The sequence below is a fragment of the Takifugu rubripes genome, chromosome 13 (genome assembly GCF_901000725.2).
Source record: "Takifugu rubripes chromosome 13, fTakRub1.2, whole genome shotgun sequence".
Lineage (NCBI taxonomy): Eukaryota > Metazoa > Chordata > Actinopteri > Tetraodontiformes > Tetraodontidae > Takifugu > Takifugu rubripes.
In genome coordinates, this window is record NC_042297.1 from 4,670,251 (window position 1) to 4,773,015 (window position 102,765).

At 42.2% G+C, this 102,765-nt stretch overlaps 1 protein-coding gene and 1 long non-coding RNA gene across 4 annotated transcripts; one reads left to right on the top strand and one right to left on the bottom strand.

The window, feature by feature from the left end:
- Positions 1 to 13,813: 13,813 nt before the first annotated feature.
- On the bottom strand, positions 13,814 to 100,880 carry LOC101062104 (A-kinase anchor protein 13). Of its 3 annotated transcripts, none has more exons than XM_011609555.2 (39): positions 100,492 to 100,880; positions 87,384 to 87,427; positions 77,212 to 77,365; positions 74,568 to 74,731; positions 72,942 to 73,113; positions 67,328 to 67,511; positions 66,380 to 66,575; positions 64,134 to 66,132; positions 62,948 to 63,033; positions 55,080 to 55,131; positions 49,895 to 50,025; positions 46,269 to 46,615; positions 45,035 to 45,082; positions 39,845 to 40,022; positions 39,451 to 39,553; positions 37,708 to 37,750; positions 37,420 to 37,531; positions 33,784 to 33,943; positions 31,116 to 31,183; positions 30,960 to 31,026; positions 29,864 to 30,014; positions 29,672 to 29,784; positions 29,397 to 29,543; positions 28,859 to 29,115; positions 27,865 to 27,990; positions 26,183 to 26,300; positions 25,696 to 25,944; positions 25,532 to 25,608; positions 24,413 to 24,594; positions 23,479 to 23,561; positions 23,214 to 23,402; positions 21,782 to 21,925; positions 20,592 to 20,665; positions 19,502 to 19,543; positions 18,697 to 18,744; positions 18,111 to 18,383; positions 16,962 to 17,141; positions 16,548 to 16,845; positions 13,814 to 15,978 (listed from the first exon to the last, which is right to left on the bottom strand). In XM_011609555.2, exons 2-39 carry the CDS (start codon positions 87,414 to 87,416, stop codon positions 15,926 to 15,928), a joined length of 7,101 nt encoding a protein of 2,366 aa, XP_011607857.2. In that variant the 5' UTR covers positions 87,417 to 87,427; positions 100,492 to 100,880; the 3' UTR covers positions 13,814 to 15,925. The 3 variants fall into 3 exon arrangements, with proteins under 3 accessions (XP_011607857.2, XP_011607854.2, XP_029702529.1); XM_011609552.2 differs by having other exon boundaries at positions 18,697 to 18,747; positions 100,492 to 100,879; XM_029846669.1 differs by lacking the exon at positions 45,035 to 45,082 and having other exon boundaries at positions 18,697 to 18,747; positions 100,492 to 100,879.
- LOC115252163 (uncharacterized) lies at positions 66,338 to 75,763 on the top strand. Its single transcript, XR_003890602.1, has 4 exons — positions 66,338 to 66,475; positions 72,973 to 73,170; positions 75,309 to 75,420; positions 75,579 to 75,763. It is a non-coding gene; the product is annotated as an uncharacterized lncRNA (long non-coding RNA).
- Positions 100,881 to 102,765: the final 1,885 nt, after the last annotated feature.

Below are 102,765 nucleotides of genomic sequence, written 5' to 3' on the forward strand. Positions count from 1 at the left end.
TGGAATCTGCTTCCTTCCACGTCTTCAGACAGACATCCTGATTTTAGCAGCTGTGTATGAAGTTTTATTGTTTTCTGTTTTATTATCTCAGAACGAGAAGTTTATTGAAGTGGTTTTGAAGATTTTTATTTTTTTACTTTTAAAAAAAAAAAAATTAATAATTAATGGGCATGTTTGAGGCTTTAAAAGGGAATGCTGATCCAGCATTGAGGAATTCTTTGGGCAGTTCATGGCGAAGCTGCACTTTTCTTCTGAGGTTTACACGACTGCTCCAAACCAAATGCGTGCGTGCATGTGTGTGTGTGTGTGTGTGTGTGTGTGTGTGCCCTGCCCCATAAGGTCTGCATCTCCCTGGCCATGAGTTGGCCTATTTTACAACTCTTCTGTAGCTCCTCCTACATGCAAGAGTGGCTGAACGAGTGGACCCCGGCACCCTGGCGAACACCACAAATGTGGCGCCGTGGTGCAAAAGTGTGTGGACTCATCTTTGGTGGCGCCGTCACTCTCTTCTAGATGTTTCTACCTTTTGAATATCTTAATAATCTATAGAAATTTTCCATTGGTTCATATCAACTGTCATGATATAGGTGGTGGTTCTGGTGGCTCAGCAGGTTCTGGCAGTTTAACAGGTTATGGTGGACGTCCTGCAGTTCTCCTGCTAAGCCCAATCTCTGCAGTTCCTCCACAGACCGGCGATTAACTTCACCCAGTGACAAAACAAAGAGTTTTCTCATCGCTGTCTAATTAAGAAATGATTCTTTTGTTAAACAGCAGCAGCAAAAGGCTCTGGGGAGGGATGGGGGGGTCCAAGGAAATGTAACTGAGGTTTAATGGGGCTCAGTGGTAATAACAGACACAGTGAATATTAATATTTTTGTAGATAATAACTCTCAGCGTGGGTTCAAAATTCTGTAGCGCGCAGCAGCGACGGCAGCAGAGGCGGCGTCTGGTAGCAGTGTGACGTGCGGAGTGAGACGGAGAGTGTTTTCGGTGTCAGCGGGACTCAGAACAGATGGTGCACTCTGGAGTGGAGACGGATCAGCGCCACTGCAGCCATCTCAGGCTCCACTTCTGAATGCACTCTGATTAGTCAGAGATGTTCCACTCAGCTCTGCTGTTTTGAGTTCTCCAGCTCCGTCCTGCTGGACGCTCAGACTGGGAGAGGCTCAGTTCAAGCCCGGGCCGTCCACCGTCTTTACACTAGTGTATTTTCTACATGTATCACAACTGTGTCCTGGTTTCAGCTTCGACATCAAATCAGAGATTTTAACTGAGAGCTTTGCCGACTCCATCTGAGTCCCGTTGATCTGGAGTTTTTCTGAAACCCAGAGTCTGACTCCCAAACTCTCTTAACAGGAAACCCTGAGCAGGACCAGGCTTATATGGGGGGACCTTCCTGCTGATGGGGAAATGAGTAAAGGAGGAGAAGTTGAGATGATGAAAAGGAGAAGAACAGATGCACCCAACACAAATGCGCCTCAACTATTCAAGGAAAGCAAATAATGTATTTCCTCAACAGTAATAATATTCACCTTTTAGCAGTAGCAGTGGCCTTGTTGGTGATGTGGGTAAAATACTGTAACAGACAACTTTAAATTGGTAAAATTAGGTTTATTGGTGTAAAAAAATGGAAGGATTAGAAATGTATTTAAAAGAACTAAAAGTTCTTAGTTCTACAACTAGCAATCAACTGAAGATAAACCAAAGGTTGGTTGGTTGGTTTGGTTGGTTTGGTTGGTTTTGTTTGAGTGAATGGTGGCAGTTTGGAGGAAACTTCACAAAAATGATAATAAAACTATAGATTCGATCAGCATCAGAACATTTCAGGAGCAGTATGGAAACACGGCCGTTTGGTGAAGCTGGAATGTCGGACCTGCTGCTGTTACTGACTCTGGGTACGTCAATTTCCGTCCCGGCTTATTAAAATGAGGTCTCCATAGGTTTCAAAGGGCTCTTTTAAAAATCATATTTGACTGGACCCACCAGGTCCTGCTGCGCCACACCGCTCCACTTTCCTCACTCTTAACTCAATTAAACTTTGCAACTGACCCATTTCCCTAACAATGAGCCTGGGGAAGGATCTAACAGGTACATCCCAGCATGCTTTCACAGAACCTTTGAGGTTAGCATTAGCAAATGTCAGGAAGCTAGCTTAAAGACAGCAGAGCGGCAAAGCTAAGGCTTGTCGAAACGTTGCTGTGTGCTAGATTGTACGTATTGACAGTCAGCATGCGGATTGCTCCAGTTTAAACAGAAGAAACAGACACTGACGACCCCCCCACACACACACACACACATACACACACACACCGCCACCACCACCACCACCAGTGTGACTCTTCAGGCTTCAAAGAGAATCCATGAGTAGATGAGGTGGTAATGATTTTAGGACACAAGTCCATTAAAAGGCTTGAAAGCTCATGGGTGTAAAAAGCCCAGTTCTGCTCCTATCAGCACCAGCATGGAGGAAAAAAAAAAAACAAGAGCACTGGGCCACTGGGACATTCCTGCGAGTATTATCAGCACTGCTTAACTATTCTAAACTGACATCAATTGCTGAACTGGCGCGATCCCGGCGGAGCTTGTTAGCTCCATTTAATGGCAAAATGAGCCAACTTCTAAGTCCTGCTGTGGTTCTGGGAATCAGTCTGGGCTCTTGTATTAGGACGTGCAATAAAAAGACATCACACTAATTACTGCAGTGACACAGGTTTGGAAAGGCTAAACATTGAGGGGCCTCAATTTGTGAGCACTCGCAGCCAGTTTGTGTTGGCAGCTGCAGTCAGAAACAGGCAAACAGCATCATCGGACTGTTTCTCTCTGGGTTGGAAAAAAGGCCTGACCTTTGACCTTTGATTACCAGACTCCTGCAGTGAATTACTTCAGTTTTGTTGTCCTGATACTTGTAAAACATATCAGCACAACAGCCGAAAGCAGTAACCACTCTGCTAGTACAATAGCGCTACTAGTACTACTGCTACTAATAGTGCTGCTGCTTCTGCTACTATTATATTACTACCGTACTATCTCTACTACTGCTACTGCACTGCTACTGCCATCACTACTGCTAGTACTGCTGCTAAGGTGCCACTTCCACAGTAGTAGTGACAACAGTAATGGCTGTCTGGTCCTGAGTCTCAGCACATAAATTGCTGGGATATAAATACTCTTTATGAGTTTTATGGACTGAACTTCGAAATTCTTATAACATTTGGAATTTGATGAGGTCTAGTAAATCTGTCAGGAAACCTGCTCTCTTCTGCTGCTCCTCTACTCACTGGACCCTTCAGGCCAGAACCAGTCGGCCCAGTTCTGGCTCCTTGTCCATTGTGGGATTATTTATTTATAGTTTATAAGGCTCTTAACAATGTCTGTGCCTGATCTTTTAATGACCAATCATGTGTTTGTGTGTGTGTGTGTGTGTGTGTGTGTGTGTGTGTGTGTGTGTGTGTGTGTGTGTGTGTGTGTGTGTGCTCACTTAACAGCGTCACTGGTCCTGTCCACTGAGATGCAGCATGACACCAGCAGGGGCAGTGTTTCCTGGTCCACTATGGGCCACCAGTTAGCATAATTCTGACGGCCTTTTTTCTGTTTTAAAGCTCCATCAGATTGTTATGCTCAGACACTCAGCCTGGCTGACAGCAAAAGCATCATTCTATCTTAACTCTGTCTATTCTAACCGAAAAGGGGCCCTTATTTGGGGAAAGTTCCTGGAACTGGAGCAGCAGGGTGACTATTTTTCTCTCAGAAACAGCTTTAGATCTGCTGATGGTTGATGTATTCTGCATTTATAAACTGATTTAGGAATGTTTTTGTGCTCATGTGTGTTTCCATGTTGCTTCGGGAGCAAAGAAACAGAGAAGCAGATTAAAGATCTGGGCCCAAGTCTTAGAGGGATTCCAACAATTTTCTTAGAATATTCCCCGGGTAAGATAAAAGTTATTCACATAGCATCTTGGTCTTAAAAGGTCTCCTAAAGTGAAAAACAGATATGAGGAGGACTTTTCAGAAGCCTCAGAGTGTCTTAAACACAGAGAAGATGGCTGAAAGTCAGAGAAGAAGGAGAGATATTCCCCATATGCTGAAGGACACGCAGGGATCTTTGTGGTTGACCCCATCAGGGACTCGTGAGCTTACCTTTCAGCTTCGCAACACATGAAGGGCATCATTATTTTGATACCTGGCTACAGGAAAGATGCAACAGTGTTGCAGTCACGGCTTGGATCCATCACAACCAGCTGAGTGGTCATTCAGACCTTTAAGCCGCTTTCACAGCCTCGTATTGTTGCGCAATTTGTTCTCGTTCCACTCGTTGCAGGCCAATAAATGGACGTAGCGGGTTGTTGATAGGACTCAGGAACGCGTCTGTGATGCTGGTGTGCTGCCACCTGCGACAGCTGCATAGCTGGGGATCCACCTCTAATTAGGCCTGTAAAGGAGCAGGGAAAATTCCATAACATCCGTACGGTTGTTGACAGCCTAACCGTTAGCCTACAACTGTCACCTGTTTGTGTGCAGCACGTAGCTCAGCGCTTCTAACACTCATCACCCATGCGATGTCGAGCTACCACGTCTGCTTCTTCCATTGTGTCGTGATCCCGGGACCGAGTTTTTCCATTAAAACTCCTTTGATCTTCTTTTTTCTCCATTTTTTTTGGTCATTCTGCTAAATGAAACTGCTTTTTACAGCATGGCAAGTAAACACAATGTAGCCCAGGATTCGGGGTTGGTAGTGTGGCAGGGGGCTGCGGGTTACAAGGGGGGAAATAATTCTTTAGTTAAACGGACCCGTTATGACAGGACAGGGAGACTTTATTCCCTTTACAGGTCTGGGGTAACGTCGCGGCAACACACTTGAGAGCCGAGCTAGCACTTCCTGTGCTTCTCCTTTCCTGGTCCCCATTAAAGCGTACGCGGCACCAACATCATACAGCACCAATCTAAACCTTTTAACCACGACGTCATGCAAGCATCTATGAAAACAAAACATGAAACAACATATTATAGACTAAATTCGATTAATAAAATGAACAATACCTGATGACTGAAACACAAAACACAACCAATAACATCACGTACAAATAATGCGAATGATAACAACATAAAATCCATAGTTCAAAATAAACGCTGTTGCATACATGAAAACACCATATAAGCATGAGCATGTTTGTTCCCCCAACATATACAACATAAACAGTGTAACATCACATAAGTGGATACGTAAGATGGAGGAAGGTTCCTGAGAGGGTGACTTCTGGCTTGTGGGGGCAACAGCGGAGGAAGGAGATGAGAGAAAGAAGGGAGAAGAAGAAGGAGAAGGTGGACTTCTGCCAGGAGTACTGGTAAGTGTGGGCTGCCTCCCAGCACCACCAGGCACATGTGGGGGTGCTGGAGGGTGAAAAGACAAGACCTGTCTGGTAGGAGAGGAAGCTGGAAAAGTCCATTTGTGGGTTTTCTGTCCGTTGTGATGAACAGTCCACTCGTGAGCACGTGCTCCTTGGATCCTTGATCTCATATATAACACCTGGGTCTCCACCACTGCTCGTCGGACCACAAATGGGCTCTTTCTTTTTCAGAGTTGTGAGATAGTTCTTTAAAAGCATGTTACAGGTGACCTTTCAGTGTCTGGTTCGATGGCCAAGTACGGTGGGGTATGGTCTTATTTATGCCAAGAAAACCCCTGAGATGCTCGACAAGGTCTGTCATTTCTTACTCAGTGTTAATTGGCTCTGGTAGCCCATAATGTCTGCGGTAGTCCTCAAAAATACATGTTGCCACAGTAGTAGCATGATGATCCAAATACAGCGACGTCTGCGACCACCTCCTGAAATGGCCTCTCAGCTTGGATTGGCTGCAGTGGAGCTCTTTTATGTGGAGGGGGGCAGCTCCATGGCAACCAATCACCACAACACATGGATATCATGGGTCACGTATGGCCAGTAACAGGACTGTCAAGGCCTCTGAAGTGTGCTTTACCCTCAGGTGACCATTGAAGTGAATACCATGTAAAGATGTCATGGCTGTGGAGATGAGAGCTGTGGAACCTTACAACATCCTGAAAATTAGCGGACTCTTAAGAGGAATCCCTGACGAACTATCAGTTTGGGTAATCCTGGGGACGTGGGTGGTCGGTGTTCCCCAGAGACTCCCTAACCCTAGTCACCATTTTGCTTTTGCTGCAGTTTAATTAGATCAAGATTGTGGCTAAGGTCTGTAAGAATTATGTCAGTTTTGACAGGTGTTGCTCTACGAGGCAGCGCTGTGGTGTCCGGGGTGGTGATGGAAGCGGCCACACACGGGACACCTCCATTGTCGTGCTGTCTGCTTTCTCTGTCTGAGATGTTGTAGTCATGCACCTCCAGCTCAACGTTCCATTGTCTGCGTCTACCGGGAGGACCATTGTCCCCTGGGGTTTTCCTCAGTCTTGGGGGGCGTTAATGATCTGTAATCACAGTGAATGAGTGTTCTGACCTAGAAATAATTAGACCATTTTCCATTTCATAATTTACATGAGAGTCTCATCTTCATCATGTTCTTAACCAGTTAACTACGGGGAGGGTTCACATTGGGTGAAGGCAGGTCCACCCAAGGATGAGTTACCAGTTCATCGCAGGACCCTATATGAGCATTTGAGGGTTTGGTAGCTAGCTCACAGGGTACCTCTGCAGTGGTCTGAAGATGCTCTGGTACCTTCCCCTGCAACCAGAACACCTTCCATGTTTTGTCTTCAGTGGGACTCGAACCAGGAACCCTCTGCTTCCCAGCCCAGCCCCCACACCCCCCACATTACAGTGAGCTAAAGAACTAAAAATTCAAGGGATAACTAACGTGCATATCTTTTGTTTTAATATTTGATTTCGTCCCTTCTTCGTTAGTGAGAGGTCAGAGTTCATAATGATGTTGCTGATTAGCGCCGAGTGGTCAGAACTGGGATGTTTAACGTTGCAAAAGTGGTGAAGAAGAGCCACGTCTGCTTCAAGAAGACAACAAGTGAGATTAAAAGTGTCTCACAGTCTCGGCCCAGAGCTCATGGTCAAAAGTAGACCATTTCCTATCAGAGGGACTGAGTGTCTGGCTCGGGTAGACAATAACACGCTCTCCATCATCTTGACGTTGAGAGAACAGTGAGCCAGTGCTGCCCCGTGAAGCACCAGTGTACAGGAGAAAAGGCTGTCTGCAAATGGGATGTGTCACAATTGGTGGCTAAGACAGAGGTTCAGGGATCGAAAATATATCAAATATATTGAATGTTGTGTCTGTGCGTGAGGGTGTGCAATGGAGCTGTGTAAGTGGAGTAAGTGGAGGCCATCTAGGTGGAGGCCATTTTCGACCCTTCTCAAAGTTCTTTACATCTGGTTGCAGTCCATGATTGGGGACATGTCCCAGGACAGTCACTTGTGTTCATCCAAATTGACACTTGCTGGTTTTCAACTGGAGACCAGCAGAGAAGAAACGGTTGAAAACCTCTGTGAGACCCTGGAAGAGCGGCAGAAACCAAGAACATTATCTTTCCAGTTCGGGTCACGAAGCGCCAGCTCCATTAGCCTCTGAAATGTTTGTGGGGCAAAATCTTGACCTGGTCCAGTCCACCGCCTGGGTTGAAAGCCATTTTCTCCTTGTCTTGTGCTTCAAGCTCTACTTGCCAATATCCACTACATAAGTCCATTGTGCTCAACCAGCAGGTGCCTGAAAGGCTGTCAAGAGCACCTGCAGGTCGAGGTAGGGGCTATGAGTCCTTAACGGTGACTGCATTGAATTTTCTCTAATCAACACACAACCCATTGCTACCATTTTTGTTTCTGACAAGCACAAGAAAAGACCAGGGGCGACAACCTTCTCCAAAGAGGTTTGGAGAAAGGAGCAAGTGCACCTGGCTGTTTCTGCTCTTATGTTTGGTGAGGTTCTGCACCCATTAAAGGGAGAGCATGCAGCTTATGGTTCTGGTCAGCAGGCTTCCGTGTCTCTGTCATAGCTGACAGCTCCGTCCTGCCGCCTTCCTCAGAGGTGCCACGTTAGTGGGGTCTCAAGTATCCAATATGACCATCTAGTCTTATACAACAGATGAGTGTTGTTAATGGGATTGTGTGGCAGTTATTCACAGAATTTAGATCTCAAGAGGCGCTAATTTGAAGGAAAGAGCCAATGTTAATCCTCAGAGATGCAGCGAAGTCATCCATCAAACCCTCCAGCCATTACTGAAAACAGGGGAGTGAAATCTGGCTTTCAGGAGATGTTAACCGCTGCCGGAACATAGCAATAAAGGTCACCACCTGTTCTGAACCAGCCTGCTAACAAGGCTAAACAGCAGAAAGCTAACAACCAAAATGTAATCAAGGCTGTTATAACAAACTGTGTAATTGTAGTCTGATGTAAGCAGGCAGATTGTGAGTCTCTGCGGTTTGTCTGTGTCTCACAGCAACAGGAGCTCTTTGACGAGTGTGGTCTCCAGTGGTGTGTGTGTGTGTGTGTGTGTGTGTGTGTGTGATCACATTAGGACAGGGTCATTGAGGAGTAATAGGATTGCTCGGCCCCACTCCCTCTCTCGACACCCTGGCACAGACAGACCTCTTAAATCATTCTCACATCTCTGAGCAAGATGGAGGACCTGGCATCTTCCCCGCACCCACACACACACACGCACACATGCTGCCTCTCCCTGCACAGACATGGCTCAGAGCCGTGATTTTCTTCATACCTCCTGCAGGACTGGAAGAATATCTACTCAGCATTCTGTAAATATCCACTGGGAGAACGTTCTACAGTTCATTGTGGCTCCTCGCAAGGCTCCTGATCCAGAGTTCCTGCTCTTTGTGCTCCAACTTCCCATCTTGTGACTCTTAAAATGAAAGGCGTGTGCTGCGATGGAGCCTCCTCAGCTGCTGTTATTCATTATTCATGCCCTCTTTTACACTCATTTCTATTCAGGGTCACGGAGAGGCTGAAGCCACTTACACCTAATGTCTGTACATGAAAGCTTTTTGCAGGAGAAGAAGGCAAACTTAGACAACTGAAGGGTTCGAGCTCTTCAAGACATCAGACTAGACTTTTATTTAGAGCAAAAGGTAATATAATTTACCTCTAAAGTCTGTAAAATATACAAAAATAAAGTTTTTCCATGAAAAACATTATATCAGTGTTCTGGCCTCAGATCAGCCAAAATGGGGCATTCGGCCATGGTGTCAGTTATAAATATATTATAGAGCATCTATTCATTTATTATCCCATCCATGTGGTGTTCCACAGGGTTCAGAGTTTGGGTCTTTTTGTAAATTTGCATTTTAAAGAAAAGAGTACAGAATACATCCATGTACAGATGTGATATTTGACGCCATTTTGTTGGTTCAGATTCAGATTGTTTCACCAGGAGGTCACAACTTTATCAACACCAGTTGGAATACAATGAATAGATGATTCCAAAGGATTCAGTTGGACTTTGAAGTCGAATGTTTGTTACTGTTATTTCTATTAACAGTCGTAGACATTCTTGATTATGAAAATAAACCCTTTCAAGAATGCATCAAAGCTGATGGAGGTGGACACTGAAGGTTGTGGCGGTGGTAACTACAAGAGCTTAACATGGCACTGAGCTCTGGTGGAGTTTGATAATCAGGTAATAAAAGTGTGTGGGAGTCATTCTTCTGCAGGAGGTCAGTGACAACAGCTGTGGGGAGACAGCACGCTAACGCCCGCTGCCAGCCCGGAGCACTTAGCAGAGGATGAACATGCTATCGAGGAGATGGACTGAGGGGAGGCGGCACTCTTCAGGTGGCCCTACATGATGTATTGGACACCACCAGCTCCCCTCCTCCCACCTCTCCTTGACTCCATCTTCCTCCTGCTGCAGCCAGTGAGAGGAGGACATGTGGGGGCTCTGCTTGAAGCAGGACCCCATGGCGGCGGCTTCTGCTCTGTAAACAAGAGAGAAGGAGAGACGTTTGCAGGAGAAATCAATGCTGTGAGGTGACGTGATGAGGCTGCCAGGCAGTGGTCACGTGTCTCACCCCTCTGCTGCAGAGTATCACACCGAGCTTTTCCAGCTCTGTGAAGCGCTTTTGAAGCACCCGTGAACTGATCATGCGACAGGGACAAGCATTGGACGCAGAAGAGATGAGCAGGAAGAACACTTTGATAAGATGGAACGCTGCCGCCTGCATAGCGCAACGCTGAGGGGTCCGACAGGGACAAGCAAGTACCCTCAGACGCCAGCTGAGGCTGCCAGAGATGGGAGGAGGAGAGGTCAGGCGCCAGGAGAGGCACTGAAACAACAACTCTGCTGTAAATCCTGAGCTGGCGAAAGACGCGACGCTCCCGAATGATCTTTGACACGAGATCAGGCTGCTGTACCTGCCTGTCGTCGGCTGCCTCCCCTGCAGCCACTGCGTCTGTTTGGTGATAACAGAGCAAATCTGGGCTCCACTGGTGTCCTCAGACGCAGGAGCTCACAGCAAACACGTAGCCTCCAGTGCGACCAGTCTGTCTCCTCTGGCAGGTCCGCGGCAGCAAAGGTCACAGCTGCGGCCCTCCATACCAACCCAACCCTTCACAGGCTCCGCCTCTCACCGCTAACTGTTGAAACGTCTGTGCGCTGTATGGATGATGAAATATTGTGTCGCGGGCTTTCTTTATCTGACAGCTTTCAAATTGAATCCAAGAAAATATGTTGTTTCAGTCCTTCCAGCCTGTTTCACTGCCTGTAGATATAATAGAGTCAGAGAGGAAGGAAGGAAGGCAGAGTGGCATGAATAAAACATCCGCTTTATTTCAAATCAGACGACCAGCCGCAGAAATGACTTAATGTACATCTTTAATCACAATGAAATGATTAAATCCCAGCACACAATGTTGCCAAAGCTTCAGCAGGAGTCAATCAGAGGAACCGGCGCCTAATCTTCCATCTCTGAGGATCATCGTGGTCGCATCGGGTGTCCGTTCCTCCGCGGGGAATTGTTGAGCCACGGCGAGCCGACACCTCCCGAAACCCGAGAAACTGAATCCACGCAAACAAACATTCCTCCTCTGATGAACCACTTAACGGAGCACTTGTGGAGGTCACGCTTGATTAAAGAGGAGGCAACGAAATATGAGGGTCCAGGAATAACCTGATCACGGATCACTTCAGGGATTCAGCAAACCGCAGCCTGAACTGAGTAATAGCTTTTTATTTAGTAAAAAAAATCTGTACCAAATGAAATGTTTATTTTAATTCAGTAATTTACACTCTCCTTGTGGAGCCACAGCAGCAGAAATGACCCTGACCAAGACCATCAGTCTTGATTGAAAATGTTCTATTCCAGCAGGTTTTTGTCCCACCGTGCGGTAAAATCATCACAGCACAAATGTTTGGAGCCAGATCTGGTGGGTTTAGGACTCATCCAGCTGCTCCCCAGTGGCCCATGTGGCATGTTCTGCTGCAGACCCCCTGCTGTGAGCTCTGACACAGACACTTTTCTGCTGGCATGATTTCAAAGTGTTTGCTGTTGTCTTTCTTTTTGCCTGATCCAGTCCGATCATTTTATGATTTTGTCTCATTTTGAACCATTAATCCTCATCTGGGACCAGCAGCCAAACTTGTTTTGCCGTTAAAAGATTCCTCATGGCCACTGTGCTGCTGCCACGTGATTGGCTGATTTGATATTTGAGTTTTAACATTAAATCTTTCCAAACTCGACACATTGGTCACATCTTCTGTCGTCGTGTACCAGGAAGAGTGAAAATGATCTCGGTGGCAGATGAATGACATGAATACAGAGAAAGGCCTCTCGATCCCCAACGGTGCACACATCAAGTGAAAATATTCAGGAGAGCAGATGTTTGTCATCTGAAGCCACAGTCTGTGGAGTATTGATCAGGCGGATAGAGTTCCACACCACAGATCGACCCGACTGAATCAAAGCGACCTGCAGCGGTGGAGACACGACCCTGTGATCACCGGGGAGAACTCTGGTGCTCCGCCAAGATATCTTCACATCTGTGATGCCTTTCACCCTTGAACTCCAGCATGGAATCTGGATCCCCTGAAGGAGACACCTCAGACCCGGGCTCCTGTTTCCCCCCAGACTGGAGGTGAAGTTTCACATGAAGTATCTGTCCAGTATTTCATGCCGGCTCCTCCCAGCGAAGCTTCCCAGAAAGGCAACAAAGTGGTGCAAACACAGTTAAATGTACCCAAAAATGAGCACAAATCCATCAGAAGACGAGGAGCAGAGCAGCACTTATTTTTAATCAAGAGTGAAGCTGTGATGTTTGTTTGTCGACCTTCACCCATCCCCCCACTTTCTTCTTCACTGGTTCTACCAAATAGGACGGCGTGAGTCATTCATTTAAGAAATCATTCGAGTAATTCATCTGTAAACGACAGCACAAATAAATAGGAAAACACCAAATCCATGATCCCCACCCATGACATGAGTCCCCCAGCCCCTCAGCTAACCCTCAAAATCACATCATAACCCTCAACGAGCCCTTTGAAGTTGTGATCACCAACCAAAATGTCTCTAATCTACCTGCTGCTGATGCAACTAGACATGCAAACAACAAAAGGACCAAAGCTGAAATCAGTGATGGAACCTCCTGAGTATGAGGTAACGGTGCTAAACGCCGCACCGGCGCCTCACGACTGTTGTTGCTGTGGAGGTTAATGATAGAGAAACGCTCACAGCTGAGCTTCACAGAGCCAGAGCACCGAAGGCTTGAGCTGACAGAAGGACGTCAGCAGCACGTACAGCACAAAGCAGCTGCTTCTTTAGCTATTAGGTGAGAACGCAGCTGTCGATCCAACGCGAAGGCTGACGGTGGCTCTCAAAGCGCAGACGCGGTGAAGCAAACCACAAACACGTGGACCCCCCCCCCCGAAACCACGGAGCTGAAAACACCTGACTCAGATCTACTGGTCAGTCTCGGACCCTCGTTCCACCTGAGAACAAAGCAGAACCAGAACATTAACAGGGCTGCCGCCATCCATTAGGTCATGTCGGCTCGCTTGGACCCGAGGCCCCACTGTCATAATGCTGGAGCCGTTCCGCCCATTAGCGTCGTCATGTGGGAGTCTGACTGGTCTGCAAAGATCAGATGGGCGATACGCGCTGAAGCTATTAGTGACATCAGAATTGGCCACTAGGTCAAAAAATGGCTTTAATATTTAATAATACAGTCATATCTTGGTTTCTGGTGCAAACTACACCGAATGAGTGCAACTCCATTTCATGATATCACCCCGACATGTGACACTGTTGGAGTTTTTTTGTGTACTTCTGGGAGCTTCTGCGATACACCCTGGTGGTCATGACAACCAAGTTGACTGGCTCGACTGCAGCTTGTTATTGATTAAAACATTTTAAAAAAAACCAACTCTTATGAGTAATGTAGCTGCATTGAGTCATATTTCTAAGAAGAACCAAAGCCTGTAGCGTCCTGGGGGAACCTTCTGTAACTTAAAGCCCATCTCTGATGACCTCCATGAATAAATGAAAGGCGAGACTAAAAACACATCTAAAAGCCTCAGAACTTTGACTTTGGTCTTCTCATGTGACTCCTGCTGCATCGGAGGGAAGATGAGCGAGCGGCGGCAGATGTTAGCTGTTGTTTTATCATTTTCTGGAGATTAATCAAGTGTAAATAAACTCAAATCTTTGGAAATGGCAGCAAAAACAATACATCTGTAACCCAGACAGACAGTTTCTCTCACATTGCCATCTGGCCGACAACAGTTTCAGCATATTGTAGCAGGTTAATGTGGAGTTTGAGGAATATTCTGTGTTGTCGGATCAGCCGAGAGAAATGATAACGGTAAATAATCAACAAGCAGCTCTGAAAATGTCTGTTAAGATTTTTATTATGACAGAAATATGACTTTACATTATCTCAAGAGTGAGAATCAAACATAAATAAAACATTCTTACAAAATGGTGAACGAAATCACCAATGGAACCCTTTTTTACACTTGATTTTTTTTATACATAAATCATATGTACATGTTTTCTCTTTGCCCTTTTTTGTTGGGAATGAAAGTGGTCTGTACCACATTTATAGTACAAACATTTCCAAGGTTTTAAAGCAGAGGTATAAACGCTCTCCTCTGTGTCCTGAGAAGATGCTGGGTTCTACTCTAGTGCATTTTTTCATTAAGATTTAAGGCTCTGCAGGGTTCACATGATGGACACACTCATCTCATGGACAGGCCTATCATCACTGAGGAGGAGGTTCATTTTCATGACTCGCGTCTGCTGATTGTCCCTTGCAGAGGGAGGTCTGCGGTTCTGCCCGGTCGCTTCCTCCAACTGTTAGACCGTCTTTTGCTCTATATTAAAGCTGCTGCGGCTGCGGACTGCGTTCACAGAATAACCAATTACAATTCCTGATGACTTATTTGTTCCTGCAGTCAATTACAAATGCTGTGGGGAAAATGTCCCACGCTCATCACATTATCTCCACTCGGAGATGACCCGCTGAGGAAAAGCATGTGCGTGTCCAACAGCAGGGGGTGATTGAAGTAATGTAAATATGAAAAAGAGAGTTTCATCTTTTTCAGCTGCTTGTGGGGAAACAGAACCATTTTGCACATATGAAGCGCCCCCTAGTGGTCAGAAACACACCTGAAGCAACAAAAGGAGATTTCAAAAATGGGAAAAAAGCTCGTTCCTGTTTCTCCGACAGGATTAAGCCAAAGCCATAAACAAAAGACATGAAGCAACTAATTGGTTGGGCCTGTAAGCCTCTTACAAGACACACTATAATAAACCAGCCTCGACATCAAGTCAAATCCTCAACGCAGACAGCAAGTCCACAAACAAGCACTTAAAGACGTGACAGAAGAGGCAGCAAAGACAGCAGTTTAACGGCGCATCTGTTATTCACTCCAAAGGTTTTTATACTAATTTGCCTTTTTCAACGTCCTACCTGTCCAGCAGGTCGGTACGGCCCACAACCTGGAACCGGGGGGGGCGGGTTCATAAGTAAGACTGATCCCTGCACGAAAGCCGGCAGCCAAAACGCTGGAGATGGAGGAAGCTGCAGCAGCTTTTTTATCTTCAACAGCTTTGGATCATTGCTGCTTTAATGAGCATCGCTGCCCTTCATTAAAAGCTCCACAGAACACAAAGATCTGATTAATTAATATCTCACACAACTAAAAAAAATAGAAATATTAGGACCAAAGTGCTTAACACAACACTGACATGTGCCGAGTAATCTGAAATGATAAGGTTAATCATTAAGCATCCAAACACTGACATGCAACATCCTATAGTTTTTCCATAAAATTGCCATTATTGGTATTTTCTCTTCTGCTTCATCCTCACATCAACTGTCTTCTGAAACCTTCATGGTTCTACCAACTCTATTATCACAACCAAAAGACACAAGATGACAAAAGAAACCCGACAGACACCATTAACATGCTACCTGCTGAGCTGCACGCAAATGGAAAATAGGGAAACAAAAGAACAGAGGAGCGCCGCACTAAATCTGAAGAGCAGGCTGGAAGGAGCCTGCTGAGGGGCAGCTAACGTGAGGATCAAGTTTAGATTCATCATCTTTCTCTAAAACACACAGGATATGAAGTGAGCCATAAGATAAAAGCACACTTCTGACATTCTAAAGACCCAGACGCCAACATGATTGAGCGTATGGAGACATAAGAAGAGGCATCGTGCCAGTTATAGTTTCTATCAAAATGGAGGTAAAAACCAGTGGACATGATCTGCTTTGCAACAGAAGTTTGCGTTTGGAACGACAGTCTGCCTCCTGCACTCGTCAGGGGAGGAGCTGCGGGGAGCTTCTCGTTACTGGGATCCGTTTCAATGAGGTCCCTTGCACGTGTGGCCCTGGTCACAGGGAGGAGGAGCCTGGCGTGACTGGAGGACAGGGGGATGGAACAAACATGCAAACAGGAAGCCGGCGAAGCCAGGAGGAAGAGGAGGGACCTCTCCTAGCAGAAGAAGATCTCTCCATCCAGTGGAGGCTCTGGGAGGTGCTGAGGATCTGGAGGGAGGAAAAGAAAGTCAGATTCACCGTCACAAAAGGCCTGAAAGGATTTCTTCTGTTTACAGGAAACCTCCTGGGGAACTTAAGCACGTAGCATTAGCCACCCGCAGCAAAGCGTGGCGGCAAGAGCCGCTTCCTGTCATCTCAATGCTCGGCGAGACACAGCTCACACAAAAGACCTGCACCATAAGTCCAAATAAAACAGGAAGTGATCATTTAAACGAAACGCCTACTTCAGGAAGAACCGTTTGCTTTTTAAACGCCCGGAGTAATTCTTCAACAGGGTTGTGTTCGACTACCCATAATGCACTCCTGCGGCATCACAGCTGAACTGTGCACTGATAAAAAGCCAGATGGCTACGCGTCTCTTTATCTGGGAGGACGGGATATCTCTGACAGTTTAGCAGTGCGGTTCTGAAACGAGCACAGTCCCAGAGAAGGTTTGGAGATCAGATATGTGGGTAGAAGTTTCAGGCAGGAACCTTCATTACATCTGAAGGGCAGCAGCTATATCGTTAATTAACCTTCATCGATCACCATCTCCAGTCTGTTCTAACAACCTCTACCTGCTGTCTGTGCGCTCCCGCCTTTGCTCTTCTTCTTCTTCTTCCCCTCTTTGCTCTTGTTCTTGGCCAGCTGCAGCAGACCCTTGGACATCTGATTGTTGCCCTCACTGGCCTTCAGACTGGGGGTGGTGGAGGATAAGGAGAAAGGGTTGAGGCCCTTCCCTTTGGTTTTACAGCGCAGGGGCTGCAGTCTAGGCAGGGATGAGGAGGAGGAGGGGGGGAGCTCCAGTGGGTCCAGCTCCAGAGACTGGGAGCTGCCGGGGAATTGGGATTCATCTGATGTGGTGGAGGGAGTCCTCTACAGGGGGATATGGGATGGATGAAGAAAACTCAGGTAAATATTTAGGTAGACTGACAGCAGCGTGATTAACTGTTAAAGATGGACTACAGGAAGTTCCCACTGGTCTTACTGACCTCAGACAGACGAACGTCTCCCATCTTATCAAACTGCCGCTGCACTGCCTCTTTGTCTCTCTCCAGCTTCCTCTGGGCGTCTCTCAGCCTCTCCAGGTCCTTCTGGTACTCCTCCTTCTTCCGCTGCCACTCCTGCCTGTCCTCCTGCAGCTGCTGTTGCTGCTTTTGGACCTCCTCCTCCTGCAGAGAACCAGGACGTGTGTCAGTGGTTTCATACAACCAAACAAATGTAAAATGGCTGCTGGCAGTTTGTCCATAGTTACTTCCCAAATGATGTGGCCGTATTTCTATCACTATTTTGAGTATTTTGTCACGACCAGACTGGAAGCGAAGGTCGAATCTACACGTTTTGCACATGAGCAGCTCAGTGAGATCAGTAAGTTGATCGACGTGCGGTCGTCTCTTCGTTTGGCTCTTAATTGGCTTTTTTGTTAACTAAATGCACTTTTTCATTTATATCTTCAGTCCATCAAAGCTCTTAAGCTTTCACAGGGAGAAGCGTCGGCTCAAGAATATATTTTATATACATTTATTTAACCTTTTGTACAAAGAGTTGGAATGTATTTGAAGTCTTTTAGACCTTTGGACAAAGTCAGACGTGCAGTTAAAAGCCGACCGTTTCCTTATTTACCCAATTGTTTCAGTGATCTTCTAATGTAAAAATATTCCACCATCAGGAGAGTGAATAAAAAAGACCCATTCTCAAAACCTTTATGTTCCTGTTTAAACTTTCTCTTCTATGTCAAAGCAATTAAAGATAGTGAAGCAAAAGAAGTTTACAGAGGTTTCTGCTGCTTTTTCTCTCAGAAGACCTTTTTCCTTTTACTTTGTCTACTTGTTAGTACTACTGAACTGTTTTGCATTTAAAGGTCAAAATCTATTTGGCTCTAAAGTTATGATGTTTCACAGATTGAAAGTCTAAAATCTGTCCAAAGCAACAGCGAAACAGAGTTTCATCCTGGGAGGAAGCACAAGCTCAGTATGCTAATTTGCAGGCATGACCTTTCACTGCAGCTACCAGTCTGTTTCCATTTAGTGTTTAATTGTTCCTGCAGGTTGGAAGTCATTGATTTTTTTTTCATCCCACTCAGAAGTTTTGTATTAACCCTTTATGGCCCAGAGAAGCAGCAGGCAAACACACACAGTTACCTGCATCTGCACCAGACCCTCTCTTTCAGTCAGCTGCTGTTCTCTCAGCTCCCACTCCCTCTCCCTCCTCCTCCTCTCCTCTGCATGAGCCGTTTGTTGTCTTTGCAGGGACGCCAGCTCCTGCCGCTGCTTCTCCAAGCTGCGCTGCTTCTCCTGTTCAATCAGCGAGCTGGGCCGTGAGCCAGTGCGTGATAAAGATGAGCAGGAGGAGGAACGCTCGCTCAGGGCCTGTCGCTGCTCTTCTATGAAACTATCCTGCTGGACCACCACCGCCTGAGCAAACAGTCACGGTCAACAGACAAACTCTTCACACAGACACTTGCTAAAGCTGCATTTTAGGTCTTCTGATGACAAATGGTCTACATCTAAAACAGGGATGCCTAAATCCAGGCCTCAAGGGTCTTATCAAGCCGGGATTTCCATCCTACCAGGCAGAACGAGGGATGTCAGGTGAAAACGACATCTACCTGAATGGACAAGAAAAGGAAGCAATTTCCACCTGGTAAGGAGGAAAACCCGGTGCGTCTGCGGACATGGAGGACTGGATTTGGGCACCCCTTGTCTAGTCGGTCTTCTATCAACATACCTGCAGAGTGCTGAGGAGGAAATGTAGATTTGAGACACTGTTGAGGACCTGCTGTAGGAGGAGACACACAGATCTTTGAGCATCTTGTCAGAGCCAAATTTGCCGCTAGTTCGAATGTATTATGTTAATCGATTCATCAGCACAGGGGGTGGTTGCGTGTTCTATCAGTTAATGGGCACAAGAAACAACAATGAGGTTGACGGGAGCTTTTCTCTATTTGTACTCTGAGAACAGGAAAGGCTACTAGGTTTTCAGCAGGCAACAATGTTTAAAACATGCCAATTTTCCAATCATTAAACATGCAGAAAACACTACATCTCCATTAAAATGTAACTGCAAGATAAAGTTTCTACAAGGAATTGCAAAAAAAAATGAGGCACCAGAGAACAAAGCACTATTATATCCACGCAAAAAACATCTTCTTACTATTAACAGGTGGCTACTGTGAACTTGTTAGCATGAGTCATTCAATTCTGACATTTTGGAATAAATATTCAGATGTTTAATGTGCTGACTCAAGAAAGAATCTTCACAAGGCATACCTGTGTGTGCGTGCGTGTGTGTGTGCTCAGCATTCAAATGAAGGAGTGTCCTGTGTAGCTGCTTTTAAAGTCATCCCTCAGATCAGATCTGTCCCTCCGTTTACTGTATTTTAAACGAGTACTACCTGTAATATCAGCTAAACTGCAATCAGATACTAACCGTGCGGAATTCTTGCTAAATGTGTGTGTGTGTGTGTAGGGATGCTAATAACAAGCAAAAGAACAGTTTGATGTATGGCAGCAGTGATTAAGGGCGGCGTTACCTCACTGTTCCTCTTCAGCAGCTGCACGCTGGCATTGCCTCCCTGCACACAATCACAGCGACAGAAGTTCAAATATTTGTCCAGGCAGTGACTTGCAGTTCTTAACGATCCTTTTGACTTTTGGATTAAATCTTACGCTTTCCCGCTGAACCCCTCTTAACCTTGGCTCCATGACAAGGATTAGATGTTCATAAGCATCAGGTCTTGCTCTTCATCTCAAGTATAGATTAAGGTTTTTCTAATTCTTTAATTTGGTACAATAGAGCAGTTGGAAAGGCTACAAAATATACATTTTAATAAAAATACTGAGTTTCAACACAAACAAAGGCAAGTCATGGGTCAACGACTACAAACACTATCCAACGGTAGTAGAGATGAGTATCTGCCATAAAAGACTCCAAAAATATACCAATTCTTCCAATTCACAAACTTAGAACAAAGAACAAAGTGGACACACGCCACATCTGCCCCCAAAGCATCTGTTTCATCTGTTGTGGACTCAAGCAGATGTCAGCTACAACAGAGCTGCCAATTCCAAAACATCAGGAAATGAAGAGTCACTGCTTTGGCAATGTGTGAAACGAGAGCTTTGAGGACTGAGCTGTCTAATTATACATCGCAAGCAACACCAAAGGGGCCCTGAACAGACTGCAGAAACAATCTGTGTCCAGAAGGTGGCGCCAAATCACCTGCTCAATTGAGCCTGAAGAGGTGAGAGGTCAGAGAGCAGATTGTTGCTAAGTGTGAAGCTGATTAGCAATTCTAATGCTAATAATAACAAACAATATATCACTGAGTTGAAAATATGACAGTGAAAACAAGCTAGAACAGGAGAGTTACATTGGAATGCAATCACCAGAATTTATAGTTCTGAACAAATGACACTCGCAAATTCAGAGGTTAAAAGATGTTAAAAGGCCACTATTGGTTATATAAGCCACGGTCACCAATAACAGCAGGACCAGACGGGAAGAGTCAAGAGGCTAATTCAGTGGAGGGGGAGTAGCTAAATTCATCTTGGTATTGTTAAAGATGGAGTGAGGTGTGGGGGTGTAGAAGTTTTAGACAATAGTTGGAGCTGAATACCAACCTTCTTTAAAACGCTGTCCGACTCCGTCCTGCGCAGATCTCCCACCGAATCTTCACACTCATCTTTGTCTCCACCTGACAGAAAGACGAACCCACAGGAGGCAATAATGAGCCAGACGGCAAAAAAACAGCCAAAAGAGAGTACAAAAGTGAGAACAGGAAAGCACACACGCAGAAATGTGCATAGAGAGAGAGATAGAGAGATAGAGAGATAGATAGAGAGATAGAGATAATGACAAATGCTTGATGGATGCCTACTTTTAGCAATGGCAGGACTAATATTGTACTCCACTCATCATACCAATCCTAACATACTAATCTGTTCTTAAATAAGTTACACATCAACATGAACAAAACACAAGGAGCACTGCCATTAGCATAATTTAGCTGGAGCTTGAGAAAGATTGGAAGGATAAATCAAAAAAAGGGGACACGATCTGATCAAAAAGTGCCAGAAATGTATTCTCCATCAACAAAAGTACCCGAGGTATGAAAAGGAGTGTCCAGGTGGGCCCGCCCGGCTGACCCTCTGAGATACAGGCCTGACACTTGTGCAATTGTCTAGTTTAATTCTACCTTTTTAATACACTGACATAGAGGCCTGTTTACCCTTTTTCCAAAACATTCCCAAAGAAACACCAGTTTTTAAGCGTTAATAGAAATAAAAAGGAAACAGAGCCAACAGGGGAAGACTAATGGCATCGAGTTTGTGCTGGTAAACCTAATCTGGACAGTTCTAATGGACTTGTGATATTTTATGATATTACTCCAGCTGTCCAGGACTTTTCCCAGTGTAGAGTGGACCTCATTTGACTCAGTATCTGCCAGACTGTCAGCCCGATTCCACTCAGTTTGCAAGCATGAATTTCAGAGGTTCTGCCTGAGGCCACATCCCCCCCAGGAAACATCACCTCAGCTGTCCAAGCACTTGTCTAAATTTTTTATCTTTTTACTCTGAACAGGAACTGTGGGGAGTATAGGTGCTGTCAGGGGACCACCACAATTCACTTTTAAGGACATCTGATGTTAGATTTAGAACTTTTCAGATCATAGGTTGGGCTCCTACCAGCATCACTGCACATTTACAGTCCAGGCACACAGCTGATCCATTGCTGATGTCAGCAGCACAGGAGCCATTGTTTCGGATGTGCAGTTTGGTTATTGTTCTCTTCAGAACACACACACACTTACTCTTACTGCTGTGCATTTGGTGACTGTCGAAGCCCCCAAAGGTCTCAGCTCGACGAGGCAAACACACTGGTCCTGTGGGTCCTTCCTGGATGCTGGCAATCACCCCACCCAGGCTGCCATTCACCAGTGCCTGTAGCTTCTCCACTGTAAAAGCACGCGCACGCGCGCACACACAGGAAAACACGTGCAGGTCAGTAAGTGAATTATCCAGCTAACTGTGTTACCTCTCTGGATCCTACCAGGCACTTCTACTCTCAACCTGATATTGCCTGCAGTTGCTAAGCAACCGCTGACAACCTGTTTGAACAGAGCAGCTCTCCTGCTAAAAGTTAGAAAAAAAGATATAAACTCTTGGAATACAGCGACAGTACTGGTGTCCTTACATGATTACTGCCCACACATGCACGTACACACACACAGGGAGTGAGTTTAGCAGGAAACAAGGAGGAACAAAGCTGCTGTGGCAGGATACCAACAAAGACCACAGCCTCAGCAGAAAGAAATGACATTAGTGTTGCCAAGTGACATATCAAATCAGGACAACTGGTTCCTGAGGCTTTGAAGGAAAGGGTGAAAATACAGTGTGCAGCTCTTGGCTCTGAACCAGCCAATCTTTAAATGTGTGCAACCACTGAAGGTTTTCTGCTTTCAAACGGAGTAAAATACATTCTCTGATGGATATGAACAGTACGTAAATAACGATATGACATCCAAAATGTCAGGCTAGACTGGACCAGTGCAACTGGTTAGTGTATGGTTTAAGACGTTGAGGACTTGTATTTTACAGCCCACAACAGATCAACAACAGAGAACAATACTTCGGAGCATATACAGTCGTCCAGGACATCCATAATAATAGAGACAATAGAATTAACATCTGCTGTCTCCAGTAAATCCCATTTCTCTGATGAAGCGCATGCAGCTCAGGGACAATCTGGACTGCTTGTCTAGCCTCAGCTATTGAAGAAAACTATACATTTGCCTGAATTATCTCAAATTTTTATGTATAATACATACAGAATAAATAAACCTAATTCATACAATGTATACAGGTGCAGCAGTCTTTCAGTTTACCCAAAGACTTTAGAAAAGCCACACTAAAAATGAGTGGCTGCAGGTCATTATTCAGGAATTAATGTTCAGCACTATGGTCCTCTGTAATCAAACATACAAGTTGCCATAGAAACATCATCCTGCTATAATGTCAAGTTTCTTGCATACACTGAGAACACATTCACACATGTCTGACTCTGCATCACCACAGAATGTGCCCTTTCTGGATCTAACCTGAAGAAACCCCGTTCAGACCAGAACCATCAGTTACCTTGTGGAATAAAACCCCTTCCAGATGAGACAGAGGAAAGATAAAAACCACTTTTCTTTCTTTTCTGACTCCAATCACCTCCAGAACAGACACCACATACAGCCTTACCTTCCTGCAGGGCATTGTTTAGCACTGACGCCCCCCTGGGTGGCTCCTGGCTGCAGGCTGACCTGAAGAAAGGCTCCACCTGTCGGCAGACGTCCTCACCAGGATTCAAGCCCTCCCACATGCCTCTGAAGAGCTGTACCTTCTCCTCCAGCAAGGACATAATTTCTGAATCCTTCTGCTTCAACAGATCTGAGCAGTGGAAACAGACAAAATATGAGCCCACTGTTTTCATCCAAAGCGATGCTCTGAATAAGTGTCCTCTCACCTCTCATCTCTTTGGCTTTAGTCTCCAGTTGTCTCTTGTCATCTTCTGTCTCACTGGGAATCCCTTCATCTTCATCCTTCTCCCTGTCCAGCCAAGTGGAAGAAAATACAAGGCAGATTAAAGCTAATAAATGAATAAGCCACCAGGAGTCTACAGCCACATCTACAGAACACTGTTTCAAGTCTACCACCAACCACCAACCAGACCAACTAACTGCCTATCAGAAGATGTGCACAAGCAAAGAAACTGAATAATTAACAAAGACCGAAACACAAAACACAATCGCTATCTTTGGTAAATAACAAACAACTTCACAAGTTTCTCAGATTTCTGTGTAAGCTACAGAACACAAACTACACGGGGATTAGACAACCCTGAGAGAATAGAAATAGTTATAGTTTTGTTGGGAGAAAATTGACAGAGCATAAGAAGAAAGTGTGCTTTTGGGGTTAATCTGACTCACTCCTGTCAATAGTTGATTTTTTTTCTATTTCAACTGAAGACAGGCACATGGAGTGGGAGACTGAAGTAAATCTCCCTCCTTCCTGCCGGCTGCTGTGGAATAATCCTCTGCTTATAGCGAGCTGCCCTTGAAGCCAATCCAGCATTAGACTGTCCCCGAGTACATCCCATCCCCAGGTAGAGAACTGCTAATCCTACTGACGGCACAGCACTCTGTCGCAGCTTACCGTATATTACTATCTAGTCAACTGGGCTGGGTCTAACACCTGGGTTACAACACAGACATACCATAGGTGAACTCTACAAGGCAAATACTCATAGTGAATTTTGCAAAGGCCAAAGCTGTTGTGCAGCAGACCTCATTACTTTAAGCAGACTGTGTATGTTAGGACAAAGGGCATCTTTGGATTGGTAAGATTGGTAATAATAAATCCAATTATTTCATAATAATTTCTAAAATGGATCCACTCACATGGACTGCATTGCATCCTGGATGAGCTGCATCCAGGTGTTTCGCTCATCCTTCGTGCTGGCTAGGACCTCCATCATCTCTGGCTTGGCGATGCCTGCCGTGATGAGGAACAGGCCACGTTCTTCGTTAGCAACCTCCCTCACAATAAGCTTCTGGAGAGAGATAACTGTGGAGCGCTGGTCCTGGAAGGAGAAGCAGGACAGGAATTGATGGAGGCAACAAGAGAAGGGAAAAAGGACGGACGACAGTGGGAGGGCCAAGGAGGAGGAGGGGAAGGCAGATGTTTAAAGAGAGGGCAGTGCACATGAGAAGCAGGAAGGGAGTGGAGAGATTGTGTATGAGGAGAAGAGGAAGGATGAGTAAGGAATGGGAGGGATATAAAATAAAGATGAGTGAAACCATGAAGATAGGAAGGGTGGTGTGAGAAATGAGAAAAGAAAGATTCTGGTTAGATTCTGACAATCTTTGTCAGTTTCCTCCTTAAAACAAGCAAAAAGCCACCACAAACAGCTGAGTCATCCCTGCACAACGCTGCAAAACTAACCACATAAAAACTGGTTTCCTGTAGTCAGACGTTCAGACATTAAAGTAGAAAAAACTGGATGTTCAGTTGTTCAAAGGCTGAAATCAAGAAAGAGAATTTTTCTTTGACCAATCTTTAATTGTAGCCTGGCTCAGGGGAACCTTGACAAGCCAACGGCTGCCTCTTATTATCACATTATAATTTTACTGTCCTGGTAAAAAGAATTGCTAGCCAGCACTTGCTGCTGTTGACGAACAGAGCTGAAGCTGACCTGTACTGGACCTCTGTGAGCGTCAACAGCCTGAACTCAACAGGCCAAGCCAAGCCCTTTAAAATGATGGATGTGATTATTACGCTAGAGGCCAATATGTGTGTTTGCATGCGCGTCTGTGTGTGTGATGGAAAAACACCCCCAGAATCCTACAGTATTTGATTTATTATAGTTATGGTTGCTGTTGGAGCCAGGAGCAGCTTTATGTGTTGCAGCCAGTTAGTTAAACACTGGAAAAACTGAGAAGGATAGCGTATGCTAATAGCAGCAATGGTGGGTTGACAAACATTACATGGACTAGAGAGAGACAAAGGAAGGGACCTACCAGCATTGCAAAGATATATTTCTGGTCTTTCTCTTGGAGGAAGACAAAGACATCTGACAAAAGCAGAGCGTGGACCTCTGTGGAAGATCAAGAAATTAAACATTTGTGTTTGAATGAAAAGACATAGCGCAAGATGGGAGGTCCAGCAGTAGACACCTCCTTACCTTTCAGTCTGGCCTGGTTGCTCTTCAGGTGGAGCACTCCATCGTGGATCAGTCTCCTCCTCAGCAGGTCCTCCTTGGCAAAAATCTGCCCGCTCTTCATCATCATGATGGATTTACTATCCATGCGCGCGTGAAATTCCTTCAGGCGCCGTCTTTGCTCATGTTCGTTCACCTTGCTATCGACTACCGCGATCACCTCTTTCACGAGCCGGACAGACTCTGTCAGGTCTTCATAATCTTCCTCACCTTCTGTGATTGAAGCACGATGAGAGATGGCAGATGGGTCAGTTGGGTCAAAGTGTCGATCCATTCATTATTTACATTTGTTTGTTGTTTACATGGAATCTATACTCCAAGAAATAATTCTAAAATTACTTAGGACACATTTTGGAGCAATTCTTTATACTTTTAAAATTAGCAATTCTTCTCACCCTGTTTCCTCCCACTGAGCCTTTCATTTATTGTGTAACCTTGATATAAAGCTAACCTTTAGTGTGCTGCAGCAATCTCTGGATCAGCACTGGGTACTTTGTTATCCTCTGTGTCACTAGCAGGATGCATTCTGGGATACCAAGCCTCCGCACAATGCTGCTACTCATCTTTTTCTTGAAGACAAAACACAAGTCCTTTAGTTACACAAGACTACACAACAGGTGGAAAGCCAATACCAAGATTTAAATAATCACTGGGAAACCTGGAAAAACAATGACAGTCAGACAGACTGCAGAAGACAAGGTCAAATGCCTCAGAAAACAGGAAAAAAGGAGGTTTCATGAGCAATATGGCTTCTGTTTTTATAGGATGTGTGCAAAATACCAATGGAGGGAGGAAAAATGGCTGTGTAAAGCCTGTATTTAGATCTATAGATTTATAGATCATCTTCTTCTCACTGAAAAAGCAGAGGAAGCTGAAAACGGAAAACAAAAGTAATTTAAAAAAACATGCAACATTTAGAAAGGCTGGGGGACACGTAACAGACTGACACGTAACTTCTGTTGACCTCCAGTAATGGATGATCGAAGAAGAGGAAAGTCTTCAGACAAATTCCAATGTTTAACACATCAGGGGTGCATAAATTTGCTTTTACGGGTGACAAAACTGATTTACCGGGAAGCAGAATATGTGATGATTGTAGCTGAACAACAAAAAATGAAACATTAAAAGCAATTTAATGCTTCTGCCCTTGTTGACAACTACCCAGTTAGATCTGAGCCTGGTTTTGTGGAAAGATATTTTTCAATATATGCAATGCTATTCCTAAAATCTACGCAAAAATGTAAATGTCCTGTCGCTCCTTAGGTCCACGTACTTGTAGGAGCAGATTTTTTCCTATCGTGCGCAACATCAGAAGAAGATGTCGCTCGTGTCATTTTTTTTTCTTCGGCTCAAAAGACTTGGTTTTGATATTATTGGAAAATGGAAAAAATTAAAAATGGAAAATAAAAGTCAGTGTTTTTCCGTCTATCCTTTATCGATTATAAAAACGTAACTTTTTAGATACATCATATATTGGGTTTTAGCTCCAATTTAGTGGTCAAATAGGCTTGGTGGCTCTGAATAGGTTTTAATTTGGTGGGAAATGGGCCCAAATGGCTCATTTAATGCTAAAGGTTGCCAACTCCTGATCAGATTTATGATGATCTCCTGCTTGATGGCATTAAAAAAGTAAAACCATAGATTAAAAAAAAACATGTCTACATATCTACGTAGCCCAAATACTGATTTACAAAAGTTGGGTCCTAGTAGAAAAACATTTGGATTTGCTGGATGATGGATGGATGTAAGAGAAAGAAGACCACCACTCTGATTTCATCCATCACCTTTCATGTCCTGGCTGGACTCAAGCACAAATTTTACTTTTAATACTCAGACATATGAAGAGCAGATATGGTTATTGTGTGTTTCTGAACAGAGTGGTACCTCATGAAAGTCCTGAGAAAATGAACAGACTACAGTAAACTTCATCCTTGATGTTCCGCAGATACTGAATTTACTGAAAATGAATCTAATTGTTGTGGCTCCCTGAAATAAAACATCAAAGTTTAAAGGAAAAAGTTTTTTGTTCATTTTCTCAGGACTTTCATGAGGTTAACCACATTTTCTCTCCGGACACACTACGAAGCAGGCTGTTTCACTGCCTGAAGAAAGAGAGGAATCTTAGAGGCTTACTTTGATGAAGGCCTTAAAACGTTTGTCTTTGGTCAGGAGGTCTTTGTAGAAGTTGACTGCTTCACTGTGACGGCTGCAAAATCGCCCATAAACCCTTTTCATGGTCTCCCCATTGGATCCAGAGAACTAGAGTAAAATAAAGATGAATGCATAAACATGAACGCAGCATAAACAACGATTTTTTTTTTTTTTAAATTTCAAGCAGCATTGTCAAATAATCATAGAGGGTAATGCAAAGCACTGTCCTGAAATATACGTTTGATAGAAAACTGGCAAGGGAGTTGTAAAATAACCTAAGATAGCAGGAGAAGAAGCATCACAGAGAAGAACCGAGCCCTGTTGTACAGCTCTAAGGTTTAATGTAGCAAGTACAGCTGAGGAGCATTAGCAGGGTATACTGTAGAGCTGGAAGACACCTGCTTTTTGGACCTGGTGTTGCTTTAGGGTTCTTCCAGCTTGCTGAGATTTAGTATTAAGCAGTAAGTACTGAGGCCTTTACGGTTATAATGAAATCCTGTATGATTCACAATGGGCCAGGACTGTGTACAGGCACACTGACTAGCTAAGTTTCACATTTCAAGCTTTAAATTTCACTAGATTAGACTTCAAACACTGATGCTTGACTGTAAATTTTTTTCCTGATTCGTCCCCTCAGAAGACTCAAATCAAAACAATTGTTCGTTGAGAGTGATAGAAGATCATTTTTCTTGTCAGCGAATATTCTTAGTCGACCGGGTCAAGGAAAAAGCTTAGCTTAAAAAAAAAAAATCACTTGGCCTTTCTTTATTTTTCAGAGATGTTTCACCTCTTTTCCAAAAAGCTTTTTGAGTTCAAACCTTATATTCAAACCTGGTTTACCCAATAGAATTCAGTAAACCAGCACAGTACATAAAAGTCCATAAAATACAAAGCGCATAACATTTTTTTTATGCTAAGAATAGTTTTTCTTGTATTATTACATTTTAGGACCATGATGATCCGTAAAGACTCTCACCTGGTTAACCAGGAGGTCTCCTATCCTGCTAATGATGATGCCTCCATCCAGGTTCCCTCCTTCCAGCTGGCTCTCCCTCTTTCTCTCCAGCAGGCGGAGAAGGTGCTGTGTGTGAAAATCCAGGAGCTCATCGAGAACTGGAAAAAGCTTCTCCACTGTCTGCAGCTCCAGCTGCAGCTCCTTCTGTAGACCTTTGCTGTAAACTTCGGACATAATGCGCAATGTCCGGATGTGATGCATTTCTGTCTGCATCAGTTCTGAAAGACACAAACCGCTGATGCTTGACACCACAGTAGCCATCAGTACTGTAGTCATTTAGAAGAAATTCACCACAAACTAATTTGAAAAAAATACTTCCTTTAGACATTACTGTTCAATGAAATGATGTAGAATTATAAAAGTTATGTGAGGCAAAGCCATAAATCGGAAAGGCAAGAGAATACGATCCTTTAGGGTGGCGGCTACAACATCTAAACCAGGACAAAACCCGATTTAATTTTTACCTAACATTAATCAGAAAGCTAATTCACTGACGTACCATAGATGACATCCTGCCTCTTCACCAGCTCTCTGTCCAGCTGCTGCAGGTACTGCTGCTCCACTCCTAAACTCCAAGAATCAGCTTCCAGCTCCTTTGCCTCTGCCTCAAACTCTCCCATCAACTGACCATCCATCATTTCTGTTCCTGCATCAACAGAGGGCCTGTTACATTTAGCCTCCAGGCTACAGATCATATGTATTATGAAATTATTAATTTGATCAGCAGCGTTCTTTAGCAGTCTAATCATCAGTGAGTGATGAGAATGTTCTGACCTTCATCGGTGAGTGACTCCATGGACTCTGTGACCTGGTTGGTTCTGTTGAGGGAGTCAGTAGACTGAGAGAGGTATCGGAGGCCTTTAATTGGCATCTCATCAAACATTGGACTGAATAAAGAAGAAAGAAGAAACCATTTTGTAATTGTATCCTAACATAACAAGGTAGACATATTCCAGCTCAGCATACCCAGCAATGTTGTGGATGGATAAACTCTTTGAGAGGTTGTTGCCATGGAAAGCCATGATGCTAGTGGGTCTCCTGGATGATGGAAGGGTCAATGAAGAGTGGTCCTCGGGGGACAAGATGGCTGACCAGGGGCGTTCCTTCGTCCCACCGGCTGCACCGAAGATGACATCATATAACAAGGGATAAATGCTCGTTAAATCTACACCTGACAGCGGGACTTATCAAAGTTAACAACCAAACATTTTCCAAGGCTTAAAATCAGAAATCTGCAGGCCAGTTTAACCGGCACCTTTTGGGTAAACACAAAGATATGTTTACTCATTTGGACTTTTGGTTCCAGAACTCTTCTGTCCTCCTCAGAAAGTTAAAACTTCATGTACAGTGATTGTGCTAAATGCTCCTGTTACAGATGTCTTTTATTTTTCCTGCTGCTCTCTCCTGATGACTGCAGTCCTTGATGTGTCTCAATGATCACACCTTTAAAAAGTAGGTTGTTTAACTGATGTATGTACAGAGGAAGTCTTCAAAAAAAAAAAAAAACACTGGATGTTAAAATGGTTCCTCTAATTTTATAGACAAAATTACTTTTTATGTTTTACATTTCCTTCTTGACCTAAATTAACTTTTTATGTTCTTAACTGTGTGCGGGAAAATACTTAATAAATTAGATTCAATTCATTTGCTGTGAAGTGAATCTGTGCATTTTTCACAGTATCAATATAAAGGAAAAAAATCAATCAGAATTAGAACTGCTGTGCAGCAGTAAAAGGAAATAGAATGGAAATGATAAAAGGAAATGGGTGAATTTAAAAAATACAATAAAATAATAAACAGCATTATAAAATAATAAGATGATTGATTATAAAAATCTGGAGAGTTCATCAGGAGAACCGTCTGAAGATAAAAATAAATTAAAAAAAAGAAATCAACCTGTACTTCTGTATCTAATCTAATTTTTTAAAAGTAAAATCTCCTCTTTCTCTCTCTTTCCACACACACACACACACACACACACACACACACTGTATATAGTCGCAGAATGATTTGAAGATTTTAGGATATTAAACTGGAACTGATGGTTTGCTAGAAAACTCACATTTGTTTCTCATCATGACTGCAGGAGCAGAACTTGAGTCTGGAACTGTATGCTGTTGCTTGGGCAGCTGGTCAAAAGACAGATAAACAAATGAAGTCATTTTCTGTTGTGAGATGACAGAATGCTGAAGAAATGACAGGCTAAAGGAATGTGTACCTTTATCTTCACCTTGGCACACGCAGGCAAGCTGTCCCTGCAGCCCTTATGGACAGAAGCACTACAGTCTGGAAAAAGAAAAGGCTTGGTAACCATCATGAGCAATGATGATGGAGGATGTGGGTGCGTCAAGGGTATATGGAAAGGTTGGGGGATAGAAAGTCTGACTGGTATTTCTGAGCTGGCCAGGAAACTCCACCAGCCCACTAATGAAAGCCAGACTGGAGCAGAGCATGTGATGCAATCTAGGAGTAATACTGTTCATGAAGGAGGCAGGGAAAAAAGACGGTCTGACCAATAACTTACACACATACAGTACAGTCTGAATTACATGGGAAATGTTCAATTATGTAAACATTCTCAAATGACCACGGAGCAAGGGTCATCCTTCCAGACTGCTAAAATAGGATCGGCTCAGCGATGGGAGCTTGTTGAGTCAATCTGAGATTCTAATTCCCTGAACCACACTTTCATTTCATGCTCTCAAATCAGTTCAGAGGGGTTTCAAACTTTGAAGCTGTCGTGTCCATTGCAGAGACCACGCAAACACACAGAAAACAACAGCAGAAGTAAACTCAATCAGAAAGTCCCTGCAGGGAGGAACAGGCTTCTTGCAGAAAGTTTCCACTAATTTTACACACCGAGTTTCCAATCGTGCCTTAAACAGACATGTTGCAAGAGAAAACCCAAGTGTCCGCTATCAGACCCTTCACCACACACACACACACACACACAATGGGATTACATCATCACACCCGTTGTCTCAGTGACAAGAGAAAAACAGTCCTGTGCAACTCAGAATGAAGAAAAGCAGCAAATCCAGGGGCCATTTCCATGTCACCTTCAACACATCAGTTGCAAAAAACATTATCTGCCATAAGGAATCCAGCAAGTTGAATGTGTGTTTAATGACCACCCCCGCAGTCAAAGCTGCCGTATTTCTCTCCTCCTAAATTTCACAGAGTATTTTACTGCATTTATCTTGTGCACTGGCAAAGATGGCAGCTAATCACAGACAAAGGATCCCTGTGTTTGTCTGCTGAATGAGCCAAACATCTGTGAGCACAAAAGGCTCATAAGAAAAAAACATCCTCTAAGCAGACTGACTGGAAACAAAATGAACCGAGATGGTCCATCTGAAGAATTCCAAACAGACTGTGACCGTTGAGAGTACCATTGTAGAACTGGGGCTTTTTGCTAAAAGCATATGCACTACATTACATCCCCTTTTGCGTGTCTCTTGCTTCAGTTTAAAATAGAGCAAAAGTTATTTTGCTGATTGTTTAATCTGACATGTATGTACTTTTACTCAAAGTGAAGGATGGATGACTTTCTAATCTGTGTCTACTATGAATGGGCTGCCGTGGCATTTTGTCCTGGGTCAAATGATGGGGCCTCAGGCGATCACATGTTCGGAAATTGAGGTCAATCCAACAATTTTACAAGGACCTGAATCATATGGAAAGGATCTGGATCATTGATCAGAAGGTTGGAAGTCAAAGCTGTTGTAAACATTCCACATTTGTGGAAAATGGAAAAAATATCCAGCTGATTAGTGTGTTATTAAGGCTGTATGGCACAATGCTTTTAGTACTGTATATTTGTGTGAGTGGCAGTGAGCTGAGCTGTGATCTGGTCACTGGTGGGCAAATATGAAAAGCTGGCTAGATCACAAGAGCAAATTGAACGTCCACTGTTTTTAAAGTGGAGCACGGAGGCAGTGCTACAGCAAAATGCAATGTCTGCAAGATGAGCATTTTGTGCATACCATTGTTATAATAATAATTAAAGCTGCTAGCAGCGTTAGGCGGGCCCTCGTGCACACGTTGGGCTGGGGCCCACTTAAGATGTCTGCTATTTCAGTAACCAATACAAAAAAGTATTGAATCTTACACCAGTGAACAATGTTTCATGACTTTTTTATCAAGTGTACACATATTATAAGTGCTATAAGTATATAAGTGTTCATACCAATGAAAAAGTTTAGGGGACAATTTGGATGGGTTCTTTATTTTTTTTTAATGCATTGACAAAATATTGAATTGGGATATTGAAATTGAAACGATATTGTCATGTGCTAACTTTGCCACTGGCCAACCTGCCAACAGGCTGTCATTATAGATGCTCACTCAGATCTCAAAATAGAGCAAAGTTTTGGTCCACTCCCATAAGATCAGTCTTCTTGTGGAGACCAATCTCCGAAGGATTTTTACCCTTTTTTTTTTTTTAATCAACCAAATCAAATTGAAGTTATATGACCTTTAAAGTAAGCACATGCGTGAATTACATCATGCTCGATTAAATATCACCAGTCGGGGAATCCTAATGTGTAGCAACATGTCGCATCTTTTTTATCGATCATGGCAGCATCGCTGGAGTAGCGCTGCGACATTGCTCAATGTGAACCAATCTTTGCAAAAGGGACACTCGAAATTACAAAACAACGATAACCATCAACACGCTGATGGCCACTGTTTACGTCAGAGTGTTTTGCCACACTAAAACATGTAATGATGACGTTGTCAAAGCCCACACAAAATCCTGCATTAACGAGCTAAGTTCCACATGAAAGCGTCATTCCGTTGCATACTTCTAAACAAAAAATGAAGGAACTTTTAGTGGAAAGAAAGGAAAACAAGAAAAAAATCAACTGGATAAAGGTACTTACGTGTGCAATGGAAAGCATCTTTGCTGTTTAAAGCCTTGTTGCACTGGGAACACTGGCTTCCCTGGACTGAACCAACTGGTGTGAACTGATGGCCATTAACGACCTTCTTTTCCTTCTCTTTGGCATCCTTCTCTTTATCCTTTTTCTCTTTGTCCTTTTCCTGGACAGATAGAATATTTAAAAACAATAACTATTTTTATTTAAAACACCATTGACACCAACAAATTTATAACGAAGCAGACCAGAGATATTTGTGACATCAAAGCAAAAACCTTTAAGCCTAAATGGTCTGAAAGCTGCGTGCACATATCAGTCGGAAGAAGCATGATTAACATACAGCGATCTGAACTTTGGGCATCCCTGTTCAACATGTCCAAAAACAAGAGAACGCCCTTTTTAAAGTACCTTTTAAGCAGTGTATTATTTATATTGTAAAAGAAGACAAGCTCAGGAGAATTTTTTGATCCTGCTAGCATCAAGGCTTGTTAGCAGTCACCAATAGGGATGAACAACTGATGCAAATCATTAAATCACCAGAATGACAACACTCAGCAGCCACTGGCTGCTCTGAGCAGTTGTCTAGACCTTAAAGTTAAAAAAGTCTCGATGCCCACAAACAAGTAATGTATCTTCAGGTCAGTTCCTCAGTTCACAAGGTGGTGAAAAAATGCCAGTTAACAGAACAGTGGAGGTCAAAACATGACCTTCGTGTACAAATATGACCGTCATGGAAGAAACATTGGAAGAAGACCTTTCCAGTATCCTCACTATAGAATTCAGCATCAGATATTTGAAAAGGCATCCAGACAATTTAATTTAGGAACAATGTGGCACCATGAGATGGCCACAGGGGGCGCTACTCTACACTAACTAGGAAGGCCATTTTATTTTTCTGTTGTAAACGGATGTAAAAGGTGACAGTAAAACAATATTTAGTTTAAAATATAAAGGGAATATGTCACCTATGACTGTGAACATGGGTGTCTTTTGCACACCATTGTCATTAAATTTTAATGGGGAGGGGGGTCCTTAACTGTGCCTCTGCTATGCTAGAAATACACAAACAATGCTTATGTAGGTACATTTGTTCTAGACCTACATGTCAATATTTGTGCAGTATATATGCTGCTATGGCAACATGGATAGTGGATATAACAAAATTCAACTAGTGACAGAGTTGAACAAGAAAGCTTCCTGTTTAGACATGAACTGCAAATGACAAAACTGCAAAGCAATTGTGAGACAAGTGAGGCCATAACACTGTGGTTCAGCAGCGTCAGAAATCTGTAAATTTTTAGATGCTCTTTTGAATCAATTTCACAATGTATTTCTGAGAAGTTGATTGTAAGCCAAAGACAGTGCGTAGTCACATGTTGAGAAGATTATACTGTATGATCCTATTTGTTACTGTGAAATGCCCCATCTGTATGAGCATCTGGGCAACTTGATAAAATTAAATTTGAATCCAGCAGAGTGGCAAAATTACTCTGATGTTCTACACAGCAGGGGGCTTCTGCATAATAACTGATGTTTGTACTTGCTGATGTACTGATGCTGGGAACAAATTCTCTAATGAAGGAATTTTTTAAAATTGCACTTTTGGGCGATATTTTGGTTCATATAACAGCAACTGAAAAACAACTATTGACATTTTGTGCATATAGGACTACTGCTCAAATGCCTTAATACACAACTAATGTTGGAAAACAACCAGTAGAGACCACAATTCTGTCAAGAGGAAAATCCATGCTGATATGACATTTTACAGTGCAACTTATATTGGCTGTTATTAACTGTTAAACAGCTAATAAAGATGCAGGACACGTGACAGCGACAGTGTCTGGAGGTTAAACCTTTGGCCTTTCCACAACAGAACTCTCTTTCTGCAGCCTGTGCATTGATGAATAAGGCCGTCTTGAACTGCTGTCATCTTAGAATGCTGATCTGAATCACAATCCCAGAAAGTGACGCTGAGAAGAACAGAGCTCTCATTCTCTTGGATTTACATCACAGAGCCTCCACCCAAACCCAGAGGAAAAGGGAAAATGGACTTTCCAGCTCATTTTAATGGGTAGCCCTGAGCCTCTTGGTTAAAAAGGACCACAACACTCTGACATAAACTAGAAGCCATTTTGTTCCGTTGCTCCTAGCTACCATAAGACTGAATGGCCCACAGCAAGTCTGCATGTTTTTACAACAAGTCTAGCTCAGCAGATACTTTCACTTCCTTACACTGCAGCTTTCTGACTGAAGCGTGAATATATCAACCGTGATCTGCTTGGAAGACTGTAAAATAACATTATCTACAAATAACTGCAAAAAGCAATGGTGAATGGCAAAACATTAACTTTACTGTGTCAAAAAGAGAAGTGACAGGTTTTGCCACCCTAACAGACATGAGAAGCAAAAAGACATCGTAGTTCAAGATAACTTCACTCTAGAGAGGAACGTCGTTGATTTTAAATAATTCCAACTTGACTGGGAGACCAAAACATTCTGTAGAGGCCTACCTCGAGCCATCCTTTCCATTTCAGTGAGAAGCAATGGCTCCCTGTGAATCTTCTGTATAACATCTCTGGCAGTCACTTAGTGGATGAAGCTACAACAAGCTGTGAGGCGCCATCACCAGAGCACAGATGAGGAAGTGAATGACTGGCTACAGGATGTGTTACTACAGCAGTGACCCTATAGACCGGTACAGACACGATGACAAAATACTAGATCCGCTGTCAGAACATGCAGGCAGAAATTTCTAACGTTTTGGGGAAGAAATGATTCTAAAAAAGGTTAAGAATGGATAGTATTTGGATGGTGTGAGACAATGAAGTGAGTTTTAATATGTTGGAACGCAGTAAAAGATATCTAAAGTCTGTCTTTTGGCCACAGAATATGCAGACACCTGTGAGTGCTCTACACCAGCTTTGCTAGTTCTTTTGGAGTCTGTAAAAACCATCTTGGATGAGTTTGACCAGCTGCAGGCTGTGGTGAATCCTGTTAAAAACACTGGCCAAGAGATTATAAAGCCACAGACAAGTCCTCACTTCCTGTTTTACTTCCAGTTCATCCGGCTGCTTCTTTGCAGAGACTGCACAATTGCTGTCACCAAAAAAAAAAAAAAAAAATATATATATATATATATTACTATAAATAGCATATTTCATCAGTGCTAGTGTAAATCTAATCCAGATTTGAATGTATAACCATGTCACTCATGCAGCTGAATCAGAATTTTTCATTTTAGTTGCTTTCAAAATTAAGTTATTTTCATTTTTATCAAATATAACAAGTAACTCGAACATTCCTACTGGGCTATCATTATCTGTATCTGTGTGAGATAAATTGGACAACAGACAGACTACTGGGAAAGGTGAATACGGGACAGATAATCATCTCTCAATAATGCCTCAGTGCTGTTGATAATGGACACACTGGGAAGCTCCCAGCACAGTTGAGTAAAAACATGTCACCGTAGAGTAGACAGAGGCTGAAATGCAGCTCAGAGAAAATGTCCTAAAAATGGAGTCCATGAAAAATGGCAGCTGAAAAGCCTGTGACCTCATCCATTATTGCAAAAACATTTACCGGTATGTTTGAAATTTAAGACTGAACTAGACGGAAGAATGAATAAAAACTCACCCTGGTCTTTTTGTACATCTTGCTCTTGAGGTAGCTGAAGGTCCGGCTGACTTTTGTCACACTTTTTCCTTCAGTGTCACTGCGCAGAGGGCCCGGTTCTTCCTCTGATATACTGATGCACACAAAACTTTACCATTAAATAAACTGAATGAAATAATGGCCCGACCAGATCACACACACTCAAAGCATATTTATTTACTGTCTTTTTTTCTATGACTTTATAGTTTCCAGCTGCTCTTGAGACCTAAAACAATTACTGTTAATGTGTAAATGTGGCAGTGACCTGACCTGTATGCTAATGAACCAGAGTTGCTGGAGAATGACCTCATACCTAAAGAGAAACAATAGAGAGATGACATCAGCATTCAGAGGTAGGTAAAATTGCTGGTGAAAAATTGCTGGTGAAATTTCTGCTTCATCCCTTTTTTAGAGCAGCAAACAACTCTGATCAGAGGTTGACCAAACATATCATGATGATGGCTTATCACTAGGTACAAGCTGCAAAAAAACTATACAGGGATTTGAACATCTGTGCATCATCTTCTCCTTGAACAGCTACTTCCTACATCCTTGAGCCCGGCTTGAAACATGTTGTGAGCAGCATTGTGGAAGAAAATGCCACCTTTCACTCTGGAGAGCATTCTGGTACCAGTTGTAGAAAAAATCAATTAAAATGAAATAATTCTACTTCTTCTCCTTCAGTCTGCCCAGATTACTACATTGTTTAAAGTTGTGTTTTTGGGCTCGAGTTGCTACAATAACACTGAATATATTGTACATCTAAGCTACCGGTAAATAATATAATTTAGAAATTAACTCTCCACGTCATCTTTAATGTATTACAAAACCTTTGATGACAGGCGTGAAAAATGCATTGCTTGTTATGTGTCACATTGTCAAACTTGAAACAACCTAATGAAGGAAAATTGCAGCTAAGCTACAGGTGGTAGGCTTTCTCAAATCACCTGCTGAATCATTTTGATTTGTTCCTTTTAAAAAAATATTCAGAGAAAAGGTCACCTAAATATGTAGGCTGTTACTTCAAAAAAAAAAATGGGGAGAAATTACTGTCTGCGGTGCGATTCTCTCAACCAATGATTGTGTGTCATGCTTACAAACCTTTGGTTCATACTGGGAGCGGCTTCATATCCGCAGTAAAATTCTCAGATGACAAGTTTCATTGCAGCTCAACTTTTCGGTTTCATTAACCTTCAGTATCTTGTAGCTGTAAAAGGCTTCACTACACAACTGTTGCATTAAATCCAGCAGAGAGCAGAGAGAATGGCTCCCATTTACATTAAGGCTCTCTACTAATCCATCATTTCTTGTAGAATCCATAATGTGACTGTGTAATATAATGACTCAACAGGGGATTCTAACAGAAAACATCTACTGTTCTGGCTCCAAGGTCACAGCTACTTTCTACTTTTACTTACTCAGGTTATCTTCATCATCACTAGATGAAGAGCCCCCATAAATGAACTGAGACTTAGATTTGGTGAGAAGGGGGGAAAGGCTGAAAGAGATGGAAATTCGCCTCTTACGCCTCAAACGTCCCACAGCTGGGGTGGGAGCAGCAAAGGAAAGTGGAAACAACAGAAAAAAAAAAACACAGCAGGAACAGACTTATTTTGCGGCTATATAAAGATGCAAATAGGTATTTTCAATAGTTGTGATTCATCATGACTTGAATCAAAACTCTTAAGCATTTGAATTAATCAGATAGATTGTGGAAAAAGTACTGGCTTTATATAAAAAAGAAGACAGGTATTTAATCTCCTTGTGACGGAAGGCTTTGGTAGAGGCAAGAAAGCTCCTAAGCCCCTCCTCCTGGATAATTTCAGGTAGGACTGGGCCCAAAAGATAATTCAAAGTACATTTAATGCTTCAGATAATTCACTACGATGGCTCTTTTTGGAAGAGAAGCGTACACACATTTTAACTTCAAACAAAAAGTATTGATGAAAAGGTCAATGATCTAAGTTGAAAAGTTGAAATACAATATAAGTTGAAATACAACTTATCACTCACCATCAATGTCTCTCTGGCTGATGGCGAGCATGGACACAGACTTGGTGAGTGGCAGTGTCATTGGAGGACAACTGTTTCGCAAAGGTCGATACCGCCTTGATTTCTAATGCATAGGATACAAAAGTGAGTAAAAAGTGCACAAAAAAGTGGGAAAAGCCACTGAACTAGACATCTAATGAAGCAGAAGACATATCCAGACACTTAATGGGTAAGAGGAACCATTAACTTAAAACAAGGAAGCGATGCACATCATTTGTGATGTGCATCAGTTGACAGTGTATTTCATCACAATAAGAGCTGAGAGAAAGAGGACAGTGATGTTTATTAATTCTTTCTAAATTCCTCAATCATCAGGCTTAACATGGGAAATGTGTGGGAGGGGGTGTATTCTGACCAGGTCCTGCAGGCTTCTGTGCTCCACCAGTTTTTCCTGTTCCTCTGTCAGAGAAACCAAAGAGCCTCTGTCATCACTGTCTTGCTGGGGCATACTTAAAGACTCCAGGATTCGAGGCCCCTTGGTAGCATGGCCCCTCAGCTCTTCCTGGCCAACGGTGAGGCCCTCCAGGCTGTAGCTGTGTGAACAGACCAAGTGAGAGCTCAAAACCTGTGGTCTTAACACCACACTCAGTTTACACACACACACACACACACACACACACAGACACACACACACACACACACACACACACACACTGTCGTGTTGCGTCAGCCGAGTTAGCACCACCAGGCTCTGTATAAGATTTAGAGCAGCAGCAAAAGAAAACGTCGTCCAACATCAGCACTGACATCGAAAGCGTTCCAGCTGTGATTTACTAAACCAATTACATCGATCTATGGGTCAAATAAGAGGTCCTGAAAACTCCAATACAATGATTACAGAGAGGAAAACTACAGCAACATTTCAGGATGAGCTATGCAACGGAGATGCCACTTCATTCTGTTCTGGACAGACCCAGTAAAAGCTACCACCTCCCAGTGAATCTTTCTTATACTGCGCCCTTTGGATTTGCCTGACACCCCATTATCAGACCGATAAAGTGTATGTAGACGTAACAAACCTAAACTGGATCAGACCGTAAAAATCATGACTCCATGATGATCAGAGAACAGCACTTACCAGTCCTCAGGGCTGTCAATATAAATGTGTGTCTGTCACAGTAAGACTTGCTTCAACCATTATTATAAAAAGAGCCTGGTGGTCCTTGGTACAAACCAAGAATAAATCCAGAAGGCGTAGTGGGAGGAATCTACAGACTAACAATTTACATTCATTAAACACTCATGAAAAGTCATGTGCACTAACATGCATGTAAATTTAACTAGGGGAAGCCCAGTTCTCTGACATAGTGAATATCTCATTAATGCAGCTTATGGGAAAGTGCCCTCAGCAACTGACAATACAAAAGTTCCAATGACACCACGTCTGACGTGTCATTGGAACTTCTATATGAAACCTCATCTGTCAGAAACAGACCAAAGACTGCAGTGACCTTTGACCAACCTCTTTCCCTATGTAAGACACTGCAGGCACCCTTAATAGCATTTTCCAACATGTGTCTTCCTCATGTGCTGGGATATCTCACTATGCTATCAGAGGACCGGGGTTAAGTGGGTAACCCAACGTTCTCCAAGTCCATTCGATATCTCAGCCTATCAGAGATATATACAACTTCTGAACTGCACCACATTCACCAAAGCCGATCCATAAAGTTTGAAGGACGTCCGCTTATACACAAGAAAACTGAATTTCTACAGTAGTGTGATTACGACTGTTAGGTGCTACCAAACCAGAACAAACACTATGCCGAGTATTGATGCATAAACTCCATGGTTGCTGTTGATTTAGCTGGACACTGCATCCACGCCTAGTCGCGCATAGTTGTGCGCAAGAGAGAAGAGCGGGCATTGGGTGTTTGCGTGCAATGCATAGAGATCTACGGATGTCTGACCGAATCTCTCCAACCTGTCTCACCACCTTGCAGTTGAGGAGCCTTCTCTTGTAAACAGAATCCTGTATTTAGAGGAGGCCCGTTCCTTTGTTAATTTTGCCCTGGACCTGTGTCACTCACAGAGAGATGCACACTGCTCCACATTATTATGCTGCGAGTCGATATAGTTTGTGCGGTCTCAGAAAATGAGTTCCTTCCCGGAGGTTTATGTAAGCCACCGATGTGAAATTGTCACTTCTCACTAAGATGGGGGAACCCCGGAGAAAAGGCAGGAAGTGATTCAGAGAAACACCGCCAGTGACTCCAAGAAATTTAGCTGGGCGCAGCAAAGCCGTAAGGGCCTTTTTGCATTCGCAGATTGGTCCTTCTGAACAGCGCCCCAGGCTCAAGTCTGACATTCTCACCTTTCTCTGTGACACCAATCCAAGCTCAACACTGGCTGAGGGCAGGTGTAAGGGCTTGGTAAGATGTGCTCTCCGTAATGGGGAAAAAATGGCGATGTCGGAGGCACAGATGTAATGTGGCCACCCGCCACCAAAAGGTTCCCATTCTCAGCAGGCCTTAGAGACCCATAGCGAGAAGTGAGGCCATAAACCCCAGAAGGTTCTGACGCATCTTGAACAACACCCTGCATCCCTCCCTGAAGAGGAATACACACTGTTAAATCTCTCTTACTGTTTGTGTATCAGCATCGCTCTGAAAGAGATGGACTCTAACATGATGCTGAGATATGCTGTGCGCTGATCAGGCAATTCTGGTCAGCAGAATCAGACACCCAGACAGGAGAGATGGGTTAAGAGGGAATAAACCAAGACATATTATGTCACCCAAATTGGCATCACCGGGGCCCTACCATGGAGCTTGGCCTGGGGTTGGGGCGTGCAGGCGAATGCCTGGCGGCCGGGTCTTTGCCCATGGGACCCAGCCGGTCGCAGACCGAATGAGCAATGTAGGCCCACCTTCCCGTGGACTCACCATCCGCAAGAGGGCTCAGAAGTGGCTGATGCCATGTGATTTGGGCGGCAAGCATAAGCATGAGACACACTCGACCCCGGGGAAGACCCAGGCCACGCTGGAGTCACTGTGTCACTTGAATGGCCTGGAAACACCTTGGAGTTCTGCCTGAAGAGCTGGAGGAATTGTCTGGGGAGAGGGAAGTCTGGGCGTCCCTGCTCAGACTTCTATTGCTCAGACTTTTGCCCCCACAAACTGGTACCGGATAAGTGGGAGAAGATGGATCGGTTAAAAGTGACTGAGTGTCACACCAACACAGCTCCTATGTCAAAAAGAAGAGATAATCATCTGAGCAGCAATGAATCCTCATACGGTTCAGAGCTGCCTCCGTATTATTTCTCTCTTTGGTCCCAATTGAAGTGTCACAGTCGTTGGCTGTGCCTTGATAGGCGAAAAAGAGAAATTATCTGTGTGTGGGATGAATATGAATGTGGAATTACACTGGATTTAGGTTGATCAAACTAAGCCTAGAGGTATGTGTCAACACAATATTGTGAGTGTTAGCATTCTGATAGCTATTCAGAACATGGAGATCCAAGATGGGGTGCAGCCCTCTGCCCTTCCTTGGAACTGTGAAGTACCCAGACTAGGAACCCGCTTGGATTGCTCGATGTAGATAGAGGATTTCTTCCTCTAAAGCCTGAGGTGAGTCCCCACTTGCAACCAAATCCAAAATGCTGTTGAATTTGGGTGGATGGGGGGCTAGCTGCAGTCTGTAACCTTTGAGAACTGTTTTCAGTACACAGGGATGGGCTGTTGAAGCTTGCGAATTGGACGCTCATCTGCCAGCAATTAAGGTAGCCCCAGGCCCTCCATGTTCAGATCATCTATCCCTGAAAAACCCTTGATGGGTACTCTGTGACAGAGAAGGTTTAATTCCAGAAGCACTTAGTCTCTCCTTAAGGCAAGCTGGAACCACGGGCAAGAAAAGTTTGACAGTTAAAAAGAGGTGAGGAGGATATTCCCATCAAACAGATGTCTTTCGGAGCCCTGACCGGCCTGGGGTGCCGGCCATTTTCTGCTGTGGTTCAGCACCATGGCGACATCTTCCTGGAGCTGGGTAAGAAGCGACTGGAAATCAGACGAGTCCCTAATGTCATCCCAAGTGCAAGCTGGAGGTTTTGCCGCCTGGTCTTGTCTCTCCTGGTAAGGAGGCTGGGACAGGAGTCACCAACAGAGGCGTCAACAGAGATATTTTGGGGTGGCCAACAGAGATATTTTGGGGTGTAGGGCAGAAGCCATGGTACCAGTAATCCTGAATAGAATCATCTTGGTGGGGTCGCAGGAGGAGGGCACAGCAAGGAGGCCAAAGGTGTGAGCTGCAAAGCTGATAGGAATGAGCTGGCCTTGACACTTTAGCTAAATCCAGGTGGAGGCAGTTTAGGAGGGATCAGCTGTTAGCTTGTCCAGAGCTAGCCACCGTGTCCAGTTGAAAACGCAACACTTCTAGCAAGACAGGAAAGGTCGCTACAATGTGGAGCTGCCCTGAGCCAGATGAAGAAAGGCCTGACAGGGCTAACCTACCAGTCCTTAGGCGGGGTTTACCTTGTCAGCAGGAGAACCGTAGTCCCGTGCACAACATTGACAATCTTGACGGATCGGAATTTTTGGGCAGCAGTCGACTGAGGTGGGTGTGGAAGAAAGTGGGAATGCTGATTATGGTGCCTGCAGTGCCTTATATGGGGAGAGAGGCGGGCTCTCTGGTCACTACTGTAATTGAAACTACCGTATGTCAATTGCCAAGCGCAAGTACCAAACAGCGTTGAAATAAGAACAGGTCCTCAAACACTCACACAGGCAGACACACTGTACCTGAGGGAACTATCTATTTCCACACTGTGGCTGTGGAAAGCATCAGAGGGACACCAGCTGATGCTAACAAAGTGAGAGGTGCAGGGATTAGTCACAGACAAAATGGAGATGGAAATGAGAATGAATGACTGGCAAAAAAAGATTCAACAGCAGACGGAGAATGCAAACATGACAACATGACACGGATCTTGGAAGACAGCAGTGTGCATGTTACATGGTCACAGATAAACACTAATGGCCAATTTCATTTCCTGCAGAACTGCTGTGATAATATTATAAGAGGGTAGGATACAAATGAACATTATTGTAAAAGTCCAATAGTGTCAGCATTGCCAAGCCTGTTAATAATGTTAAAAGCATTGCCCTAGGAGAGAGAGCAGAAGCCTTATTAGCTAATTACAGGTCGAGCAGCATTCCATTTTACATTCATTGAAACCTTAGAATCAAAACTTTATCCTCGTCATTCTAAAAATTTCACTCTAAATAAAATCGGCCCAAATAACCTCTGTACCAATACAATGCCTCCAGCACCTTGAGTTTAATACTTCCTTTTTCATCTTGCTGCTTACTATTACCACTAAATATCATCTTTTTACCAGAGTATTCAAACACACCAGGCCAAAGAAAGCAACATTTTCCAGCCCAACTGCCTGCAGGGACGAAGGAAAACGCGGCTGCAGTTTAGAAAGCACGCACAAAAAAAAGGTGAAAATCGACAAAAGCTACGCACACAAATTCAACATAGTACGTCAGATGGCAGCTAGTCAATTTAAAGAACACATCAGCTGATGAATGTGACTCATTAGTACCTTCTCCTGTGAAAGGTCGGCTTCTCCTCACCGAGACTACACATGGAACTGGGGTGATGGATGAGACAGACGTGATGGACGACGGGTGAGATGAGTGGGGATATGAGGGGGAGACAGATCAATAAAAACATAATGAATGAACAGCCGAATAAAGTTCTGCACATTATTGGTTATAAGATTCAAGCGTATTTATCGGACTGGATTTCTGTGTAAGGTTGTGAGTGCATGTTTAAAGAGTGCTTAAAACCTTTTATTAAGAATAATTCTATTAGAGGAACAATTCAACACGCAGAGCGAAGCTCTTATATGCATCTCTGGACGGAGGTTAACAGCTGAGTTCCTCTGCTGCAACAATTCATTGATTTTAACTCAATACCTCTCTCAATAAGAAGTCCAGAAGAAATCAGTGCTACACTCTGGAGGCTGTGTGCACGTGCATGCTACAGCTTAAGTCTAGGTCTGCCTAGACTACTGTACTGCATGTGGAGAAGGACAGCTATCTTTCATGCTGCAACAATAATCACATTAGGATTACTATTACTAAAAAGTAGCCTAAGGTGGATATTAATGATTCCAGTATAGATGTTTCTATTTAGAAGGGAGGGCACGAAGGTGAAAATACTCGCAGAAACATATTTCACAATTAAGGTGACCTTTTACCTTTTATATAAAGCTAACATGATGATTTAATCCGCACCGTCTTGTAAAATATTTAGGTGAAAAGTATTCTTATCGGGAACAACAGGCCTAACAAAAATCCAACGCCTCGGGCCTGTTTTGTGCCCTACAAAGAGCTGCTACGGACAATTTACAGAAAACACACGAATGGCTTTGGGTTACATTATAATAGGAAAACCTCTGGATTTGTAAAAATACGGAGAATGCAGCATTTAATACCTTACCCCATTAAAGTTCTAGTCCAGTTTGGCATTAAATACTAACAAGAATATGATTGTAACTATGTGTGACTGTTACAGCTTATCCAGCATTTTTCTACTCTGTGTGAAACATTATATTCTTCATCACTTTTATCAACCAGTATTTCAAGATGCTGACTACTGGGAATACTGCTAAAAGTGTGCATGAGAGACCTGCGAGAACATGAGAAAAAGTGAGACGTGTGAACAGTGGAAACTGCTCACTCGGGAGAGACAGCGGCAGCGATACCCAGTTCCACAATCCTCCTGCTTCCTTTGCAGTGGCACAATAAATGTTGCCCCTTCTGGAGTTTTACCTTCTCTGGTTCATCTCTGTGTTTCCCCCGTTGTTTTTTCCAGGGCCCCAGCTGTGGCGGCGAAGAGGTGAGAGTGAGCGGATGCTGCTTCTGTAAAGCGAGGAGCGCCGCGGCACCTCTGTGACCCTATCTTTGGCTTCTTCTGCTTCTCCTCCTCCTCCACCATCACAGCCTGATCCTATAATACCAGAAGCCCCAGTCTCCACTGGGCTCCAGCTGCATTCCAGCCCCTGGCTGCCGTCAAGGCTGGAGCTGGATGGACATACGCTGGCGGTGTCGTCTGTGGAGGAACATGACACGGAAACCTCGCTGGTGCTGTCTCCTCCTGCTGTTATCGGCTCATCATGCTGTAGAGATCCACGAAAAATATTATTTAGTCATATTTCATTAGCGCGTTGAACCAAAAACAATGTCTAAGCAGAATCTAGAACAAGGTCCTGAAGGTTAGAGAGACTTATAGAACAGATTTGGTGCTGGAGGGTTTCTGGTTCAAGCCCCATCGTGGATCAAACTGAAAAGTGCGCTGGTAGCAGGAGAGGCACCCGGACATTTTCAGAGCACTGCCAAGGAACCCTTGAGCAAGGTACTGAACCCTCAAATGCTTAAAGCACGTGCTGAAGGCAGCTAACGTCTTCTATAGGCTCTTCTGTAATGACTGCATTTGATCACTGTACGTTCAAGCATACTGGCTGTGGCTTGTGTGTAAGAAACAGTCTAAAAACAGTAACGCCTCCTCTGGGATTAAAAAGGTCTTAATTCTGACAAGAAAATACCGCTTCAAGTGCAAACTAAATGGAGTCAAATATTTCCAGTGACATATCAGCGAAGAAAAGACAAGCAACGAACAGAAGTCCTAAACTCATACACACTAGAACTCTACCAGGCTTTCCGCACAGATGCATGTACCAAATTAGAAGAATGTTGGAGCTTTAGGCCCAGGAAAGAAACGTAACAAGGACCAAATGGCCAGGATTGGAGACAATAGGCCAGACCGGTTTGCAGCAGTAGGGCTGCTAAAGAAAACACCAACAGACATGGAAATCTTTAAAAAGTCAGTTGTTCACTTAATCGGCTGTTAAACTGGAACCACTCTGTGTACGAGGCAGAGAAGAGTGAGGTTCTCTTCCTTCAGCAAGCAGTGCCTACTATCCCAGCTGCATATAGGCGAAGGCAAGGACAAGTAGCCAGCTCATCACAGGGCCATATGTAAGCATTTTGAGGTTAGTAGCTTGCTCAGGGGTACCTGGCTGTGGCTCAGAAGGTGTCCTGGCAGCTGCTACCAGCTGACCTTCCAAATTTGTCCACACCCAGGGACTGAACGACATCCCCTGTGTTCTCAACCCAGTGCTGTCACCTCTTGCAAAGCAAAGGATTCCAGTTTAATTTACACTTTACATACAAACCATGCAGTGTCTTTTATTTTAGTAAAACTGCTTTTCCTTCCGTTATTTTAAATATGTGGGTTGCTTTTGAGGTCACGACTGTAGATGGAGGGCAGGAAATGATTCATTCATAAGAAAAAGCCAAGATCACTCCAAGGTTTTGTGTCGTTGGTACCAACCGATCAAATGGAGAAATAAAACAAAAGCTACTTTTGTACTCACTCACAAAGGGGAGAAACATATTTTAAAATAGCAGCAGAAAACCAGTGGACATGGATTAAGACCTCTGTCTCAAATCAGGAGGAGCAGAGTTGGCCAATGCCCATACATGCAGTGACCACTTAATAAAATGTAAAGCCACAAAAATGAAACTACTTATAGCTGACTAAACCTGTCAACAATGCAGACCAGTGTGTAAAGACATTACTGGAAACATAACTATCTGTGGTATCACCCTGGAAAGGTTGTCTACAGCTTGTGTTTCAAAGTGCTTATCTGTTTCTTTGCTTTTAGCAATGCTAGCTACTGTAGCTACCACAGCTAGTGGTTCTCAAAATAAAGTCCTTGTTCGAAGAAGAGGAAGCAAAAATCTAGTTTCCTTGTGTGCATGGTTCCTATCCAATATGTTTTTGCTAGTTTTAGATTCCTGTTACATGCACGCTCACCCAACACTTTTGAAAACTCGCTTTCCATCATTTCCAATTACTATCTGAGTGCTAATTAATTCTCCAGCTTCTGCCCAACATCTCAATTTGACGCTTCTAAATTTCAGACATTTGTGACTGCAAATCACCTACAGACCAGAACAGAAATTAATGGTTCACCTCCAATTTAGCACAGGTATGTTGTGCAGTTTTTGCTAAACAGTTTAATGGTAACTTTGGCATCCCCCTCAACATTGCAGTTCATTAATTGCCCCCCTCCCCACCCCCAGGATTTCTTGCATTGGTTTCCAGAAGACCTGTAACAGGAGCAACAAATAATCCCAAAAATATCAAAACATCATTTTAAAGAAATTTATATTATCCACTTTGCCCTTGTTGGGAACTAACACACCAGCACATATTGCAAACACACACACAAACAGGCATTTAGAGCTAATTTGTAGGTGTGAGCTTTTACTGGGCTTATTGTGTTGCCAGCTGCAGTGTGATTGAGCACAGAGCTGCTCAGTTGCGGAGCTGGGAATGAAAGATCTGCTTTAAGTCACTAACACAAATTCCTCAGGAACTGGGAGGATGCACGCATGTGATGTGTGTGAGTGAGTCAGAGAGAGATAGAGAGAGACAAAGCTGTGTGTGCACGTGATCATAGCTTTAGTGGTTGGAAATGAGTGAAGCTGAACTAGATTTTTGGGGCTTTAAAATGATGCCAACACCATGCAACAATCTTTTGCTAAAGATAAAATACCATGATGTTTTACTGAAAATTATTGCTGTAGATAAAGATCATCATGTTGTCCCCATTTTCATTAAGATGACAACATCTAAATAAAATTAAGACTATTGCATGATTCAGATAAAATGTTTCACTTTATAAGTAGTGACATTCCTGTGACGCTGAGGTTAGCTGCTGTAGTAAAGAATAAAAGTCTCAAGGTTACAACCATCTGGCACCTCGCCAGACCATGTCCACAAAACATGAGACTGTCCCTCCCAGTCACACCTCTAGTCCTTGTCCTTTATTGTTTAACACAAAAAGGACACTGTGTGTAGATTATAATAAGCATGGGCCAAAAGCTCAGTGCAGCACAAACTAGAGCCATAAAAGTACTTCAGCGTTAATCAAAGGGAGTCAGGCTACAAACAGACTTTCAACATGAGCACAGTGACAGCAGGGACCACAGCTTCCAGCTCTGCAGCAGCACCTCAGAGCTGCAGGCTTGAAAAGATGCTTAGCAGATATTTGGCATCTCAGCCTGAGGCTCCTGAAAAAATTAAGAGCAAAGCACCGGCTGATGAAGCAGCTATTTCACCTCCACTGTAGAACCCTTTAGCAGTAGCTCCAGGGGAAAACACAATACAAGCCTGGTGTTCATTGACAGCCGTGATTAGGTTCAACAAAGGTTTAAGACGGGTGATTTCAAAATTGAATTTAGTAGCTTTTTTTTTTTAAATTGATCATATTTTACTTTGTTCTTTCTTATTTTGCCGTCAGATGATTCTCTCTGATGCGCTCCCTTCAACATATTGAGCGAGTTACATTTCTGTTTCTGAATTCTTCAGCAATCAAGTATATGTGAACCTTTCTGAAGATGCAATCATATCCCGGCTCTGCACACAGGAAGTTCTCGGTATCGCTGCCAGAATCTCGGTGACCCCTCGACGGGCAGCAGCTTGTGCTGCTGCTTGGAGACTCTGAAGTTCGTGAGGGTCCTGAAAGACAGGAGAAACCAATATTAATGATATTCCATACCGTGAGAAGTATTTGGCATTTTAATCGGGAAAATGTCTGATGTGTGATGTGAACCAGAGTATGCAGGTGTACATTTTATATTCAGTGAAATCTGAGAAGGTGTGAACTACCTGCTGAATCAATGGGTGTCTGTACAAAAACTGCAAAGGCAAACAAGCACTATTGTGTGTGAGAAAAGAACGTAAGAGGAACTCCCACCTGTAAAAAGCCAACACGAAAACTGAAACTACACCATTTCGCTTTAATCATTTACATAGATCAATGAAGCTCCAGTTTTTAACTCAACTCACGCTGAAACATATCATTTCTTTATCCATCCCGAAGTAATTTAGTTTCACAAACTATATGCACACGAAACTTCAGAAACTGTATGCAGCAAAGTAGACATTATTAACAGGTACATTATAGGAAGGGGCTACAACCATTCTTGGGCAGGACTGGCAGCAAAAAAGTCAAATCTGATTTGTGGACATTATTAATTAAATGTATAAGTGCTTATAATAAAACCATTTATAGGAACATTAATATAGTAGGACCTCAGATAATTGAACCCAAGGTGAACAGTGTGGGTTTAGTATTTCTGTTGGTGCACATTGTTCAGCGTTGCATTTTTTACATCAGCATTGTGGTAGCAGTTTTTGGAGGTTACAAAAGCTTGGAACATCTCTGGCCAACCTAAACTTCCCCTACATACAGAATATTTACGTCAAATCTTTGACTAAAATAAGCAGAAGTCAAATCTTAAGATTCCCTGAAACACTTAATATCTATACACGTGATGAAGAGGAAGCGTCATCTCCAGATGACCTAGATTGTCTACAAGGAAATATATGATATTCTGTTGTCGTAATGCACCAATGCAAGAGTCGTGCCTGGATGTACAGTCAGCACATTTACACTATCAAAGGATTATTGCCTCAGTCCAACAATATTTGGACGACTGAAGTGCATGCAAACGCATTAGTCCGACTAATATCGGTGGTCTGTGTATCAAACTCAATCATAGAGATAATACGATTGGACAATGATTTGTGTATCCCTTAATCGTAGTTAGAGTAGACAACGCATGTGCGCATGCTCCACAACCCCGACGATGGCACATGACCCCAAAATATTCAAGAAAGCTGGCGTTAGCATACAAGGTTGTTGTCTGCAATGCCATTATTACGCCTGACTCCAGTTGTATTTATATTATGTGATGTACTATGTCAACCAGAAAAGGAGCCTGTATGAGGCCACTGACAAGATGCATATCGCCACCTAGTGTTGAAGAGAAAGACTTCTTCCCAACTGTTATGCGACTTTCACCATTGCGTGTAAACTGTGACAAGGAACGAATTCAGAGATGATTAAGTCAAATTCGGAGCATAGCTCGTTTAAGATGTCCAAGAACGTACTGAGTGAGACACCACCTCTCAGAATGCCATTAACCAGTTGTGCTTCGCATTTCTACGGTCAGAAATACACAGAAAACAGAATTATGGCAATTTTCTGTGAGAAAAATAGCAAGTAGTAGTGCGAGTTGGATGCCGGGATTTTTCTTTTTTTCTTTTGGACTCAGCACCTTCACACCTGTCTACTAAAACTGGCAGGAGAATGAGCAGTGTAAGCTGCCTTAACTCACTGTTGTTCAAACACACACACACACAAACAGGGGTTCAATGTGACTCAATTATTATATGCAAATAACACATACAGAATACTATTCTGAAAGTACTGGGAAGCTAAATCACCTTTCTGACATGGACTGCAGCCAGTAAAAAATGTAAAGGAACTAAACAAAGTCACCAAATCTCTCTACCTAGTCGTGTAAAATCTAAAATCAAACACGAGTCAAACTTATGTTGAAATGCAAACTACCGTGTTGGAACTGCTACACAACAGTCAAAAAAGGACAACTAGACTTGCAGCAGGCCAAATGGGTGTTGTTGAATGAACGCAGCAGACGAAAAAATTGCAATGGCGCAGAAATCTAAACAAATCTGAAGCCACGTTTGTGGTAAGAAAACTGATCCCATGGGCCCCACAGTTTTGCAAGTTTCCTCGGTCCACATTTTCAGAAGCTTTCCAAGCAGTAAAATGAGACAAGTGGTCCATGTTCTCCCCAACACGATCTTCTACAAACACTTACAGGCAAAACCAAAAACAGTCTACACCAAAACACAAAGGCTCACAATGGAAAGTTCCTGAAATTCCATGCTACTCCCAAGTTTCATCGTAACTGAACTCTTTCTTGTACTTTTTGTAGGCTGGGTTTTTAAATCAACAGAAAGGCAACCTTTCTCTAACTAAAATAAAGTGCGTCTGGTCTGACAAACTGACTGTGCTGCAGAGCTGAAGATGACTCCTGATGATAAATACAACATGGCACATTACAGCAGGGTTAAACAGCTGAATGAGTCTGAACATAGCAATGAACCACAGGCAGCTACAGGAGGCCGGCCGTCAAGCTGCGGCCTTCCAATAACACATTAAGCAGCCATCCATCTATCCACCCGTGCAGACCCTTGTGACTACACATCCTGCATTCCTCAAGCTGGGATTTGCTTTTTTTATTAATTTTTCTCTTTAAGTGTCACCTTATGAATCCAAACAAAAATGTAAACCATCAACTGTGCATGTTGGAGGATTTTCTGATCACTTTTATACATTTTAAACATTCCCCCACAGAAAACATGTATAAGTCAAATTGTTTCATTACAGACAGCCTCACTAGTTTTGCAAAATGGTTTCCCAAAATCAACTCAGTAACACCTGAGACCACCACTAGACGGAGACCCAACTTCCCCCAAATGCCTCAGAACTCTGCAGCCATGTTGACTCACTTCCTTTTTTCTGTGTAAAACAGAAGCTTTAAATGTCTGAAATCTAATATATCAGAACGTCATTCACTTGTTCTGCTATATAATGATCTCTGTAGGCTGTTCTGTAAGTTTAGTGTGTAGTTCCTTCTAAAGAGCACTGAAACAGTAAAAGTCTCTCTTGTACTTGGACACAGTAACACTGGTTACTGAAGGCGCCGCTACAAAAACACCCAGCTGTTAGAGTTTCCTCCCATCCATTAGTATCAAATGTCAAGACAAATATGTTTGATGGATAGCTGGTCAGAAAACATCTATGAACATCAACAACGACAGACTTCCTGATGAATAATAACATGGTGATAATTAATTTAAAGCTGACAATAGATGGAGACACGTCTGATATAAACAGTATATATTCAATGAACAGGTCCATTTTAGGAACAGCATAAACCAGTTTATTAACCAGTTTTGTATTCAATTTTCACTGCTGACACTCAATAACATTTTAAAGCTACATTTAGCAAACATGGAGTGATCAAAAGTTCATTCCATTGTTAGTCCAGAAAGTAAGAGATGATCAGAAGGAGCATCTCAGATGGTAAATACGCATTGACCTCACCTTGACACAAAGTCAGTCCGTCTTGAGTCTGATCCAGGATCTGTTGCTGATCAGACTGGTCAATCTGCTGACAGACTGAACTTATGGAGGTCAAAAAATCGCTGTAAATGTCTACACGTCCAGAATGAATGTACCGGTAATGTATAACAATAAACCAGTTCTATGTGATGATGAGTAAAGGTATTTATATTACCCCTTTCTCATCTTTACATTACGCGTCAAGCATTCAGCCCTTCACACTCCCATTCCTACAATATGGTCAGAGACTAACTCACGGACCCACATGCTTGGGAACAATGAATGGTCACAGACACATGTGACTCAGACACTTCAGCATGGAATAAGCAAATACAAAAAACACAGCGTAAACCAGAAATCGATGTGCAATCGGTGGTCCACTTGAGCCAGGTTGGCCCCTTGAATCCACTGTATTTGACTGAGGTCAGCACTCTCTCGCTTTCTGATCCCTGACATGGTTGGAGAACATGGGTGACCGCACTCATATCTGGGCATAAGCAGCGGAACACCACATGGACAAAAAGCCAATCATTGACCACCAATGGTGCTGCCTTTGTTGTACCCTTCTGAGGCTTCAGTGTAACTGGATTCATTGCATGAGTGTTTCCTTGAAATGTAGCCATGTGTAAAAGTGGAACAAAACCCAGCAGAACTGGGAGACATTTTTATTTTCACATCTCTAAAGTGGCAGTTTTCATAACCAGACACATCCATTATCATGACAATGAGGAGTGGTTCTGGAGGGTCCAGGGCACCAGAGCCTTGCTCCACTGGGCTCCAATTCGGGATCCTTATTTTAAAGTGTAAAGTGTATTGGCTGTGATAATCAACAACAATTTTCTCTTCTATCAATGTGATAACATTACTTTCACATTAAAATGGGTTATTAACTTATAGCACTAATGGTCCAAAGAATCAACCTGTACAATTACCCCAATAGCAAACTAGTGTATAACAACTGAACTGAACAACTAAAATAGTCCTAAAATCATTAAGATTTTTGGAATAGTAGTGTTTTTTCTGGTTTTATTTAAACCTATATTTTTTCCCCACATCTGTTTAATTATCTACAATATTTAGTTTGGGGATTTTGCTCTCAGAGACAGCATCTTTGACATTTACGTTTGGATTAAAATACACAGTAACCAGTATTACAGTTGCTTTCAGGAACAAAATTCACCCTCAACTTTAAACCACAAGTTCATTAGGAGAAAGGCTCCAAATTACATTATGTTTATAGTGTTGGTCTAGCTCTTATAGCATGACATTTTCTAGGTGCATGTTCCATTTAGTGCAAAACCCTAACTTTAGTACAGGGTACACTGTCGACTACTTGAAATTCTTTAGACGCAAATATTTCCTTAATCCAAAAAATACCCGTTTATAGTTGCATTTTCTCAAAGTGCTCTTAAACCCAAGCAGAGTCATTCTACAGGTCTGCTTCATCGGTGAGCCCATCACAAGACCTGATACCACATAATCATGCTTCAATGCAGTAATATATATATGAAAAATAATAAAACACAGGTTCACAACCTTTCTGTCCAGAAATAATGACAACATTAAATCTTACCTGAAAGGAGAGTACTGCAGGGCTGATGGTACAATTCTCTGTCTTGGTGAATCTACAGAGGAAGAGGAAGAAACTGAATCAGCCTCAGCAACATGTGATCATCAACCACAAAGATGTTATGACCAGCAGGGTCGGCACAAAGCGTTGCCTCCTTCGTAATGGTGAAAAGATACAGTGATCCGGCAATCTTCATGACGCAAGTTTCAGAGTATTTCATAGATTGAGCCGATATACTCCGTCTATAAGACCAACTGTTTGCGAGGACTCAACTCCAGCCTGTTTATAGCCTTAGCCGCTCACAGACTCTCACTCTTTTGCACACTCACACGCACTGCCTGTCAGAGATCTGTGGCTAGCTGTGAACACACAAGGCTGGGGCTCAGCTTCCTCTGTGGTCGGAATGACTACACAACAGCTGTGTGTGCCTGCGTGCGTGTGTGTGAGATAGACCCATACATATACAAGCATGCACAGGCCCTGCGCTTCCCTTTTTTCAGGCAATACAAAAGCTTCGACAGTTTGACCAAAGTGATGCAAATGTCAGGGACCTGATCTGAAGTCAGATGACATAGAGATCTTTGGCCACCAAAATGCATTTATAACAAAAGCATCATTAAAATTTATTGAAAATGGAAAAAAAAAAATCTTCAGTAAATGTTATATATATGGTAAGTTTGTTAATAAGAATTTGTAAAAATGTGTATGTTTACACACGCGTATACACAAAACTAGAGACTGCACAATGGTTATTTTTTGGCATGATGACTAAGAAAATAGTCAGGAGTTAAGTCAGTTAAATTCAAAAGCACAAGACAGCAGAAGCAAAGATTTGAGGCTTCAGCTGATCAGTGCGCTAAGTGTGCCAGAACACACTACTGACAGCATCCCAGACAAATAATGAGCTCTGTTGCATCTGTGTGTGTCTTGTTGTTGTATTTGCTATTACATAACCAAAATATCCTTATTTTTAGAAGTATGGACATTTTGGCTGGTCCTCTCTATTTTATGGAACTGATTGAGGGTTAGGACATGGTTGAGACTGTTAGGGTTAGGGGAAGGAGCTGGGTAGTTATTATGAATGATGAAAGTCTTCACAAAGTTAGAAGTAAAAGTATGTATATGTGTGTAAAAGAGACAGAGAGAGAGAGAGAGTGCGCATGCATGTGTGTGCGCGCGTGTGTGTAAAGCCCATTGCTGACAGAGCCTTTAGCATTCCTGCAATTACAATTTCAAAGTCAGATGCTAACACACATACCGGCACCTGCACTCCCACATGCAGCTCGATTAACAGCACTCAAGCATGTACACACACTTGTGTGTTGTTTTATTCACACATCATATCTCACATGCCTGTAACAAAGTCACACACAGATGACAGCTCACACAAGCCTTTCTTTTCTGTGCTCACAGCTGTGTTCAGATATCAAACAGAGCCCACTGAGACAGAACAAACACGCTGACGAGGAAAGATTAGCTGGTCACAGAAGGTGCCAGTTGCACACACATACCCACACACAACCCACAATAAATGTGTGTGTGGGGGTTCTGCTCCAAGCCGATGACTGCTAGGGAAGCAACATATTCAAAAAGCTGTATGAGCCATCCTTAAAGCAGAGCAGAAAAAGCAATAAAAACAAAGGAATCCATTAGAGCTTAAGGCCAGAGACACACTTCCTCACCTCCAGTCACCATAGCTGCTTCTGCTAATACGGATGCGAGGCAATCTGTATAAGTTGAGCACAGCTCAGTCCAATATGGACTTACCAGAAGTCTCTCTAATTTCAGTCAGAGGGCAAATTTAGCACCTCATTCACCAAGTCAAAACCTGGACCTAAACACTGGCCAACATCATCAGTCCACTATTTATATTTAAGAGGTTTTGGTTGTTTTTGTTGAACTGATCATTAAAATAAGCATTGTTCTAACTACCTGCAGCAGAAGGAGCTGTAACACCGAAATTGATGGTCCGAACACCCCATTAACCCCAACCCCATCCAGCAAATTTGGGACAAATGGTGGAGGGATCTTTTGTCCATTCAAAGGAGACCCTTTGGCCTAAAATGCAGAAGGGCTGAGAAAGAATGAGCAATGAAGCTCTCAGTGCTGCTGTGGCTGCTGTAGAAGGTGGACAAACCAGATTCCGGTAATGGCGTCCAAAGTGGATGAAAACAGGAGGACTCACTTCAGCTGATATGTGAACTCAAAGCAACCAGCTGCAGATTTTAGCAATATTATCAATTAAAATCATGATTTGGGGGCTAAAAAGTTCAATATTTTCATATCTGTCAGCTGGTCCGTGGCCATCACTGTATAGCTGCATTTCTACTAAACAGAATAATTCAGTTCAATGGACCATAGATGGCCTGAACTGGTGTAATTACAGCTTCATCTGTTGGTAAAATCCTGCACCTGCTTCAACACCAAAGACAAGTAATTCTTGTTCCTTTACAAGCAAATGACTTGGTTTTATAAAGTACTGTTAAGGTTAAAGACATGACTGAACATAAAGCTGCACAGAGGTGAGGATCTATGTCCCAGCAATCCATACTTGGCCCACTGCCTTGTTTCTGGACAGGCAGGCGGACAGAGACGTGCTGCAGCACTGAGGGATGCCACAGCTGACAGAAAAAATGTTTCCTACAGGTATAGACACAGTTTGGCCCCTAAAGATGGCTGACAGCCGACCTGAGGGTAAAAATACTTTGCTGTACCCCGGAGGCTGATTTCAGCATACCAAACACACTCACAGAAACCTGGCATGTTTTTTTTAAACATTTCAATTTATATTTTTGCCCTTTAATGACTCTAGTTTTGTAACTTTTACCTTCCACCATGCTTTAAGATTGCTTTTCTTAGATTTTCTTGATGTTATAGAGCAGCACTTTACAGAAAAAAAGTTGTTCCTGTGGTCATAAATGAACCTAAAATGCTATAATGTTTTTAGGCTGAAACACTCCACCAAACACAGACAGAAAAACCAGAGGACTCTTAATTCCGGTTACTATGGTTTTATAATTTGAAGCCCCTTTTGGAAGCACATTTGGCTGAAATCTGCTGGTTACAGATGGTTACACTCTGCCTATTGCGTATCTCTAAACAAATATTATTTGACAAACTGGTGAACCTCGACCATTGTGTCATGATCCTATCACATGTTCACATCACGCCAGATTACCAGTGGAATGTTCCCATTAAACAACATTTTCCCAGCTTGTTACCGCCATAATATTATGTTTTATACGGGGTATCATAGCTCCAGCATATAGGAGGCCACTAGTATAAAGGCCCATTCACAGTTCTCATACTTGGTAACTGGAGCGATGAGGTGCTTTGTGGCCAGGAGAGATGCTGGGATGTAAAATGCTTTGGAATGAAGTCATTTGGCCAAATGCCTCTTTCCATCTAAGACCAGGAAACAGCGGTGCGCTGCCTTTTCCCCCCCAACCCATTGTAGCCCCCCGTTCACACACACTCACACAATCATCCTTGTTATTTTCTCCTTTAAATGAAAAGAAGAGCTGCTATTAGGACAATGGACTGAAGTTGAAGAGGTTTCAGAAACCAAAGCAATCCATGTAATAGACAACATTTTCCTGTCCCGTCCTCTCAGGCTGCGCGTCCTCTGGCTGGACATTTACATCAACAGCCACAATAACAGTGCACGGTAACTCGTGCATTATTAAAGTGTTATTTTTTGGTCATGGTGACAGATATTGTATTATTAATATAAGATAGTAAATTGTACTTTAAACGCAATCCTAATACATGTAAAATATAGCTCAGTGGCTACAATAAACTATTATTACCACGATGGCAGCCAAGAATATGGGTTTTTCAACATAAACAGGAAGTGTACCAAGAAGAAACCCTTTCCAGTGTCCTGGAAACAAGTTGGGATTAATAACAACCATTTTAACATTTTTGTAGTATCAAAATTTGTTTTGTCGAGAATATGTTTCTGAATGTATACTTAATACATTCATGTTAATGGTTTCCATAAGAGATGAAAGATTGAAGCCGTTTTAAATACCTCTAACACTTCATGAACCCTTTATGCAGTTATAGGAGAAATATGACTTTTGAAGCATTAGACATATACAAAAGTAATATTGGCACAATAATGATGCTTAAATTAGAAACTACTGTATAGATTACTTGCAGAAAATAACCAATTATTTATGCTGTGTGAGCTACGGTTTATAGAACTAAAATCTGGAAAATTCTAAAGAAATACTGATTAAGCAGACCAAAAGACCAAAAACAGGACTGACACTGAAACACAACACTTTAACTATTATGATATACTTGGACAGTTTAGAAATAAAGGGGATTTTTACATGCCAACAAAACTGCACATATAAGGAAAAACTTGTATGGGAATTTAGTGAATTTTGTAGGGATGTACCAAAAAATTGATTTGAAAAACATGTCAAAAACCCGATGGTCCTAAAGACATGGAGAAGTTAGAGCTGGGGTGGGGAAATGGCTTTTAGAGTTCTGAGCACACAGAAAGATGTAAGCTTTAAATAGCATTCAACCAGTTGAGCATCCGGTTTGACACCAAACTATTATTATGTTACAGTATCGAAGTAGAGGAGAGTCCCGGCTCTGCAGCGTCTGAAGACATGGAGGAGTTTTTTCATCTCCACTGATGATCACAGTGTTCACAACTTGTAACTGTCTGAGCCTCACTGACTTTTAAACAGTTACGCCACCGACACGAGTAACGTGCAGGCATCAGCCACGGCGTCACGTGCGGCATGCAGCGTTCAAGCCTGCCCCAAAATAATCAGCACTCTTTGTATGAAGGGCCATTATCAACAAACATACAATCAGCTCCCAACAGGCCAAGAACCCACCGCTCGGTGACTACAGGTTTGGACCCACTCTGACATAGCTGTGATTATGTTTGATACCATGCAAATATTCATTTTCTTTATTAACCCGAGTGATTAAGCCTTCCAAATGCACAAAGTTCGGTAATGTGAAAACAAAGTAAAAGTCATTTAGTTTCTTTCACCTCCATTTGCTTCATTTCTAGTGAATGTCTACGACTTCATGCAGTTTCTGCTGTTCTGGGTCACTTTAAACCCAGGCTTCACACCCTCTGTCCCTCTGCTCAAGGGTTAGTTACTGTGGTGTTAGCAGCACAAGAAACTTTCTCTGACAGAGCCAGAAGTAGCCTACCTTTATCAAAACCACGTCTACAGCTCGCTCTCCTTTAGAACAGAAACTGTACCTCCGCTTGTGCCATTCGTACATTTTCCCATAAATCTCAAGAGCAGACTTCCAGAGAAGGTTCTAATCCGACAGAACGACACTGCTGAGCAGAGCTAGGGCTGTTTGCTAAAATTCACATCTGGCCACAGAGGCAGCCTTCAACCAGACTCCAGCTCTCCTCCCTCCTTTCCTACTTCCCTCCCTCCCCTTTTCTTTTCATCTGTTGCCTCTCAACTTCTCCCACGACACTCCCTGACTCATGGCTCTGCTCTCCCTCTCCCCCTCTGTATTTTCCATCTTTCTCAATGAGCTGCGAATGTCTCTTCATCATCCTCTTCATTAGACTGCCAAGGAGGCACGATAGTGTACGACAGTAAGACCATTACTAGACTTCATTCTAATCACTCATTAGGATTTATGCCACTGAGATACATTTAACACCCCCTGCTGGCTGGGAATTCAGAACAACCCTGAGATGCTTGTTTGGAAGTGATGATCTGGCCGGGGGACATGCTAGGAAGAGTGGAGAACAAGACGGATCTTTTTTTCTACCAACATTCTATTCAGAAAGTTATTACATGTTGAAATATATGTTAGTAAAATCCATCATTGCTTTCAACAGTCATATTCCAAAGTGCTAATTAACCCAGAAAGCACAATTCTTGCCTTTTTTCCTATACACAGAGCTGTAAGTGACATGTTCAAGTCCAGCCCACTCTTGTAGCAGCCACAAACAACTAAACCCCTCCTCCACCTACCCCTCTGGCTTAACAATGTGTGCATTCCAGATGGACCACAGCATTTGCACTGAAAATGCATTTTGAATATAAATGGCTGCTAGTTTATTTGCAGACTGACCTGTTGCTAAAGTTCAGAAAAGTTCAACACAGCCCTGGTTAAATCCCAATCCGCACTGGACCAGATGAAACAATACCAGTCACCAACAAACCATAGTTTTCCACTTCCAGGCATAAATAATGCAAATGTCGGACTATCCCAGTTTATTTGCATTTGTTGAGGGGACGTTGTTTTTGTTCAGAGGGAACGCAGTCTGGGTCCTGACCTTTTAACATTTTGATTTTTCCTTTTATGAACACATTATCTTGCACAACTTGAACATGTGCTTCAAGCCAAAGCAGAGTTTTGAGGTCAAGTACCTCTTCATCTCCTGCTGATCTAAGCTAAATATGTTGATATTTGGAGGCGACATGTGTCCCTGAAACAGGTCAAGCGAGGCAAACTCAAAGCATCCTACTGCTGCCACACATGACCGTACAGTATCTCTTGGATGAGGAGCTGGAAAAGCTCACCAAAAGTAAACAACCAATTTTAAAAGAAAATATTAAACGTTGGCATATCAGATTGTAGGATGGTTTGGAATGACTCAATCATTCAGAGGGCTCTTGGTCGTTTTCCTTCTGTAAACAATAAACTTAATTTTACTGCAGCCTCATAGGGTTTTTCTTTGATGGTGCATGAACGTCGACCACAATAATTAAGGGAATACTATAGTTCCGTAGGAATTTAATTTATTTTTGAACATAACTGTCAATAATTGCACAAGTGAAAATTTTGACAAAACTGAAACCTTTAAATGCACACGTGTGCAATCATGGTTTATTGGTTATTTATACAAAAATATTTCTAATGATGTACTTTTCTACGACTTAGTAATAGCAATATTTTTTAATTAAATTCTAAATGAAAAATTACTTGCAATATTTTTTCTCAATTGTATTTTCCCTCTGGTGTCTGGACATTCTTAATCCTTTTATACATCACTGGCCAACTTTGGTTTATTTGCTTTGATTTTTTGAGAGTTTAATTTAATCGATCCAATCCAGTTTAGTTTTATAGCATATTTACAAAACATAAAGGTGCTGCTGTACAGTGATTTACATACAAAAAGGATTAAGAATGTAATGAGTTAAAAATAAAGATTCAAAAAAGGTAATATAAACACATGGTAGCTGATGGTAGCTGCCAAAGACACATCGTGGTGACATGTCTGAACATGCAATTTCTTCACCTCTAATTCTACAGTAATGCAGTTTCCTCAACACCATCATGACTCCAAATAGCCTGTTCATCACAGAAATTACAGGAAATTTCAACAGGATCAAATGGCAGGTCATTAAATTCTCCCTCTGGTCAAAGGAACGAGAAAAACAAAAAGAAAAAAAAAAAAACCAACAAAATGATCCCATCAAGGCCACATTGCCCTCTGCTGGCAGGCCCAACATCCTACAGCCTCAGCATGTTGTGCAGAAAACATCTGGAATTCAGAACAAGCCACCGTTGTTGACCACAGGCCAGGAATAAGGAAAGCCACACCAGCCCTGTGGAAAAGCCTATGACTGTTAAGGAATCTGTCAGTCAGCAACATTTCTGAGAAAACCCTTGGCTACTCATCACTTCACGAACATGCCCAGTAAAAAACACGATTCCCAGAGATGTCCTGCAGGATTTGGAAAGGACTGTTAAACTACAAAGTGGCCGATCTATGTAAAGTTGCTTAAATGTGGCCACCAGATGTTGAACAATCACGTAGCGTCAAGACGCTGACACACAAAGAGACCTAGGTTTGGTGTGAACAAAAGACTTCCTGAATATCAAAACATAAAGTTCAACATTAGGAAAGCTCTTACTGTGGAAGAGTCGGTTTGTGCTGCTTCACCAGGTTCTTCCTTTCCAGCGTCAACTGCAACGTCTTCACACCTGATATCTTCCACCTCTGGAGATGAAATCACAACCCGGTAATCTCATTAGCAACACCTCTACTGTGAAGTGTCTATATTTTTACTTACTACCCAAGTTTTCCGTTGGGACTATCACAGTTTACATGTTAAAAGTCATCAGTCTTTGATTATAAAAACAAAAAGCAGATGGGCCACTGCTGCTGTTCTGTAATTATTTGTGATGGATGACATGAATCTATCTTAAGTATATCAGTATGATTTGTGGAATGCCAGAGGGATTTAAAAGTTTTCTAAACTCAAAGAAGGAAAAAGTTGAGAGTGTTTAAGTAGCATGCAGCGGGATCTAAACGGCATCTAAACAGCTGGTCTCTGAATGCTAGCTTCTGTTAGACAACAAAAAGGCTTGAAATATTGCCCCCTCAACTGTAATGGACCCCCACTGTTGTGACGCACATCACCAGCCTTACTGTTGACCTTCCTTTATTGGACTCTGTCCAGTACAATCACTCCTGATGAGTGAAAATTGCAGACAAAACGCTGTGCTTCATAAAGAAAAGAGAGACTCTCCAAGCTGATCTCAGCTGTGTGCATGTTTGTTTTAGAAAAGCCACCCTTCTAGCTTAGCGTCTGAGCCTTGATCACATGCTTTGGTAATGTGACTCTGCCTGCTGACTCTAAACCCAGGCGTGCATGAGACAGAGACAAACACAGAACATACGAGTATAAAAGGAAGTCCCGTCAGACCACACATGTATCGAAGACAGAAACAATCTCAGTTACTTGTCATGTCTCCCAAAATCATGTGACATGCGTCACGTGTTAGCGTTTTAAAGAGTCTAAAGAAATACTAAAGGCTGAATTCTCGTTTGAAACTAATTCTGGGGCAAAATTGCAAGCAGATCTGTACAGGAGCAATGCATCACAACAAGATCTCACAGTTATTATAAGTAATATTGACCATTAGCGTTCCCCTGCCACTGCCATTAATCATCAGGGAAAGATACACTTTGATTGAGCACGTTTGTTTAGGAATAAGACTAAGACAAACACAAGGGCTGGTGCTGAGCTTTGTGTGTGTGTGTGTGTTACTATACTAAACCGGATGTGGGGCACAAAGCAATCACTGTTTGCTCACCTTGAATCACACTTTGTAATGCTCCATCCAGTGTGTCAGGAATCTTTGGATCGTCAGTAGACAGATTATCCACCCTTTGTTCCCTGGGTGCTGGATTCTTCATAGAAGGGGGCTCCATGTCCATTTCAGTGTTGTCTAAAGGTAGAGTGACATCCTCTGAAAGGATTAATTTCTCATCTGGTGGCTTGTCATCTAGTGTAATCTCTGATGTGTCCTGTGTGGGATCTTCATTTTCCAATGGCAGGTTATTGCTAATGTCTGTTGGCTGAAGGTTTTCTTCACCTGGACTGATCACTTCACGCGTTTCTGAAACCACTGAACTTGCTTCAGTAACCTCCGATTCCAAAGGATCAGTTCCTGTGTTACATTCAGAGCATCTGGACTCTTCAGATTTGGCTTCAATGACCTCCGTCACCTCAATCACTGGATCCAAGCGCATATCGTCTTCGGATGGTTCCTGCTCTGGCTCCTCTCCTGTCATCTCTGACTCTATTGTCTGCAGGCTGTGTGAGACTTCTGAATCGAATTGAGAGTCAAATTGTTTGCAGCTTTTGAGTGCACTGTCCAGCTTCAAGGGTAAACCTACACCCACATCGAGCATGCTTTCATCAGGTTTAGGATCGTTTTGTTCATCCAACTTCTCTTCTTTTGATGATTCTGCTGCCTCATTGGGTTCAAAATAGTCCCTATCCCCGGTACAGACGCAGTTCTCCGCGGGGTGAAAAATCTCTGTCGTGGAACTTCCAGTTGGTTGAACACTGCAGTCGTCATCCCCAGATCGGCCATGGGTCATCCCTGAATCTGGCTCTGCATGGATGCTCCCAATATTGGGCATCGTTTCAAGAGGTGTTTCTGTATTTTTTTCCTCCATCGAGTTCCCAAATGTCTGAACATCAGATATGTCGGGAGACAGCGAGTGTTCAGGATAGCATCCCGGGGCTTCTGGTGCATTCTCAACAATCAGCTCTTGAACACTGTCTGGTTCACTACAGCTCCCAGAGTGACAACCAGTTTGAGGATCCAGGTCCCACTCTTGCTCCGTAGCGTAATCCTTAACAGCTGTTTCCTGGGTTTGTTCCAGGCTGTTTATATCTGGTGGAGGTTCTCCCTCATGGAGGCCTTGTATCAAGCGATGTGGAACAGGAGATCCTGGCCCCGTGATTACATCACCGCCCTCTATCAGTGGGCAGGGCTCTTCCCCTGGGGGTGATACAGGGACTGGTAAACCTTTGTCTAAGCAGAGTTCACCACACAGGTTCTGGCAGTCTTTTGTAATCTCTTTCCCAGTGTTTCCTCCATCCTGACAGGTCTCCTTCATTTCAGAAATGGAGCCCTCAGATGATGAATTCTGGCCCATGTTGGAAGCTTCCAGGTCTATGCTGACTGGTAAAAGCTCTGCTGAGTCCGTCTCCTTCTCCCTTCTCCTTGCTTTACAGTTTTCTGCTTCCTGCTCTGATGCTTCCTCTCCCGTTGCGGCCTCCTGTCCTTCCTGGATCTCCAATCTATCGGTATCCTCTGCTTGTTTACCACAGCCTGCTGGTGGTAAGTTTCCCACAGTGAGGGTCTGCCTGCCCAGCTCACACTGTGCTCCTTCGCTTCTGTTAAACAAATTTAAATTGGGAGTGGAAACAATAGGCGGCTCTCTTCCCTCCTCCTCTGTGCGGCAGGACTCTCTCCCAGTGTTTGAACTGTGACACACCCCGTCTTCCAAGGGGCCCAGGCCATGCTCCTGCAAACCTACCTGTGACTTTAAAACCTTCACAGGCAAAACAAAGTCTTTGTGCTCCTTTCCAGTTTCGGAATATCCACAATCAACGCTGCTATTACATTCCGCTGAATAGTTTTCAATGAAACTCCCCCCTGTCGGTGTTTCCAGGCAATGCGTCGCTTGATCTGGTTGCTGTAACGGGTCCAGATTACTTATCTCAGCTGCTATACCATCATAACATTCAGCAGCTGCGTGCAAAGAATCGGAGTGCAGCTCCAGTGTAGAAAGTCCCTGTAGAATACAGAAAAAGAACACACATTACTGTTTCCCTCAACAGACATGCTCTCTCGCGCTTATCAATCCTCAACTCGATGATTGCATAAGCTGTTCCATCGGTTATACAAACTAAGCTTGAAGGTTAAAAAAAAGAGGGCAGTGAGAAGACAAACAAGCTAACAATGATCAGTAAGTGCAGGTCATGGTTGAAACCAATGGGAGCAGAGCCCGTGTGTTGAAAGGGCAGGATGGTGAGACGCACCTTGTCTTTGAGATGACATATCAAACGCAGCAGCTGCTCCACGCTCCTTTGAAGGGTCGGCGGGTCGTGGCCAGGATGGACGCTCACCGTCAGTGTGTGAGTATTAAGCCTAGGAAGGTGACAAACTATCCGGGCGTTTGTACAGGCCAGCTGGACAGTCTCACCACTGTTGTTGGACTCCGATTCTGTCTCAGCCCTGCCATGAAATAAACACTTAGGTCATCCACGGCTTTCTGCAGCGTGATTGGCTAACTCAGCCAAAGCAGCTCTGTAAGAGCACGTTTTAACAGTGATGTCAGCTGAACAGTACTCTGTTTTTTTAGTATAAATGCAACTGCTCTAGTCTATTTTTCCTTAAGTGGGAAAAGCCAACCGTAAGATAAGGCCTTTGACAGAAGCTTGTCAAAAAACCTAAAGTGCTGTAGCGATACTTCCAAGTGTTAACGTAGCTTTAAAATGCTACATTGTTACAGACACACTTGGCAGTCAAGCAAAACAATAAAAAAGCTTCAAGTATTTAAATATAATAATAAAATCAACTCAACTGATATTTCAGTCAATTTCCTGAAAAGGTTTTTGTCATTCTCACATTTTTCTGACTCACTGTGAAGGAATGGGAGGAATTTCTCACCAGTCCACACAGTAGTAGCATTTCGATCCAACTAATAGACAACGTTCATATGTGAATTTAACTTAACACACACGCGAGTGTATAGCGATGGGGTGCTAGCAGCTGCTGCATCAACAAAAAGTGACACAGAGCTTTCAATTGTTCCTTACTTTCTTCATATTAACTGCTAATATATGGCTTGTCACAGCAAAACCTAGCACTAGCAGAAGGAAAATCATATTTTACAACTTTACATTATAAAATTATTTTCTCTTAACTCCTACACTGAATTCATTGGGACTGTAAAATGAAAGCAGACTTTAGCTCTTATTACTGACTTTTTGAGGAGCTGGTGGAGGCGCTCATGTCCTCGCAGAGCTGCGATGGCGGAAGGGGTGTGGCCTTCTCTGTTGGCTAGTCGCAGTGCTTCTCTGGCTCCAGACTGCTGCAGCAAGAAGTTTGCAACCTGACAGAGCCCTCGCCGTGCAGCAAAATGCAGCAACGTCTCATGGGGATTAAGTTCTGAAGAACGGAGATAAAAACATATTTAAAAAAAAATAAAGAACAGGCAGAAATTAAGAAGAATGGTTGACATCTAAAGCTCTGAATATCAACAGCTGCTTAAGCTTGACAACACTCATTAAAGCCATTCAGTGGCTTAGCACAAAATCTCATCTGTGTGCAGAGTAGTGGGTTTTAAAATGATCTAATAAGCTGTTGTCCATAAGTTAATAACATTTCCATCACTGCAATTTGAAAATTAAGTCCAGGTTCATGTGAAAGGTAGCCTTGTTATCAACTTTCCAAAGTCTCTTAGAGCAACACATTAAAACTCTGCATGGCTCCGTCTATCAGTACAGAAGCACACACAAACCGGCAATAAAATACACACATTAGACTAGACAACAGTTCCACAGTATAGGAATATGGAATACACAAGTTTGGACATTCATGATGGTACAGGGAAATTCACATAAACCATATATATTTTTTGTCTATTTCAAGAATGTTTAAGATATATTTCTCACTCTCTCCATTAATACTGACCATTTAAAAAGATGTTTGATAACAACATTGTACACACAGACCAGTACATTTTAGCAGCCCAGGCCAGTGGGTGGTCCTTTAAACCAGCCTAAACTGAGTCCACATTTGTGACTGTGCTCTCCGCTGTTACTGAGCAGACAGTGTGTCATTCTTTATCTGTGAATTTCCACTGTCTGTGGAGAAGAGTTCCTGCATCCAATATCTACTCATTTCAGCAAGATGCCCTACAATTTTATTCTGACAGAAAAGCTTTCAAAGCGGGAAACTTATCGTTAACGTTTATCACTGGGAAAAACGAGGACAGACTGGTGAAATCAAAAAGGAGAAATACTTTCATGTCATTTTACAGTTTTTAGTCATAGAATAGTTAATATATGAACAGTTAAGATACATTTGTTGCTGGGAGGCTTCACTGTGTTTCGTGAACAACAATCCAGCATAGGAGTGGGATGTCAGGCGTCAAACAGCAGCAAAAAATGCTTCCCAGCTGACTCTGAACTTCCCTGTTGTTGACATACACGGAATGAGACCCTGAAAGATCACAAGTTGGACATGCTGCTGTTTGCTGCAGTTACATAAACTGGTGAAGTGGCCAAGAGTGCATAGGGTCACTCTGAACAAGGAAGTACACTTCATTGGCCCTTGAAAATCACTCACTACATTTATATGCACAGTTTAAACAAGTTATGTTTGGTATTGGACTTTGCCATCTCCTCAGAATTTGGTCCTTGAACCAATTTGAGACCGTCAAAAAACTGCCGGGAAGATCTCCTCGTCCTCCACACTAGGTGACAATACCCATTTTTCTGGTGGGTTGATACAGCCCCCTTACCGGTTGACCTATTACGTCAGATATTAAGCGACTGAATTCAGGCAGCAGACCGGAATTTTGAACAACAGGAAGAGAGATTATAGCACAGCTTTGTTCATCTCATAGTAATCTAGGCTTACTTGCGGAAAAGATAGACGTGTCTCTTGTGTACATGAACAGTTTTCTTGTATGGTTGTGATCCCAGGTTGAATGCCAGTGTAGAATTTGTGGGGCACATGTGTTGTCTAATTTATTTAAATACATTGATGTGATACCTTAGTATTTTGCATTTTACCTTGTGCATTTTGGAGTTATAGCCCCACTGGAGAAATCTCAAATTTGCCAAAAATATGTATAAGATGAACACTTCATTCCTCAGACCATTCAAGTATGAAAGATTTCTACCTATTGCTTCACATGACATGATATGACATTACTGATCAGTCAATGGCAGAGCCACAATCAGAGATGTTCACTGTATCTGTCATTTACAGACCTTGTAGGTGAATTTCCCTGAAGGCAATAAATAGCTGGAAAAAATGAGATCAGAGACCGCTGTGTGTCCACAGCATGGCAAATGACAGAGATAAAACACCAGCAGTGCACGTGTAGCCTGCTGCTATCAATCACCTGACAGATCTGATAAATGGAAAGCAGAGCTGCAGGTCTCCTCCTTACCCACACTTATTTGTGGCTGAGCATCTCATAGTGAAGCTGTGACAAGTTGAGAAGCAGAGCCTATTAAAGCAAACATCACTCACCACAGCAGGATGGTGTCTTTAACATGGCAGCTGATACCGATGCAAATAGACAGGATGTGAATAGTTGCATGCTGCTCAAAACAAAGCAACACTGTCTACAAAATGAACATACTGGTCATGAAATTATTAGCAAACAACTGTTTTGAATTTAGCCCAGGGAGATATTGAGACTTTCACGTGCACTAACAGCAGGGTCATTTTAATCAACGATGCCGATGACCTATTGCTTCACCTTAGGGTTGCCACCCGTCCTGTAAAATATTTAAATTATTAAATGCCATGTGCAACATGGGTTCAATACATGATTTGTTCAGTATTTCCTTTTCTGTCATGCACACATCAACACTAAATCTTACAATAATGTTTTTTAAATAAATGTTAGGCGATTTTTATTATAAAGAAAGGATTCTGACTGCTGCCTCTCTCTGACTGAAACAAGCTTCTCATCGACAAATGACACCCCGTTACGTCACTGTGTCACTGTTATTACGAGAATGAGGATCTCTTGTCGCTGTCAGTGTTGTTGATTTGCACCTGTGGCACTACTTTCACAGACGCGGCTGACGCACGATGCTACCCAGACCATGTGCCAAAAACGGAAAAGCCATCACAGAAGAGTAGAAACAAAATGAGAAAATAATCACAGATGACAGGAAAACATGGGAGATTATTCATGCAAAACCATCTGCACAGGAGGAATCACTGAGGTTAAACACCCACAGAGGAGCGAGAGGCCTCAGAGGAGTCAGTCCTTTCACAGTTTGTTGTCCACCAGGTATCACCAGAGGCTGATATGACATGTATTAATCCTCATATTGATTTTATTAAACACAGATCTGGTTGATAGACAGGCTAGCAGTGACAGGGAAAGTAATGTGAAAGCACAGCTATGGCTAATCACATGTTGGCCACTGCTTCCCACTCAAATAATTATACTACACCCCCCACCCCCATCCAGTGCCCCCAGTGCCTTATTATAATTTTAGAAAGGTGCCAATCCTACTTCACCAAAATATAAAAGTCCAATTTAAGCTATAAGCTATTATTTTAACCACAGCTAGAGGCAGAGGATGCCCTCAAATTACCCCCAAATGTCTTGTTTCTGCTGCTTCAAGGGGAGCATTTATCTCACAGAGTGTATCCCACCCCACAAAAGCCTTCCTTTAATGCCTTGTTCACACTACATGACTTTCAGAGTGGCCAGGTCACCGAGCTGTTAGCACTACGTGACTCTCTACTGTCGAACTGGGAGTAATGAGGTCTGTGGGGTGTTCCCACTACATGACTGGTCAGTGACAGGAGCGTTCACACTACACCCCTCTCTACTCGGTCTCCAAAAGAATACTTTGGACCAAAAACTCACTCAGGAAATATGCAAACACTGTCAAACATTGCAAACATAGACGCAAAAAGGAGCCCTCAGGGTCATTTGTGCAAAAGTATGTAGTCAATAAAGGAAAAAAGGAGGAAAGAGTATGATAAAAGAATAGGTGGATCCTTCAGCATTTAAACAGCTACTCTCATATATGATTATAGCTAGATATGCAGGTAGGCAACTCGGGGTAAGCCTGCCACCGACCGCCTGACTGGAGTCTTTGAGATGTTGATACTTAAAGACCCAGGCTCAGGAGCAGATGACTGCCTCACTCCGATCAGGGAGACAGCAGAAAGACGGTTGGCAACCACCCGGCTGGCCTTAAATCATGTAGTGTGAACAGGGTGTAACTGATTGAAGCAATCAGTCAATGGCCAGGAAAAATTGGCACTTACATTGGAATTGTTTGTAGAAATATTTCTCAGAAACTAAAACACAGCTGGGTTGAGCAACAGCAGAGGGTTCTGTTTGATCAGACTAATAGCAGAGATAGATCAAAGTCCATATAGGGACTTGTTTTCACAGTCAGTCCTTCCCTTTTAATAAAAGCTACCGACTGCACGACACGTTCAGATTAGCCTCTTATTTGCAGATATCTTATCTGTGTGATATTATTAAACATTCAGACATCACTCAGTGAATTCTGACGAGATGCCAAAGTGGAATTATGAGCATAGCTCGATTAAACTGTAAATGTGCTGAGCGGACAGATGAGTGGATAGGCACATATGTGTTTGCTTCGTCAACGTGGAGCCTACCAGACCCGGCTGCCTTTGACGCTCCGAGACAGCGGCTGTGGCGAAAGTAGCAATCTGAAGAGAATCGACAAAGCTCAAATACTATAAGAAGTTTTACCCAAAAATTTCCATGCAGGAACACTTTCAGAAACACACAACACACCCTTTACACTGCGGTGGTAAGAGTGTAAGGTAGCTGCCACAATACACTTTTAGATAGTAAATAGAAACAAGAGCTCAGGACATATTACAGATTCTCATCTTATCTACGACTGTTACAAGACGAGCAGAGTTGTTTGCAGAAGATGCTGAATGCTGTCCCAGGTGGACAGTGCTACTGTGGAGGAACCCTGTTTAGCATTAGCACTTGATGAATGGCCTCTAGATACGTCAGATTGTACAGTGAAGATGCTCAGAGATGACTCTGGATTACATCGCTTTAATGCTTTAAACAGTCACTTAGGAAATGTGCCACAGTTGTATGAGCGTACTGATTTATTTCTATACAAGTTATACCTCAAATTCTATTTTTTTCTGACCAAAACTGGGTTATAGTTTTGATATGTCACTGATTTATTTATTTCTACTCCAAACAGGTCCTCTTTTAATTATACCCTCATTTGTAACTATTCTATTAAACTAAAGCACAGTTGGACAGTTACTGGACTGGTAGTCTCCTGGTTGTAGAGGGCACTCGGGTTTATTTCTAATGGAAAGGCATGATCTCCCATTTAATCATCAAGTACGTGTCTCTTCAAAACAGGATTGTTGCTCAGAGTATCTTCCCTCATCATATAAAGGTTACTCCAGAAATTTTTGATGTTATGCCTATCCTTTCTAAAGCTGTGGATTCTGTTGACCACCAAGTGCAAAGAGATGGTTCTAAACCTCATATCTGTCAGAGATAAGGCATTATATACATAGTAATTACGGTTGCTACTATAAATTTTGAGGTACTGACTGCTCCAGCTGTACAGCTCAAGCAGTTACTCTGGCTTAGGACAGATAATACAATTCTTACACAAGTGAATGAGGACAAGCAGATAATTGATAAATGTTACTTCACCAGGCTGTTTGGTTCAATCTGGGAACTAATATATTAAGGATATGACCACTTTTATAACAGGTTCTGCCTACCTACCTGCCTCTGAAATCCATTTCACTTTTATAGATTCCAATGTAAATAAAATGAAACGCAGCTCAACCTGCTGAACCGGTCACCTGTGCTCTTGGTTACTTTTCTTCCCATTAGGCTCCATCCTGGTGGCAACACAAGATGGTGGAGAGCCAGAGCCAAGCCTTCATCCAGCCGCTCACACTCCTCCAGGGGAATGCGACACTCATCCAACAGCAGCGCCCCATCAAGGCCATCAGTGCGTCCTGCTGTGCTCACCTGGTGTGGAGAGTGAAGACAAAGCTCTTACAAAAACAAAAAAGGGCATTTGGAGAGGTGTGGCGCATTCTGCTGGAATTAAAACGGATGTTCAACATATCAGCTTCAATCAGATGTTATAATACACAAGCAAAAATCATCAGTATTAAAGGTTTAATATTATACTATATTTTTGCAAGGAAATATTTTATAAGGCCATCCCTGAACATGTATTTGAAGTTTGTACAAGAAAATTCCTCTCAGATGAGACAGCCTGTCCCTGAAACCCCCTATTTCAGCCTTACTAATCCCTTGTTCACAATACACAACTTTCAGAGTTGTGTCACTAGTGTTCCCGCTACATGACCGGTCAGCGATGGGAGTATTCGCAGATCACAACTTTCCACCGACTCCTTGGCTTCTTCTCCAAAACTAACGCTTCGTTTCCTAAACTCACGCGAGAAGTGACACAGCAATTGCACCAACGCGATGTGCAGGCTGATGTTTTTCATTGCAAACATAGACAAAGAGCAGAAAGGAGCCCTCTGGGTCGTTTGTCACTATGTAGTGGGGGAAAAAAGGAATGAATAAAGGAAGTGAGTTGCATATGCATTTCTTGGCAACCCCCATGTCTCCTTTTATTGGCTGCAGCTCTTCTTGCGTCATCCCAACCTGACTTGATATTTAGCATGCTAGCTGTCAGAGTTGGGCTGTCACCGACCGCCTGTCTGGCGTCTTTGAGGTGTTTAAAATTAACGACCCAGGCTTGCCGAGCAGACGACTTTATCCCGCCCATATGGGGAAAGAGAGCAAAAAACAGTTGTTGACCAGCCGATTGAGCTTAAACAGTGTCGCGTGAACAAGGCATAAAACAGGCTGTTTGGTGTCCGTAGCTTTGATGCAAACGCTGCTGGTTCCCCCACCCCTTTCTGAAGGCCACACTTTCCTAGTCTATGGCGACCACTCAGAGCCAGGAACTACTCCCACACCATAAATCAGTGTCTAACACCTAAACTTGAAAAGCCCTTTTAGGACTTTAAGAGGTGAGGCTATGGTGATTTATTTGGCTAAACTATCTTCAATGGTAAAGGTAGGACAGCCAAAGGCTTTGGAGGGTGTTGTGGCCAGCGTGATTATCTACATCACAGCTGTTCACTGATATTCAGCTCAGGAGAAATAGTGAGAGGACACACTTGGTGAGAGACACAAATTCAATGGGACACCGTTTACCTGTGAAAATTGTAGAAAAGGTTTATTTTACCATAACAGGGGGCCTTTAAACTAAAGTGGACATGGCAGAGAATTTAAAAAATAACACAATAAAATCCAATTGAGGGCTCATGGAGCAACAATATAGTCTGCTTGGCAACCAAGAAGATTTTGCAGGGAATTCTGGTCATATTGAAAAAAACAAAAAACCACCTAATTCACATTCTTAAAACATTGCCAGTTTGTCATTAAAACATTTTACTTACCAGGAACTGGGCCATGTCAAAAGCCAAATCCTGGACAAAGCTGAATCTATGCTCAGCTAACGGATTTGCATGGCCCAGACAAGCCCTGTGGTCCTCAGGGGCCTTGAGAACACATGGACTAAAGGAGCATAAGGTGACCAACACCACTTCGCAACAGTCATGAGCTAAAAAAGAGAGTAAGACAAGAGAAGCAATGACAAGAGTGATAATAAATGACACAATATACAAATCATCTGGACCAATGACAAGGAAAAATGTCTGCACCACTTTTCTCAATATATCCACAGACAGTAATAAAGTCCACATTTGCATTATGTGGAAAAACAAGGAATAAAAGAGACCTATCGCCACAGATTCAAGGCTTGTCAGTCTCTTTTCTAAGTGACCGCACTGACCCTTAACAGAGTAGAATGTACCTATACTCACACCTTATGTAAGAATATTATCTAACCTCCGATTTCAACAGAAAGCATCTGCACCAGGGACCACGTTGCGTCCTGTTGTGAAGCGCAATGGTGCTGTGGTATTGGAGACATGCTCCAGTTCTATTTTTCAGCAACTATGCTTCCACGACTCGTCAATCGAACGAGCTCAGATCGCAGCATACCGGAATTTTTTTTATCATACGGCACAACCTAGGACACCAGATTTGCTTTTTGGATTTTTACAATCACATCACATCCTGGTGTTACATTGAAAATACCTTATATGTCACAACGTTTCGCTTTTTTTGTGTTCTAGCTCTGCGGCTCAGCGCTTTAGCAATGCATCCAGTGAGTGAGGGTAGGCGCCTCGGGTCACTCTGGATTCATGGTCCTGTGGCGCAGCGCAGACGCTTGAGGAAAACATCAAGGTTACTGAGAAAATGCTTTAATTGGTATTGTCACCTTTTTTCATGGTAACGGGTACCTTTACCTTTTCATGGTAATATTAACACACTGACTCCACAGTAGGAGGAGCCTCATGATGAAGACTTTGAAATCTCACCTGTGACCTTCTGCTTGGTCACAGGTTTCCTTCTTTGCAGTCCCACGTGTACTGATCGGAAGGTGCGATGAAGCGGCACTAATCTGCTCATAGGAAGTAACACGCCCTCTGATCCCCCCACCCCCACTACCACCACCTTCCAGGGGGATGTCTATAATTCCGCAAAGCTCTTAACAAGATGATTCTGTTTAACACGTACAGCTTCCTTTTTACCCTGTCTGGGATGTAGATGCAAGAGAAAATCAATTATCTTTGAGTATAACACTTCAGCTAAATAGTTTCTTTCTTTCTTTTTCCTTCTTTTTGTGGTTACACGGCCCAGTTGCTCTGCACACTAATCTTGATGATTTCCATGCTGCCATTACTTATTCACCTCACAGGGAGCATGTGTGAGGATGGCGCTAGGAAATGTGTTGGGGGGTTCTCCAAAGGGAGTGATGAATGAAGCAGGTTCAGGAAAAGTCAAATGAGGTGATTTCTCTCTCTGCAAAATTACAACATTAGTTTAAAAACGAGGACAGTGGCAGTGGGTGATTAATCATTTATTACCTCCTTCTACAGCCATAAGAACTCCATGAGAGCAGAATAACACCCCTCCCTTAAATTAATGAAACAGGCACACTTTAGTGTCCCTTTTAAAGTTGGTGTGGGTAATAGTGCACCATGAATTAACCCATACATCATCTATTTGAGTGTTTCTTTCAATTTGTAATTCATTTTATGAGTTTTCAGTCCTCTAAGGTTCTAACTTTATACCAAAGAATGTTTGCTGCCGATGTTTAATAAAAATAGCTGCTGTAGCCTCTGTCCTCTGATTAGTGAATATGTCTTTAAATTAAAGTCCTATGGGTTTTAAGAATCTTACCCAAATTACTTTTTTAAAAACCTGTTAAAAATACATTACAATTGTATTGTTCATCACATTATTTATGTCATTTATTCTCACCATGCTATCTTGTATTGATTACATAAGTCAACAACAGCAGTTGTAAAGTCTTAAATATAACTATGATGGAGAAAACATGGCAAAACGATTATAAAAAGAATCATAATATTAATACTTAATATCACATTTAATTTTATACCAGCCTTGAGTGTTTTATACTGTTTACTTTATACTGTATACTTTATCACAATCATCATCCAAATCTTAAGGTCCTAATGTTGTCAATCAGTTTTATACTAATATTTTTACACCTCTTTTCATACATGACAAACTCAAAACATCATTGAGAGGCATGACCATAATAAAATGACTCACATTTATCTTCACAAATGTATGAAATCAGACTGAAATGAATTTTAAGAGGTCCATAAAAGCAGAGCTCAAAGCAAAGTGTCGGATATAAAGCTATATTTCTGAGTGTCAGGTGGGAAAATGCTGTTTTCTGAAATCTTTTTGAGGTGAGACCAGGAAAATAGGTTTGAATCTAAAACCACAGCAACAGGTCACCTGTTGGATGAAACTAACAAGGTCTAACAGCATTTCTCTTTTTGATTTATTCTCTCTGCAGCCTGAGACAATCTCAAATTTGTCTTTAACCCTTTAACAGAAAATTATCCTCCATCCTTGTAGGTATTTAGCATGAAGTCTTGCTGGGTTAAATACAATTATTTGCACGTGAAGTTCCAAAATGCTGTGGGCCGACTGGCTTACCTGGACAAAGTGCTTGCAAGGTATCATGGTTGCTTCTTAAAGTGCTGGTCAGGTGTCTCTGTGTGCTGCCCACAAACAACAGGAAGTAATCCACGTGCCCATCATCTGCAGCTACTTCTTCTTCCGTGAGCTGCACGGTGAGAACACACCTCCCCTGCACAGACAAGAAGAGGAAGGAAACTCCTTTTAAAAAAACATGTAAAAGAAGGAAGCCATTCAAATAGGATGGAATGATCTCATCGTGTACTGGAGGATTTCATTATTTATTTGTTTGGTAATATCAGTACATTCAACAGAGAGACACGAAACCATTTACTGGATAATTCCTCCCCTCAGCAAAAGCACCGCCATACATGATAGAGCATGTATCAATGCTCAAATTGATTTGATCAAACTCAGATCTGGTTGATAGACAGGCTCGCAGTGACAGGGAAAGTAATGTGAAAGCATAGCTGGCCACTCAGAAACTGTCTGTAGGCTAAAGTGAAAGGTAATCATAGTCACTCGAACAGTAAGTGGCAAAAATGTAAAAAGCTATTTATACTGAGAATACAAAACTGATTTAAGAACATAAAAAAAATATTAAATACTGTATAGCCTTTTCCCTGACAAAATCAATTGAACAGGATTCGTATTTTAAATCAAGGCAGTTGGAATAATAAGTGTTCGAGGCTGTCGAGTCAGAGGTATCGAACGTTCTGCCATCACTGATTTCAGAGATGAAATTTTATACATTTCAGTTTTAATGAAGGAACACACACATAGTTGACTGTGCAGCCTGCTCCCTTCTGAAGTGACAGATGAGTGTGTGGCTGAGGCATTAGGGGAATGATGTGGTGCCGTCTGAGGACAGAGTGAGGAGGAGGATGGACAAAACGGAGATATTGTTCAAAATGAGCTGTTTTCCAGTGGGAGACACAGAGGAGGAATAATGGGACATTTTATTCGACTTAATCATGCAAGTGTTGCACTCTTAACAAACCCAAACCTACATGGAAGGTCTGACATGGCACAGGCTGGTGTCAAGGACCATTGTGGGTTAAAGGTGCACCTCTGACTGAGGCAGTCGCCTCGGGGCCTCCTTCCATACAGGGAATCTGCAGGTTGACGGTGCGAGGCTAAACAGCAGCCTTGCAACTGACAGCTGCCTGTTATGCAAACCAGTGCTGCTTCTGCGTAAAGTGAGGAGGGAATCGTGTTCAGAGGCAGCAACAAATCCCAGAGGCCCCTGGGAGAAAACAGCCTGCGGTAACCTTTTCACAAGACTGGGTACGCCGCGTTGCAGCATGAAGGATGTAAGATTAGCTGTGAGCAGAGGCTCAGCACTGCTAAATAAGAGAGGGGCACTGATATAAATGAGTAGTACATGAGAGGAAACCAGCAGGCAGGAAATTCTTCCAATTACTCTCCACCGAAGCTCAGACTGGAGATCAGACTGCAAGTGCCCCCGCCAGAACCCCCAGAAAGTTAATATGGCAAAAATAAGCAAGTATCCATTCATTCAGAAACCAAACTTGCTTCGTTACCTAGTAACCATGCAAGCAGGCTTAAATCTGATCTGCATATCGAATCGGCTGATAATTCATGTTTAATACAATTTGTATGACTAATCCACACATTCGATCAAAATCATCTTTTACTTTTAAGAAGTTTTTCTAAAAAAAATCAGTTTAAATGTGGAGGGATTTTTTTTGTCTTTGTGGCTTTTATATTCACTATCTGATGAACAATTGTTGCACCTAACATTTCTGTCTCGTTACTTTTATTTGTCCCTATATATGGCCAGTCTTCAATATTTATATATTAGAGTAGGTTTTTTTAATTTACTTAATCTGTGTTAAGATTTTACTTTGCTTTGGACCCTGCGATGGAATCTGAAATAAAGAAATGAATGAATGAATGAATGATTGAATGAATTCTACAGTTAACTGATGTTTAACCTTTTCATCCGTCAGGTTGGAAAAAAATATCAAAGATTGGCAAAAAAAAAAAGGTTTAAGAATTGTTTTGATACTCGGTATAGAGTACAGAAGTGTATACTGATTAAAGAAACAAGTTATTTAAATGGACATATGGCTCCCTCACGTGCTCGGGTCTTGATATGTTTATTTAGACTTAATGATGGCTGATCGGTCACAGGATTCCTGACCCTGTAAAGCCCATGTGTAAAGCTGACCCGGTAATCCAGCGGTAATACAACAGCACAGCACAGTGATGGAATAGACGCTCAGTCACGATATATTACAGAGCCATAAAAGGAGACATTATTTAAAATCATTTTGCTTATCCAGGGTTAGGGGTTATACGCAATAATCTGAATGGAAGCGTGGATGGCTCAGCCATCCAAGCGTGCAGACGTGATGCAAACGCATTCGATGTATTATTGGGGTCACACAGCGTGGGTATACCATGAGGTGTTTATAGCTAGCTAACTCTGGCGTCATTGAAAACCTATTGCGGGCGATGGACAGCTTTGTGTTAAGGATTTTTTTCTACCAAAATCTGGAGCCACAGCGAAATGCATGAATAAATGCACTTTCTTAAGTCACCCTCTCTGTTTAATCTTGAATATGCAGTCTGTTGGACCAAAAGTTGAAAGAAAATATGAATTACACCACCTGACCCAAACCAACTGTGCCAACATGCCACTCCAAGCGCCTTCAGTGGTCACCGCTGGTGGATTGGACCTGCATGTGGATGCCCAGTGGTGTGTACAGACATTTTGGGGAAAGGTCCTCAGTGAATAATAAGAGCATATTGTGCACCACGCAGAGCTGCCAGCTGCCTTCTTATAGTGGTGTGAGACATAAATAAGAACAAATAAAGACATGAAGGGCACATGTTGAATATAAAGGTGTTGTTATTTATGTCAAAATGTTAAGAAAATTAAGTGACCCTTCAATTTGACTGCCAATCAAGGGCTGTCTTATTTCTGTGGAAGGCAGTAGAGGATGAGCCTGCTGTAGAAGAGTGTCAATCAATAAAGCCTAATGTAAACACTACACTACACACACTACTAAATCTTTAGCTTAATAGCTCAAAATGCAGAATGACAAGTTTTACAGACATTGGTTGTGTGGTGGTCATCATGTTTTACCTATTGCCGATTTCATCTTTGCTTAAGTCAGCTAATTTATTCTCAGCTAAAGATGAGTCCACCAAAGACGAATAAATCCAAGTTAAATCCAAGTTTTTGCCCCTAAGCAACTAAGGCTTCGGGGCAAAAACGATCCTTAATTCATTAACACATTACCTGGCTGATGGGCAGGGGGGAAGGGCTGTGAATTTGCATGGCTGCTGCTGCAATACGTCTGGTTTGTGTCAACGCACTGTGTGTTGACCTTGACAACACATGAGAGGCGCCTGTGTGTGTGTGGGTGGGTGTGTGAGGGGGTGATGTATGGGGGGGGTTAATCGAGATCGATGATCAATCAAGTGAGCATGTGTGGCTCCTGTCAGGTTGGCTCCAATTATATTCCTTTTACCTTGTTGTTAGCCATTTCTTGAATTTTATCCTTTTGACTTTTAATTATTATAGCTTATACCTTTTATTGGTGTGTAAATTACCATGAGTTACCGGTACCATTCACTACCTATCTGTCTGATGCCAGCTACTGTGACAGTGGTATGGATAGATATTCTGCTAGCAAAGACCAAACCTATTATGGTTGGCGCATGCTACCAAACGCCTGATCAATATTTTTTTCTCTGAAACTTTCAAATAAATAAGTCTCCAGACTTTTTTAAATTGGTACGGTAATAATGATAGGGGACTTCAACACTAACATTCAGAAGAAATGGGTAACTGAGTAAGGATTCAATACATGTTGGTCCCACCTTTAGTTATTAACATTAGCTAATAAACAAACCTACGTGTTTTTGCTTCTACCCAAACCATTGGTTCAGTAACTAATAAAGTGAGAATAGCAGAAAGTGGGGAAGTACATTCTGGTCTAAGGGAGCATGCTATTGCATTCTGTGTGAGGAAATTAAAAAAACACACACACATTTAACAGTCATAATTCCCTAAAGATTGTGCCATTAAAGAAGTACAGTAAATACATCCTCTTTAGGGATTAACTGAATTAAGTCAACTGTGTTACAAAGCAATGATGTAAAAAAGCATAGGTCTCATATAAAGAAATGTTAATGGAAACAGCTGATAAATTAGCACCTGTTAAAAGTGTTCATATTAAACACAGAACAGCTCTGGATGAACTGTGACATTCTTGAGGTAATCGGGGTTAGAAGGTTGACATACGAGTAATTTAGGTTAAACACGCAGGAGCAGAGTTGGACAGACTAAAAAAGTTAACAGATTATTAGACACTGCCAGAAAAACTATTTTAGCAAGAGAATTGTAGAAAATCTCTTTAACAGGTAAAAGATTAAACACAGCAAGAAAAACAGTACCAAAACCCCCAATATCAGAAATAATACTACCGTATTTTCATGACCATAAGGCGCACATAAAAGTCTTCAATTTTCCCCAAAATGAACGGGGCGGCTTATAAAGTGGTGTGCCTTATGTGTGCACCGAGTTCCAAAATCTCTAAATGCTTGCTGGCTTTCGCAAAAGCCATTTCAGATTTATTTCGTTCACTCGGATACAGAAGATGAGGACTTTGAAGGGTTTTAGGATGAGGATTGATCAAAACATAACGCGAGTACATTGCTAAATACACGCTAGCATGCATGTTTTAAGCTAGCGTACCGGTATGTTTTACCATGCCTGCGCCTTATGGTCACAAAAATACGGTACTTCAGAGAAAACAGCAGTGGCAGATTTAATAACCATTTCACTTCTGTGGCCGGAAAACTTTGAATAGTTTGTCAAAAGGTCATTGAAATGATCATGTGTGAGCAGATTAACTAGTACTTATAATTAAATAATTTACTTTCAGTTTCAGTCAGATTTAGATAATCCTAGTCTACATATATCTTTTTACTGTATCTAACTGACACCGTGCTGGCATAAAAATGGATGTTCTATCTAAAATAGAATCCAGGTGGTGGACACTGAAGATATGATGTCCTCCTTTTAACATATAGACTGTGGTGTTTTACAAAAGAGTGTCTTGAAATCTGTATAGGCAAGTGCACTACTAATATACGCCGATGATATAGCACTAATAGTTTCTTACAGAGATAAAAACAAAATTGAAAGGACACTTAGTACTGAACTCGCAAATGTTCGCAGATGGATGTGTGACAATAGGTTATCACTTCATTTAGGAAAGAATAGTCATTTTGTTTGGTTCAAAGATGAAATTAAGGATTTAAGGTTCCGTTTCAGGTAAGATTCAGCTGGTTAATTGGGTTCTGTGTCCGCTTATCGCTTGTCAGGAGTTGGCCATGCTCCTATGAAAGTAAATCAAAGAGTATTGATATTCCTGGATGAAAAACCATGCTGACTTTGGCAGGTGCTTTAATCCTGCCATATTTCGATTATGACTGTGGCCTGTGGTCCCCTGGCCTTACAATGAACCTGAAACACAGACTTCAAACCTTCCCTTTTCTTGTCGTGTAAACGGGCCACCTAGCTGGGTGGGGGTGGAAGGACTGGTGGCAACTGGTTTGATAACCAAACATGTAAAAATCTGATATGCCTTTCAACAGCCTTTCACAGAATACCAAGATGAGAGTTATTGAGATTGAAATTGGTACAGTTTAAACTTTTTTTTAAAACCAAAGTTGTGATTCACTGGCAACAATGTGTGACCTATATATTTAAACTTTAATTCAAAGTATGAAGGGGCCATATAAGTAAAGATGAAAATAAATAAAGTGTATGACAGAACAGAAGATTGCTCTAAGGAACGGTACAGGAAGTCCTTCCTGCCGTCTGCCATCAAACTGTATAACTCATCCTAACCCAGCCAATAACAATAATTGTGTAATGTTTATGTTGTAATTTTATTTCTATTTTATTCTATATTTATGTATATATGCTTATAATGCTTATAATATGTTTTTTTTATATATATATATATATATGCTGTATATATGCTTATAACGTTCTAATCTTATCTGTATTTATTTATTCTGTTTCTATACTTTGTATAGGTTGCTACTACAATTCAATTTCCTCACGGGGATGAATAAAGTACATCTTAATCTTAATCTTAAAATAAATAGAACCTCTCTCAGCAATTTTAGAGGCAAATGTGTCAGCTGAAGGTAGAGAAAGAGGGAAGTAAAATAGGAAACATAGCTGCACACAGCCCTGCTCAAAATGCAAGTAATATAAATATCACAACGTGAATAGTAAAATGGAAATATGAATAACTCGGGAGTGAAATTCACTCCCCATGACATTGACAAAAGTTAAACAAATATTCTGAATCGGTATGTTTGACTGCCACTCTCAGCTGGTAATGAATACACAAGACAGAGACCCGCTGCTGTATTGGTCTGCTAATTATGGCACTTCAAGACAGAATGCATCATTTCTAAAGAACAGTAGGAGGTAAGGAGCCTTGCCTCCTCTATTTAAATATGCATATGTATAAGTGAAGCTATAGTGTGACACTCAGTACATTTACATTCACACCTTAAATGACCTTTATTAAGATGTTTTCAAGCGGCAGAGAAAATCTGACAAATGTCCTCTCCTTAAACAAGTGGCGATATGTGTCTGTTTGGCAGAGTGTACGTGTAAACATGTTTGTCCAACACATTTTGGTGCTCTCCATATCCAACTAAGAGGCAAAGATAATCCGATGGGAATCAATTTGCCCGGGCATGTATACGCATTAATGCATGTACAGTCTTCGCCTTAATGCGTGTGCGAATTCTCCAGAACCTCCACGCTGGTGTATGACTCCATAACACAAAAATCCAGTCTACATTAGCATACAGCTTATGAGGGAGAGCGGGCATCTTATCTATGCAATAATTAAAGTTTACATTATGTCAGCTGCACTATTGTCAATTTCCCTGTTGTCAGTCTGCCGCATGACTCCAGTTGTTTTTCCAGTATGTGATGTAATATGTCAACCAGAAAGGGAGGCAAATGGACCTGCCGAAAAGATGCATATAGCCACCTAGTGCTGAAGAGGAGGACGTCTTCCTGTAAGATGTCTGTGTAGATTCTCAATCATCCAGGTCATTGTATCCAAGGTAATTTTTTCTGTCAACTAGACTGGATTTCTTCTCTTGAAGACGTTTCGCCTTCTATCCAGAAGGCTTCTTCAGTTCTGAAATCGCTGGGGAGAGAGCTTGAAAATATACAGTATAGCCCCTGTGGACCATTTGCATGCTAATGATCTGGGTGGTCACCTGAGAGTCGTTAGCAGTCCTCCACTCCTTCCAACAGCAAAACAAACATTCACACCATTCCAGGAGACCCAGTGACTCACCACCATGTGATCCAGCAGACAAAGGGGAGACACCTCAACAGAATCTAGGTGAACGACCCGACCAACGACCCTGCTAACGACTCTCAGGTGACCACCCAGATCATTAGCATGCAAATGGTCCACAGGGGCTATATATTTTCAAGCTCTCTCCCCAGCGATTTCAGAACTGAAGAAGCCTTCTGGATAGAAGGCGAAATGTCTTCAAGAGAAGAAATCCAGTCCAGTTGACAGAGAAAATTACCTTGGTCTTCCTGTAAGGTATCCGACTTTCTGTGTTGCATATAAGATGGTTAGGACAAGTCCAATTCTGAGTGTAGAGAAAGCCATCCTTTTATTTCTATTAATAATCGTTTCGTTGTTGTCAATGGTGGCCTAACAAATCCTCACATAAAGGACAAAGATGAGGACCATCATTCCTGCATGGGGCAGCAGCTCTGCAGCTCGTCACGTGACAGAAAGGTCACATGTTTCACCAGCACTAATGCGTCTGTACCAGCTCTTATTATGTCCACAGTTAAAACAACAAACGTCATGTAATGGGGAGTGTGTCAGAACAACAAAGACCAAGAAGGCAAAGAATACATTTATAAGTGCACAGGCACCACACACATCATAGTGTGAAGGGATTCCATACATTAGAAATAATGCCAACTTTCCCACAAACTAATTAATTCGAGAAAAAAAACAAAAACAATTGCTGAACCAACAAAGACAGACTAACAAACTCTGGTGTCACTTTAAACGAAATGAATAAAAATACCTGTGGTAAGCAGTTCTGGGCCGGTTATTAGCTCACACTGATCATTGTCCTAATAGAGCCACTTCTTCTGGTGGGACATCACGGATGTCCCCCCTCCCGAGCTGCCTCTAACTCACAGTAGCAAACCATGCAGTGCCCAAGCGTGGATTCCTCCAATGTCTATGTCATTGCCTCAATAGATGACAAGGAGCAAGCAGTTTTCATTTACATTGCCAAGTAGTGTCCAGTGAGGATAGAGGTACAAATACAGGTAACATGTCGTTAACATGTCGTAACATCTCCTTTCAATTTCAATCAACAGCATAACAGATGCCCCATCGTTTTTTGCCAAAATGAGTGAACGATCGTTGCAGTTAATGATGCATGTTAGCACCATGATTTTAACTTGTTAAAACAAAATAACAGATCACAAGGCCAGCGTCATGCATGGGGCTTTGCATTTTTCCACTCTGCTATGGCAACTTTTGGACCCCTATTGCTCGTTTTGAAAGAGAAAACAGCTCATTTCTGTACCTGGGAAGGATGGCAGAAAAGGATGGATGGAAAAGGTAAGAAAAGTTCCATCATTCGGAACCACTTCAGCCCAAAATTTGTTGTAAGAACAGAAACAGAAGTGAGCAACACGACCGATTTGTTTCATCATTTAAAGGCCAATCGCAGCGTTGTATGACCAAGCAATAAAGAACAGGACATAATGCGGGAGGCTTGAGAGCTGCTGGCTAACATTAGCATAGTTAGCTTCCCATAACTCAGTCAAACAGGAATACTCAAGAATTATTTGGTAGTGTGCCTTTGGAGAAATAACTAAATAACTTGGCAACCAATGACATCACTGTAGATGAAGCCCATTAGGGGTTTATTTTGTGTGGAGGAAAAAAATGACAAGAAAGAGGAGTCTGGCGAAGAGGATTCTCATTCACCTCATGATCAACTGAGGCGAATTCCACTAACAAACGCTGCCAATAATGCAGTCGCTACCTTCGGCATGGCGATGTGGCCAAAACATCATGTGATAATAATGCCCATATATTGTGTGTTATATTTAGCTAAAATAAACAATTACTTAAGACAGAGAAAATGAGTTGATGTAGTTGTTAGTGTGAGCGCACCCTGAGACAACTGTTTAATGAGGTGTGAGGGTCCACTCAGGGTTCTCCACAGTAAATCATTCATAAGGTTAAATGAGTGGTTAATGTGTGAGCTATTCTGACCTGGACACACACAAACACGCATCCGCACACATACACTAGTTACTGTACTTTTCTCTTTGTGAGGACTTTCAGTGCCATACTGCATTCCCCAGCACCTACTATGTAGCACATAAAGCAGCCAGCAGGGTGAAATGAACAGTAAGTGAAGGCCCATTAACAGGGCTGAAACATGCTGACATATTTTTGGGAGTATTGCTATTTTCTGCATGACAGGAGAGGAGGAGACAGAGCAGGAAATAATCCTCCAGAAGCTGAGCTCAAACTCACCTCGACCTGGTTCAGCAGACCACCCACGTTCAGATAATTGCTGCTGCCAGTATATCATTAAATAATTTTAAAAATGTCCATGTCAGTTCTCATTCATCCAGGTCATGTTAATCTGTAAAGAGTCTAGATGATCCTTTGCTAGACCTCCAATAAATGAATTAACCCACCTATTTAACAAACATTAATAAGAATGTGTTTTATCATAGTCACATCTTTTAAGCACGTGGTTGTACTTGCCCATATGCCATGGCCTTTCCGTTATGTCCCGGGAGCAGAAAAATCCCTCACATCACGACTAGATCAACATTCAGTGCTCCCTCAACAAACACGGCACATTTAACATGCTTAAACACGTTTTGGGAATCCTGCTCTCAGATTGATGTCAGGCTGAGTTCCTTTAAATATTAGCAGTGCTGCTAAATTTACCGAATGAAACTGTACTTTGGCATCACAAGTGCAACACCATTTACACCGTCCTGAAAAAGAGTAATGAGGAAAACTGACAGGTACAGTGGAGGGGTGTGAAGAGGTGAATTGTGAACACCGAGGGAAAAGTATTAATGATATACTTACATATAGCGGAGCTTGCTGTGGATTGAGTTTCATGTCAGTGGATCCTGTAAGGAGACAAATAAGATGTTTTATGTTGCTCCATCTCCCGATAAATCAATACAAAAAGACCAAATGCTCTTGGAAATTAATGTTTTTTAATATCATTAGCCATTTGAAAGTATGCTTCAGTTAACAAATAACATTAGTAGTATAATCACATTATCAATAACTGTATTTGTACAATCACTGCCAAAAAAAATATACTGTAAAAATATGCAGCTTTAAAACACAATATATACGTCTGCTCTTCTGGAAGTCAATTTCAAGGTAAATTTCTAGTCTAATAACATTTGGAAAGTGTAGAAATCCCTAATCATTTGATCAGATGGAAATGTGTTGCTAGGCCACTAGAGGTTATAGTTTAAATTATTTAAGGGGCTCATAATATAGCAGTTTCAGGTAATTCTATAACCGTTCCCCTTCATGCATCACCTCGAAGCTTTCTCTGATCCGCGTCTCAACACTGATTATAGCTTGGGTAAACCAGTTAGTTACATAACCCTTACTTTAACCAGGAAAACACCGCTCAGCTGAGTGTGGTACAAATAACACAAATAAGTATGTTGATATATAATTGTAGGAGGGTTGATGGTAAAGTTCTGTTCAGACACAAGTACGAAGGTTACAGAATGGAGGACTAATGACCTCATAACTGCTGCAGAACAGTTAATATAATCACTTTATTATTATTTAGTACCATTCAAAAGTGTTAATTTGAACAAAATACTTATTTGTGATTACAGTCACTGACTAAATGACAACAAAAATGAAGAATAATGGACAATCTAATGAAAAAACTGATGATTTTAGTGTATTATTGAGCTAAAACAGACTATAATTAGTCAGGATTTATTGTTTCATAAAATGTTGATCTAAATGATTGTAAACACCCGTCATGCATGATCAGTGTTTGTGTTTGGGAATGCAGCAAAACCACATTTTCAGACATCTTTCCTGACCCAACAACCTGACGTCCTCCTGAAATGGAAGCAGAGGGTGTTTTCAACACCAAAGCCCAATTCTTGGCCTCTCTTTTATTTCAGTTGATCCAGGAAGATCAGCAGCAGGATTTACTGGCTCATGTTCACGTTTGAGTTCTTACTCCAAGTCTGGGATGCAAAGACCTCAAAGCTGATTTCTGGGCACAAGGTCAAAAGGCAGGAGGTGTGTAATTACATTCAAACAAGCATCCTGCAATTATGGACTTCAGGACAAATGGACTGGAAACCTTTTAGTTCAACGATGATAAAGGACACTGGCCTTCTTCCAGCCAGAGATGAATTCAGGGGACTGGTCAGGTCTGAGAGCCTGCGATTGCCTCAGTTATTTGGACAGACCATTTTCTTTTGTCTGCCATTCCCTGGCCCTAAAGCAAGTCCTCGCTGCTGGCCTCAGTGGTCAGCGCTGCATTAATCACATGAACCCCACAGCAAGGGAGGAGGAAACAAAAGGCCAGGATCTAATGAGTTCAACAGAAAACACCAAAGTGGTGTTTAGTGGACTTGGTGGAGCACCGAAGCATAGCTAGGCCAATTCACTCTCTGCAGTCCAGTGCAAATATCGCTTCTCTTTTTCACTAAATACAGTAAACTGCTTCCTGCTAGAATTAGCTGGGACAGTCAGTAGTTCTAATAATACTCTGCAGTGTGATCCTCTTGCTTCTGCAACGTACACAATGAGAGGAACCCCACAAACTGACACCGATGGTCTCCATTTATTCAGATTTGTGACAATTTCTCAAATGCTAATGCTGTAAACCTCAGACCAACCGCAGGTTCCACTTAACTGCAAAATGACTGTAATAAGAGACAGGGCAGCACCCTGGCATGCAAAGAATACTAATAAACTTTTACAATAGATACTGTATATTTGAACATATAAGTGTATTTCAATCTCAACTGTATAGTTTACATTGTAATTATTAGGTAGCACTTTGGTGTCTCGTCAGACTTGTCTGAGTTTATAAGTAATAGAGAAAATTGTAAAAATGAAGGGAACATGTCCTCCTCCTTAAACATAGCTGGCAATATGCAGGGTAATATGCTTTATATTTGACCTATTCCATCACATAATAAACAAGTGGAGTCAGGTGACAGACAACAGGAAGAGGGATGATCGTACAGCTTTTTCCTATCTTGTATAGAATGTAGGTGTTGCTTATTGTCCAGATAAGATGCAAGCTATCCGCCGTGGTCATGTTGATGTTGAGAGATGTTTTTGTTCTGGGGTCTCATGACAGATGGGGTTTTTGGAGCATGCACAGGTCTCTTGTCTAGTTTAACTACAATTGTGGCATCTGAGTGTCTTGACCGGATAAGGAGGACTCCGATATTATCGGATTAGCATGTTAACCTGCACTTCAGTTGAGGTTATAGTCAGATTAAGGCAATAATTTGCATTTTTCACGTGTCATAAAAGTCCTTAATGAGCAGTTTATAGGATTTATATGTAAGAGACATGACATGAATTTGTTAACTTGCAGGTCACAAATAAGCTAAATCAAACTGAGCAAAGCTAAGCTACCCAAAATGTTTTGACCTTCACTTAGCCATCTTGAGTATGTTGATATACCGTATATTTGCAGTTTGGCCTACGGAAGACAGAGATGACAACATGCTCAAACTAATGCGAAACTGTCAGTCACCTTTATTAACTGCACTCCGCTCACATATTCACACAGAGTTGCTAACGCTCACAGCAAACACGCTCGTGCAAACAATTCCAGAATGGATGCAAATGTTTTATCGTTTTTTGCGTGCAACTAGGACTCAGGCCGCTTTCACGTAGCGAAGCTGTCACCAGAAACAGAAAGGATTTTTGTGCCACACATCACCGTTTTCAAACCTTTTCACCGAAACCACAAATCCTCACCGTTTTAGGCCGTGAGTACAGTTAAAAAAAACCTTGACTGAGATGAGGGTGGATATTTCTAAGCCACAACAAAAACTGATTACTAGTGGATATTGTTGGGGGGAACTCTAAGATTTAATGACCAGAACATTGTTGTGTGTTAGAGCATCGCAGCAGAAAATGAAAATGTCTGAAAATGAGCCAACAGATGGCCACCAAATGAATGCCAATCCCAGCATTTCACACTGGTAAATACTGTAAGGCTGCTGGTAGTACGGTAGGTTTACTGAGTTTCCTGTGTGTTTTAAGACAGTTTACTATAAGAAAAACTACCATCAATAGACTAAATGACAAAACAAAGACACTCTTCACATTATAAAATTGTTGTAATAAACTGGTTCAGGTGCTTGAATCTATAAGTTACCCGGGGTGAACGTGAGAAAACATACCATCATATATTTCAGCAACAATTTATCCACAGCTACAAAAGAGCCAATTCCCAGAACAGAAACAGAAATGAGAGCTCAGTTCACAGGCCTGCATCACAAAAATGGATGGCAACAAAAGTGTAGGCTTGCATATGATCCCTGAACATGAAGCACACTTTATTTCCATTGCAATCACTAACAGAGAGAAGTCAAACTCTTGCCAGTGCTGATAGAAAAATCACCAAAACTTCATCCAAACATAGTCTAATCAGCACAAAATGTCAGTCTGAAGCTATCCTGCTGTGGTTGTAATTTGATTCAATGTCATAGGTGAGAGTAGCGAGGGTGTATTTTATTCTGCTGGAAAGAGATCTAACACTACTTGATGCCAAACCAAGGGTCAAAACACATCTACACCACACAGAACAATACAAAGGCATCTCCTAAAGTTCCACAGGCAGCACATGCACAGGTCACGTCATATTCCTGACCCCAGTCCAACAAAACATCTGGCTGAGGGTGGAAGGAGAGTAGGCTCCACTGAAGGAAATGTGACACAGCCCACGTGGAGCCTGGCCCAGTCCACCCTGGCTCGTCCTGGATAGATACCTTTTTCAAGCATAGTTCGGCACCTTTGATGTGTTATTGTAAATATGTATCAGCACGACATATAATGGCTTAGAGTGACATGAAGAGCCAAAGAAACAGCGTTGTTAGTTTTACTGGGGAGAGGAATAAGCCGAAGGGAATTACGAGGTACTATTAATATCCATTAATGCCAGACACATACAAGCCACAAACTGCGTAATAATTCACTCTAACAATATGAGCACCCTACATCTAAATGAATCTTCTGATTCGGTCCTGCACAAAGAGATTTATTTTTTGCTCAGAGAAAGATTTTGATAAATAACATCTCCTAAAGCTCATATTACAGTCACCCAACACTTCTTGTTGAGATTACATAATGCATGAGCACCACAACACTAGCTGAACACAGCCTTTAGCCTGCCGCCATTAAGTGATAGAAACCGGATTTGAACTGATGGTGAAAAGTGACTATCGTGCCTGTCCATGAACCCACAAAGTCATGGGGTATTATCCACGCATCAGTCCACCGTCATCATAAACGGCCTAATACATCAGAGCATAAAAAGTCCCTCAGTTTGGGGATAATAGCAGAGACATAGCACATCAGTGTTTTGAATGAAGCTGTTATGACTTCACAGGTCCCCCGGCTATCAGAATAAGCCTTAAGAGCCATGTGACCGCAGCGTGAATGGACAATGAATAGGATTAGAGTCACAATCCATAAATCAGACTGTCCCCTACAATAAAGATTCTTCAACACAACTGCATGCTGAGGATCACCGTGCGTTAGCAACACTTGTCTCTCTGTAAATGTCTGCTTTTAAATTGCGATCGCGTGTGCTTTGTTCTAATGCTAGATAGTTGATTACATTGTTGCATTACATAAAGGAGAAGTAGCAGAATGATCCAATTAAAAAACGTTGAAAGATTTCCTGTACGAACCATTACATCATCACCTTTGGCACAGTGCCCGCTTGGCCATTTCCACCAACAGCTACCGGACATTACATGATTGCACAAACTGTTTTTTACTCTTTTTGTGAGTCTTACAGGCTGCTCATAAACGGAATGTTGAGCCAACATCAAGAAGGTTTTATACATAGGAATGATCCTAAAAGTGTGCAATGAGACCTGAGATAAAGGAACACTCATAGTAACTTCAACCTTATCTTTTCTGCCTTCACAGGTAATCTGGTAGGACAATCGTTCTGTCACAAGGTCAGGGTTTTCCATTTGGTTTCCAGGGTTTTCCAAAGTCCTTGAACATCAATTGAGCAATTAATAAATAATCCCTGCATGACTCTATTGTGATATTAATCAAAAACACACGCAATTCACACATCCAACTGTTTAACAGGTTGAGTCATGGAATTCAGCTGTAAACAGGTTCAGTGCAAAGATTCAAAGTATTGATTTTTACATATCACTTTTTGTCCTTTAATGGACTAAAAAAGTAAAAGACAAGCCAATTTTCAAATGCCTCCGTGTTTAATGAGCAGTGTTTCTGGGTCAAACTCTTAATAATGACAATTAAATCAGTTGAAGAATGTTACTGTGGGGCGTTGTTATGGGGACAACCGTCACCTAGGGCAGCTTAAAGAGGTTTTATGAATTTGGTTGCAGTCAAGGTCATGGAGGAGTCCGTAAAAAGGGACAGAAGCCCAATATAGACCTAGGGTGCCATCCAACACCGGGGCCACATGGTGGCCGAGGCAGGACTCAAAACTCAAGGAGATGTATGTTTACTACCTACAATCACAGAAGAACTGCATTCATTAAAAGACAAAGTGGTGAGGATGAGTGCTTGTTGCCTGCAGCTATAACATGGAGAAATGTCTTTTCTAGGATGCTCAGTTTTAAAGGTGGGATTAATAGGTCAAAAGGAAAGATAACATCTGACAAAAAGCACGTACTTGCTGCATACACACATTTACCACAGTTCTCCTGGGACCACATCCACAAATTTAGAAATAATATGCATCCAAAAACATGACCAATGTAGCATGTGAAGACAAGTATAACCAGGAAGGGCTGACAGAGGGCTGATCACATAGCAAGCGTGGATAAATCAATGAAATGTAATCACTCAGAAAAGCTATTTGGGTGTTTATACCATCGTTTTCAGACTTAGAATTATTCTAAAATATCTCCATTTATGTGGTCCTGAAATTCTACAATATGTGGGTATTAGGCAGATCAAAAGTTACAAAGGTTTAAATTAGGGCAGACAAAATTAACACGTTAATGCGGATTAATCCATCATGATGATTAATCGGATTGAAAATCTTAACGCAATTAACCCATCTGCAGTGGAGACTGACTCTGAAAGTCTCTGGCAACATATTTGGGCAGGTTGTCACGACGTTATCGTCGCAAATATGCAAAGGGAAAGTTGATGCGGTAGGAACAGGCAACAGAAGCAACCAGTAAAGCATTGGCCGCCCTTGTACAAAAAAGATGGAACACTTGACCGGCATACAGTATACGCAGTAATCCTGAGCAATTCCATCTGAAAATCCCGTTGGCGTGAACCACACGTTAGTTGGGGGTTCTGCTAGCACTTGTGACAAACCATCCCCCCTTCTTTCTTCTGTTTGCTCGTGCAAAATGAGACAGCAAATAATGTGGATTAAAAATGAATGTTTAATTGTGATTAAAGTGAAATTATTCCACAGCAACCCTATGATTAATCTGATTAACTGTTCAACAGCGCTTTAGTTTAAATGAAGTGAAACATGTAAATAAGAAGATGGTGTTTTCTGTTTTTATGGTCATTTTGATTTTCAATAGCATTTTATTTCTTTGAATGTGCTTGAGCTTCGCTATTGAAGTTGGCAGTTACTTAGATTTAATTTTACTTTAAGCAGGAAGTCCTAAAGATCAGAGATTTCTTTTGAGAGGGAGACCTGGCCACGATAGCAGCTACAAGTGCTACATTTAAAACTGCTCTGGAAATACTTTACACTTGGAAAATGAAAAGAAAAAACCTAGATTGCCTTTTCTGGGCAGACGAAAGAATGTCTGTGTCATAACATCACGGATCTATTTAGCCTTTGATAAAATACATAAAAAATGTCCTAAACAATTCCTAAACCCCCATAACATTTTCAATTTCTCCTAATAGATGAGTAAGGATAATGGTCCGGCGTGGTTTGATGTTTAACACAGATGTGTGTTTAAGCTCTCGAGCTTTCTCTAGATTAGCCGTAGTTATGGGTCACAACAATTCACACATTGGCTGCATTCCTCCATATCACAAATTCCCAAAGGAAAGGACAAAGTACACGTACTGAGCTTTGTACAGATCTGTTCTTCTGAAGCAGCTAAATTAGTCAGGACTACGTCACCTCCTCCACAACTGTACCTGTAGACGCGCCGTGATGACGGCCATTTAGATAGTCACGGCTGTTTGATTTAATCAAACTTAAGCAATTGTGTGTATGAACAGATATGAGGCCGTGATGGTGACATGACCTCACCCTGACACACAAAAGCCGCCTCTGTGCAGGAACGGCACACAAATGCTGGCTGACAACACACGGCAGTGGGGATGAAAGGTCTCCTCAGTGTTTGGTGACAGTTATTACCCCCTCCACTGAAACCAAATACCTGTGGGCCCAGATAGCATTATCTTATTGTGCATGAGGCACACTGGGGGCTGGCCTGTAATCAGGGCAAGGCCTTCATCAGCCTTCTTCCCCAGGTTTGATCTCACCCCTCCCCCTGTCTTTCGACAGTGACGAGATATGCTGTGGCTATGGGCAGGTATTCCTTCATTCATTCATTTGGTGCGTAGATGTGAGCTGAGGAGGTGCACGTTTGCTCCCTCTATCTCCCCGCAGGTCACGGAGAGGTGAAGATTCTCAGTTCACCAATCAGCAGAACATTGGGTGACTGTCACTCAGTGCACCAGGGTGCCTTTGATAAACTAAAATTTGCACCAGTCTGAATCAGCTTTTTTTTTTTTTGGCACCATTTCCAAGTCAATAAAAATCCTAATCCACCTTAAAAAACGTTCTTCAACAAAGTACTACAGAATCAGCAAAGGTCTTTTTGTTCCCAGTGTGCCAGCTGTAGTCGGATTTGCCAAACTGACCCCTTGCATGAAAACTAGGTGGGCAATACTGTATATTGATTTCAATATATTGCCCACCTAGGGACAATCTAATCTAATCTTTCACAATGACCAATATAATATTCCCCCGTCAAAGAACCTCAGTAATTCATTTACCCTGCTTGAGAAATAGTGTCACACAACATGGAAAGAACACTAAACACCGATGGATGACCAAATAAATGCAGATGGACGTCAGAGTTTTAGAAGAGGGAAAGGATCATTTGGAAGGTAAGAGGTTTATAGTGGACAATCCTAAGCAATGCAGACCTCAGGCTCACAGAAGGCTTCATCAGATTAACAATAGCTACGCTGTGGTCACCTCACATGTCTTCTTGTCTATCATGTCAGTTACAATGCTAAATAAACATCAACAAGCCATTCAGGCTGTACAACAGTGAAAACAAAATAGGTACTTTCTATGGTAAATCATGCAGGTTTAGTCAATCAGAAACTCTCATTTCTCCACAAATACGCATGTGATTTGGTGAGCAGTGATACCCTGCTGATCAACAACAGTTCGACGCACACAGACTCACTCTCGGTTTAAAAAAAAGACTGTTGCACTGTTTATGGGAACTGCAGTCATGAACATGACAGTAAAGAGCAGCTCACTTCCCCTCTGGAAGTCTCGATTCACCCCCGTTTTGTGGACTTTCTTTTAAACAGGAACTAAATATAATATTGCTTGTCAGGATAGAATACTTCTTTTAGCGCTTTTAATGACATGATACTGATTTTTTCACAATATATGTAGTGTAGATCTCCTCAAAATGGTATTGACCAATCTGTCAAAGCTGTTTAATTAAATGTATAAACAGAAATAAAAAAGGAGGGGTGTGTCTGGGTTATTTTTATTTAAAAATGAAGATTAGTCTGTTTTCTACAGCAAAAGGACTTGTTATGGTTACAGAGCCCAACTGAGATGAAGTAAACAGCAGATATTTTGGTTGCGTATGCTTTCATGAAAGCCAGTAAGCGTCACCATTGAGGATGACGCTGCCTTTAGTTCATCACAGTCAGACTTGGCCCCAGGGACCACTGTCAGACAAAGCAGGGAGTGCCTCCAAAATCAAGATTAAACAATCTGAAAATTGCTCTTTGGATTGCTTTTCCAGTTTTGTCACTATTAAGTACATAGCAAATATGTTAGCTGAAAGAAATTACCTAAGGATAAGAAAACTTACCCTGTTCATGTAGCTGCACTACTCAGGTGCGTGGTCACTTCATTGTACATCCACCAAGTGTTTGCTAGGCAGGTAGCCTCAGTAATGAGCACATGAGCTCCCACCACGCTAATTACGCCGAGCTAAATATGGCTTTGTGCTAACACAGACAGTAGGCAGATCAAAGCTGAGCCCTGATGTCAGAGGGGGAAGGCGGAGCCTGCCAGCCACAGGTCAGGTGTCTTCTGCCAGTGCACCTACCCTGTGGCTGCTCGCTAATAACACGCTTATTCAAAATGTCAGGATTGGGCGCATGCATGGATCAAAACAATCAGACACATTAAAAGTGTGATGCTACCCAGAGAGACAACTGACCTGCAGACAGTGCTGATGTAAAAGGAGCAAAGCTACAATTCAAAAGATGTGGAAAATCTTGGATATGTGACACAAGACGGTAATGAAGTAGAGGTCAACAAGAAAAAAAAAAAAAGAGTAGCAGCAGAATGGTGGGAAAATATTCAGGGTATTTGTATTTGGAAGCGGGGAAAAAACCCTCCTTTCAAAGTTAAAGCTTTTACAAGTGAATGCAAATCAGCGGAGCTGAAAACAGATCACAGTAATCGGTGAAGAGAACGTGTAAGCATGAATTAAAGACAATAAAATAGTGATCAAATTCAAAAACGTGCCGCTTCTTGTGCTCGCATGGTTGGTTTGCGTGAGCTACCTGCTGAACTGCTCAGGCTTGACTTTAATTTGTCTTTGAACAGAAAAAGCTTTTAAAATTGATTTAAATGTCACCGGTGCTGACGTCTTGAAATAACAGATATTCCCACAAGTTCCTCCAGGCTGATGCTTGACTGAGGCCTGTATCATTGCAGTCAGTCAGTACAGAGAGTTCCAGACATCAACTCTGTGTGTGTGTGTGTGTGTGTGTGTGTGTGTGTGTGTGTGTGTGTGTGTGTGTGTGTGTGTGTGTGTGTGTGTACTGTATTTTACATTCAGCTTGCATCCATACTGCACGTGACTTGATTGACTGAGCTGGTCTGCAGCCCAGTCCTCACAACCTTCCAATTTCTCTTGCATCACTGTTCTTGAGAAGCTCATTTCATTCTGAACATCTCTTGTTTGAGCGGTTGTTTGTCTTTTTCATATATTTTGGTGTTTTGAGGCATCCACAATAAATGCAAAATGTGTCATAATTTTCGTCATTCAAATATCTTTGAAATGGTAATTTGTTTGATCATTTTGTACGAGTTTATGCCCCAAAATACCATCTGTAGGGGCACCAACGTGGCCTCTAAAAACCCCCATTTGAACCCTCAACTGCTCAGTCTCACAGGACAGATCGGACAGTTGTTGACACAGATTGAATCCAATCTGAGGAGGAAGTCAGAAGGTTGTGGTGGCTGCAGAAGCATGCTGACGTCTGCGCAGGAGAAAACCAGCACTGCCTTGCACAGTATTTCTACATGCTGCAAAGCCGAGTGCTCTTTTGGAAGAGAGAGTGTCCTGCTGCTTGACGTGCTGAGAGGATTCCAGTGATTCCTGTCTTAGCAAAAACTAAGTCAAGGCTTTGTTGTGACTATCAGCAGGGAATTCAGCAGCCAGCCACCCTCTGGGACATTTTACACCAATACTAAAAAAAAAAAGCTTTACCTAAAAAAACCAGGATCGGCACTATTTCCTTTAACGCTTTAATTCTGTGTCATCACAAGGCTGGTAATTTATATGTCTTCAATAGTCGTTTAATTACGGGTTTACAGAGTTGGGGAATTGGTTCGGTGCCACCTGGAGCCAGCACATTCCATTTGGTAATTTACAGTATTTAACTAGAAGCCAACACTTTTTTTTTGCCTTCTTGCTTTTATAATTCAGGTATTCCAATTCCAAGTAATTTCAAATGTGAGGGTTTACTTTGAAATATGTGTGAAATTCCACTTTACTTATACTTTTCCATCCATCTTAATTCCTGCTAGTATTCAGAATGGGAGGCTGCTGCATGAGGGCAGAGGTGTGTGTTCTACCATATTTGGAATCAGCCTCAGAGACACAAGCATTCTGTAGAATGTCACAAAAAAAAAAGAAAGTGGAATTACTTTGTATTTCAGTTTTAGACATAAAATGAGTTAGGAGCAACGGTCGAATGTGTAAAGTGGACACGCCTGTGTGAAGTTTCAGGAAGGAACAGGATCCTTTAACATTGTCATATCCTCTAGAATACAATGAGAATGGTGCACACCCACAGACAGAGGCAGCTGCTCTGATCTCCAGTGGAAACCATCTGCATGCATACTTAGATAAGCTGCAGTCTGACCCTGAAACACAGAGAGCTGCACACACTGAGTCAACTGACCGTAAGAATTCTCTCCCATGAGTCAAAATCAGTGACTGTAAGGGTCCCACTAACCACTGCCTGTCCCCTAGAAACCACATTCTAACCTAGGAGAGTGGAACGTGTGTTAGAGGTAGAACATGTCAGATTTCTGTGCAGTTCACTGTAACGACACCAGGTCCGACACAGACAGGCCGGCACTGGAGTATCTCAGATCAAACATGAGGGTGGAATCCAAGGTCCTTCTTATTCATCCAGGAGTTAGTCCAGGGTAGAGCAAAAACATTGAAAGATAAGTACAAAAAATGCATAAGAAAATGTGCCAGGTTTACAGTTATGACTCACATTTCCCCACCTTTTTCTCACAGTGTGACTTTTATCTGGTTTAGAATGCTATTCAAAGAAGGTGTTTGCCAAGCTGAAGAAATAAAATGAGGGGGAAAAAATGCCCTTTTTTTTTTTTTTGTTTTTTACAACATTCTGTTAATGATTGTGTACATCAACACAAAAAGGAATCACACTTCCACTGTGTGGGAGAGGAGCTAAATAAAGCTAATTATGCTATTTAGGTTTGCTGCAAAGTGGAAGGTGACACCATTAACGTTTGCATCCTTGCCAATGCAAGCTGCAGCTTCTCGTCTGTGCAAAAGCAGAACCCTTGGTACTGAGAGAGCGATATGAAGGCTCAAGAAGAGAAGAATGTCACAAAAATCAGAACGACACAAAACTTGTTCAGGTAAATGAAAGTTTGGATTTTCCTTTTGGAAGTGACTCCTGTCACATGGCCACTTGTGCCCCCAGATGCAATGGTTGTGGTAAATCTACAGCAGATATTGGTGTTATAAGACATGGAAGCGGATGGAGGCCGCATTTTTGTGCTTGGTCCTTGGCTGAGGTCAAACGAGTGTGAATTAATTAGTAGGCCATGTGTACATCCTCCCACACACATGAAAAATACCGAAAAAATAAAGTCACTTCACCGTGATTTTCTTTTCCTCAATCCTGTGACTAATGTCTGGCAACTCAACAGTCATTAAACACACGATATTATGTAGAATAAATTTAAGAATGACGTCACGGGGCAATTCATTAGTCACATTTAAAACAGATTAACTTGTGAAATATATTGACGGTTCGACTTTGATACCAGTGACTCAACAATACGTGTTATGATCTAAAGCAAGGTGCGGGTTTCCTTCACATATGTTGAATTTATGCTACCTAAACATAAATATGGTCATGATAACTAGGGCGGGTCATTCCACGTGATTTTTAAAAAGCGCATCGGTCAGTGTTCAAAACCACCTTCCTCAGTTTTATTAAAGTTGGGGTTAAAGGACCACTTTTGTTACATTAGTGTGGGCAGCTGATGTTCACAGAAACGTGAGAAGTTCGCCCACTGAGCCCTGCAGGCTGTGAAAGAGGATGTCATGGCTACCAACCAACAAGTTTAACCCTGCGCCAGAAGCCATTTCGACCATTTCTCCTGTTATAAGCAGCGACAGATAGAGAGGCCGAAGTTAGCATGTGTGTGTTCGCATCCAGTAACAAAATTTTTTTTAAAAACCAGGCAACATGGTTTTCTTACCTCAAGCAGAAGTAGCTCAGTGTGGAATCCTGGAAACCTTTGGACGCATAATAATCCTCGTCCGGCTCGGGGAAGTCTGCGGCGTGTCCTTTACAAAGTGTTTTAAAGTAATTAGAGGAAGACGAGCGTGGATCTGCCCCGGTTACCCAGTGGAGAAACCACCGAACTTTCTTACAGTTGCTGGTGTTTCCCAGGACAACTCTGAGGGAGGGGCTATTCTGACCCCCATCAGGGGAGAGGGGGCACTTTAAAAACCCCGCTTACACACTCCACCTCCCAGGAGCGAGGCAGACACAAATCTACGTTAATCTACGTTAATTAGTAAACGGTTTAAGGCAATTTAAGTCGTTCCGATATGTCTAAAGATTAGAGGAAGAGTGGCTCTCGCGCTTGTTGAAGTCAGCAAAAGTTTACTAACGTCCGGTCTGGGCTTTTCACAATAAAATGAATTACTTCACCGTTAAGGGTGTTCAGATAAAAGAGACGTGAGGGGGAAGAACTGTTTACTTTAATCGTTGACCTTCCCTTTAAAATGTCTCATGCTGTAGTCGGTTTCACTCCAGAAATACGATGTTTGGTTTTCTATTAAAAATTTCCAAAATGAGAATGTGACTCATCCATAGCTCAGCGCTGTTATTCATAAAAATGACAATTAATAATTTTTCCCCACTTGCCGACAAATGTAAAGCCACTGAACACTAGCATGTGGGGCTGGACGGGCTTCATTAGCATCAGCTAATCCGCGCCATTGACGTGCTTTTATTTTGAAAGGAACCCTCAAAACCACAAAAATCCGAAATGCAGCTGCTCACCAATGAAAGATGTCTTCGGATGGTCCTCAGAAGCAGACGTCTGAAACACCAAACTGAAAACCACTCACGCCAACTAATGTTGTATAATATGTTCACTTCAAACATCAGTATTTTGTCACAGACTCTGACACATCCTAATGTAATGCTACTAAATAATATGAGAGCTCCTGGCTGTATATCATATCCTTTAATTACACTCATTAAAGGGATTAAACACTTTGACTAAAATAATGCTCTCCAACCTCTAGACTTCTGAGGAAGTAATTTAATTTAATTTTGTCAAATTAAATTAATTAATTGTCAAATTAAGTCAGATTTACATATATTATTTCCAGTGAGATTGCAGATTTTTTTTCTTATCAAATGGTGACTGCACGTTAATGACCTATTTTGCCACAGGAGACAGGACTCAACCTGCCCTCTGCTGGTGTAGAAGGTCACATGTGATCTTTGAAAACAGTAACCTTTAATGCTGTGTCCTCCATCTGTTGAGATCTGTTGGGTGTTAAGAACAACTCTGGTGTTTCCTTCCAAGAATCAGCACCTGCAGCTTGTCCAGAACCTTGAAGGCAGATAAAAGTCTAAATTTAAAAATGTGTAAAGACCATGATGAAGACACTTTCTAGATAAGATCCCATCCGTCCCTCTGTCCGTTCATCCATCTGTCTGTTAGCAAAATAACTCATAAATGTTATGTATGGACTTTAATGAAATTTTAAAGAACTCTTGATCACTGGCCACTGAACAGATGATATACTCCCACATATACCATGGGGAAATGACCTGCTTCTTTTTAGGTTCATAGAATTTTAAATATAAGATATGCAAACGTGTTTTTAAGACTAAGTCAACTTTTTAATTAATTTACCTCTCCAGAAGAATAGATGTCACCAGAAAAAATACAGAACTATTGATTTTCAAAGCTGCTGGTAGCTCATTGTTGGTTTTAAATTTCGTCATTAAATCACAACCAACTTTTTTTGTCCATTTGAAATGCTTTGACTGATGTGTTTTATTTACCAAGACAAATTTTTTAGTAGGTCAAGATTCTCCGTGCAAACCTGGCAAAGTCCCTGCCCCGCAATGTATTTTACCCTTCTTGCTGCGATAGAGCACGTTTACTACATACTTATTTTCATGTGTGTAATATTTGGAGACATCTCGTGGTGGTCAGAAGTATTGCAAGAAGTCAACGCTGGTTCTCACCGAGTCCCCTCTCCAGTATGGGAGAATCTATGTTGGATGTCAGACACAGCGGGAATTTTCCATGGCTGGATGTCCAGTCTAAATGATTATCAATGGAAATAAATCAGAAACTGTGATTTAAAAGTATTTAGAGGATTAAATATATGAGTAATCTAAAATACTCATAAAAAATTCAGTTGGTTTGTTCATTTTAGGCTACACCAGGAACACAGCAGCATTTTAGCACTCACCTAAGGGGTTTTAAACAAAGAAATCA

Bases quoted from the DNA above. Each gene is read 5' to 3' on its own strand.
- LOC101062104 (XM_011609552.2), bottom strand. From the start codon at position 87,416: ATGAAACTCAATCCACAGCAAGCTCCGCTATAT. The intron at 77,366-87,383 runs GTAAGTATATCA...TTGTCTGTGCAG, and splicing joins CACAGCAAGCTCCGCTATAT to GGGAGGTGTGTTCTCACCGT. The intron at 29,785-29,863 runs GTATGCTGAGCT...TTCTTTATTCAG, and splicing joins TCCATCCACAACATTGCTGG to TCCAATGTTTGATGAGATGC.